Raw genomic sequence first — 137088 nt, 5'->3', positions numbered from 1 at the left:
ACATCACTGGGGCTAAGCTGCCTGCCATCCAGGGCCTCTACACCAGGTGGTGTCAGAGGAAGGCCCTAAAAATTGTCAAAGACCCCAGCCACCCCGGTCGTAGACTGTTCTCTCTACTGCCGCATGGCAAGTGGTACCGGAGTGCCAAGTCTAGGACCAAAAGGCTTCTCAACAGCTTTTACCCCCAAGCCAGAAGACTCCTGAACAGGTAATCAAATGGCTACCCGGACTATTTGCATTGTGTCCTGCCACCCCCCCCCCCCCCCCCCCCCCCCCCCCCACCCACCCCTCTTTTACGCTGCTGCTACCCTCTGTTTCTCATCTATGCATAGTCACTTTAACTATACATTCATGTACATATTACCTCAATTAGCCCGACTAACCGGTGCCCCACACATTGACACTGTACCGGTACCACCTGTACTGTATATAGCCTCGCTACTGTTATTTTCACTGTCATTTTACTGTTTTTTAATTTCTTTACTTGTCTATTGTTTACCTAATACCTATTTTTACCTAATACCTACACCTGTTGTATTCGACGCACGTGTCAAATAAACTTTGATTTGATTTGAAATATGGTGGTGGATCTTTGATGTTATGGGGCTATTTTGCTTCCACTGGTCCTGGGGCCCTTGTTAAGGTCAACGGCGTCATGAACTTTACCAAGTACCAGGACATTTACAAATACCTGGTTGCCTCTGCCAGGAAGCTGAAACTTGGCCGCAGGTGGATCTTCCAGCATAACCCCAAGCACACATCAAAATAGTTAACTGCCCATAAAATCAACATTTTGCAATAGCCATCTCAGTCTCCGGACTTGAACCTCATTGAAAACCTGTGGTCTGAATTGAAGAGTGCAGTCCATAAGCACAGACAAATGATATCAAGGATCTGGAAGGATTCTGTATGGAGGAATGGTCAAGATCCCTCCCGATGTGTTCTTCAATCTCATAAAACATTCTAGAAAAAGGCTCAATGTTGTTATCCTAGCATGGGGAGGGTGCTGGAGTATTGAAAACAGGGGATCCAATCATTCCTATTCTTTTGAGATTTGTTTAATTACTTGTTAAACAAAATCTCTTTGTCTGAGCAAATATGTTAATCTAATTTAATTTTTTTAAATGTTGAGCGTACAATATAGCTCAGTATTTGTATTTGTTTTTATACCGTTTTTTTGCTCATCTTTATCAAAGGATCCAATAATTGTGGACACCACTATATACAACAAATTTTACTACAAAAGGCCCAAAACCAAAACATTCAATCCAAAACCAAAGGCCCACATGGACCTCCATCTCCAGCAGCCTCACAGCTCTGAGAGCCGACACACTGATTGATCACCTGCACCTGTGCATAATCAAGGATTCCTGGCAGAGCACAGGACCTGACCAGTTGGTGCTGCCACCTGGCAATTGACTGTGGAAGTGGTAGTGTAGTGTCAGGCAACTAATAGCTAAACTACCTAACCTGTTCCATAACAGCATGTGTGTCTAGCTAGCCAATAAACCTAGGGTGGCATATAGACTTACAGAATCCACTGAAATTATTATTTCATTTTTATTAAATTACTTGAGTGTTTGTAAACTAATAATATTGCTATTTACGACAGAAGGAAGGGTCGAGACTATCTGGCCAAGTTGCAAAGTCAAAGTGACTAACCACGTGTGTGAATAAAAATATTCATTACAAGCAGTTTATGAAAACAATTTTGGGGGCAACATTAACCAGCAGCCATCGAGTAAACCTTGCACCAGGGACATTAGGGATGTAATCATTATGCCGATTCTGTTGCAAAACGTTTCGTCTGTTGCAAAACGTTTTGCAAACTAGTTTATTGGACAAATCCAGGTAGGTTCCTCCCCGCTTCGTTACATTTGCTCTGTTTTCTTTTGTTCAGTTCTTATTTAAGAATAAACCCAGTCTCATCAGCTCTGTACTGCTCTGTGTTTTCATTTTACACCACCAGATGGCAGTATCTTCCCCACTTGATATCTCTCCAAATTCACAATGTGCCCTGTACCAGTAGGTGAGATGAGACTAGCAGTCTAATTCTGGAAGCTTTTTGGACCTAGACTTGGCGGACTGAGCACGCACCCCTGAAAGGCCAGTGTTGAGGATCAGAGTGGTGGGTGTGTTGTTACCTACCCTTATCACCTGGGGTCGGCCAGTCAGGTAGTCTAGGATCCAGTTGCAGAGGGAGGTGTTTAGTCCCAGGGTCCTTAGCTTAGTGATGAGCTTTGAAGGCACTATGGTGTTGAACGCTGAGCTGTAGTCAATGAATAGAATTCTCACATAGGTGTTCCTTTTGTCCAGGTGTGAAAGGGCAGTGTGGAGTGAAATATATATTGCATCATCTGTGGATCAGCTGGGGCGGTATGCAAATTGGAGGGTGTCCAGGGTTTCTGGGATAATGGTGTTGATGACCAGCCATGACCAGCCTTTCAAAGCACTGTAGTCATTTAGGCTGGTTACGTTAGTGTTCTTGGGCACGGGGACTATGGTGGTCTGCTTGAAACATGTTGGTATTACAGACTCAGACAGGGAAAGGTTGAAAGTGTCAGTGAAGACACTTGCCAGTTGGTCAGCACATGCTCGGAGTACACGTTCTGGTAATCCGTCTGGCCCAGCGGCCTTGTGAATGTTGACCTGTTTAAAGGTCTTACTCACATCGGCTACGGAGAGCTTGATCACACAGTCGTCCGGAACAGCTGATGCTCTCATGCATGTTTCAGTGTTACTTGCCTCTATGCGAACATAGAAGTAGTTTCGCTCATCTGGTAGGCTGGTGTCACTGTGCAGCTCGCGGCTGTGCTTTCCTTTGTAGTCTGTAATAGTTTGCAAGCCCTGCCACATCTGACGAGCATTGGAGCCGGTGTAGTACAATTCGATCTCAGTCCTGTATTGACGCTTTGCCTGTTTGATGGTTCGTCGGAGGGCATAGCAGGATTTCTTATAAGCTTCCGGTTTAGAGTCCTGCTCCTTGAAAGCGGCCACTCTACACTTTAGCTCAGTGTGGATGTTGCCTGTTAACCTGGTTGGGGTATGTACGTACGGTCATTGTGGGGGGGGGACATCATCGATGCAGTTATTGATGAAGCCAGTGACTGATGTGGTGTACTCCTCAATGCCATCGGAAGAATCCCGGAACATATTCCAGTCTGTGCTAGCAAAACAGTCCTGCAGCTGACCACTTTTTTATTGACCGAGTCACTGGTGGTTCCTGCTTTAGTTTTTGCTTGTAAGCAGGAATCAGGAGGATATAATTATGGTCAGATTTGCCAAATGAAGGGCGAGGAAGAGCTTTGTACGTGTCTCTGTGTGTGTAGTAAAGGTGGTCTAGAGTTTTTCCCCTGGTTGCACATTTAACATATTGGTAAAAATGAGGTAAAATGGATTTAAGTTTCCCTGCATTAAAGTCCCCGGCCACTAGGAGCGCTGCCTCTGGATGAGCGGTTTCCTGTTTGCTTATAGCCGTATACAGCTCATTGAGTGCGGTCTTGGTGACAGCATCGGTTTGTGGTGGTAAATAAATCAAATCAAATCAAATTTATTTATATAGCCCTTCGTACATCAGCTGAAATCTCAAAGTGCTGTACAGAAACCCAGCCTAAAACCCCAAACAGCAAGCAATGCATGTGAAAGAAGCACGGTGGCTGGGAAAAACTCCCTAGGAAAAACTCCTGAGAAAGGCCAAAAACCTAGGAAGAAACCTAGAGAGGAACCAGGCTATGAGGGGTGGCCAGTCCTCTTCTGGCTGTGCCGGGTGGATATTATAACAGAACATGGTAAAGATGTTAAAATGTTCGTAAATGACCAGCATGGTCAAATAATAATAATCATAGTAGTTGTCGAGGGTGCAACAAGCACGTCCGGTGAACAGGTCAGGGTTCCGTAGCCGCAGGCAGAACAGTTGAAACTGGAGCAGCAGCATGGCCAGGTGGACTGGGGACAGCAAGGAGTCATCATGCCAGGTAGTCCTGAGGCATGGTCCTAGGGCTCAAGTCCTCCGAGAGAAAGAAAGAAAGAGAGAAAGAGAGAATTAGAGAGAGCATATTTACATTCACACAGGACACTGGATAAGACAAGAGAATACTCCAGATGTAACAGACTGACCCTAGCCCCCCGACACATAAACTACTGCAGCATAAATACTGGAGGCTGAGACAGGAGGGATCAGAAGACACTGTGGCCCCATCCGATGATACTCCCGGACAGGGCCAAACAGGCAGGATATAACCCCACCCACTTTGCCAAAGCACAGCCCCCACACCACTAGAGGGATATCTACAACCACCAACTTACCGTCCGAAGACAAGGCCGAGTATAGCCCACAAAGATCTCCGCCACGGCACAACCCAAGGGGGGGGCGCCAACCCAGACAGGAAGACCACGTCAGTGGCTCAACCTACTCAAGTGACGCACCCCTCCCATGGACGGCATGGAAGAACACCAGTAAGTCAGTGACTCAGCCCCTGTAAAAGGGTTAGAGGCAGAGAATCCCAGTGGGAAGAGGGGAACCGACAAGGCAGAGACAGCAAGGGCGGTTCGTTGCTCCAGCCTTTCCGTTCACCTTCACACTCCTGGGCCAGACTATACTTAATCATAGGACCTACTGAAGAGATAAGTCTTCAGTAAAGACTTAAAGGTTGAGACTGAGTCTGCGTCTCTCACATGGGTAGGCAGACCATTCCATAAAAATGGAGCTCTATAGGAGAAAGCCCTACCTCCAGCCGTTTGCTTAGAAATTCTAGGGACAATTAGGAGGCCTGCGTCTTGTGACCGTAGCGTACGTGTAGGTATGTACGGCAGGACCAAATCGGAAAGATAGGTAGGAGCAAGCCCATGTAATGCTTTGTAGGTTAGCAGTAAAACCTTGAAATCAGCCCTTGCCTTAACAGGAAGCCAGTGTAGGGAGGCTAGCACTGGAGTAATATGATCACATTTTTTGGTTCTTGTCAGGATTCTAGCAGCCGTATTTAGCACTAACTGAAGTTTGTTTAGTGCTTTATCCGGGTAGCCGGAAAGTAGAGCATTGCAGTAGTCCAGCCTAGAAGTAACAAAAGCATGGATTAATTTTTCTGCGTCATTTTTGGACAGAAAGTTTCTGATTTTTGCAATGTTACGTAGATGGAAAAAAGCTGTCCTTGAAGCAGTCTTGATATGTTCTTCAAAAGAGAGATCCGGGTCCAGAGTAACGCCGAGGTCCTTCACAGTTTTATTTGAGACGACTGTACAACCATCCAGATTAATTGTCAGATTCAACAGAAGATCTCTTTGTTTCTTGGGACCTAGGACAAGCATCTCTGTTTTGTCCGAGTTTAAAAGTAGAAAATTTGCAGCCATCCACTTCCTTATGTCTGAAACACAGGCTTCTAGCGAGGGCAATTTTGGGGCTTCACCATGTTTCATTGAAATGTACAGCTGTGTGTCGTCCGCATAGCAGTGAAATTTAACATTATGTTTTCGAATGACATCCCCAAGAGGTAAAATATATAGTGAAAACAATAGTGGTCCTAGAACGGAACCTTGAGGAACACCGAAATTTACAATTGATTTGTCAGAGGACGAACCATTCACAGAGACAAACTGATATCTTTCCGACAGATAAGATCTAAACCAGGCCAGAACTTGTCCATGTAGACCAATTTGGGTTTCCAATCTCTCCAAAAGAATGTGGTGATCGATGGTATCAAAAGCGGCACTAAGATCTAGGAGCATGAGGACAGATGCAGAGCCTCGGTCTGACGTCATTAAAAGGTCATTTACCACCTTCACAAGTGCAGTCTCAGTGCTATGATGGGGTCTAAAACCAGACTGAAGCGTTTCGTATACATTGTTTGTCTTCATGAAGGCAGTGAGTTGCTGCACAACAACTTTTTCTAAAATTTTTGAGAGGAATGGAAGATTCGATATAGGCCGATAGTTTTTTATAATTTCTGGGTCAAGATTCGGCTTTTTCAAGAGAGGCTTTATTACTGCCACTTTTAGTGAGCTTGGTACACATCCGGTGGATAGAGAGCCGTTTATTATGTTCAACATAGGAGGGCCAAGCACAGGAAGCAGCTCTTTCAGTAGTTTAGTTGGAATAGGGTCCAGTATGCAGCTTGAGGGTTTGGAGGCCATGATTATTTTCATCATTATGTCAAGAGATATAGTACTAAAACACTTTAGTATCTCCCTTGATCCTAGGTCCTGGCAGAGTTGTGCAGACTCAGGACAATGGAGCCCTGGAGGAATACCCAGATTTAAAGAGGAGTCCGTAATTTGCTTTCTAATGATCATGATCTTTTCCTCAAAGAAGTTCATAAATGTATTACTGCTGAAGTGAAAGCCATCCTCCATTTGCGAATGCTGCTTTTTAGTTAACTTTGCGACAGTGTCAAAAAGAAATTTCGGATTGTTCTTATTTTCCTCAATTAATAGACAGCTACGAAGAATATAGATGAAATTAATAGACAGCTACGAAGAATATAGATGAAAGCTCTCTTGGTAAATAGTGTGGTCTACAGCTTATCCTGAGATACTCTACCACAGGTGAACAAAACCTCAAGACTTCCTTAGATATCGTGCACCAGCTGTTGTTTACAAATATACATAGACTGCTACCCCATGTCTTACCAGAGGCTGCTGTTCTATCCTTCCGATACAGTGTATAACCCACCAGCTGTATGTTATTCATGTCATCAGTCAGCTACGACTCTAACTATATAGAGCTAACCCTCTATGGCATGGTGTTGCCCTCAGGCAACAAACCATCTTTTTGGACCTCACACCGCCCCTTGAATTTTTAAAAATAAAATTATATTTTTGGGAACAGAAAAATGTATTGAGATCAGATGCTTCATCGATGAGAATATTAGCAGAATGTGGGCCCAGTTTCACCTACTTCCATCCTCTCCCATGCACGACTGGACTCTCACTACGTCATTCTTCTCTTATTTTCTAAGCCCCACCCTAAAACATTTGAACTCCCAGTTATTAATTTGCTAGGCTTCAGCACCCACAGCAATCATGAGCAGCTCTGTAAGTAGAAATCAATAATACAAATTACAATATGAATCATATAAATATTACTATTAATACCATATTAGTATTACATTAGGTTGTTAAAGATTTGTTTTTCTATTTACAGGGCCATTTACCACCTAAAAGAAGGTTAGTGTCAATTGTGATCACTTATGATAGTGCACGATAAATATAGACTATATATTTTTAAGGGGTGCATTTGTGAGATAATTGTAGATATTATTAAAATAGTTAGTTCAGCAAATGTGTTTCCTTATCTTGAAAGCAGTCTATGGACAAGGGCAGATTGCAATCCACACTTATATTTGATTAACTAGCCAGTTACAACTAATGCTAATAAGCATTTTAGGACCAAAAAATAAAAGACCTCCCTTTACCCCTTTTAAATGTCATGTCCAAATCATCTCTTAAATTGATTGTTAGTCAATGACTTGGTTTTACATTATTTTGCAATGATTATGGCATGATTTAATGGGATACTTAGGCATTTTGGCAATGAGGCCCTTTATCTACTTCCCCAGTCAGATGAACTTGTAGATACATTTTTTATGTCTCTGTGTCCTTCTAGTATGAAGGAAGTTAGTGGTTGTTTCGCAAGCTGGAAGTCTATGGGTATCGACTAGCATTGTAGTCAATACCCATGAGAGGTTGACTTGAAAGTAGTGGCAAATGAGAGGTTAGCTTGAAAGTATTGCCAACTGTCATATGTTAGCAGTGGCTAGTTAATTGAAACCAAACTGTGGATTACAGTCAGTTCATATTCACATATAGTATTCAAGGGTAGAAAACAACTATCTAAAAATGTAATTACGCTGAAGTATCCCTTTAAGCTGTTCAGTAGTAGTTAACATGCAGATTTATTTCCAGAGTAAAAAGCAAAATTTGTACAGCAAGATTTTGCTGTAGAAACTTGATAGGACAATTATTAGGTTATTGTGCTGTATAATTTAGTATTTCATTTGTGTTAAGCTGTTTTTCAAATTATTGTAATAAAGTTCAATTTTTAATTACCTAGTATTGTAGTTGATCACAGTTGTTAAATTGCTTAACTAGTAAAATTGCAAAACTATAACAAATGATCCCAATTTGTGTACTCATGAAAACGAAAAAGACAGTGAAAAATAAAGAAGCTCAACTTGCTTTCTCATTATGCAGGGAAAATGGGACAGCACAGCTCAAACGGAGTAGGGCTGCTTGAATTGGGTTTGAACAGCATTTTTAAAAATCATTACTTACTGTACGTGATCTTTATTAAACTTTACAATACCACTTTTTAGGAGACCAACAGCTACTTGTCTGGAATGGAGGAAAATAAATGATGGAAGCTTAAAGTCATCAGGAACAGCATTTATTAGACAGGTTGTAAGGCTTTGGAGGAGTCGCCTGAGGATGGGAGTTGACGGAATACAACATTACGTGAATATGGTAAACATCGCCTAATTAAATACACTAATCATACGCTTAAAATACATTCCCACACATTTTGCATATTTTTGGTTTACTATACATGTTACAAATGAATTGTTTCTAGAACAAACAATTATTAATTGATCTTGTTATGTTATACATTGTTCGTTAATTATGTTATTCATTATTCATGTTTGTTAAAAGTTGCTTCATAGCATCTTTTTCTTAGGTCACATTCATCAGGCCAGTCTTCTTCCTTAGGTCACATTCATCAGGCCAGTCTTCTTCCTTAGGTCACATTCATCAGGCCAGTCTTCTTCCTTAGGTCACATTCATCAGGCCAGTCTTCTTCCTTAGGTCACATTCATCAGGCCAGTCTTCTTCCTTAGGTCACATTCATCAGGCCAGTCTTCTTCCTTAGGTCACATTCATCAGGCCAGTCTTCTTCCTTAGGTCACATTCATCAGGCCAGTCTTCTTCCTTAGGTCACATTCATCAGGCCAGTCTTCTTCCTTAGGTCACATTCATCAGGCCAGTCTTCTTCCTTAGGTCACATTCAACAGGCCAGTCTTCTTCCTTAGGTCACATTCATCAGGCCAGTCTTCTTCCTTAGGTCACATTCATCAGGCCAGTCTTCTTCCTTAGGTCACATTCATCAGGCCAGTCTTCTTCCTTAGGTCACATTCATCAGGCCAGTCTTCTTCCTTAGGTCACATTCATCAGGCCAGTCTTCTTCCTTAGGTCACATTCATCAGGCCAGTCTTCTTCCTTAGGTCACATTCATCAGGCCAGTCTTCTTCCTTAGGTCACATTCATCAGGCCAGTCTTCTTCCTTAGGTCACATTCATCAGGCCAGTCTTCTTCCTTAGGTCACATTCATCAGGCCAGTCTTCTTCCTTAGGTCACATTCATCAGGCCAGTCTTCTTCCTTAGGTCACATTCATCAGGCCAGTCTTCTTCCTTAGGTCACATTCATCAGGCCAGTCTTCTTCCTTAGGTCACATTCATCAGGCCAGTCTTCTTCCTTAGGTCACATTCATCAGGCCAGTCTTCTTCCTTAGGTCACATTCATCAGGCCAGTCTTCTTCCTTAGGTCACATTCATCAGGCCAGTCTTCTTCCTTAGGTCACATTCATCAGGCCAGTCTTCTTCCTTAGGTCACATTCATCAGGCCAGTCTTCTTCCTTAGGTCACATTCATCAGGCCAGTCTTCTTCCTTAGGTCACATTCATCAGGCCAGTCTTCTTCCTTAGGTCACATTCATCAGGCCAGTCTTCTTCCTTAGGTCACATTCATCAGGCCTTCTTCCTTAGGTCACATTCATCAGGCCAGTCTTCTTCCTTAGGTCACATTCATCAGGCCAGTCTTCTTCCTTAGGTCACATTCATCAGGCCAGTCTTCTTCCTTAGGTCACATTCATCAGGCCAGTCTTCTTCCTTAGGTCACATTCAACAGGCCAGTCTTCTTCCTTAGGTCACATTCATCAGGCCAGTCTTCTTCCTTAGGTCACATTCATAAGGCCAGTCTTCTTCCAACTGCCTTCTTTGAGTCTCGTGAGGGTAGGCTTGTGATGTACAATTTAGAAAGAAGATTTCCACAGGCATTCCACAGTTACAAGTATCCACCCCACCAGACTCCATTTTCCAATCTTCTGACTTTGGTAAGTGTGTAAATGGAATGTATTTAACCTGAAGCTTTTGTCCTTGACCAATTTCCACATCAACAAAATTAACACTAAACAATGACAATAAAACACATATAAAACATGTATTGTCCATGTAGCTTATAATTTGTTGAATATTGCATGTTTCACTTGTTTGTTTTTCAGGCTGTCAGGATTTGTCGATGTGAAGAGGAAGAGGGAATATAAAGCTTTCTTCTACATTTCCTGAATGCATTGGACTTGCCCCCCAGAATAAAAGGCGAGAGTAACTACACAAACTACTACACTCTGGAGGCCTCTACCATAGCTTTGTGCTACAACGAAACCCCTGGACTCCGCAGACCAGTGAAGTACTATGGAGCATCCCTGTCCTGCAGAGGGGAGAGAGAAAAGAACATTATGATCAATTGGTCATGTCTAAATGTGTGGCATGAATATGTGTCTTATGCAGTGTTGTCATTCAGACATGATGAACAGGGAAACGGTATCAGATTCCCTGTCACCGTAAAATGCAGAGCATTCTACAGGAATCACCAGACCAATTGTTATGAAGACCGAAGGCCGTGCAAAAACTGTGGGGATCTTTTCTCTCTCTCAAACCCTGAGATGGACAAAAATGACTTTCCCTACGGAAACTGTGCTGAGACAGAGTGCCTCAGTAACCTTCTATTAGGTGATCATGATGTCTGCAGCAATATGAGTTTTGGACACTACACAAGAGAAAAGGTCATAGAGAAACTATACAAGACAAATGGTCTCAGAAATATGGCAGAAAACGCTTTGGAACATTTAGGTTTCGTTTCACACGGGCATGATTTGCCTAGATAAATAAAGGTTAAATAAAATAAAATGTGTTTTGTGTCACAGTGGAAACTGTATACACATTTCTGATGTGACAGGAAACTGCAGAAAGGGTGTGACACTGAACTTGTTTGAATGCAGACCATTCAGAGAAACCATAGCTAAAACAATGGGCAAATACAGACAGCATGATGATAGAGCTACAATGATGTTACTTTATGAGACAAACGTATCTTGTAAATATCTTGTATCCATCAATAAATGAGAATTCTTAAAAGTTGGTTGGATGTTTTAGTTTCCTTCCAGTTTGCTGCTATAACTTGGACCAGATCGCTCTGGCAAAATGCATTTTATCTCAATGAGAGTAAATTAAAGTGAAATAAAACCGGTTTTGGGGCTAACTCAACCATCTCAACACCAGTAACACCTACTTGGGTGATGTATTCCAGCCAACCTGTAACAGGATTGTGCCCAGGAGAACTCACTATTCCATGTATTTATTGTAAGTGGTCATGTTTACAAGTGAAGAATGGAGGGCCAAGATAAAATGTCTGTGAGTTGATCACTAAAAGTACATTTTAAAAAACTGTTTTACAATACTGCTACTGTTTCCACAACAAAACAGGAAATGTGGAATGTTTTGATCTGAGGTTAGGTAACCTTAAAATGGTTTTGAGAGGCCAACCTAACACAATCAAGAACACCTCTTCTGTCACTGGATCAGTTTGTAAGTTTCCAGGTTTTGAACAGGGTAATTTATTTTTATTTTTTTTGCGTTATAACATTACAAATGTTGTTCAAAGCAAAATAATCATAAAGCAATAACAAAAGCACATGATGCCTGTATGCATCAGTAATGATTCCGTGCACATCAGGGACTAATAATATTCCCTTAACCTTTTGTAAGAGTCAGAAGGCTGTTTAGTCAATAATACATTAGGTATAGTATTATTTATCAGTCAGTAGGAACACCAGGGTGTTTTGTTATCTGACTACCTTTCCCAGAGTAGTACACTTGCATGACTCAACCTGTTGAGAGGAAAATTACCAAGATGTGCCAGACAGAAACTCAGGGGCAGTTTTGTATCAGACATTTACATAGTCGACTACAACTGTATTCATGTTTGCACACAGTATTTTTTAAAGTATGTTTTTACTGTATTTTTCATTGTAACGGCCGTCATATGTAATGGACCAAGGTGCAGCGGGTTGAGTGCTCATTTTAACATTTATTTGAACACTGACAAAACAAAACAAGAAAACGACCGAATGAACAGTAATGCAGGCTACACACAAAGCAGTGCAAAAACAACTTCCCACAAAGGACAGGTGAAAACAGGGCTACCTAAGTATGACTCCCAATCAGCAACAACGATGTACAGCTGTTCCTGATTGAGAGCCATACCAGGCCAACACAAAGAAATACACAACATAGACAGAGCATAGAAATACAAAACATAGAACATAATCAAAAACCCCGGAATACTCTAAACAAACACCCCTCTACATAAACACATATCCCAACAAACCCCGAACCACATAAAACAAACACCCCCCTGCCACGTCCTGACCAAACTACAATAACAAATAACCCCTTTTCTGGTCAGGACGTGACATTCATACAGTATTTGGTTTCATTTGAACTGCCTGCCCTTGATTCTGTAAGTGAGTCCAAACTTAAAGCACAAGATAGCACAAGATGGCACAACAACTTCCTCATACTTACAGATGAGCAACGTTACCAGACTGGTGTGGCCCCAAAAAGTGTCCATGTCAACCGTAAGTTTTTTTGGTCTCGAGCCATTGCTTAAACCACTTACATCTAGATGTGCCGCTAGCGGAACGCCTCGCCAATATCCAATGATAGAGCGTGGCGCGAATTACAAACACCTCAGAAATACAAGACTCTCCTTTATCTAACCGCATTGTCCGATTTCAAAAAGGCTTTACAACGAAAGCAAAACATTAGATTATGTCAGCAGAGTACCCAGCCAGAAATAATCACACACCCATTTTTCAAGCTAGCATATAATGTCACAAAAACCAAAACCACAGCTAAATGCAGCACTAACCTTTGATGATCTTCATCAGATGACACTCCTAGGACATTATGTTATACAATACATGCATGTTTTGTTCAATCAAGTTCATATTTATATCAAATACCAGCTTTTTACATTAGCATGTGACGTTCAGAACTAGCATACCCACTGAAAACTTCCGGTGAATTTACTAAATTACTCACGATAAACGTTCACAAAAAACATAACAATTATTTTAAGAATTATAGATACAGAACTCCTTTATGCAATCGCGGTGTCCGATTTTAAAATAGCTTTTCGGTGAAAGCACATTTTGCAATATTCTGAGTAGATAGCCCGGCCATCATGGCTAGCTATTTTGACACCCACCAAGTTTGGCACTCACCAAACTCAGATTTACTATAAGAAAAATTGGATTACCTTTGCTGTTCTTCGTCAGAATGCACTCCCAGGACTTCTACTTCAACACCCAATGTTGTTTTGGTTCCAAATAATCCATTGTTATATCCAAATAGCTGCGTTTTGTTCTTGCGTTCAAGACACTATCCGAAGGGTGACGCGCCGGCGCGTATCGTAACAAAACATTTCAAAATATTCCATTACCGTACTTCGAAGCATGTCAAACGCTGTTTAAAATCAATTTTTATGCGATTTTTCTCGTAAAATAGCGATAATATTCCAACCGGGAGACCTTGTTTTCGTTCAAACACTGAAAATAGAGAATGGAGTCTTCACTGGCACGCGCGCGCCCGTGTCATTGTTCTCAGAACGACCACTTTCCAAAAGCCCTACTGTTTTTCGCCCAGGGACTTCAGAGTCATCATTCCCCGTTCTGGCGCCTTCTGAGAGCCTATGGGAGCCTTAGAAAATGTCACGTTACAGCAGAGATCCTCTATTTTCGATAAAGAGGCTATAGAAGGGCAAGAAATGGTCAGACAGGGCACTTCCTGTATGGAATCTTCTCAGGTTTTGGCCTGCCATATGAGTTCTGTTATACTCACAGACACCATTCAAACAGTTTTAGAAACTGTAGGGTGTTTTCTATCCAAATCAAATAATTATATGCATATTCTAGTTTCTGGGCAGGAGTAATAACCAGATTAAATTGGGTACGTTTTTTATCCGGCTGTGAAAATACTGCCCCCTATTCTAAACAGGTTAATAGTAATTGAGCACTGTGTATTAAAAAAGAGACATTGACATAAAGTAAAGTTGATATGGGTAATAAAAATAAATTGCAGATAATTAATGCAGCTGGTGGCCACACCAGATACTGACTGTTACTTTTGACCCACCCCCCTTTGTTCAGGGACACATTATTCCATTTCTGTTAGTCACATGTCTGTGGAACTTGTTCAGTTTATTTCTCAGTTGTTGAATCTTGTTATGTTCATACAAATATTTTTGCTGAGTTTAGTTAGTCTTATCAGTTAAATGTTGTATGTTAAACCTAGATTTTCTGAGATGCCCTAACCATATGGGGGAAGGTTTTGTTTTTAACCCTTTTTCTCTGTGGTTACAAACTCTTGGTGTTTATGTCTGCTAAGGCGCTGCGGTCGGCACACTGCAACACACAATAACAATTGGCAACACTTTCATGTTCTTTCCGTTGTTGCACAGAGCAGCCTCACATCCTGTTGGGAAACCTTGTAATAGCAGCCTCCACTCTGAAAAACGGTCTACAGTATGATGAGAAACTTTTCCAAGGGTCACGATAAACATCTGGCTAATAGTCAGATTTTGTTTATAAGGTTACATTTTACAATACAATGCTACAAATTACGACTGGAATTGTAAACATTAGTGGGGATGAGTGTAAAAAGGCTGTGTTTGTGTTTGTTATGTAAGTGTACTCTGGCTTAGAGGTCCGTATGAGGGAATTCATCTTTATCTGCCTCATCATATGAATTTATCAATATCCTAAGACCAAATAGGAAGTAGGAAAATAGCCATTGTGGATTTGGAAAACTAGTTTATTAATTTTCCATCCATTCATAGGGAAAATGTAATTGAAATCAATGCAGTACAATAACATGCTTGATCATTGTACAATGCTATTTGCACCCATACCTTTAGATGTGTTAATGTCAGAGTAGATACTGTAGATGTGTTTGCAACTTAGCCTGTTATCGTTCTCCCAGAGTGTAGGACAACGGCTACTGTAAAATAGATGAAGTTTGTTTATCATGAGTAGTTCAGTTATCATACATTAGTATCAGTAGTGGTTAGTTCTACAGTACCATGAGGACATCTAGTAGGTATTGTGGTGTAGCTCATTTTCAAAAGGTGCCCTGAGCAATACAAACATAGAACAATACCACAGTAAAGAATCACTCTAACAAAGATAAAACAACAAAAATAAAACACTACAAGTTACAACTTTCAACATTACAACCACAAAAATCTCTTCATTTAAATCAAAATAAATGCAATTTACTGTATATTCAACACACCTACTAGAGTCTTAAACTGCCCTGGCAGCACCAGGGAATCAAGATGCAAGGAGATCTGTAGACTATTCTAAGAATGGGGGGCATTAAAACAGAAAGTCGATCTTCCTAGATCAGTACGGACTAGTGAAACGTTGAGAGTTAACCATCCCTGTGAATGTCTTTTTGCGTCTCATATTTAACATTTTAGCAGTGAAGTGAGCTAGGTTCGAAACTTTTTCATCTGAGCTTTGTAAACAAAAGAGAGTAATGAAGGGATCTAGGTGACGTTAGTGAGGACCAGTTGACCTGATACAGGATGCAGTGATGAGTATTAAACCTGTCACCTGTGATAAAGCGAAGTGCGTTATGGTAGACTGCATCCAGAGGTTTCAAGAGGTTTTAGAGTGGTGTCTGCTCAGTGGTGACCTGTCATTCAGGGCAGGTGGCACAGAGCCCCATCTGTTTTGAGCCCCATTGTCACATCCTGACCCTTGTAAGAGGTCATTTTCCATAGTAGAGTGGTCAGGGCGTGAAAGGTGGGTGTTTTGGGTGGTTTTGGTTTTCTGTTTCTATGTGGGGTTTTCTAGATTTCTATTTCTATGTTTTGGTTTTCTATCTTTTGCCCAGGTATGGTTTCCAATCAGAGGCAGCTGTCTATCATTGTCTCTGATTGGAAGCCATACTTAGGCAGCCTGTTTTTCATGTGTACGGGTGTGGGTAGTTGTTTTCCGTTTTGTATGTGTTACCTGACGGAACTGTTGGTGGTCGTTTTGTTGTTTTTGTTAAGTGTTTCATTAATAAAGCAAATATGAGCACTCTACACGCCGCGCCTTGGTCCCCTTTAGACGACCCCCGTTACAGAACTACCCACCATGATTGAATCAAGCGGCGTGCCCAAGCTGAAATGGACACCTGGTCACATAGTGAGTGGATGGAGAGGAGAAATTGGACCTGGGGCCAGGTAATCGAGAGATACCGGAGCCTACCTGGGAAGAACGAAAGGCAGCCCCAAAAAATGTTTTTTGGGGGGGCACACGGGTCGTTTGGCTGGGCCAGGGGTGAGGCCTGAGTCAACTCCTCGTGCTTTTTGTGGTGAGCATGTACCTGCCTCTCGCACTCTCTCTCCAGTGCGCCTCCATAGCACAGTACATCCTGTGCCTGCTCCTCGCGCTCTCCCTCCAGTGCGCCTCCAGAATCCAGTACGTCCTGTGCTTGTTCTTCGCACTCTCCCCCCAGTGCGCATCCATAACCCAGGCGATGGTCTGCAGCCCGGAGCCTCCGGCGGCGGTCTGCAGCCCGGAGCCTTCGGCGGCGGCCTGCAGCCCAGATCCTCCGGCGGCGGCCTGTTACCTGACGGAACTGTTGGTGGTTGTTTTGTTGTTTTTGTTAAGTGTTTCATTAATAAAGCAAATATGAGCACTCTACACGCCTCGCCTTGGTCCCCTTTAGACGACCCCCGTTACACCCATATTTATTTTATTGATATTTTTGGTTGTTGCCTGTTTTGCATGTTATTTTGGCATTAATACGTGTCACATATCAGTTTGCAAACAATTTCAAAATAATAATAACTGAGTTAATAAAGCCGCATACAAACTTGGTCTGTTTTTTGCTTTCTTGAGTAAAGCAGCTCCAAAATGCAGGTGTTTCAGCCTAGCTCAGTGCTTTCCCACGATGGACCGCCGCCCAACCTTCCTGTTCAAGTGAGCACAGCACAACAAGGTGAGTCCAAAAATGTATTGTATGCTGTTACATAAATTATGTAATATGCCAGGGAGATATGTATACTGTAGCTAAGAAAGTAATACTTATTGTATGTTGTGTACAGTCGTGGCCAAAAGTTTTGAGAATGACACAAATATTAATTTCCACAAAATTTGCTGCTTCAGTGTCTTTAGATATTTTTGTCAGATGTTACTATGGAATACTGAAGTATAATCACAAGCATTTCATAAGTGTCAAAGGCTTTTATTGACAATTACATGAAGTTGATGCAAAGAGTCAATATTTACAGTGTTGACCCTTCTTTTTCAAGACCTCTGCAATCCGTCCTGGCATGCTGTCAATTAACTTCTGGGCCACATCCTGACTGATGGCAGTCCATTCTTGCATAATCAATGCTTGGAGTTTGTCTGAATTTGTGGGTTTTTGTTTGTCCATCCGCCTCTTGAGGATTGATCACAAGTTCTCAATGGGATTAAGGTTTGGGGAGTTTCCTGGCCATGGACCCAAAATATCGATGTTTTGTTCCCCAAGCCACTTAGTTACCACTTTTGCCTTATGGCAAGGTGCTCCATCATGCTGGAAAAGGCATTGTTTGTCACCAAGCTGTTCCTGGATGGTTGGGAGAAGTTGCCCTCGGAGGATGTGTTGGTACCATTCTTTATTCATGGCTGTGTTCTTAGGCAAAATTGTGAGTGAGCCCACTCCCTTGGCTAAGAAGCAACCCCACACATGAATGGTCTCAGGATGCTTTACTGTTGGCATGACACAGGACTGATGGTAGCGCTCACCTTGTCTTCTCTGGACAAACTTTTTTCCGGATGCCCCAAACAATCGGAAAGGGGATTCATCAGAGAAAATGACTTTACCCCAGTCCTCAGCAGTCCACTCCATGTACCTTTTGCAGAATATCAGTCTGTCCCTGATGTTTTTCCTGGAGAGAAGTGGCTTCTTTGCTGCCCTTCTTGACACCAGGCCATCCTCCAAAAGTCTTCGCCTCACTGTGCGTGCAGATGCACTGACACCTGCCTGCTGCCATTCCTAAGCAAGCTCTGTACTGGTGGTGCCCCCCGATCCCGCAGCGGAATCAACTTTAGGAGACGGTCCTGGGGCTTGCTGGAGTTTCTTGGGCGCCCTGAAGCCTTCTTCACAACAATTGAACCACTCTCCTTGAAGTTCTTGATGATCCGATAAATGGTTGATTTAGGTGCAATCTTACTGGCAGCAACATCCTTGCCTGTGAAGCCCTTTTTGTGCAAAGCAATGATGACGGCACATGTTTCCTTGCAGGCAACCATGTTTGACAGAGGAAGAACAATGATTCCAAGCACCACCCTCCTTTTGAAGCTTCCAGTCTGTTATTCAAACTCAATCAGCATGACAGAGTGATCTCCAGTCTTGTCCTCGTCAACACTCACACCTGTGTTAACGAGAGAATCACTGACATGATGTCAGCTGGTCCTTTTGTGGCAGGGCTGAAATGCAGTGGAAATGTTTTGGGGGATTCAGTTCATTTGCATGGCAAAGAGGGACTTTGCAATTAATTGCAATTCATCTGATCACTCTTCATAACATTCTGGAGTATATGCAAATTGCCATCAAACAAACTGAGGCAGCAGACTTTGTGAAAATTTATATTTGTGTCATTCTCAAAACTTTTGGACACAACTGTTGTCAGCTGTTAGTAGCCCATGTGCCTCACCCTAATAATTTGGTCCCTATCCCCCTCATAACTTAGCCTCCTGTTCTGACTTGGTGGTGCACAAGTAGCCTATAGCCTGTTTTATAGAAATGTAATCTAATATTGTAAGAGCTTTCATTGTCTGCTTCTATGCCCCCTTTATTTATCCTATGGTTCTGACTTGGTGTACAGGGAGAATACTGTAAGAATGGCCCATGTTATGAATTCTGTCACTGTACATTTCAAAAGTGCTGAACAAATTGTTATATTGACTACATCTGTCCTAGCTCGCTCATTAATGTATTAAACGAAATTACGGATTGCCTCTTATCCGCTCGTCGTTCCCTTATGCCATAGTTTGTACATTTCAATTGTCAGTAGAAACCATATTTGTTAGCCACGTTTTTAAAAAAGGCAGTAAATGAGGCTGAATTAACTGTTTCGCTGCCAGACAAGGCTCTGCTGATAGCTAGGTATAACGGTGGTAAGGAGAGGGAAAGGGATTCATGGGGCTGAAAAGAAAGCTCTACTGTTGGGACAGCTTTTTGTAGGCCCTAACAGTTTGTGGGCACCATTTTTCACCATTATAGTGCAATTCATGTATTGTTTAGTGTTGTATGTGTAGTGGCTTTGCTAGCATGCATTAAACTTTTTTGTTGTTGCCCCACCATGATTGACCTGCTAAAATCGCCACTGTGTCTGCTGCACTTTGATAAATGGTGTTGTTAAAGTTGCGTCATTTCGATCTGGTATCGGAACAAAATAGTCAGCACATAGTAACTTCTGATTTCTTTGTACTTTAATTAATGCAAACACATTTATGGTAAATATGATGTTTCGTATATACGGGCTCACTGTGTCACCACGCAGGGCAGACAGAGAACTGGAATAACATCACAAGTTTTACTTTAAATACTTCTTGACAGACTTAGTTCCCTCTCCCTGAGGGCCTGTCATAGTAGAGGCTTGGGTGTGGTTTAGACTTACTCCAGCCTATCGTTGGCGTGCCTCTAGCCTCTAGACGCATCTTTGTTGCCAGGCATAGTTGTCTTCTAGCTTATCTTCGTGTGTGTAACCGAGAGTCAGACACCCAAGGACAGTGCCTGTTTTTATGCTACAGCCATTCTCCCCTCTATCAGTTCCTCACATACACCTGTCCTTGAGCGGCCCCACAACCAGGCATTGTGTGCGTGTGTGTCACGAGTCTACTCAGCCTACACTCCTACTAGCCAGCAACCCTCCAGTTAGTCATGTCTATTATATGTTGCTCAATCTATGTTAATACAATATAAACCTCTTGGTGCATTACAGTCCATTCATACTTAGGCCTACATCTACTGTAAATGGTAATGCATCACATCTAATAAGTGAAATAAAACCCAACAATGTCTCTATAGTCCAAAACTTGTATTTAAGTTGATTGTACAATCTGCTTCCTGCTGTTTATGGAGAGGCAAGATCTATTTCTAAGAAATACGCCCAATGAATTTTGAAATCCGGAACTGGCCCAAGAGCCAAAATGAATGCGACCCGTCTTAAAGAGAAGCAATATATTTTGTTTCCCCATCTTGCCATGTGAAGTGCATGTAAAGTGCAAGTCATCTAGAGATCATTTTGGTTTGAAAATAGATTATTCGAAAATATAGTTGTCAATGCAGCATTGTCCTTTCTCCAGAAGCACTCCTTTGCTGTGTGATGCAAACTTCCTCATTGTTGTAAGTATACTGGGCCAACAGAAGTCCTGCACACAGAAGGGAAAGAATGCTGATGTAAATGGGTTTCTGATCATGCAAATCTCCACACAGGCAGATAGCTTTCTGGAGTGGTATGGTGTAAGGTTTTTTTATGAAACATAACATTACCACAAAAATCGAATGTCTTTTGATACACTCAGTTTATTAGGTACACCCATTTATTAATGGGTCAAACCCCTCTTTGCCTCCAGAACAGCCTGAATTATTCAGGGTATGGAGTTCAATCGTTGCTCAATTGGTATCAAGGGACCTAACGTGTGCCATGAAAACATTCCCCACAACAGTACAGCAGCAGCACCAGCCGTTGACACCAGGCTGGATGGGTTCATGGACTGCTGCTGATTGGATGTTTTTTGTTTGTCGCACCATTCTCTGTAAAACCTAGACACTGTCATGTGTGAAAAGCCCAGGAAGGCGGCTGTTTCTGAGATACCGGATCCTCAGAAGGCTGAAAAATTTGTCATAGGCCCTCAGATTCTTAAAAAGTTCTACAGCTGCACCAATGACTGCATGGCTGCATCGCCGCTTGGTATGGCAACTGCTTGGTATCCAACTACAAGGCGCTACAGAGGGTAGTGTCTATGGCCCAGTACATCACTGGGGAAGAGCTCCCTTCCATCCAGGAACTCTATACCAGGCGGTGTAAGAGGAAGGCCCTAAACATTTTAAAAGACTCCAGCCACCCAAGTCATCGACTGTTCTCTCTGCTACTATACAGCAAGCGGTACTGGAAACAACAGGACCCTGAACAGCTTCTACCCTCAAGCCATAAGACTGCTAAATATTTAGTCCGGGTAGCTATTGCTTAACTATTTAATTATCTGCATTGACTCTTTTGACTCATCACTTACGCTGCTGCTACTGTCTATTATCTATCCTGTTGCCTAGTAACTTTATCCCTAGCTATTTGCTAGGGATAAAGCTTTATCCCTAGTTATTTGCATACCACCCCAACAGATCCACAGATGATGCAATCTCTATGGCACTCCACACTGCCCTTTCCCACCTGGACAAAAGGAACACCTATGTGAGAATGCTATTCATTGACTACAGCTCAGCGTTCAACACCATAGTGCCCTCAAAGCTCATCCCTAAGCTAAGGACCCTGGGACTAAACACCTCACTTTGCAACTGGATCCTAGACTTCCTGACGGGCCACCCCCAGGTGGTAAGGGTAGATAACAACACATCCGCCACGCTGATCCTCAACACTGGGGCCCCTCAGGGGTGCGTGCTCAGTCCCCTCCTGTACTCCCTGACTGCACGGCCAGGCACGACTCCAACACCATCATTAAGTTTGCAGATGAAACAACAGCCTAATCACCAACAACGACGAGACAGCATATAGGGAGGACGTCAGAGACCTGGCCGTGTGGTGCCAGGACAAGAACCTCTACCTCAACGTGATCAAGACTAAGGAGATGATTGTGGACTACAGGAAAAGGAGGACCATAGCAAAGTAGCTAAAAAAGTTGTAAGTAGTTGAAAAGTTGATATTAGCTAAAATGCTAAAGTTGTCCGTGATGAGAATCGAATTCGCAACCTTTAGGTTGCTAGACGTTCGTGTTATACGTCCACCCGACCAACCTTTAGGTTGCTAGACGTTCGTGTTATACGTCCACCCGACCAACCTTTAGGTTGCTAGACGTTCGTGTTATACGTCCACCCGACCAACCTTTAGGTTGCTAGACGTTCGTGTTATACGTCCACCCGACCAACCTTTAGGTTGCTAGACGTTCGTGTTATACGTCCACCCGACCAACCTTTAGGTTGCTAGACGTTCGTGTTATACGTCCACCCGACCAACCTTTAGGTTGCTAGACGTTCGTGTTATACGTCCACCCGACCAACCTTTAGGTTGCTAGACGTTCGTGTTATACGTCCACCCGACCAACCTTTAGGTTGCTAGACGTTCGTGTTATACGTCCACCCGACCAACCTTTAGGTTGCTAGACGTTCGTGTTATACGTCCACCAGACCAACCTTTAGGTTGCTAGACGTTCGTGTTACACGTCCACCCGACCAACCTTTAGGTTGCTAGACGTTCGTGTTACACGTCCACCCGACCAACCTTTAGGTTGCTAGACGTTCGTGTTACACGTCCACCCGACCAACCTTTAGGTTGCTAGACGTTCGTGTTACACGTCCACCCGACCAACCTTTAGGTTGCTAGACGTTCGTGTTACACGTCCACCCGACCAACCTTTAGGTTGCTAGACGTTCGTGTTATACGTCCACCCGACCAACCTTTAGGTTGCTAGACGTTCGTGTTATACGTCCACCCGACCAACCTTTAGGTTGCTAGACGTTCGTGTTACACGTCCACCCGACCAACCTTTAGGTTGCTAGACGTTCGTGTTATACGTCCACCCGACCAACCTTTAGGTTGCTAGACGTTCGTGTTACACGTCCACCCGACCAACCTTTAGGTTGCTAGATGTTCGTGTTATACGTCCACCCGACCAACCTTTAGGTTGCTAGACGTTCGTGTTACACGTCCACCCGACCAACCTTTAGGTTGCTAGACGTTCGTGTTACACGTCCACCCGACCAACCTTTAGGTTGCTAGACGTTCGTTTTATACGTCCACCCGACCAACCTTTAGGTTGCTAGACGTTCGTGTTATACGTCCACCCGACCAACCTTTAGGTTGCTAGACGTTCGTGTTATACGTCCACCCGACCAACCTTTAGGTTGCTAGACGTTCGTGTTATACGTCCACCCGACCAACCTTTAGGTTGCTAGACGTTCGTGTTATACGTCCACCCGACCAACCACCCTACTTTCATTTTTGCCTTATGTTTATTTCATCTTTATTTAACCAGGTAGGCCAGTTGAGAACAAGTTCTCATTTACAACTGCAACCTGGCCAAGATAAAGCAAAGCAGTGTGACACAAACAACAACACAGAGTTACACATGGAATAAACAAACGTACAGTCAATAACACAATAGAAAAGTCTATATACAGTATGTGCAAATGAGGTAAGATTAGGGAGGTAAGGGAATAAATAGGCCATAGTGGTGAAATAATTACAATTTAGCAATTTAACACTGGAGTGATAGATGACCATCTGTGTTATGTAACTGTACTAAACATAACATACCATACTAATTTGAGTGTCCCGGATTTACATTTACTATGTTACCAGGCTTGCAGATGGTGTGTAACACTGAACTTGTGTAAAACCGGACAAATACAGACAGCATGATGAATAGCTACATTGATGTGACTTTATGAAACAAACTTATCTTGTAAATATATTTTTGCAAATAATAAATGAGAATTCCTGAAAGTTGGTTGGTTTTAGTTTCCTCCTGCTGCTATATCTTGGACCAGATTTCTCTTGCAAAATAAATTTTATCTAAATATAAAATAAATAAATAAATAAACAGGTTTTGGGGCTAACTCAACCATCCCACCACCTGCGTACCCAGCTGGACGAGGGGGCTAAAGGGGGCTAAGGCCCCCTCATTTGAAGCAAAAACAATCTGCGCTGTGTCTGCACAATGGACAGGGCGCCCCACGGTGTGTGTAAGGGGGCTATGGGCGGTTAAGTATCACCCATTTTGGTTTGCATAAAAATCTGGAATGAGTTCCTACAACACAGAAGTAAGACTACAGGGCCATAGCTGCAGGAAGTAGTTTGGGGGTGGGGGTGCTGCATTATTTTATTTTCTTTGCATTGTGATTTTTTTTTTTGCTGTAAAAATATATTTTTCTGTTCTACAGATGGTACATTGGTCTACTAATGCAGCACTATTAAACCCCCTAAGGTCGATGTCCGCGCCCTGCATAAATCGAATTAGCATAATGACAAAATCCCAATTAAAATTTGTCAATTTAAGATAGAGATATGGTTTTTTGCATTGGATGCGTCTCAATCCACTGCATCCGCCTATATCGAACTTTTGCATCTGCGGTGAAAGGTGACAGAGCGAGAGAGGTGTTTGTCAGACCATGAGACATCCAGAATATCAGTCTTCTCACAACATCGTCTGTAGCGGCAGAACGGTTTAGCCTAGACACTATTATGGAAAGATTTGACTCTCACGAACACAATGGCGTTCTCCATTTTGCTCTACGACCCCCTCAAGAGTCTTGACACTCGTCTGAAGACGGTACAGCCGATCTGCCAACTTCTGTCTCTAGCGTCCGAACAGTGTGGGCTACTCACTAACGTACATGTCAGTTGTTTTGCTCTAGGACACCCACAGGCCTCACAAGGTCTGAAAAAATAAAAAATGAACTGTTTAAAAAATGTATGGAGGTACAGTATAATATAGACTGTTTAGTGCCAAAAATAAGGGGTTAAATATCAGATATAGGTCAGACACTTTTTTGGGGGGAGACCATCTGTTCTTCCATGTAGTGAATCTGTTATTCAATGCATTTGTATGGGTTAATAGCAGTAAGGCCAAATAAAATTGTTCATCAAATAATTTGTATATATATTTTTTTATATTTCAAGGGGTCTTCAAATTCTAAATCAAATAGCTAAATGATCCTTGGTATGATCTTCTTAAAATAATTCCATATAGCTTAGTAGAACCCCCCCCCCCCCCCTTCTTCGGGTTACAGGGCTTACACTGTTTAGTGCCAAACATAAGAAGTTAAATACATGTAAAAAAACATTAATAAGAGGATCTGCAGATCCTCCAAATAGGATCGGAGGGGCTCCTCCAAATAGGATCGGACCTCGATTATGGCATCTGCTGAGGGATTCCTTCAAGCTGCATCCCCAGTTGCTCTCTCGTCAAACAGCAGACGTTTGTGGCACTACTACTGGTGCTTCTGCACCATCGGATCCCTTTTCTTCCTGTAGCCCTGGTGCCTGAGCCAGCTGACTGCTGGGGCTGTCCCTCCCTGCTGCTGAGGTTATTCTTTGAAGAGCCTCATCAATCGCTCTGGCATCACTGAAGGCTAACTTCTTAAACCTGGGGTCAAGTGCAGCAGCTTCTGATAGCAGGTGATTATATTCCATTCTGTGGCACTTTCTGTCCATTGATGAACATAGGGTGTCCATCAACTCTGTCACATGTCCTGTGGTTACATTTCCTTCTCTCTGACGGCTGGCTGTGATTCGCTGCAGACCCTTACACAGGAGTATCATTTTGAAGGCTGTCACATAGCTGAAAAGAGAGAACAGTAACTTATTAGTTCAGGTTCATGTTTTGTCTACTGATACTACATTCTCACCTACTGCTCATATACATATATAATACTGGATTAAATAATGATGTAGTAAGAACTGCTTACCGTACCTCTCTCCACTGATCTCCACAGTGACCTGCTCAAAGGGTTCCAGGACTCTGCACACCTCCTCCAACACCTCCCATTCCTCTTGGGTCAGAGCATCAACAGGTGCATTGACAATGGCCAGGGTAAAGATGATGGCATCCTTTGACTCAAGAAACCGCATCAACATATACAATTTTGAATTCCACCTTGTAGTGCAGTCTTGTTTAGGCCTCAGCCCAGGTATCCCCATCTGGCATTGTGTAGAATTTAGTTTTTCAGCACCTACTGTGCTCCTGTGGAAGTATTCCACAGCTGCTTTCACTTTGTCCACAGTGGGCTTCATCACCTTCAGAGCAGCTCTTACAATTAGGTTGATTGTGTGGGCAAGACATGGATGATGGGTCCATTTAAAAATGTTCATGGCTTTGGTTATGTTAGCTGCATTGTCGCTAACACAACAGACCACTTTTCCATCTACTTGCCATTCCTGGCCACTGTCAACAGTTCCTCTGCCAAGTTCTCTGAGGTGTGTCTGTCGCTGAACTCAAAGCAGTCCAGAAGACAGCTAGACATCGAAAAATCTTCAATGAGGTGACATGTAACCGACATGTCAGAATTGGTTACCCTTGATGTCCAGCAGTCAGTGGTAAGGCAAACTGCAGTAGCTTTTTGGACTCTTTCCCGCACTGAAGCCTATGTGCTCTCGTACAGTCGTGGAATAAGTGATTTTGAAAGGGTTTTCCTGCTTGGAATTGTGTACATTGGATTTAAACTATTGCTATAATTTCTAAAACCTCTGTCCTCCACGATTGAAAATGGCTGGCAATCATTTTAGCCAACGCAATATCAATGTGGCCTTGTTTTGCTACAGACATAGACTTTGGCATAAACTGGTCCATAAAAGACTGCGTTGCTGTGGGTCGCGGAGTAGGTCTACTTGACTGAGTGGATACATCTCCACGTGTGGAGGTGATGGCTCCACCACTATGCTGTGTACCCGCCAGGCGAGCTAAAACAACATTCTCAGTGGAACAGAATGAGAAGTGGAGGAGCCACACCTATGCAGAGGAACAACATGTCAGCAGGCTCATCCAGGGCAAACATCGCCTATACCGTTCTGGCAAGCTACATCAGTTGCACTTAAAAAGTCGCTAACTTAGGTTGAAAGTATTAACACAGATAGCACAACATGTCCATGCGTATCATGGTATCCAATGACTTTGTTATACTGGTATAAGTGGTATTATTAGAATAGGCTGACAAACATTTCTGTCAAATGAATTCAAACCTATATATTGTTGTATGCAATAGATGGTTCAAAGGGGAAGTGAGCTGCAATGGTCCCCCAAAATTGTTGTTTTATTGACAAGTTAAAAAGTGCCTTTGCCTCCATGTCTTTTTCTAAAGTGAAAGTTGGTTAAATCTAGCTAGTAGTCTAAAGCCCATGCCTCAGTTTATTTTTCAGTCATGAACCTAGAATGAAGTATGACGCACACAGCACATTGCCTAGTACTTTTCCAGTGAAATATCCTGTCCTCTCAAGAGCTCTTCCGTGTCAATGTTGCGTAAACACCGAACAAGGGCGAAAACGACCTCCTTATTCAGGCAAGAAGAGAACAAAGGCGAGTCACTACACTTTTTACACATTTTAACCTGGTAAGCTATGTTACGATAGACTTGTTTGTAATATAGTTGTTTCATTGAAATTGTGATAGCCTTTAGGAAATGTGTGATGTTTATTTGTGCCAATTACTATTACCATAAACATTGGTTCATTGGTATCGGATCCTGAGTTGGCTAATAATAATAAATATAGGTCTGGTGAAGAAAAGTGTCTTTGGTGAGAAGAAAGTGTTTTAAACTTTGGCTCGAGAAAGCCATTAGATACATTAGATAAGTAGCACTGCTGCGTTTACATGCTATCGGAAGTTCCGACCTGGAAGTTTCACTTCAATGACCCTTCAAATCAGAATTACAAGTCGAGAAACTTTGAGAAATTGCAAAGTTGTGACCTGCCGAATTGTGACCATTGACCTTTTACATTTTCAAACAAAAGATGACAACATTTGCAAACAAAAGATGACAACATTTGCAAACAAAAGATGACAACAAATCCGTTTGGCAACTATAATATGAGTAGGGCGTAATGTAGCTAGTTTGATAATATTGTCAATGTTAAGCAAGCTAGCTAACTTAATTATAAGCAACGTTAGTTAGTTTATCAACCAAGCTAAAATCTTATTGGTTGAAGAGTTGTTACGAACAAAAAGCACATGAATGAAGCAAAGTCGTAGAATGCTCCGACGAGCACATGAACGCAGCATTGACCTACATGGAATTCCCGAACGCTCCATCGCCACACGCGAACTGAATGCTCTTATAGAAAGAAATGCCTATAAAAACGTATCTAACTGATGGGATAGAGAAGCTACATTCCTACTTCTAAAATAGAATGTCTATATTAGAAAAACAGGGCTGTGTCATTGCACAGCCATAAGCTTCTATAAGCAAGCTCCACTCTTCTGAGGTTGCTACCTTATTGAAGATGTGTTCCAGGATATACTATAACCAGTTGATATTTCATTTTCAATAAATGTTTCTTAAATTGGCACCTGTTGTTTTTTTATTTACTGAATACACCTACATGAGACAATTTAGGAATTAGGATTCCTTACCGGTAATGATTATGATACGTTAGGTATTATTGGCATATAGATAAATACGCGCATATATTTTTTTCTCCAGTGCAGACATAGTTCTAAAAATAGCATTATTTATTTTTTTATTTTTGTACTGTAGATCTTGAACACTCAAAAAAGGTAAAATGCCCATACCTAGGTTTATACGGAATGTTTAGGTGATACAACTATTTAATGTAAGCCTATTTAAACTTTACTTGGTGTGTTTCACTCAAATCAACTATTTATTTGAATGACATTTGAAATTATAATTTTGTTATGTTAATTGATGGGTTGATAGCCCAATCAACAACAAAAACGATATATATATATATATATTTTTTTTTTACATAGACAGTATTTATTTATATGTGTTTGTTTCCTGTTTAAGTGCTTTTTTTGCCCTACTTGTTCACCAGCATTTTTATTGTTTTCCCCACAGTCATCAGGTGAATCACCACATCAATGGGGTAAAGAGATTTTAATATATATTTTTTAAAGATATTAAATATATATATATATATATTATATATATATATATTTTCAGTACTAGTGTAACGACTGCAGTAGTGGGTGTGGAGTCAGGCGCAGGAAACAGGAGTAGTTGCTAACGGGCTTTTTAATGAATTGCACCGTAACAGAAAAGTACACCCACGAAAACACAACTGGGTGTGATCCAACAAACACAGTGATCCAATAACACGTACTACTGCAAAAGAAATGTCGACAACAGAAAGTAATCCCGCACACAGAACAGGTGGGGAAACGGGCTTAAATACTCCACTAAACACTAATCAACACAGGTGTAAACAATTAAGACAAAATCAACAGAAAAGGGAAAAAGGGATCGGTGGCAGCTAGTAGGCCGGTGACGACGACCGCCGAGCGCCACCCGAACAGGGAGAGGAGTCACCCTCGGCAGGAGTCGTGACAACTAGTCAAAATTTTGGACACACTCATTCAAGGGTTTTTCTTCATTTTTACTATTTTCTAGAATAATAGTAAAGACATCAAAACTATGAAATAACACATATGGAATCATGTTGTAACCAAAAAAGTGTTAAACAAATCCAAATGTATTTTATATTTTATATTATTCACTGTAGTCACCCTTTGCCTTGATGGCAGCTTTGCACACTCTTGGCATTCTCTCAACCAGCTTCATGAGGAATGCTTTTACAACAGTCTTGAAGGAGTTCACATATATGCTGAGCACTTGTTGGCTGCTTTTCCTTCACTCTGCAGTCCAACTCATCCCAAACCATCTCAACTGGGTTGAGGTCAGGTGATTGTGGAGGCCAGGTCATCTAATGCAGCACTCCATCACTCTCCTCCCTGGTCAAATAGCCTTACACAGCCTGGAGGTGTGTTTTGGGTCACTGACCTGTTGAAAAACAAATGATAGTTTGACTAAAAATGTGTCTTTCAACTTGCCAAATTGAGCCCTGTTTCAAATGATCACTCTTTCAGAATAACGGTCACTTCGCACTATTCTGTTCTATTTTCTGTTATTACATCATGTTTATACTATAAATAGGTGTCTTGAGGCTCGGGAAATAAGAGTGTCTATATTAGCAAAACAGGGCTGTGTCATTGCACAGCCATAAGCTTCTATAAGCAAGCTCCACTCTTCTGAGGTTGCTACCTTATTGAAGATGTGTTCCAGGATATACTATAACCAGTTGATATTTCATTTTCAATAAATGTTTCTTAAATTGGCACCTGTTGTTTTTTTATTTACTGAATACACCTACATGAGACAATTTAGGAATTAGGATTCCTTACCTGTAATGATTATGATACATTAGGTATTATTGGCATATAGATAAATGCGCGCATATATTTTTTTCTCCAGTGCAGACATTGTTCTAAAAATAACATTATTCTTTATTATTTTTGTACTGTAGATCTTGAACACTCAAAAAAGGTAAAATGCCCATACCTAGGTTTATACGGAATGTTTAGGTGATACAACTATTTAATGTAAGCCTATTTAAACTTTATTTGGTGTGTTTCACTCAAATCAACTATTTATTTAAATTACATTTAAAATGATAATTTAGTTATGTTGATAGATGGGATGGTAGCCCAATCACCAAAACCTGGCATATAATCTGCGTCTCGCCAAGACACGGAGGTTGGAACCAAAAATCTCAAATTTGGACTCATCAGACCAAAGGACAGATTTTCACCGGTCTAATGTCCATTGCTCGTGTTTCTTGGCCCAAGCAAGTCTCTTGTTATTATTGGTGTCATTTGGTAGTGGTTTCTTTGCAGCAATTCGACCACGAAGGCCTGATTCACGCAGTCTCCTCTGAACAGTTGATGTTGAGATGTGTCTGTTACTTGAACTCTGTGAAGCATTTATTTGGGCTGCAATTTCTGAGGCTGGTAACTCTAATGAACTTATACTCTGCAGCAGTGGTAACTCTGGGTCTTCCTTTCCTGTGGTGGTCCTCATGAGAGCCAGTTTCATCATAGCGCTTGATGGTTTTTGTGACTGCACTTGAAGAAACTTTCCAAGTTCTTGAAATCTGTAGTTTCTCTTTGCTTATTTAAGCTGTTCTTGCCATAATATGGTATTTTACCAAATAGGGCTATCTTCTGTATACCACCCCTACCTTGTCACAATGCAACTGATTGGCTCAAACACATTAAGAAGGAAATCAATTCCACAAATTAACTTTTAACAAGGCACACCTGTTAATTGAAATGCATTCCAGGTGACTACCTCATGAAGCTGTTTGAAAGAATGCCAAGAGTGTGCAAAGCTTTCATCAAGGCAAAGGGTGGCTACTTTTAAGAATCTCAAATATAAAATATATTTTGATTTGTTTATCAATTTTTAGTTTACTACATGATTCCATATGTGTTATTTCATAGTGTTGATGTCTTCACTATTATTCTACAATGTAGAAAATAGTAAAAATAAAGAAAACCCTTGAATGAGTAGGTGTGTCCAAACTTCTGACTGGTACTGTATGTATATATATACACACAGTGGCAAGAAAAAGTATGTGAACCCTTTGGAATTACCTGGATTTCTGCATAAATTGGTCAGCAAATTTGATCTGATCTTCATCTAAGGCACACCAATAGACAAACATAGAGTGCTTAAACTAATAACACACACATTATTGCATGTCTATATTGAATACATCATTTAAAAATTCACATGTAGGTTAGAAAAAGTATGTGAACCCCTAGGCTAATGACTTCTCCAAAGCTAATTGGAGTCAGGAGTCAGCTAACCTGCAGTCCAATCAATGAGATGAGATTGGAGATGTTGGTTAGAGCTGCCTTGCCCTATAAAAAACACTCACAAAATGTGAGTTAGCGATTCACAAGAAGCATTGCCTGATGTGAACCATGCCTCGAACAAAAGAGATCTCAGAAGACCTAAGATTAAGAATTGTTGACTTGCATAAAGCTGGAAAGGGTTACAAAAGTATCTCTAAAAGCATTGATGTTCATCAGTCTACGGTAAGACAAATTGTCTATAAATGGAGAAATTTCAGCACAATTGCTACTCTCCCTAGGAGTGGCCATCCCGCAAAGATGACTGCAAGAGCACAGCGCAGAACACTGAATGGGGTTAAGAAGAATCCTAGAGTGTCAGCTAAAGACTTACAGAAATCTCTGGAACATGCTAACATCTCTGTTGACGAGTCTACGATACGTAAAACACTAAACAAGAATGGTGTTCATGGGAGGACACCACAGAAGAAGCCACTGCTGTCCAAAAAAAATCATTGCTGCACGTCTGAAGTTTGCAAAAGTGCACCTGGATGTTCCACAGCGCTACTGGCAAAATATTCTGTGGACAGATGAAACTACAGTTGAGTTGTTTGGAAGGAACACAGCACACCAAGGAAAAAGGCACAGCACACCAACATCAAAACCTCATCCCAACTGTAAAGTATGGTGGAGGGAGCATCATGGTTTGGGGCTGCTTTGCTGCCTCAGGGCCTGGACAGCTTGCTATCATTGATGGAAAAATGAATTCCAAAGTTTATCAAGACATTTTGCAGGAGAATGTTAGGCTATCTGTCTGCCAATTGAAGCTCAACAGAAGTTGGGTGATGCAACAGGACAGCAACCCAAAACACAGAAGTAAATCAACAACAGAATGGCTTCAACAGAAGAAAATACGCCTTCTGGAGTGGCCCAGTCAGTGTTCTGACCTCAACCCGATTGAGATGCTGTGGCATGACCTCGAGAGCAGTTCACACCAGACATCCCAAGAATATTGCTGAACTGAAACAGTTTTATAAAGAGGAATGGTCCAAAATTCCTCCTGACCGTTGTGCAGGTCTGATCCACAACTAAATTCACCCTGCACTGTGAATGTTACACAGTGTGTTCAATAAAGACATGAACACGTATAATTGTTTGTGTGTTATTAGTTTAAGCAAACTGTGTTTGTCTATTGTTGTGACCTAGATGAAGATCAGATCAAAATGTATGACCAAGTTATGCAGAAATTCCAGGTATTTCCAAAGGGTTCACATACTTTTTCTTGCCACTGTATATATATATATGAGGCTCCAGGTTATTTAAATGAGGTTTAAATTACGCCCACACTTTGTTTATTGCCTTGCTGAATTTCATTTGTTTAAGAATTTACTCAGGGCATGTCTGGGTTCTTTACCTAGTTTGCAAATGTGTAGTTCTTCTTTTAATTGTTTTATCTAAATTCATAGATAATTGTACAGTTTAATAAAACAATACTTATACTGTTTTTATAATTTTATACAGGTTGTTACAGAAGGTGAAGACTGAGTTTCTTCTCTGTGAGAGGGGAAAAGAAGGTACCAGCCGACTTTCTTTTTTTGGTGTATTGTCATCCAATGGCCGTTGTATTCAGCCACTCCCCAATTTTAAAAGGAAATGTCTGATTCAGCTGACATATGAAGCATTTACTGTGAATGCGATCTCCGTGATGTTGGGTACATTGCCTTTAAAATCCGCATTGCCTTATACCCGTAATTGGATTGATTACCGGGTTTTAGACAACCCTAGACCCCAAATTCAACATGTTTGTTTTCAATAAACAATTTCAATAAATAATCAAATTCCATGATAGAGAAATGTAATATCATTTGAAGATAAAGTTGCTTGCTTAATGGTGATGAGTGGCCACTAGGGCCCCTCATTCACTATATGCGAAACACCGGTCTTGTTCGACATTGCAGGCGACTGGAAATTAAAATGCTAGCTAATCCCATACATTTCCATTAATTGTGCTAACTCTAGTTAGCATTCCCTCCAGAAACTCCTTTCAACTTCCTTCAAACTGCATGTAGAGACATAAAAATGGTAACCATGAGTTCATCTGACTCTGGGTAAGTAGAACAATTGCCAAAATCTCAAACTATTCCTTTAAGTGGATTTCAAAGTTATTGACCTTTCAGAATTCAGTGTTCCAGCCAACCTCAATTTCTGATATGATTGTATCTCAGATGTCCTACTGTACATGTGGGACCCATTAAAACAAGCATTACTAACTAGTCACGGTTCTAAATGGGAACACATCAAGTCTATGAAGTTTGTCTGATTTATACCATAACTTATTGACAATTGTTTATAACACATCTTTGCTGCTATCTTTTCAGAGTTTTCGTCAGAGCTTTTTCTTCCTCTGTCGTCTTAATGCATAATGGTCGAATTCCTATGTTGAGATATACTAGTGACTCAAACATGTCCATTTAGTCACCACATGTGCCTGTGGGAGACTTATGTGAACGTTTGAGTTGTAGCACATTTTTCAAACTAGGATTTCACCAGTGATGCGTGACGAATCTCTATGAAAGTTGGTGTGTCCTGGACGTCAGAGAGGACCAAAGAAGAAATGTTGGATGAAGATATCTCATTACATAGGTAGGCTATCAAGTGTCCAATTGGTGTAACAGAAGAAATATTCCATCAAGGTGTGTGTGGATCTGCAGGTGAATGCATGTGAGCAGTGTTACAGAAGAAAACATGGATGAAGGTGATGGGTGAAGATATTTGGAGTTTATTTGGCTGTATGGGTCAATGAGTGTCTGTGATACCCTATTCCCTTTTCACCACCACCGTTGAAGATTCATTCCGGACTTGGATGATACATTTCCAAAATGAACCTTTCATTAATAATTGACTGTTAGAGTAATTACCTTCCCTATTGGACATTCAAACAAAACAGTATCTGTACATTTTGTGCCTCCAGACAAGGCTATATTTTCCCTATGCTAACCAACGCAAAGACAGCTTTCTTTCACCTTCAAAACATGTCACAACTCAGAACGTCAATCACTGACCCAATTTCTGAAACCCTCATTCACGCCTGGACTATTGCAACACCATTCTCTACAGACTCCCTGACAAAACACTGGACCTACTTCCATACATTCAAACTCAGCTGCCAGAGACCTCACACAGATCAGACATTGGGATATCACCCCAAACTTCGTCAAACTTCACTGGCTCCCATTTCAATACAGGATCATCTTCAAACTACTCCTGCTCTCCTACAAATAGACTGGCACCCACATACCTCTCTGACCTCCTGCACCCCTACACTCCCACCGGTTAACTGCGCTCCTCTGACACTGGCCTCCTCACCATCCCTTGCAACAGACTCCGCTCCATGTGAGAACGTGCTTTTAGCAGTGCATTCCCCCAACTCTGGAACTCCCTCCCTCTCCATGTCAGAATCTCAAAATCCATACACATATGGAAGTCCTCACTAAGACACCTCTTCACACAGGACGGCTTGTGTCTAAGCTTTTATCCCTTGTTTACTCCCCTGGTCAGTCTGTCATCATGTTTAGGGCTCTCCCTGCTTAGTCTGTCATCATGTTTAGTGTTCTCCCTGCTTAGTCTGTCATCATGTTTAGTGCTCTCCCTGGTTAGTCTGTCATCATGTTTAGGGCTCTCCCTGGTTAGTCTGTCATCATGTTTAGTGCTCTCCCTGGTTAGTCTGTCATCATGTTTAGTGTTCTCCCTGGTTAGTCTGTCATCATGTTTAGTGCTCTCCCTGGTTAGTCTGTCTTCATGTTTAGTGCTCTCCCTGGTTAGTCTGTCATCATGTTTAGTGTTCTACCTGGTTAGTCTGTCATCATGTTTAGTGCTCTCCCTGGTTAGTCTGTCATCATGTTTAGTGCTCTCCCTGGTCAGTCTGTCATCATGATTAGTGCTCTCCCTGGTTAGTCTGTCATCATGTTTAGTGTTCTCCCTGGTTAGTCTGTCATCATGTTTAGTGTTCTCCCTGGTTAGTCTGTCATCATGTTTAGTGTTCTCCCCTGGTTAGTCTGTCATCATGTTTAGTGTTCTCCCTGGTTAGTCTGTCATCATGTTTAGTGCTCTCCCTGGTTAGTCTGTCATCATGTTTAGTGCTCTCCCTGGTTAGTCTGTCATCATGTTTAGGGCTCTCCCTGGTTAGTCTGTCATCATGTTTAATGTTCTCCCTGGTTAGTCTGTCATCATGTTTAGTGTTCTCCCTGGTCAGTCTGTCATCATGTTTAGTGTTCTCCCTGGTTAGTCTGTCATCATGTTTAGTGCTCTCCCTGGTTATTCTGTCATCATGTTTAGGGCTCTCCCTGGTTAGTCTGTCATCATGTTTAGTGTTCTCCCTGGTTAGTCTGTCATCATGTTTAGTGTTCTCCCTGGTTAGTCTGTCATCATGTTTAGTGCTCTCCCTGGTTAGTCTGTCATCATGTTTAGTGCTCTCCCTGGTTAGTCTGTCATCATGTTTAGTGCTCTCCCTGGTTAGTCTGTCATCATGTTTAGTGTTCTCCCTGTGTAGTCTGTCATCATGTTTAGTGTTCTCCCTGGTTAGTCTGTCATCATGTTTAGTGTTCTCCCTGGTTAGTCTGTCATCATGTTTAGTGTTCTCCCTGGTTAGCCTGTCATCATGTTTAGTGCTCTCCCTGGTTAGTCTGTCATCATGTTTAGTGCTCTCCCTGGTTAGTCTGTCATCATGTTTAGTGTTCTCCCTGTGTAGTCTGTCATCATGTTTAGTGTTCTCCCTGTGTAGTCTGTCATCATGTTTAGTGTTCTCCCTGGTTAGTCTGTCATCATGTTTAGTGTTCTCCCTGGTTAGTCTGTCATCATGTTTAGTGTTCTCCCTGGTTAGCCTGTCATCATGTTTAGTGCTCTCCCTGGTTAGTCTGTCATCATGTTTAGTGCTCTCCCTGGTTAGTCTGTCATCATGTTTAGTGCTCTCCATGGTTAGTCTGTCATCATGTTTAGTGTTCTCCCTGCGTAGTCTGTCATCATGTTTAGGGCTCCCTGTTTTGTGTACTTTTATATTCTTGCTGATTGTATTGCTTTTTATTTTGCTGATTATCTTGCTGACTATCTAAACTCATGATTTTGTATTTTGAAAAGCGCTTAAAATAAAATGTAAATCAACCCAATGTTAGGGCTGGCAGTCAAATAATAAATAACATGACTATTAGGCACTCAGAATTTCTATCGATTTATTAATTATCTGATTGAACTTGATAAAAGTTTCATTACTTCCATAGACTTTTGACCTGGATTTTGAACAATCATGGCTGTGGCGAGAATAAGGTCTATTGACCTTAGTGAAACCCTGGCTGCATCTCAAGTTACCACTGCTGTCATGTCAAGAGTACGATTTTAAGGGGATATTTGGAAGATTAACACTGTAAGACTGTAGTACTGACCCACACCTACAAAAGTACTTAAAGCCAATTTCACAAACTTTTGGAGCAAGAAGCTTATCAGTATTGGACACACCAATTGACTTGGATCACAGGAAGATGTAATCACAGCTGGAAACATGTACTGTGACAGCAACACGCTTGCCTCAGCTTCAACCACATTTCAACTCATCCTCTCAGCAGAAACCTTAGCAGCTAATGGGATTTAGCTGCGTGATTCGAGTCACAGCACCAGAATCCAATACAATACTATCATCCACAATTCAAGCCATTTGCACGAACTTCTACAACAAAAAGCTAGCCTATCAGTTGGGGTCAACAGTTGGATCTTGGATCACAGGAAGAAGTCAGTGCAAGACAACTAGCTGAGCCTATACCCACCGCAGTGGCTATACCTTCAAAGATAGAAAATGCAACAGCTCAAGCCAAAAGCACAATGTGAAAGCATCCAGGAACCACGGTTAAATGTCTGCAATGTGAGCACCAGCCTTCTCATACATCATTGTGTGTTAAAGGAAAGAGCTAATAACACATTAAGATTCAAACCAGTTATTTCTATGTTTGCAGGTTGTACGTAGGATGTTCTGCACTCTTGACAATTACAATGTTAAATATGTTTTCTAATTATTGTCAATTGTTGCCACAGATGCTGTAGAATTCCTCAGCCAAATCAAAGAGATTGTGTCGAAACATCGCAACAACAAGATACCTCTTGCAAAGCCGAAAAGTTACGAGTTGAGAATCGGGGGTCTGGAGGACACTGTCCATGCTGGAGATGGTGAACAGTTAGAAGTTTGGAAAGACTGCTACCTTCCAGAGAGAATGGAGATGGTGGTAATTGGTGCCCTGGATGACTTCCGATGTTCAGCAGCAGGATGGCAGCTGGTTCTCCTAGTATGTGAAGATGGCAATGTCTACGCCTACGAGTTTGAAGTTCTGCACCTGGTTGCCAGAAGCTTGGAGGATCTCTTTGAAACTGGAGCTGAGTTTCCAGGACTGGAGAAATTCAGATTTGGAGAATGCTTTGAGGAATTGGTAAGACCCTGCAAAATTATGAATTTAGCAAACATACTATGATCTATGATATCGTATTGTTATCATCAGCTACAGTAGGTCTTGCATATATTGGTCTACATGTCATTGCTCTTGAATCATTCCAAAATTGAAACGTGTCCTTAGACTGAATAAGCTGCTGAATTTACAATGTAGGCTAGTTATTCTACGGTTTTCTTTTTCCAGTCTGAGGAAGAGATGAAGAAAGAGATGCAATGCGATGAAATAAAGAAAATCGATGACGAGCATATTCACTTCAGAAGAAGATTGGAGATTGAGATGCTGGAGGATCTCAAAGCAATCAGTCAATCTGAGGTAATAATGATTCAGACTGAGGGCATGAGAGACATAACAAAACATGACAAAAGTGTGTATATTGAAATCAGGGAAAGCTTAAGACTAAAATAATGCTATGCTTGCTCCTGTGTACGGACCCTAACATGCTGACTAGACCGGGCGTGCGCCATCGTGCGCATGTTGATTTTGTCCATCCACACCAGACGCAATCAAGGACTGGACTTCAGCATGAACATGTTTTATGTTTTTCTACTTTGAGTATAAAGGCCCAGAAAGGGGCGAAGTTGAAATAGTGCTTGTACAAATTGTGGGTGATTTAAAAAAAAACAAAAAAAAATACTAAGCCACTAATTGTTTAATTGATTACTATTTCATGACAACCTGTTGTTTTTTCACAACTATATCCTGCTGAAAATACACTTAAAAGAAGACACAGCAAGTTCCAAGTTTAACTTAATTATTCCGTACACAAATTTGGTTTGGATGACAAACACTGCATAAGGGCTAATAAAAAGCAAATAGACACTGTAAAAACAATAATTGAAATAATTCATATGCATGTGATCACATGATTACTCTCCAGACAGACATTCTTGTCATAGAAAAATATTACCACTAATAGCAGACATAGAAAGCATTGATTCTGAAATAATATTACTTTTTTGTTTGGTCTTTGTTATATTTATATATATTTTTTTACTGTAATAAGCTATCAACTTTGTCCATTATCAAATACCCTGCCATGTGTTTGTGTCACAGTGTAAGCACATTTCTGATGTGACATGAAGCTGCAGCTGCAACCTGGTCTCAGAGCATTTTGTAATATTCTTTACATGAATCCAAGACACTCCATTTAGTATGATATGTTACTTTTATATAGTATATATTAATTTGTGGAAGTCTTATTATATGTTAAGAATTTGCAAAACATACAATATGTGATGAATTTGAAAAACATATAATATGTTATGATTTCTAGCTAGGTGGCTAAAGTTAGGTAGGGCTGGGGGTTAGGGTTAAGTTTAGGGTTAGGGGAAGGGTTAGCTAAAAGGGTTAAGGTTAGGGGAAGGGTTAGCTAACATGCTAAGTAGTTGCAAAGTAGCTTAAAAAGCAGTAAGTAGTTGAAAAGTTGCTATTAGCTAAAATTGTCTGTGATGAGTTTCGAATTTGCAACCTTTGGGTTGATAGACGTTCACGTTATACACCCACCCATCCACCCCGACCAACCACCCTACTTTTGTTTTTGCTTTATGTAACCATCTTTCTTATGTAACCATACCAAACATAACATATCATATTCATTTGAGTGTCCCGGATTTAATTTACTATGTTACGTCTAGTCTATGATACCAGGCTGCTATAAAGGGTGTGACACGTACTGAATTTGTGTAACACCAGACAAATACAGACAGCATGATGAATGTCTACATTGATGTTACTTTATGACACAAACTTATCTTGTAAATATTTTGAATCCATTAATAAGTGAGAATTCCTGAAAGTTGGTTTCAGTTTCCTCCTGCTGCTATATCTTGGACCAGATCTCTCTTGCACAATACATTTTATCTCAATGAGAGTAAAATAAAATAACAATTAAAAACAGGTTTCGGGGCTAACTCAACCATCCCACCATCTGCGTACAGGACCCCCCCCCCAGTTCATCTTCTGGCCGGCAGTGGGAGAAGATGGAACAAGATGAATTTTGATAAAATATTTGATCTCAATACAATTCTGTTCCCAAAACTAGAATATGTTATTAACAGAGTGGATTAAGTTTTGTAAACTTTACACATTGCAAACGTTTTTAAAATTGCGTTGTTTAGAAGGAGTGCAAAGGTGAATTGATTTATTGCACACATGCACTTCACAGAGGAGGCGTTCTCTAACGGAAATATGCAGATGCATGCTAGAACGCGCCAACAGGATCTCACTGATCTCAAATCCTTGCTTGTTCTGCCCACTATGAGGCTACAGGGGCTGCTGAAGTCGGTGACAGACCCAGCTTTAAGTTTACAGACACCATGGTGCACAGAATCCTCAGTCTTCTCGATCCTCCAAACAAATTGGATTGCGTCATGCCATTATCAATATTTTGTTATAGGCCTACTACTTGGTACCTCTGTTTTGTTCTGTTCCCATTCACAGTTGTCAGTATTCTAAGCCAAACTGCTATTTGTTTTGTGTTTTTTTGCATGCATGAATCATTAGGCTACTACTTTCAGCATTTAGTTTGCATTGTTTTGGTAAGACAGCTGTATATATGGCTGCATTCACATAGGGCAATTCACCTATTACAAACAGCCTATCTATCTATCTGGCCTGTTTTCATTATTCATTACCAAAATGATCTATAACTGTAGGGCACTGTCCATTGTGATAAACAACGCAGCAGAGATAGGCTACAGATTTCAAAAGCACTCACTGGTCTCAGTCTCTGCATTTGAACGTTATGTTTATTGTGGTATAGCGTGATCATATAAGCAGAATTCAATATTATTCCTTATGCAAGAACCTCCCCCCCCAAAGAATTTCCCACCTCACCGATTTCAATTGGCCCCTTAGTCACTTTATCTAAGAACCGGGTCTGACAACTAGTAACACCTACTTGCAGTGGTGACCCGTTCAGGGCGGGTGAGGCAGAGCCCCACCTGTTTTGAGCCCCACGTTTTTAGCTAAAACAAAAAAATGTGTTGCCTGTTTTGCATGTTATTTTGTTATTAACTTCTTGGGGCTATGTGGGACGCTAGCGTGCCACCCGTGGCGCACCCTATCAACAGCAGGTGCATTTCAAGAGCGGCAAATTTGAAACCAAATAAATGTCAAAATTCAGATTTTTCAAACATACAACTATCTTACACCCTTTGAAAGATAAACATCTCCTTAATCTAACCACGTTGTCCGATTTCAAAAAGGTTTTAAGGCGAAAGCATAAAGTTAGATTATGTTAGGAGAGTACATTGACAATAGCTGTGTGTAATGTTTTGTCAATTGAAAGACAGGCGTCACCAAAACCATAAAATCAGCTAAAATTATGCACTAATCTTTGACAATCTGCATCAGATGACACTCCTAGGACATTATGTTAGACAATGCATGCATTTTTAGTTCTATCAAGTTCATATTTATATCCAAAAACAGCGTTTTACTATGGCGTTGATGTACAGGAAATCGTTTCCCTCCAATAACCGGCAGTCAAGTCAGCACAACAAATTAAATAATTAATATTAGAAAACATTGGTAAAATATTATATTGTCATTCAAAGAATTATAGATTTACATCTCTTGACTTTCCAGATTTAAAAATAACCTTACTGGGAAATCACACTTTGCAATAATCTGAGCACTGCGCCCAGAAAAATACGCTTTGCGATACAGACTAACCGCCATGTTGGAGAGATCTAAAATCGAAAATACTATGTAAATAATCCATTACCTTTGATTCTCTTCATCAGATGTCACTTCCAGGAATCCCAGGTCCATAACGAATGTAGTTTTGTTCAGAAAAGCTCATCATTTATGTCCAAAAAGCTCCGTATTGTTAGCACATGATCTAAGCCCGCCGGACTTCACTTCATGAACGAGGGGAAAAATATATTTACGTTCGTTCAAACATGTCAAACGTTGTATAGCATAAATCATTAGTGCCTTTTTTAACCAGAACATGAATAAAATTCAAGGCGGACGATTGCGTTCTCTTTTAAAACGTATTGGAACGAGAGTACCCAACATGAACTCGCACGCCAGAGTCTAATCGGCCATCACCGTTCCATGGCTCTTGTTCGGTCAGATCTCACAGTAGAAGACTCAAAACACTTTGTAAAGGCTGGTGACATCTAGTGGATCATCTATGTGTCACATATTAGTTTGTAAACAATGTAAAAAAAATCAAAATAATAATTGAGTTAATAAAGCCGGATACAAACATGGTCTCTTTTTTGCTTTCTTGAGTAAAGCAGCTCCAAAATGCAGGTGTATTAGCCTGGCTCAGTGCTTTCTGTGGTGGTGGGGAAGCCAGTGGAAAATACAGAGCGTAGGGGTTGGTAATGTTCTCTAGTTGTGCCGTGATTGGCTCAGTTTTATGTCACTCATGGGGACACTAAGTCACCGCAAAATCTACAGGGGGAGTTAAAAACTTCAAGCCCCTTGGGTGCTACCATAGATTTACATTAGAAGTGCCTATCCAAGAAGGCTCAAGGTAATTGGCCACATAAAATGATGTTAATTCAGGTTATATCTAGCTTTGATTGTACTGATCATGTCAACATCATACTTTCAAAATCTTAGCTAGCAAGCTAGACAAGCAGTCATCTTCATGAATCAAGTCGACAATCTACTGGCAAATCCTTTTCCATCCTTGTCATATGAAGAGAGATTATAGATAAAACATATCGGTGCTCATCTGCCATTGGACAAACATTACACAACAAGTTGGAAATGGCAAATTCAACAATGAGTGATTTGGAAGGAATCAGTGGCTAACTGCAATCGTTGCAAAGCGACTTAGTGTCCCCATGAGTGGATGTGTGGTCCAAGTCTGGGTTTAAGGGTCTCTTTTGCAAGCTTAAAAGGATAGACATTCACATGCAATACCATGGGCCAGAAAAGGTTGAATACATTGGCCATGCTGTCAATCCATCATGACTTCTGAGTTTAAAACAGCTGGAAACTCGGAACTGGGAAATCTCAGACTTGGAACGGTGGTCCGATCAAGTCGGGAAATCAGGCCTCTTTCTAGAGCTCCGACCTGAATATCACTGACGTTATGATTCAACCTTGTTTTTTTCTGAGTTCCCAGTTGTCTTGAAAGCACCATAAATCCATAGAATGTTAGATTTTGATGACAAAATTTGCGCACAAGCAACACCTTCCTGTTCAAGTGAGCATAGCACAACAAGGTGAGCCCCAAAATGTATTGTATACTGCTGCATAAATTATGCAATATGCCAGGGAGATAGTATTACTTTCTTAGCGACAGTATACATAAGTGTATGTTGTGAAGTAAGATGTTACTAGCCCATTTGCCTCACTAATAACTTGGCCCATTTCCCCCTCATAACTTCAAATCAAATCAAAGTTTATTTGTCACGTGCGCCGAATACAACAGGTGTACATTTACATTTACATTTAAGTCATTTAGCAGACGCTCTTATCCAGAGCGACTTACAAATTGGTGCATTCACCTATAATATTCAGTAGAACAACCACTTTACAATAGTGCATCTAAATCTTTTAAGGGGGGGGGGGGGTTAGAAGGATTACTTTATCCTATCCCAGGTATTCCTTAAAGAGGTGGGGTTTCAGGTGTCTCCGGAAGGTGGTGATTGACTCCGCTGTCCTGGCATCGTGAGGGAGCTTGTTCCACCATTGGGGTGCCAGAGCAGCGAACAGTTTTGACTGGGCTGAGCGGGAACTGTGCTTCCTCAGAGGTAGGGAGGCGAGCAGGCCAGAGGTGGATGAACGCAGTGCCCTTGTTTGGGTGTAGGGCCTGATCAGAGCCTGAAGGTACGGAGGTGCCGTTCCCCTTACAGTGAAATGCTTACTTACAGGCTCTAACCAATAGTGCGGGAAAAAAGGTGTGTGTGTGTGTAAGTAAAGAAATAAAACAAGAGTAAAAAGACATTTGAAAATAAGAGTAGCAAGGCTATATACAGACACCGGTTAGTCAGGCTTATTGAGGTAGTATGTACATGTAAGTATGGTTAAAGTGACTATGCATATATGTACTGTTCTGACTTGGTGGTGCACATGTAGCCTTTTTATATTTTTACTTCACTACATTCCTACAGAAAATAATACATTTTTTACTCCATACATTTCCCCTGACACCCAAAAGTACTCGTTACATTTTGAATGCTTAGCAGGACAGGAAAATGGTCCAATTAACACACTTATCAAGAAAACATCCAGGTCATCCATGCTGCCCCTGACCTGGCGGACTCACTAAACACGTGCTTCGTTTGTAAATTATGTCTGAGTGTTGGAGTGTGCCACTGGCTATCCGTACATTAAAATAACAAGATAATGGTGCCATCTGGTTTAATTTAAGGATTTTGAAATTAATTATGTTTTCTTTTACTTTTGAGTATATTAAGTATTAAGTATATTTTAGCAATTACATTTACTTTTGATACTTAAGTATATGTAAAACCAAATACTTTTAGACTTTTACTGAAGGAGTATTGTACTGGGTAGCTTTCACTTTTACTTGAGTCATTTTCTATTAAGGTATGTATACTTTTACTCAAGTATGACAATTGGGTACTTTTTCCACCATTGTTACTACACTTGCTTATTATTTTCCAAATCCACAATGGCTATTTTCCTACTTCCTATTTGGTCTCAAAAAGAGATTACAGTACTTAACAGGATATTGATACATTCATATGATGAGGAAAATAATGATGAATTCCCTCTAGGTCAAAGTACATTTACATAACAAACAGCCATTTATCACTCACCCCTGCATTTTTTATTATTTTACCACTTAGGTTTTACAATTCCAGTTGTAATTTTGTAGCATTGTATTGTAAAAGGTAACCTTATAAACAAAATCGGACTATTAGTCAGGTTGTTTATTGTGCTGACAGTTTTTTAGAGATGAGGCCGTTATTACAGGGTTTAACAGGACATGAGGCTGCTCTGGGTTTTCGTTTCTGCAACAGACTGAAGAGAACATGAGACCGTTGCCAATCATTATCGTTGTGCTGCAGAGTGCTGACCACAGCAGACTAAAACATAAACGGTTTGTAACCACCCTATTGTTGAGGCATGTCAGAAAATCAAGGTATAACACAAACAATTATTCTGTCAAGACTAACTATATTACATTAACTGATGGCCTATATATCTGAAATATTTTCTTATAACCATATCAACTCTACTTTATGTTAATAATGTCTCTTTTTTGTTCCACATTGCTCAATAACTATTAGGTCATTTTAAAAATATTTTTTGTATTTATTTTTTACATGTAACCTTTATTTAACTAGGCAAGTCAGTTAAGAACAAATTCTTATTTATAATGACGGCCTACCCCAGCCAAATCCGGACAACGCCGGGCCAATTGTGTGCTGCCCTATGGGACTCCCAACCACGGCCGGATGTGATACAACCTGGATTCGAACCAGGGACTGTAGTGACATCTCTTGCACTGAGATGCAGATGCAATGGCTTGAGACAAAAAAAACTTAGATATGACATGGACACTTTTTGGGGCCACACCAGTCTGGTAACATTGCTCATATGTAAGTATGAGGAAGTTGTTGTGCCATCTTGTGCTATCTTGTGCTTTAAGTTTGGACTCACTTACAGAATCAAGGACAGGCAGTTCACATGAAACCAAATACTGTATGAAAAATACTGTAAAAAAAAGACTATGAAAACATGAATACAGTCATAGTCGAATACGCTGTAAATGGGTGATTTAAAACTTCCCCTGAGTTTCTGTCTGACGTGTCTTGGTAATTTTCTGAACTTCTCTGGGAAAGGTAGTCAGATAACAAAATACCCTGGTGCCCCAACTGATACATAATATACCGATTACTGACTAAACAGCATTCTCTCTTACAAAAAATTAAGGGTATATTAGTCCCTGATGTGCGCTGTCATTACTGATGCATACAGGCATCATGTGCTTTTGTTATTGCTTTATGATTATTTTGCTTTGAGAAACATTTGCACTTGTAACGATGACCACTTAAACTCTGTGGTGGAAAAAGTACCCAATTGTCATACTTAAAAAAAGTAAAGATACTTTAGTAGAAAATGACTTGAGTAAAAGTGAAAGTCGCCCAGTAAAACACCACTTGAGTAAAAGTCTAAAAGTATTTGGTTTTAAATCAAAAGTATCAAAAGTAAATGTAATTGCTAAAATATAGTTAAGTATCAAAAGGAAAAGCATGAATCATTTCAAATTTGTTATATTAAGCAAACCAGACAGCACAATTTTCTTGTTTTTTAAATGTATTTACAGATAGCCAGGTGCTCGCTCCAACAATCAGACATAATTTACAAATTATTGTTGGGTCTAAGTGTTTTTCTTTATTTTTACAATTTTCTACATTGTAGAATAATAATGAAGACATAAAAACAATGAAATAACACAATCATGTAGTAACCAAAAAAGTGTTAAACAAATCAAAATATACACCCTTTGCCTTGATGACAGCTTTGCACACTCTTGGCATTCTCTCAACCAGCTTCATGAAGTAGTCACCTGGAATGCATTTCAATTAACAGGTGTGCCATCTTAAAAGTTAATTTGTGGAATTTCTTAATGCGTTTGAGCAAATCAGTTGTGTTGTGACAAGGTAAGGGGTGTATACAGAAGATAGCCCTATTTGGTAAAAGACCAAGTCCATATTATGGCAAGAACAGCTCAAATAAGCAAAGAGAAACAAAAGTCCATCATTACTTTAACTTCATTGGGATAGGGGGCAGTATTTTCACGTCCGGATGAAAAGCGTGCCCAAAGTAAACTGCCTGTTTCTCAGGCCCAGAAGCTAGGATATGCATAGAAAACACTCGAAAGTTTCTAAAACTGTTAAAATTATGTCTGTGAGTATAACAGAACTGATATGGCAGGCAAAACCCTGAGGACAAGCTATCCCCCCCCAAAAAATGTTTTCAGCTTACCACTATTTTCAATGGCTAGAACTTTAATTATAAGCCCAAGTCCTCCCAGATTGCAGTTCCTAGGGCTTACACTAGATGTCAACAGTCTTTAGAAAAAGTTTCAGGCTGGTTTTTAGAAAAAGACCCGGAAATTGTAGTTTTTCTAGGTGGCTCCCATTTTGGCTTTAGTGTTTCCAAGCGTGTGGAGGAAAGCGCGTTCTTTGTTGTTTATCTCCGGTAAAGACAATAACGATTCTCCGTCTTAAATTGTATCATTTATTTGCGTATTAGGATACCTAAGGAATGATTATAAACATTGTTTGACTTGTTTGGAAAAGTTTATTAGTAACGTTTGGGATTCATTTTGTATGCATTTTGACGGATGGAAACTGAGTGGATTATTGACTGAAGCACGCCAGCTAAACTGAGTTATGGATATAAAGAAGAACATTATTGAATAAAAAGGACCATTTGTGATGTAACTAGGACCTATTGGAGTGCCAACAGAAGAAGATCAAAAGGTAAGGCATTTTTTATATTACTATTTCTGACTTTCGTGTCGCACCTCCCTGGTTGAATTATGTTTGTCATGCATTTGTATGATGGAGTGCTGTCCTCAGATAGTCGCATGGTTTGCTTTAGCCGTAAAGCCTTTTTGAAATCTGACACCTTGGCTGGATTAACAAGAAGTTAAGCTTTATTTTGACATATTGCATGTGTATTTTCAAGAATGTTAAATATTTACAATTCTGTAGTTTGAATTTGGCGCCCTGCACTTTCACTGGATGTTGGTCAGGTGGGACGGTATCGTCCCACCTAGCCTAGAGAGCATTGAGCATTGGACATTAGGCCGATGGAAATTCGTCCTTTGGTCGGGAGTCTAAAATTGGAGAATTTTGGTTCCAACCGCCGTGTCTTTGTGAGACGCGGTGTGGGTGAACGGATGATCTCCGCACATGTATTTCCCACCATAAAGCATTGATGAGGAGGTGTTATGGTGTGGGGGTGCTTTGCTGGTGATATTGTCAGTGATTTATTTAGAATTCAGGGCACACTTAACCAGCATGGCTACCACAGCATTCTGCAGCGATACTTCATCACGTTTGGTTTGGGCATAGTGGGACTATCATTCGTTTTTCAACAGGACAATGACCCAACACACCTCCAGGCTGTGAAAGGGCTATTTGACCATGAAGGAGAGTGATGGGGTGCTGCATCAGATGACCTGGCCTCCACAATCCCTCGACCTCAACCAAATTGAGATGATTTGGGATGAGTCGGACTGCAGAGTGAAGGAAAAGCAGCCAACAAGTGCTCAGCCTATGTGGGAACTCCTTCAAGACTGTTGGAAAAGCATTCCAGGTGAAGCTGGTTGAGAGAATGCCAAGAGTGTGCAAAGCTATCATCAAGGCAAAGGGTGGCTATTTGAAGAATCTCAAATCTAAAATATATTTGATTTGTTTAACACTTTTTTGGTTACTACATGATTCCATATGTGTTATTTCATAGTTTGATGTCTTCACTGTTATTTTACAATGTAGATAAGTAGGTGTTCTAAAACTTTTGACCGGTAGTGTAATTCCAGTTGATATTGATAGGGATGTTTTGTTTGCACAATGCGCTGTCTGTGTGTTGGTATAGTGTCTATAAAAGTGGATCCTCATGATTGTATTTTCCTTCCTTTTTAGACCCCATAGGCCTAATAAAATACTTCAAATGGTAGGCCTCAACATCTTGTTGATTTTATCTTAACTAACATCGATCTGAATTTCTGTTGGTGTCCATTTTGAAAGTGCTGAACGAATAGGCCTACCTTGCCGCAGCTCGTTATCTTGCACTTATACTTAGAGCTACATTATGAATTTACTGAATATAAATGTAATAATGTTTGTGTATGGTTCAAAAGTCAAAACGTATTTTGGCGCTCATTATTATTTTAGGAGAATGCGGTTCTTATCAACGTACACAAATCCACAAGGAGGCAGTAGTAACCACATTTGTTTAAGCAAGTCAGCCATATCAGCTATGGTTTTAAATCTTAGGGCTAGGCGTTGCGGTGAAACTGGAGGGCGTGCAATTCAAATAAAATCATCACAGAAATTATGGATATTAAACATTTAGGAACATATAGGTGTCTTATATTGGCTGAAAGCTTAAATTCTTGTTAATCTAACTGCACTGTCCGATTTACAGTAGCTATTACAGCGAAAACATGTCATTTAATTGTTTGAGGACGGCGCCCCACATCAAAATATTTTTCCACCGGCACAGGTTTCATAAATTCACAAATAGCAATGAAATATTCACTTATGTTTTGAAAATCTTCCTCTGATTTGTCATTCAAAGGGTCCCAGCTATAACATGTAGTGTCGTTTTGTTAGATAAAAATCCTTCTTTATATCCCAAAAAGCCTGTTTAGTTGGAGCCATCGATTTGAGTAATCCACTCGTTCAACATGCAGAGAAAGGAATACAAAAATCTATCCCTAAACTTTGTTTCAACAAGTCAAAATACATTTCCATTTACTCCTCAGATACCTTAAAATGTAATCAAACTATAATATTTCTTACAGAAAGAATTATGTTCAATAGGAAACCGATTTTAACAGGTGCTTCCTGTCTTCATGGCGCGTGCAAACTTGAATTTCCAAGACTGTGTTCCTGTACTAAAACTGATATTTCTTATTCGTTTTTGAAGTTACAAGCCTGAAACCTTGAACTTAGACTGCTGACACCCTGTGGAAGCCAATTGCATCCAGGGAGCTAATTTTCAATATGACCTTATACTTGCCATTTTAAGAGAATGGTCTCTCTCTCTCAAAAGAAATTCTGGTTGGTTTTCTTTGGATTTTCTCCTACCATGTTCATTGTGTTATATTCTCCTACGAGATTTTAACATTTCTACAAACTTCAAAGTGTTTTCTTTCCAATGGTACCAATTAGCAGCATATCCTGGCTTCAGGGCCTGAGCAACAGGCAGTTTACTTTGGGCACGTCATTCAGGCGGAAATTGAGAAAAAAAGGAGCCTAGCCCTAAGTTTTAAAAGGCAGTACACGAGGCTGAATGAACTGTTTCGCTGCCAGACAAGGCTCCGCTGATAGCCAGGTGTAGCGGTGGTAAGGATTCACTCCATGGTGCTGAAAAGAAAGTTCTGCTGTTGGGTCAGCTTTATGTAGGCGCTAACAGTTTGTTGGCACCGTTTGACACTGTTATAGTGCAATGAATGTATTGTTTAGTGTTGTGTAGTGGCTTTGCTAGCATGCATCAAAAAAAAATTGGGAGTTTGGCCCATCAAGATTTACATGCTAAAATCGCTACTGAGGACAGTGATAACAATTTTTATTTGATTTGATTATTTTATGTAATCTTTATTTACCTAGGCAAGTCAGTTGGCAACACCCTCATGTTCTCTCCAGTCTGTTGCAGAAACAAAACCTCAGAGCAGCAAGCCTCACATCCAATAGTTAAACACTAGCAGTAAAACAGTGGTAAAATAATAAAAACACAGGGAGGAGTATTAAAAGGCTGTGTTTGTGTTTGTTATGTAAGTGCCTAGAGGTCCATATGAGGGAATTCATCTTGATCTGCCTTATCATATGAATGTATTAATATCCTGCAATGTACTGTGCACCATACCTTTAGATGTGTTAATGTCAGCGTAGTTGGATGTGTTTGCAATTTAACCTGTTATCTTTCTCCCAGATTATAAAACAATTAATACTGTGCAGATTAAATTCACCAACATTGGTTGAATTATTTGTTTATCATGAGTAGTTCAGTTATCATACATTAGTATCAGTAGTGGTTAGTTCTACAGTACCATGAGGACATCTAGTAGGTATTGTGGTGTAGACATATTTAATATCCTTCAGGCCTGAGGTTTTATGTTGTTGCAGAGCATGAGAGGGAGAGAGACCTCAAGGTCATCTACCACTACAGTGTGGCCCACTGTGTGGACTGTGGGAGATTGTCGTCGTCACACAGAATAAAAAAAGAGGATGAGCTCCATCACCATCATCTTAGGCTGGGCATCACAAACAGACAGAGAACTATTGACAATCATTAAAGTTGATAATGATCATGGTGAAGCAACCAATTATGGGAACACCAATGTTATAACACCTTCAACATTCAATTATAACCTGTGACCTCCTTTTAGGGCGGGACAATTTCCTTGAATAATTCTGAAGTCAGATAGTAAGTCACAACTAGCCATTGTACCCCCATCTATGGACTAGAGCTGCACTTCAATATACAAGACCAGAGGGTATACTACGACACCAGCTAAACGCTAGCTAAAGTGGAGTTAGTCTGGCCTGGAGCAGGTTAGAGCTGAAGGATTCGTTGCCATAGAAATGTACCTGGCTAAAAGGTGAGCCAAGTTGAATTCAGAATTGACCAAAGTCAGCTGCTAAGTCCTCTATCCCACTTCGAGGTATAGCCCTCAGGCTGAAAAACTACAATACAAACTTTTGTTGTATAAGTCAAAGTGAACTACACTAATCAGACAGCACACCATCATACAAATGCACGACAAACATAATTCAACCAGGGAGGTCGACACAAGTCAGAAATAGTAATATAAAAATGCCTTACCTTTGATCTTCTTCTGTTGGCACTCCAATAGGTCCTAGTTACATCACAAATGGTCCTTTTGTTCGATAATGTTCTTCTTTATATACATAAAAACTCAGTTTAGCTAGCGCGCTTCAATCAATAATCCACTCAGTTTCCCTCCATCAAAATGAATCCCAAACGTTACTAATAAACTTTAGACTGGCATATAGACTTAAAGAAGCCACAGAAATTGACAAACAGTTTGAGGTTGAAGTTTCTTCCTTTTATTTTCAAAGCATGTACAAAATCAGTACACACATCTTGAGCAAATCATTAGTACTCAAACAAAGCCTGAGCTCTGATTGGATAACAAAGGACATGACGATCAACAAGTAATCTGAATGACTGTGTGGGAACCTTAAAATGAAAACTGGAAAAACGTAATGAGACAAACAAAAAAACTAGACTGTTCACTTCAGACAAATTCTTTTGAGGTACAAGCTCAATTGTATTTCCTTGACTCCTTTCATCCTCTCTTCTCGCCACCTCAAAGCACAATGGAGGAGAAGGAACATTCCGATTTTGTCCTCCAATGCATTTTCAGGAAGAGAAGAGCGGACAGGATGCAAGTAATCATGGAAAATACATTCACCATGGGTTGTTGGGGCGGGCGGGCGAGGGGGGTAGCGTTGTTCCTCTACCGTGAGGAGTTGGAACTGGAGCGGGAACGATGACGTCTGCGCCCCGGGGACCTGGAGCGTCGGCGCACGGGGGACCGCCTCCTTGGTGACCGAGACCTGCAGGTAAACAAAGCATCACTTGTGTGTCAGTAAAGTACCTTTATATTGCGACATTTAAAGAAACTATCAAAAGGTCAACATATTACACCACAAGGAGCTAGAGAGGCGCTAGGAGTAGAGAATTAAACAATACAGTAATGTTCTCAGGACAGTAGGTCAAATTGGAGGATTCAAATTACTGTTGAAATTGGTGATTGAACCAAGTATTTGTTACCAGTATTGTATTATCAATCCAGGACGTCCAGGTCACCATAACATGGGCTAGAGCTATCAGAGCAGGGCTATCAGACCACCAGACCCACCAGGGCTTGGGCCATCAGACCAGGGCCAACACTAACCTTCTCCTCATGCGAGGTGGGGTGCGGCGCCACATGGGGGGAGGTGGGGGCATTCTGCGTGGGGGTGACTGTCTGCGAGGGGGAGGGCGTATCCTTGGAGCCAGCACGGCAGAGGTGGTGATCTCCTGACCATCAATCTGACCTGGGAACAGAGGAAAGACAGAAATACGCACAAACCTCAACGTCATACTAGAAACATATCTGTTAAAATGTTTCTAAACTCCAAAACATTGAGATTTCAGACTGACACAAAGCAGTACAAGGGGTTAGCCAATAGTCCAACAAAGGCTCTGCACTGTCTTCCAGAGATGATACATTGGGGACATAGCGTTCGCATGAAAGAACGCCATCATTGTATGTTTTTAGCTGCTCCACTGGAAGCTGGTATCACGGACGAAGCACAAACCACTAAGCGTTTGTCCTTCGTGAGTCACACATCGACTGGGAGAAAATGAAAAAGCCTCTCACAGCTAATCTCCAGTCACGTGCTGTTCGTGCAACCAGTGTAACAGCCAGGTTTAATTGGCTACAATGGGAATGTATTACTTGTAGCTCAAAAAAGTATGTACCAGGTCTGTTATTGTTACAGTCTACAAGGTTGTGTTCAGTAGGCACAAAACGACTGGAAACCAAGAGGAACTATCTAAACTTGTCTAATAAGAATTGCTCATTTTCATTTGCAAAACATTCTACTACACTGTGGCCTAATGAACATGCCCCAGATGTCCTCGTACCACCATCCATGTGTTTCAGGGCCTTCTGGGCCTCCTCTGGAGTCTCGAACTCCACATAGGCGTAGCCCCGGGACAGGTTTGGGTGGAGCCTCTCCACTGGCATGTCAATCATCTTGATCTTGCCGTAGGTGGCAAAGATCTCCTGGATGTGGTCCTGTTCAACAGAAGATAAAAATGACTTCAACATTTATCTCCGATGGCATGGTCTCGACATACAATTCATTCAAAGAGAATAAGTACATATTTACTTTAAGGCGCAATATGTAGAAATCACTCCGTTATACATAGCTGCTAAAATACTAAAATGTTCAACTAATTTCAGTTTGTGTGACAAAACAAGAAATGTAGGCTATAGTGTAGAGAATCACTGTACCATCTAAACCGTTGTGAAATATATTTTCAATATCCCCAAATATCAGTATATACAGTTTTAGAACACCTACTCATTCATGGCTTCTTTATTTTTACCATCTTCTACATTGAAGAATAATAGTGAAGACATCAAAACTATTAAATAACATATGGAATCATGTAGTAAGTAAAAAATTAAATAAAAAATATATATTTGAGATTCTTCAAATAGCCACCCTTGCCTTGATGACAGCTTTGCACACCCTTGGCATTCTCTCAAACAGCTTCATGAAGTAGTCACTTGGAAAGCACTTCAATTAACAGGTGTGCCTTGTTAATTTGTGGAATTTCTTTCCTTCTTGATGTGTTTGAGCCAATCAGTTGTGTTGTGACAAGGTAGGGGGATATACAGAAGACAGCCCTATTTGGTAAAAGACCAAGTCCATATTATGGCAAGAACAGCTCAATAAAGTAAAGATAAACAATAGTTCATCATTACTTTAAGACATGAAGGTCAGTCAATACAGAACATTTCAAGAACTTTGAAAGTTTCTTCAAGTGCAGTCGTAAAAACCATCAAGCTCTATGATGAAACTGGCTCATGAGAACCGCCACAGGAAAGGAAATCCCAGAGTTACCTCTGTTGCAGAGGATAAGTTCATTACAGTTAACTGCACTTCAGGTTGCAGCCCAAATAAATGCTTCACAGAGTTCAAGTAACAGACATCTCAACATCAACTGTTCAGAGGAGACTGTGTGAATCAGGCCTTCATGGTCGAATTGCTGCAAAGAAACCACTACTAAAGGACACCAATAAGAAGAAGATACTTGCTTGGGCCAAGAAACACGAGCAATGGACATTAAACCGATGGAAATTTGTCCTTTGGTCGAGTCCAAATTTCAGAATTTTGGTTCCAACCGCCGTCTCCTTGTGAGACGCGGTGTGGGTGAACGGATGATCTCTGCATGTGTATTTCCCACCGTGAAGCATGGAGGATGGTGGTGTGGTGGTGTGATGGAGCTTTGCTGGTGACATTGTCAGTGATTTATTTAGAATTCAAGGCACACTTAACCAGCATGGCTACCACAGCATTCTGCAGCGATATGCCATCCCATCTGGTTTGGACTTAGTGGGACTATCATTTGTTTTTCAACAGGACAATGACCCAACACACCTCCAGGCTGTGTAAGGGCTATTTTACCAAGGAGGAGAGTGATGGAGTGCTGCATCAGATGACCTGGCCTCCACAATCACACAACCTCAAAAAAATGGAGATGGTTTGGGATGAGTCCAACCACAGAGTGAAGGAAAAGCAGCCAACAAGTGCTCAGCATATGTGGGAACTCCTTGAGAGAATGCCAAGAGCATGCAAAGCTGTCATCAAGGTAAAGGGTGGCTATTTGAAGAATCTCGAATATAAAATATATTTTGATTTGTTTAACACTTTTTTGGTTACTACATGATTCCATGTGTTATTTCATAGTTTGGATGTCTTCACTATTATTCTACAATGTAGAAAACAGTACAAATAAAGAAATCCACATGCATGAGTAGGTGTTCTAAACTTTTTGACCGGTAGTGTGTGTGTGCATATATCTTTATTTATCCACTGTACAACAATAATATGTATTTTTACAGCCACAGTACCTAACCCCCTAATGTTCCTGGCTAATTTTGTAAAAGAACATGCTGTAAGCCTAACATACGATTGGTGCTTCAGAATTCGCTCTAGGCCAGGTACTCTGTTAACTTCAGAACTGCCTTCTCCCGGAGAGAGAGAGATCTATCTATAAAGATCTATCTATTTGATATTTTATTTTGAAAACTCCTTATGAATGATAAAGGTGTTATGAATTTTTTCATGAATGATTGACTGCAACACTCGTAAAGGTGTTATGAAGGTTGTTATTAATGATTGACTGCAACACTCAGAAAGGTGTTATGAATTCCTTGTGTTTTATACCACTTTCAAGTAAAGTGTGACTTCAAAAATATCTATACATTTTACATACAAAATTCCCGTTGTTGAATTTGGGTTTATTTACACTTGCACACTAACTGTAGTAAGCCCAGAAAAACAGCTAGGATGAGTCGTGTCGTGTAGTCCCTCACCTTGGTCACATTTCTGGTCAGTCTTCCTAAGTGAACTTTGGTGGGCTTGGGGCTCGGGCTCCTTCTCCTTCGCTCCTTGTCATCTCCCTTCTTCTGTGTTTTGGACCTGCAGCACAATGGACAGTCATTACAAAACCATGAGAGTTTACTAAGTGAAAAGACACTGTTTAAAGCGGGACAAACCTGTAGTTTTTCCCACAACTGAACCATTTTGATCATGATAAAACGGCATTCTCAACCAGACCTAGGGTTCAAATAGTATTTGACATATTTCAACTACTTTCAGTGTGTGCCACTGGTTCCATTGTCCTAGACTAAGATAAAATATTTGGACGATTTCAAATACTATGTGAACCCAGGGAATGTCCCGATGAGCAGACACTGTTTAGGACCACAATCACAATGTATCAGCTAGTACTCACGCTGAGCGGGAGCGGCGACGGTTGTCGTGGCGGCGGCGGCCTGGGTCGGGCGACCCAGAGGAACTAGATGAGCTGGAGGAGCTGGACCGGGAAGACCCAGAGCGGCTGGTGCCAGAGGAACTAGAGCCGCTGGAGGAACCAGAGCTGGAGCCAGAGCTGCTGCTGGAGCTGGGTAGTAAGATATACATACACAAACAGATGGAAACTGAGCAGAACAGGGAGGTACCATCTGAAATTCGTGGCCCACTTTGGAACATAGGGCATTCCAGCTTGGCTTAGCAGTGTGAAAAGCCCTAGCTAGTGTGTCCTAAAGCACTGTTTGAGGTAGTTAAAGACTGTACAGAGTCAAAGAGCAAGGGGAGGCATCTGACCTGCTGCTGCTCCCAGTGGATGCACTGCGTCGTTTGTGGCCCTTCTCCCTGCCTCTCTCCTTGTCCCCCCCTTCCTTAGTGGCAGTCTTCTCTTTTCCCCTGTCCTTTGACTTTTCCTCCTCCTTACGCTTTGTGGGTGACGGTGCCCTAAGTAAGTGAAAAAAATATGTCAATTAAGTTAGTTAGATTCAATTAAAAAGATAATGAATACATGATAAATGCTGCTAACGTGCATTATAAAATAAGCCAGGGGCAGTTGCAGTATAACAGTCTTATTCACTCATCACCAATAAACTATCTAGCTTGCTCTCCAATGTTGGTTAAATACAATTGTGATTTAGCTAACGTTAGCGTTAGCTAAATAATCAGAATTTAGGGCTAAGAGAACTAGTTAATATGGACATAAACTAGCTCGTGCAGTGTGCGAGAAAGTGTAGACACAGTACTAGTAAGATCGCCACCGAACAGCATTATTATTAAGTTCTTCATCTTCAAACGCTATCTAACTGTTTATATGTTGCGTTTATGCGGCCGCCATTGCCTTCCTCCATTCATAGAACAAGCAAGGCCAGAAACGATCGTTAATTAGCAACGTTGTGCCCTGCTCTGTTTATGTAGCTCAAGCATTAAAATGCATCTAATGTAATGCCAAAATGGTCAACATTGAGAAGATCATAATATGGAATAGAAATACTTATATAAACCCAGAATACGTACATTTCGTTCGAGTCGGAAGCAGGCTCAACCACTCTTTCCTCTGTGCTAAATCTGACCCGTAATGATGACGTTGTCGCCTAAATGACGTTTTCCACTTTTTCTCTTGTCAACATTCATATGAAAATCTTTAGCTAGCTATCAACCCTCGACCACTGGTTCTACCAGTAAGGTTAGCTAATAGTTACTTGTTAAAAATGTTTGTTTTCCCCTAACGATTTAGCTTGCACACTAAAGGAAACGATATGGGTCATTTTCAAATGAGCTGAAAACGTGCAGTATCGTATTGAAGTGAGTTAAGACCGCGATCAAATATTCTTAGCTAGAACTAGCTCACGTTAGTTAGCTATGTAGATAAAATCCTTTCCTTTCTTCAACGTTAGGTTAGGACCGTTAGGCTGTGTGTTCACATTGTGGGACAGGTTTGATGCTATCTAGCTAAAATATTTACTAACTAGACAGTACACAGTGTCCCAACGTTGATGCTAGACTGCTGGGACCGGTGGAGTAATAAAAGTAGACTACGCTACGGCTTCCAAGCTTAGTTCAGGTGGAAGTCTGTGGCAGAGGCTAGGATACACTGCCAGCCGTGTTCTATTGGCTTATGTATTCTGTTTATTTAGCTTATTAAATCTAGCTAATAATTTATGTCTATTGACAAAAGTAATCAGTCAATTTTGCCTGGAGTCCTGTCCTTCACAAGTTAAATTGCTTTTAATGTCAGGCTAGCTATCAATGTGAGGTTTCAGGTGAAGAAGATTATGTGATAGAATTGGTGCCATCTGTGTGATTTCTGATCAGTTTAAAACTACACTAGCCTAATGTATTTATGTGTTTGAAAGTCTAATTCCAAATGCTCTATTTACTACAGTTAGTAGTGAATTCTCTTGTCTCTCAACAGATAGAAGTAGCCTAAGTCCCAATTGGAGAAGGGCTCTTGTGGAGTGGAGCAGCCTGGAGTGAGTGACCAACCATGGGCCGTCTGGACGATGCTGCCAAGCGCAAGGTGGTGGAGCTGCGGCAGGCGGGCCTGAGCTTCCGCAAGATCAAGGCGGTGCTGGAGCTGGAGAACATCCGGGTGTCTGCCCAGGCCATCTACCTGTACCTCAAGGAGTTCCAGAGGAAGAAGGTCCAGAGGGGTGGTGAAAGTGCTGCAGCCCCAGAGCCACAGACCACACCTGGGGTTGGGGCAGGGAGGGGAGATGGTGGAAGCCGGGAGGGCTGGAACGACCAGCAAATACGGAATCTACTGCGGGAGGCGTCACGCCACGCAGGCTATGTTGCGGCGTCAGAGTTCGCCAAGCAGTGTCCTGGCTCCACTCCTCCTGAGGTCAGGGGTCAGGGGCCGCCTGGGACAGGAAGTGAAGGCGCCAGCAGAGGACAGAGCAACAGGACAGAGAAACAGGAGGAAGGGAACAAGGAGGATAAGGACATCCAGATTGTCAGTGTCACATCATTGGCTCAGAACTCTCAACAGAGGGGTCTTCCACCTGCAGGAGCAGCGGCTGTGACTGTGACGGGGGCCTACATGCGTAAGAGAGCCACACCCTCACCAGCTACTAACCCCATACTGGCAGCACGCAAAAGGCTTCTGGATAAGGCTTTGTCTCATAGAGCAAAGGTAGGCACGTCTCATAGTCGTGTGATTCATTAAGACCAAAAAGGGTGCAGAGACATCAAGTTTGAGTAGATATGTACAGAAAGGGTTGGTAACTGGCGGCCGGTGGGCCAAATTGAGCCCGCAAGCAATTGTATTTGGCCTACAGTTTTTTTTTATATTAAAAAAATAAAAATGTCAAAAATATGTTAAGAAAATTTGCTCCCAAATATTCTGACCAATAAATAGAGATGTGATAGTGTCTCAATGTAATGGAGCTATGTCATTCTAGTATTGTCCAATACAATATCGGTTTGGGATTACTTCTGGTCATTTTGCAGTGTACAAATGGATATAATTAGGCCTATGTTCCTGTACAGAGTACAGCACATTGAGTTCATCAATGAGCCTCGGCATTTATGTGCACTGCACAATTAGCCTGGGGGTCCCTGGGAAGCCCTTATACTACAAAGCAGGATCAATGAGTTAGCCAGCTGACTTTGAAAAACCAGTACTGATTTTCTGGTTCATTAAGAAATCAAAATGTAGATGTGTTTTTGGTTGTCAGTTAGATCATGCCCATTTCAAGCTTATCTTTCAAAAAAATGTAACGTTATTTCAAAATATTTAGGCAAGTTGCAGGCTAAGTCATTAATCCTGCTTTGTAGTATACCGCTCAGGCTTCTCACGTTCTGTTTGAAAGCCTGGGGAAGATCTCGTAAGGGAAGACAATAAATAAAAGGCTGTAGTATGATGCTTGTGTAAATCTTTCAGAACAGTGTAATTTACATAAAAATCCAGAACCTGTTTTGCTAACATTCCACTCCTTGTACTCTTTTTCTTATTTTGCATGTCAAGGAGTAGAATTGTAGCAGACAGACTGGTACCCAGGCTCTAATTTAGTTTCAGTAAAAAAATTGAATTTCTTGTTGAACATGTTCAGGTAGTATCCCCACACAGTACACTGTTTCAAAATGTTTCCACTTTCTGAACAACCCTGGTATGAAACAAATTATCATATGAGAGGTGTTATTACTGTGGTGATCATGTCACTTCTAGGTTTTGATTGGATCTCCCCCCCCCCAGATAAGAGACTCTTCTTATCAGTCCTACCAGCAGGTAGCAGCTCTGTTAAGAGAACAGTCTAGTGCTCCTGGTTCTGATGTCCAGAGACCTGTGGCAGCAGATCAACCACAGTCCTATGACCCAGTCGCTCAGAGGCTTACTCAAGCGGTGAGTACAAGGCGAAGGAAACTCACCATAATATACACAATTATTTTAAATAGTGTCGATTCAATGTCACCAACCGGCTCGAAGTTCGTAACAAAAATGGAGACAAGGAGATAAGGAATACAAAATATATTTATTAACTGAACTAAATACAAGTGAGTGGTGCGTGCATAAATGTGATGAGGGGTATTGAAGGTGCCAAAGCAAATAAAAACGTCCACAACCAAAATCTAACAGTGTGTCTGCATGAAGAGAGTCTCAATGAATAGGGAGGAGGTATATTTATCCCGGGACACAACCAAGCCCAGGTCTGTCCCATTTTGCTGACTACCCTTCCACCGACATCCTATTAAGGAAAACAAGCAAAGAGAGCAACGACATTATCTGTCCCTCCGATGTGGCGCACATCGAGATGGAATGCTTGTAAAAATAAACACCATCTCATTATCCTCTGGTTAGGACACATGGCCCACAATAGGTACTACTCCCGACCCGACATACACCTCAGTGTTGTAGTGCCCATATGAGTGCTAGCGCTTCTTTTTCCATGACAGTAGTTCAACTGATAAATGGTTAAAATTTTTGGAAAATAAAAAATAAACTAACAGGCCTCTCAACACCAGACATCTGCACCTGCCCCCACATGACTAGCATCCACCTGCAAGGTAAATGACAAATCCACACTAGGAGCAGCCAGCACCGGAGTTGAGGTAAGAAACCTCTTTGCATCTTCAAAAGCCTGTTGACAATGAGAAGCTCAGACGTAAACAGCCTTAGCTTTCAGAAAATCTGTCAAGGGAGTGACCACAGTAGAGAAGTTCCTACAAAAACTACGGTAATAACCAATCATTCCCAAGAAACACATCAGTTCCTTTTTAGTAGTTGGTGGTGGAAAAGCATCAGTAGCTACCACCTTAGCCCGAACAGGACGCACTTCACCCTGCCCAACCACCTTGCCAAGGTATGTAAAGGTCACCTGAGCAAATTCACATTTAGCCAGATTGATCGTGAGGCGACCCGCAGCTAGGCGGTGGAACAAGGCTTGAATACAGGAAAGATGTTCCTCCCAAGTACCTGCATATCACTACAATGTCCAGGGCACCCGGCCAGACCGGAGATAACCCTGTTCATAAGGTCGCTGAAAAGTGGCAGGTGCATTACGCAGGCCGAAACGCATAACCGAATACGAGTACAGACCAGAGGGTGTAATAAAGGCAGAGATTTCACATGTCCTACTCGTCAGTGGCAGGTTAACAGATCAAATTTGCACAAACTTAGCTGCGCCGACCTAATCAGCGCAGTCCTCCATCCGAGGAAGAGGAGATTAATCTGGTTTAGTGACTTTACCTTATGGTAGTCGGTACAAAATCTGCTTGTCCCATCCAGCACAAACTTCAAGAATACCACTCCAGATTGGCCTTCAATATCAACACAAGAATTTGACATTTTTCACTAATTGCAACATTGTAGTGTTCAGCCATCTTCAACAGCTGTTCTTTAGTACATTATTCTAACAGTTCCTCTGATGGAAAGCGAATGAACGTGTCTACGTAAGACACCATAGTCACAAGTAAATACAAAAAAATTATCACGCTCTTCCCCTCTGCTGAGCACACCAGACCGGACCACAAGAGAAATTACAATCGCACTGGGCACCACAGAAGAGATGATATACGGCGCTTCCCCAAAACCTACAATAACTCAACCCTAGTCTTCGTGCGGATTTGAGGTAGGTAATTACACACTGTAGCCCGCCGGCACGGGGAAAAAAAAAGACACCCAGCACGCTGGCAGATTCCACCAAGCCATGGATGTGCCCCCGAGACAACTGCTCAGTCCACAGACACCACAACAAAAAACAAACTAACCACACCCAACATATTCCACAGTGAAACACATCAAGTGTCCCTAACGGGGGAAAAAGAAAGGCTATAGTTCCGGGTAGCAATTGTGCTCACCTCAGACCGATGTCCCAACAGCAAGTAGGGCAAGAGTCTCCAGCCTGGGTAGGGGCTTGGAAACTAACCAATGTACTCTCTCCAATGCAGCGCACAGCAAACTATCCACCGCAGTAGCAAGTTTAACAAACAAAAAGGCAACCACCACTGGGCACCAAACATTACACAGCAAAAGCTGTAACAAAAGATGCAAACAAAACACCTACGGAGTTCTCAAACATTAACACCACGTTTTCTCCCAAACACAACACATACTAGTAAGTCAAACGACACTAGTATTAGTCCTTCATAATGCAGCAAAGTGCTATATGCCAAAATGTCTAGGAACCAACCTTCAGATCCCAGACGAGCCCCCACTTGTCACAAACCAGCTCGAAGTTTGTAACAGAAAGGGAGACAACATGGAGATAAGGAATAACAAAATATTTATTAACTGACGTAAACTAAAAACAAATGTGTGAGTGATTGCACGCATAAATGTGATAATGATGGGTGTTGACCGGTGCCACAACCAAAATCTAACAGTGTGTCTGCATGGAGAGAGTCTTCTCAATGAATGGGAAAGAGGTGTATTTATCCCGGGACACACCCGAGCCCAGGTGTGTCCCATTTCACTGACGACCCTCCTGGCTCCGCCCACCGACATCCTATTAAGGAAAACAAGAGCAAAGAGAAAGAATTCGGCAGACAGAGTGGGAGAGTCGTCACAATCAACTATTTATCTTTAAGTTGTCTATTGAAATGAACAGCATTACAAAAGTTTAACAGTGGTACATCTTTCAATCAAACAAAAGGTTGAGCAAACACTCGTTTTGATCAGTTTGCCTCAGGCAATGCAGTTCCTCCCAACACGTGGCATGCGCTGAGTGTTTGGTCATCCTTTTGTTGGATTTCTGTTCATTTCTTGGAAAGAGTACGACAGTTAAAGTGTTTTGTTACTGTATATGAGTAGGGAAGGTCAGGAACAGTAGTAACACATTTTGAAGTTGTTTTAAACATCTTTATTTAACACTGTTTGATTTAAAGATTTCAGAATTTCACATGAACAACTTACATTTTGTCTGCTAACTAAAGGTAGGCTACAGTTCCATGTATACTTTTCACAATTCTGGCTTAGACCCAAGGTCCGAAAGTTACCCCAATAGCAGGGACAGTTGTAGCACTGTCTTTAATGGTAAAACATTAGGGGTAATTCAACAATGGTATGATTTAAAAACAGTTTTGGATGTAAATACACAGAATTGACAAAGAAAACGAGTTAGGCTTGTCATATTGACCAGAAACTGAATAGCTGAAAAACTATATTTAGTATTAGCGTTCAAAAAGAAAAATGTGACTTTTACATTTTTTTCAAAGGTTTTATCATAGTTGCATTGCCAAAGTTGATGTAAAGAAGTGAAATTTGATATAAATATGTTAATGTGTCTAAATGCTATATAATTTTAGGTAAAGGGGTAAGTTGTAACAATGAGTTACAACAACAAACATAGTCTCAAAACAAATCTGTCAATGAAACCAAAGATAATTGATGGATAAATTTGTTTTTAAATTAAACTTCATAGTCATGTAAAGGCTAACCAATCATTGGCACATGGAACAGCTTTCTAAGTAGGTTTTAATTTGATATATTTAGCCTGTTACAACTGACCCATGTTACAATGGACTTGTACTCTGCAGAGGAATTTGGATGGCCAGCAAGGAGCCAGTGTTCCCAGACAGATGTTCCAGCAGAGAGTCGGTGGCCAAGCTGTCCGCTCCCCACACCCTGCTCCTCCCCGTGTGGGCATCCGGCTCCCTAACCCCCCACCACCACCACCCACCTCCCAGGGTAGTAGCCCTGTCATCCGCCTCCAAAGCCCTGGGAGCCAGGGCATGAACCAGGGCCTTCTCAGGAGAGACCGGAACCCCAGCCCTCAGCAGGCAGCTCACCAGGAGACCGGAGGGAGATGCGGGGGAGGGGGGGGTGGTGGTGGGGGTCTCCAGGAGCAGGTCCAGACCCTGGGCTCTGAGATCCACAGCCTGAGCCTGGCGGTGCGCATGCTGGTGGAGCAGCAGTACCGGCTGGAGAGGGAGCAGGTCCAGCAGACCCAGGTCCAGAGGCAGATTCTCAGCACCCTGCAGACCCTGGCCTCCAGACTGGAGGCACCCTGTACCAGCCTCCACCAGCGACAGCATCCCAAAACTCCCCCACCCCCGGTCTTACCTGCCTCAGGCTCTGCCTCCTACAGCCAGGACACATTCCCCTTCAGCCAAGGAGGGTATGCTCAGTGCAGCCAGGCCCAGCCCAGCTACAACGGGATGGACAGCTCCAGTCTGGAGACCATAGAGACCTTCAAACTGTCCGGACAGAGCCCCCATGGCATCAACGGCTTCCAGACGGGCAGCAGCAGTAGTACCACCGATAGCCTCCCGCTCACACACACCCCTACATACACGCTGGCGCACACACAGCCTCACTCGTCAGCCTACACACAGCAGCCACAGCAGCCACACACTCAAACACACATGCCCTCATGCACACAGTCTTACGCCACCACATACACGCAGTCACACACACAGTCCTATAGAGGAACAGACAGTACAGACTATCCCAGCACCAGCACAGAGGGAGCTCTCCAGGACTGCATGGCCCCCACCCAGGCCTCTGATTACCTGGACTCAGACATCACAGTCTCCCCACAGGAAACCCAGCTCAACATCATTAAAGTGGAGGCACTCTAACATGCTGACCAGACCGTGCGTGCACTATCGCGCGCATGTTGATTTTGTCCACCCACACCAGACGCAATCAGGACACGCAGGTTGAAATATCAAAACGAACTCTGAACCAACTATATTCATTTGGGGATAGGTCGAAAAGCATTAAACATTTATGTCAATTTAGTTAGCTAGCTTGCTATTGCTAGCTAATTTGTCCTGGGATATAAACGCGATCGGTGTGGTCAGCATGTAAGGCTTTAGTTCACTCATATCCAGACTTATAGGGACAGTTTTCTGGACACAGATTACGCCTAGTCCGAGACTTAAAAGCACGTTCAATGTATAATGGAAATTCTGGAAAAGGTGCTTTACTCCAGAACTACGCTTAAATTGGTGTCTGGGAAACCAACCCTATAGCGTTCTGTTCCATAGTTTAAATCCAAAGTTGCTTCTGCTCTGTTCAGATTTGTACATTTAATTATCCACTACCTCTCCTTTAGCCAAATGTTTCAGTACATGTTATGTCTTGGGTTTTTAAGGGATTTCTTATGTTTTTGAATGCATGTGTCATTATTTTAGAACCGTGATATCCCCATAGAAATGAATACCACTTCATTGTCCATTCTGAAAGGAACATTTGTCCTCGAGACTATCTACCATTTTTACATGAAACACTTATCAAATCACAAAGAGCAATATAGAAGCATGTCTTATCATTTTAATAATGCATTTTGATTCTGTTACCATCAGTCTTTACAGAGCATAAAACTCTTCACCAATGCAAGGTCTCTGCTGCCTTCTGCTAGATCAGCCTTAAAGTGCAGAATGTCCTGTCTGTGTACAGAACTAAATGTACTTGAATAAAGTGCTACATAATATCCAACAAATTAGGAAGTTATTTTGGTTGTAATATTTATGGCAGTGTTACAGTGGAACTGATAGCCTTTTAACTACTAGTGTACAGACATGCCACAGTCCTAGCTAGGCTTCTAAAATGTTGTAGTCTGGCTTCGGTTTTTAAGCTTGACAATGATTAACCAAAAAACTAAATCTTCAACAAAACACAACACGAAAGAGTAACATGTAGGCCTATTACAGCAACATTTGAGCAGTAACCTAGGTTGGCTACTCAACTACAGTATACAGTATTTAGAGTGCTGCAGTCAACTGCACCGGTGATCCATGCAGTGCAAAAAAAGGAATAACATGTTTTACGTTTAAATGTTACAACAATCCAAAGCTAAATTGTTATTTGGAGTTAATACTTTTTGATATTGGTTGCAGCATATTGTGCACATCTCTGCAATCATAGTACAACGGCTGGAATAATACTATTTATCTCTGGTTTTAATATATTAAAATGCGACAGCATCCTATGTACATAAGTGGACATTATAAAGGGCCATATTTCTCCTAAGAAAACAATGGCCAGTTTGGGTCGCAGTTGCATGTACAAAACGTAAAACAAATAGGTTATGTGATTTCATTGGAGGAGTCGGTGAGTGACCGACTTCCCCCCCTCATATTGTTTTTCGTTGGCTACAGCTAGAGATGCTGCAGCTGTCATTTGGTTAGCTAGCTATGCTGAACTTCAACGACTGTTATCCACAGTTAGCATATCTCTTAGTTGTCAATCAAATGTATTTGGCATCGATCAAAAGGGTGGGCAGGCCAGTTCCAGTTCCCATTCCGTTGTCAAAATGTGGGTAGGGACATGCTTGCATTGACAGGCAAGCTGCAGAAGGACGAGCAGGCTACTATTCCCCAACTTTTATCAGGGCAATTTTGATGACCAACTAGCTGAAAAAGTTTGAGAACGTTTATCTAATGTTCCCTCATTAGATTTTAGCTCATCTCGCTGTGGCTAGCATTAGTTGTTGATCTTGTTGATGTGCATAGGTAATTGAGGGTGAGCGAAAATACAGTTTCATGGCTGTTTGATCAAAATGATTGTTTAGTTCCCTAATGTAAGAGGACTCCTGTTCTATTTACATTTTTGCAGAAATCCATTCAGTTGCATTAGGTGGCTTTTGGCGAATGTGTTCAAATGATCTAAAGTCGTGCTGTTGCTACTGCCTGTAAACACATAGTTAAGTTCAAAGTGAATGATTGCAGGCCCTTGCAGTGTTGCCAACTCCTCAGTAAGGAAAGTAGCTATTGGCTGTCCTAGAAGTCGCTAAATGACGTCATCGCCTAATTTGCATAATTTGCCATGTGCATGTAATTGTGATGGATGCTGTAGGAAAGAGGAATAGCCTCGTGGGAGAGACAAAAAGGGAGTAAAAAACACTAAATATGTTCAGAACTACAAATGAGCTTTCTTCTATCGATTCTTTTTTTTTATGTCACAATTCCAACCCTCCTCCTTTATCTGGGCTTGGGACCAGCAAAAGTGACCCAAAAAAGACACTGGCAGAGTTACTTATTTTTTTTGTTTTTTGGTTTCTTAATTTGGTTTGGTTTTTAACCTTATGGTCCACTTAGCCTACAACAAGTCACAGTAAAACATGAACATTTTTAACCATAACATTTTATACATTTTTTTGTATAAAATCTAAATGGACCAAAAAGAGACAATAAAATAAACTGCCAATGGCAATGTGAGAAAATTATGGTAACTAATCTGGCCCAAATTCAGGTTAATTGTTTTTTTTTAATGTAAACCAGGGCGGGATAAGCCAGCGGGGGCTTCCCGCATGCGCGATTCATTTGCAGTCTGGACGCAGAGGGAGGAGCATCTCCTGCTCTGACTGCAGCTGGGAGGGACTGCTGTGCGAGGACTGGGCTGCCTGTGAGTGCTTTGGGATAGGCTGCTCGTTGAGAAGAGTAAGAACGAATTGTGCTTTCACGTCAGGGTCTCCAAAAGTCTCCAATAACACCAGAAAAAGTCGCTAGTCGCTTTTTTGAAAATTTGTCGCTAGAGGGTTCTGAATACTCGCTAAATATAGCGACAAAGTCCTAAGTTGTCAACACTGGCCTTGTGGCAAGTGGCTTATTTGCATATAGGCCTACTGTAGCTCTGATTGGCTATGGCGCACCGGTCTGTGTAGAATCCTGTCCTGGACAGGACAGATGTTTTTATTCGGTTTTATTTAATGCAGTGTCTATTCATTGTCCAAACGCACGGCCGCTTTCCGACTCTATTGCTATATAATTTTCACAAATGCCTTACTATACGTCATTTCAAAACATTGTATACATTTATGATAACGTAAAAATGACCATATCTAAGTACTCGCTTGTCAGATTATTAAAAAAAGGTGTTACAAATATTTCATGTTTCTAAATGCTGTCAATTCCACTTTGAGCCTTTAACAGTTTTGATGAAATCTTCTAGTTGAATGTTCTACATAGTGATTGCTTCCAACTGAGCGCAGACAGCAATTCAACATCTATTGCACGTTGGTTCAATGTAATTTATTTTGGTGAATGACCGTGACTCCAGGATTTTTGGATTTAACAAAAATTTGCAGAATTACTGCCGATGTCAAGCAGAATCATGAAGTGTATTATTGATTAGCAATACATATGGAGCCGTCTGACATTACTAACCAAATAGTCAAAGGCTAATCAGAAGTCTACGTCTTTTATCTTTGAGGTGTATCCAAGCTTAGCAGAGTCAATCTAACGTTAGCGGTTATCAATAACTGACACGGTTAGTGTTATGTTTCTTTAAACAAGACAAAGCTTAAAGGTGCTATATTGGATTTATGTGCCCAATTTTACCCAAATGTATTATATGTAAATAGTAATTAGTAGCTCACACTAACCACTAGCTAACGTCAATGGACAAGGAGAAAATTAAATTAGCCACCAGCCAGCTAGAGAACAGTTTGTAAACAACTTTACTTCAAGCAAGACCTTTTGGCTGCGTTTACACAGGCAGCCCAATTCTGGGCTTTTGCCAAATTGTTGGCAAAAGAGCTGATCTGATTGGTCAAAAGACCAAATAGTGGAAAAAGATCAGAATTGGGCTGCCTGTGTATATGCAGTCTTTGTTTCAAGTGTCCTTTCATAACATATACCTTAGCCAAACACATTTAAACTCAGTTTTTCACAATTCTTGACATTTAATCCTAGTAAAAATTCCCTGTCTTAGCTCAGTTAGTATCACCACTTTGTTTTAAGAACGTGAAATGTCAGAATAATAGTAGAGAGAATTATTTATTTCAGCTTTTATTTCTTTCATCACATTCCCAGTGGGTCAGAAGTTTACATACACTCAATGAGTATTTGGTAGCGTTGCCTTTAAATTGTTTACCTTGGGTCAAATGTTTCAGGTAGCCTTCTACAAACTTCCCACAATAAGTTGGGTGAATTTTGGCCCATTCCTCCTGACAGAGCTGGTGTAACGGAGTCAGGGTTGTAGGCCTCCTTGCTCACACACACTTTTTCAGTTCTGCCCACAAATTTTCTATAGGATTAAGGTTATGGCTTTTTGATAGCCACTCCAATATCTTGACTTTGTTGTCCTTAAGCCATTTTGCCACAACTTCGGAAGTATGCTTGGGGTCATTGTCCATTTGGAAGACCCATTTGCGACCAAGCTTTAACTTCCTGACTGATGTCTTGGGATGTTGCTTCAATATATCTACATAATTTTCCTCCTCATGATGCCATCTATTTTGTGAAGTGCAGCAGAACCTCCTGCAGCAAAGCACCCCACAACATGATTCTGCCACCCCCGTGCTTCACGGTTGGGATGGTGTTCTTCAGCTTGCAAGCGTCCCCCTTTTTCCTCCAAACATAGCGATGCTCATTATGGCCAAACAGTTCTATTTTTGTTTCATCAGACCAGAGGACATTCCTCCAAAAAGTACAGTCTTTGTCCCCATGTGCAGTTGCAAACCGTAGTCTGGCTTTTTTATGGCGGTTTTGGAGCAGTGGCTTCTTCCTTGCTGAGCGGCATTTCAGGTTATTTCGATATAGGACTCGTTTTACTGTGGATATAGATACTTTTGTACCTGTTTCCTCCAGCATCTTCACAAGGTCCTTTGCTGTTTTTCTGGGATTGGTTTGCACTTTTCGCACGCGTCTTCTTCCTGAGCGGTATGACGGCTGCGTGGTCCCATGGTGTTTATACTTGCGTACTATTGTTTGTACAGATGAACGTGGTACCTTCAGGCGTTTGGAAATTGCTGACTTGTGGAAGAACCAGATCTTGGCTGATTTCTTTTGATTTTCCCATAATGTCAAGCAAAGAGGCACTGAGTTTGAAGGTAGGCCTTGAAATACTTCCGCAGGTACACCTCCAATTGACTCAAATTATGTAAATTAGCCTATCAGAAGCTTCTAAAGCCATGACATCATTTTCTGGAACGTTCCAAGCTGTTTAAAGGCACAGACACCTTAGTGTATGTAAACTGGAATTGTGATACAGTGAGTTTTAAGTGAAATAATCTGTCTGTAAACAATTGTTGGAAAAATGACTAGTGTCATACACAAAGTAGATGTCTTAACCGACTTGCCAAACTATAGTTTGTTAACAAAACATTTGTGGAGGGGTTGAAAAACGAGTTTTAATGACTCCAACCTAAAGGTGTATGTAAACTTCCGACTTCAACTGTATGTAAGCCAGTCGTTGTGTTGGGCACTCTCTTTTCCCAATACCACATCACTGTCTGATCTTACAGCACTGCTTGTGGAGATCCATGGCTCTTATGGGAGATCTTCTCCTCCAGGATCCCAGAACAGTGACATTGCTGGGGGCTGTGCTGTTTCTTCTGGTTTTGTACCTCTTCTTCTCTGGTTCCAGCTCTGGGGAACAGGGGAAGGAGCCTCCAGGACCCAGGCCACTGCCACTGCTTGGTAACATGCTCCAGCTGGACCTCAAGAAACCCTACTGCACTCACTCTCTGCGAGGTATGATGAAGTTCGTTGCTTTCCGAGAAAACTATGTTGAGGTTGTTGATTTCATCTGTGAGATGTTATCTGTTTTATCTCACTTATATAGTTTTCTTGCCATTTCACCAGGTTTGAAAAGTTCAGTAAGCAAACTGATAGAACGGATTCCGCACATGCTTTTAGCTGGTGAATGTTGTTTAATGTTCTATTCTGTTGTGTATTTCAATAGATATGTCCTGTCCAAGTAGCCTGGTCCCAGATCTGTTTTTTGCTGGGTCCAGGCTATGGCCAAAATACTTTGTGACAGTGACCAAAGCGTTGCAAGGAAAGAGATGAGGCCACTTTAGAATATTGAGATGCACCCTAGGAATATTCATTCAGGGATCTTGTTAACAAAACAGACCTGGGTTCAAATACCAGACCGTGCGTGCACTATCGCGCGCATGTTGATTTTGTCCACCCACACCAGACGCAATCAGGACACGCAGGTTGAAATATCAAAACGAACTCTGAACCAACTATATTCATTTGGGGATAGGTCGAAAAGCATTAAACATTTATGTCAATTTAGTTAGCTAGCTTGCTATTGCTAGCTAATTTGTCCTGGGATATAAACGCGATCGGTGTGGTCAGCATGTAAGGCTTTAGTTCACTCATATCCAGACTTATAGGGACAGTTTTCTGGACACAGATTACGCCTAGTCCGAGACTTAAAAGCACGTTCAATGTATAATGGAAATTCTGGAAAAGGTGCTTTAGTCCAGAACTACGCTTAAATTGGTGTCTGGGAAACCAACCCTATAGCGTTCTGAATCAGGCAGAGGACTTTGTGGACAGGGACATCACTCCTGTGCTCAGTGAACTAAACCAAGGACATGGTAATGATATTTGACTTATTCTGGCTTTGTCACATTCTTAAAGAGATTGACCAAAACTGGGGAATTACCTTTAAGCTGCAGTAGGTACGTTTTTGGGCGACCTGACCAAATTCACATAGAAATGTGAGTAATCAATATGTTATTGTCATTGAAAGCAAGGCCATCAAAGGTTCTTATACTAATCCTCTGCAAATAATATAAATGTCTATGATTCATTAGCATTTACAGATGGTCATGCCCAGAAAGGATATGTCGTGTCTTTGGGGTACCATTAAACTGAAGACATGTTTATCAATTAACTCCCTGTAATTATTATCACGCGATTAACTGATTAATCGTTTAATTGTAATTAACGAGGAGATCGGGGCACCAAGGAAAATATTCAGATTACAAAGTTATAATTTTCCTAATATAACTTTCCTATATTATAATATTATATTATAGTATAGGCCGATTATCTTCTGGTTTAAATGGTGTATTTTACCTCGCGTCCAGTCTCATTCCAAACGTCGTAAATTGTTGTATCTGCACGAACCCAGTCTTTACTAAAATCATCCATACATCAATTGTCTTAAAATCATTTATTTACTACACTAAGTAATTAACAGAAAACATACAAACAGTAATTATCATCACAAAGGATTGGTAGAGTAATGTGCCCTAATGGTCTAAACAGGCCTGGCTGGTGTCTTGTAGAACAATGGGTCATAAAAAGTCAGCTGAGGATGCACACCTACAGAGTTCATTAATATTAACAATTGACAATTGAACGCTCACTCATTCGGGAACAATTGCAATCAATATATATTTACGCTCAGTGTGTCGTCGGGATCCTTGTTGAAGAGTTCTGTTCTGTTGGAGAGTTTTGTCCGCGTTCTCTCTCTCTCTCGGTTAGAATGGATCTTTCAGAGCGACATTCATTAATGTCGTCATAGAATGGATGTTTCGTTGGTCTTCGCGTTCAATTATATAATTTACTTAGCTGCAGACTAATAATTAATATCAAAGACTTGTTCTTATTCTGTCGGTATCAATAGTCTAAAAGTTAACCACGTGGTATGGTTCACTTTCAGTAGAGTACTTGGAAGGTCAAACCTACTGGCCAACTTGCCATGGAGTGGAGGCCTGGTCTGGAGAAATGTAAATCAGGGTGGGTTTTATAGGTGACCCTAGAACAGGCTTGTCAAATGACGCCTGGTCCTGTCTGTGTCCCTGGGGGGCGTGCCGATGACTGAGTTAGAATTGGATTTCTGTACCAAGCTTATCACATTAACATCAGTACATAGCATCTCAATGTATTACAAATAGCTTTATCCTTATTAATACATTTTATACAACCATTATGATGCAAGTCTCATCGCTGAGGCTATTATATAAACAGTTTTATGGTAATATGGCTATATTGTCTCTTCTGAGTATCACAAAATTGTACCAAGCGGACCAGTTCGTAGCTGGATTCTTCACCAATCTTCCATACCTTCTCCAGAACACAAATGTCGTTCGGTTCTCCAATTCTATGAGTTGGAAGAATTTCCTTTGTCTCTCTATGAAACATGTGGTAGGAGATTCTCCTCTTAGCGTTTTTACAACCCTTTCACACAGGGCCTGGGTGGTTGGGGAAGGTAGGTTGGGGGATGGTACAAAGGGGAGGGGGTCAACTGTCCTCCCTGTACCCAAAGAGGCCAACGTCATGACAGATGCATAGATAATTTGGCAGATTATTCATTTTCTTGGTATATGATAATTATTATGAATGAGTCAATTATGAAATGGCATATGTCTTTTCTATTTCACTTTGAAATATCATGGAAACAAACTACCTTCTTTACAGGGATTCTGTTTTCCAATGGAGACTCATGGAAAGAGAGGCTCTTTGCCCTGACAAACCTTAGACTTTGAGATGGGCAAGAAACTGAGCAAGGAGAAAATCTTAGAGGAAATTCACTACCTGACTGAAGTGTATGAAAAACCTGAGGGTAAGAGCAATACCAGTATCTCTACACTGTAGTAGTAGAATTAGCATAATGTATTTAAGTGATGTGTAGCCCTAATTGCCTGGTTATTTTTAACCATATTATTAGTAAATAGATAAATTAGTTAGGCTTGTTTAGTGATCGTGTCGGTTCTGGAAAGCTTATTTTGTAATTGATTAGATGTTTTGTCTATCACAGGTAAGGCATTTGACACCGCCCAGCCTATGATTTATGCCGTCTTCAACATAATCTCAGCCATTGTCTATGGCAGAAGGTTTGAATACACTTACCAGAATTTGCATCTGATGCATATTTAATAACGTGTTGAATTAATATTGCTCAGTATAACTATAGAATCGAATTAATCGATAAGGTTCGAGGGGGTGTGGTATATGTCCAATTTACCACAGCTAAGGGCTGTTCTTAGGCGCAGTGCCTGGATACAGCCCTTAGCTGTGGTATATTGCCCATATGCCACAAACCCAGAGGTGCCTTGTTGGTACTATAAACTGTTAACCAACATAATTAGAACAGTAAACTAGTAATTTTGCATCATACCGGCCAATCAGCATCCAGGATCCAAAAAAGAAAAGAAAACCAGCCCTGTCGCAGACCCCGATGTCTTACTCCCAGACAAACGAAATAACTTATTTTCTCGCTTTGAGGACAATACAGTGCCACCGACACGGCCCGCTACCAAAACCTGCGGGCTCTCCTTCACTGCAGCCAACGTGAGTAAAACATTTAAACGTGTTAACCCTCACAAGGCTGCCGGCCCAGATGGCATCCCTAGCCGCGTCCTCAGAGCATGCGCAGACCAGCTGGCTGGAGTGTGTACGGACATATTCAACCCTTATCCCAGTCTACTGTTCCCACATGCTTCAAGAGGGCGACCACTGTTCCTGTTCCCAAGAAAGCTAAGGTAACTGAGCTAAATGACTATCACCCCGTAGCACTCAATTCCGTCATCACAAAGTGCTTTGAGAGACTAGTCAAGGACCATATCACCTCCACCCTACCTGACACCCTAGACCCACTCCAATTTGCTTACCACACCAATAGGTCCACAGACGATGCAATCACACTGCACACTGCCCTAACCCATCTGGACAAGAGGAATACCTATGTAAGAATGCTGTTCATCGACTACAGCTCAGTATTTAACACCATAGTACCCTCCAAACTCGTCAATAAGCTCGAGACCCTGGGTCTCGACCCCGCCCTGTGCAACTGGGTCCTGGACTTCCTGACGGGCCGCCCCCAGGTGGTGAGGGTAGGAAACAACATCTCCACCCCGCTGATCCTCAACACTGGGGCCCCACAGGGGTGTGTTCTCAGCCCTCTCCTGTACTCCCTGTTCACCCATGACTGAGTGACCATGCACGCCTCCAACTCAATCATCAAGTTTGCAGACAGTGGTAGGCTTGATTACCAACAACGCCGAGACGGCCTACAGGGAGGAGGTGAGGGCCGGGGTCAGGAAAATAACCTCATACGCCATGTCAACAAACTAAGGAGAAGATCATGGACTTCAGGAAACAGCAGAGGGAGCAGCCCCCTATCCACATTGACAGGACAGTAGTGGAGAATGTGGAAAGTTTTAAGTTCCTCGGCGTACACATCATGGACAAACTGAAATGGTCCACCCACACAGACAGCGTGGTGAAGAAGGCGCAGTAGCGCCTCTTCAACCTCAGGAGCCTGAAGAAATTCCGCTCGTCACCAAAAACACTCAAACTTTTACAGATGCACAATCGAGATGCACATTGAGGTCTGCACAACGCATCACTGGGGGCAAACTACCTGCCCTCCAGGACACCTACACCACCCGATGTCACAGGAAGGCCAAAAAGATCATCAAGGACAACAACCACCCGAGCCACTGCCTGTTCACCCCGCTATCATCCAGAAGGTGAGGTCAGTACAGGTGCATCAAAGCTGGGACCGAGAGACTGAAAAACAGCTTCTATCTCAAGGCCATCAGACTGTTAAACAGCCATTACTAACACTGAGTGGCTGCTGCCAACATTCTGACTCATCTCTAGCCACTTTAATAATGTAAAAATTGGATGTAATACATGTATCACTAGCGTTAAACAATGGCACTTTATATAACGCTTACATACTCTATACCATCTACTGCATCTTGCCTATGCCGTTCAGCCATTGCTCATCCATATATTTTTATGTACATATTCTTATTCATTCCTTTACACTTGTGTGTGTATAAGGTAGTTGTTGTGGAATTGTTAGATTACTTGTTAGATTTTACTGCATGGTCGGAACTAGAAGCACAAGCATTTTGCTACACTCGCATTAACATCTGCTAACCATGTGTATGTGACAAATAAAATTGGATTTGATTTGAACCCAGTTTATAATTCTAATTATACCACCATGTGGTGCACTTGGATCCTGCAGCAGAACACAATTCATTTGACTTGTCCAACACTACCATACCAATGTGCACAGATGTCAATTCAACGTGTATTCAACATTGGTTCAACGTAATTTCATTGAAATTAAGTAGAAACAACGTAGATTCATCCAGTGTGTGCCCAGTATACATATGACTGAATGCCAGATGAGGGAGGATAGAATTACAGTTCTCCTTATCAGCAGAATTTCATGTAAACTCACAGACTCAAACACCAAAACACTTCCTCTAGCTGCTTTAATAGAACATGTTGATTATCTGTGAATAACTTATAACAGCTCCTTAAGTAACTGTAGTACATAATTCATGTGTCATCTGAGGTCTGTTTCTTTTAGGAATCTGGCGATATGGCAATATGGATTCTTTGTACCATGACAACAACCTGGTATTTAGTGTTACTGTCAGTGGAATTTTCTATCCCAATGATAATAATTAACAATCAATAAGCTTTGACTATTCCCCAAGGTTTGTAAGACACTGGGTTAAGAATAATTAGGCAAGGACTCAGCTTTCTGCAAAAGGTCTGTACAGTTTATTCAGAGAACGTTCTGAAGTACATTACACAAAGATGTTCATTTTATGCTCACTCCCCGCTTACACACATACCTACACACAAATAATAGATATCCTACGCACATACATACAATTCACCTACTGTTCGTGTGTATCCCTCCCCGGACTTCTCACCACTGTTAATCACTATCCAGTGCTGTCTGTTCCTTTCCCCCGAGATTAGAGAAACCTTGAGGGTCACTCCCTTTCTTCTCTAAGTTACTCAAAGTTCCTCAGCTGCCGGGTCAATCGCAGTCTACTTGTTGTTATCTTAAGCCCACTAAAACACACACACACACACACACATTTTGTCCCAGGCCTCTACTAGACGTTATGGGCCTGTCAATTAGTACTTTAATTATTCATTATACATGCTACATAACTACTAATTACTAATTGGTTATGTGATTCTTTATTTTATTCATTTACCTTTATTATATAATTCCCTTATCAGTTTCTAACCTGTTTGGTGCTGGTACCGACACCACCGGGACAACCCTGCGCTGGGGTCTGCTGCTGATGGCCAAGTACCCCCATATACAGGGTAAGGATTGATATAAACAAACACAGTTCTTGCCATACAGTCGTGGCCAAAAGTTTTGAGAATGACACAAATATTAATTTCCACAAAGTTTGCTGCTTCAGTGTCTTTAGATATTTTTGTCAGATGTCACTATGGAATACTGAAGTATAATTACAAGCATTTCATAAGTGTCACAGGCTTTTATTGACAATTACATGAAGTTGATGCAAAGAGCCAATATTTGCAGTGTTGACCCTTCTTTTTCAAGATCTCTGCAATCCGCCCTGGCATGCTGTCAATTAACTTCTGGGCCATATCCTGACTGATGGCAGCCCATTCTTGCATAATCAATGCTTGGAGTTTGTCAGAATATGTGGGTTTTTGTTTGTCCACCCGCCTCTTGAGGATTGACCACAAGTTCTCAATGGGATTAAGGTCTGGGGAGTTTCCTGGCCATGGACCCAAAATATTGATGTTTTGTTCCCCGAGCCACTTAGTTATCACTTTTGCCTTATGGCAAGGTGCTCCATCATGCTGGAAAAGGCATTGTTCGTCACCAAACTGTTCCTGGATGGTTGAGAGAAGTTGCTCTTGGAGGATGTGTTGGTACTATTCATTATTCATGGCTGTGTTCTTAGGCAAAATTGTGAGTGAGCCCACTCCCTTGGCTGAGAAGCAACCCCACACATGAATTGTCTCAGGATGCTTTACTGTTGGCATGACACAGGACTGATGGTAGCGCTCACCTTGTTTTCTCCGGACAAGCTTTTTCCGGATGCCCCAAACAATCGGAAAGGGGATTCATCAGAGAAAATGACTTTACCCCAGTCCTCAGCAGTCCAATCCCTGTACCTTTTTCAGAATATCAGTCTGTCCCCGATGTTTTTCCTGGAGAGTGTTACATTCCCCAGTTTCTGTTGTGGTTTGTGTATTTTCATGTATGTATTTCAGGAAATGGATTCCTGAAATTCTCTACAAGCAGCTGATTGGTCAGCCCCATTGATGATAGGATAGCTGACCCCGCCCCCTCGTCAGGACGCAGCTGTCTCCAATTACCAACTCCTTCTGAAGCTTTATAAGCCAGTGTTCTGTTCCTCAGAAGGGAGATGATTGCTGAGAGAGGAGGCTGATGGCTATTATGTTGGTTGTTGCTGGGGAGCTGATTGGTAAAGTCTGTGTTGTTTGGTTAAGTATTGTGTAGGAGCTGATTTGTTGTGTCAATAGGACGAAGTGTTTTGATTATTGAAATTGTTTGAGTTATTCTGTTGCATTTGTTCCCAGGGGGGAAGGGGAAGGCACCTAGGGAGTGCTTAGGCAAGAGGCCCGTGGGCATACATAACCCGTAGTAGTTTACTGTCTATGCACACTAGGAAAGATCTGGGCGGACCATCCCCTGTATTTTGGTTAGTGCATTTACATTTACATTTTTAGTCATTTAGCAGACGCTCTTATCCAGAGCGACTTACAGTAGTGAATGCATACATTTCATACATATCATACATTTTTTCTGTGCTGGCCCAGGTGCACCAGGTGGTGTTAGTTAGGTAAGTAGTGGGTAGGAAGGTAAGGTGGGGGGGCTTTGATATTTAATTTCTTTGCTTTGGTTCCGTCCAGCCCCTTCCCCAAAATTACCGATATGATATGTGACATTGTTTTATCTGGCTAAATATTTTCAAAATGTTTATTTTAGCAGGTTTATAACTTCCAGTTAGTTTCAATAGGCATGTATTGTCAAATCAACATAATAATATATGTTGTGTACGTAGTGTTTCAACCAGTTAGCAATAGTTTTTGTCAACACAGGAGCCCTCTAAAATGTTTTTATTTTGATGTGGCCCTACTTACCACATTCGCTCTGGGTTTATGAATGTTTTCAGAGAATGTTCCTCCGTTAATGTTCCATTTCAGTTTTTTTAAATGCCAAGTGTTGTCAAATAATACAGGTAAATGATGACCGCTGTGCATTCACTCAGATAATAGAGGCATTTGGCTTGAAAATCCTATGTCATAAATGCGTAAAGGGATAGTTTTTTTGTGTTTCTACCCCTATCTTAATAGTTTTCTTGTCACAGACCAAACAACTCACCAAAATAGCTCACACATACTTCAATCCAACTTATATTGCAACGATATCACTCCAGAAGATATGTATCAACATAGAATTATACTTTATTTATTAAAGAACTGGTTCCAACAACCTTTAGTTCAAGTTTTTATATTTACATTTCATGCATTGTTTACTTCACAGGGCTTTTTGTAGCACCTGCATTTTTTTTTTAAGTCACACTGATCTCCACAGTCTATTTGGTTAATTTATTTTGAATAACTTCTAGATGCTTTGAGAGCTTAGTTAAAGGGGCAATCTGCAGTTCAGCTGTAGAACCTTTTGTGGATCTGGGGACTCATGTCAAATATTTTCAGTCTCCTGAGAGGGAAAAGGTGTTGTCGTGCTCTCTTCACTAAAATTTGCGTCCAGTTCGAGGTGAGTAATTGTTGTTCTGATATACTGAAGCTCTTTTCGGTCATAAGAGACGGTAGCAGGAACATTAAGTACAAAATTATCAACAATGGGAAAAAACAAACATTGTCTCTAATGAAAGTATCTGGGACAGGCACTCTCAAAAATCCCATCTGCCGCTTGTAAAAAAAAAATATATATATATATATATATATATATATATATATATATATATATATATATATATATATATATATATATATATATATATATATATATATATATATATATATATATATATATATAGTCTGTGTCGCCACACTTAATTCTGTCACTTATCACCCCCCCTCCCGCCCCCATAGGGAGGGCCAAAAATTGCCCGTAGGCGCATGAAGATGGTGACAAGTGTGAGGGATAATGAGCAGCCTGATGACTTAGAGGCCAGAGAGGGAGCACACTTGACACGGCATCTTGTCTAGGCTACTGTAGACGGAAATGAGATGTAGGCCCATCATAGGTTTCCTGCCTTTATCTAAGCAAACCATGGCAAAATTGAATTGCAACCATAAACCCAGATTTTAGTCTGGAGCCTATGCCTACTGAATTGACAAGTCAATCTCGCAAATGGGCCATTTAACAGTTTGTAGTCTTAACATTTGGCACATAGTAACAGCACAATTGCCAGAAAATAGCCTAACATTCTTTTTTTAATGTTAATCCAAGTGTTTCTTGCTTAGAGATTTCAAGATCCTCTGGCCAACTTTCATCACTCAAACTCTCCTCTCAGATTTATCCATAGTTATGGCCAAAGGGGATTCATTTCCAATTCTAAACCTGGTTCGAGCCTTGACTGCTGATTTGGCTGAAAGCTGTGGTATATCAGACCATGTACCACGGGTATGACAATATTACTTTTTACTGTTCTAATTACGTTGGTAACCAGTTTATAATAGCAATAAGGCACCCAGGGGGTTTGTGGTATATGGCCAATATACAGGGGGGGGGAAAGTATTTGATCCCCTGCTGATTTTGTACGTTTGCCCACTTACAAAGAAATGATCCGTCTATAATTTTAATAGTAGGTTTATTTGAACAGTGAGAGACAGAATAACAACAAAAAAATTCAGAAAAACGCACGTCAAAAATGTAATTAAGGTTTCGAGGCTGACGTTTGGCAACTCGAACCTTCAGCTCCCTCCAGAGATTTTCTATGGGATTAAGGTCTGGAGACTGGCTAGGCCGCTCCAGGACCTTAATGTGCTTCTTCTTGAGCCACTCCTTTGTTGCCTTGGCCGTGCGTTTTGGGTCATTGTCATGCTGGAATACCCATCCACGACCCATTTTCAATGCCCTGGCTGAGGGAAGGAGGTTTTCACCCAAAGATTTGACGGTACATGGCCCCGTCCATCGTCCCTTTGATGCGGTGAAGTTGTCCTGTCCACTTAGCAGAAAAACACCCCCAAAGCATAATGTTTCCACCTCCATGTTTGATGGTGTTCTTGGGGTCATAGGCAGCATTCCTCCTCCTCCAAACACTGCGAGTTGAGTTGATGTCAAAGAGCTCCATTTTGGTCTCATCTGACCACAACACTTTCACCAGTTGTCCTCTGAGTCAATCAGATGTTCATTGGCAAACTTCAGACGGGCATGTATATGTGCTTTCTTGAGCAGGGGACCTTGCGGGCGCTGCAGGATTTCAGTCCTTCGCGGCGTAGTGTGTTACCAATTGTTTTCTTGGTGACTACGGTCCCAGCTGACTTGAGATCATTGACAAGATCCTCCTGTGTAGTTCTGGGCTGATTCCTCACCGTTCTCATGATCATTGCAACTCCACGAGGTGAGATCTTACATGTCGAGGGATATTGACAGTTCTATTGTATTTCTTCCATTTGTGAAAAATCACATCAAATGTTGTCACCTTCTCACCATGCTGCTTGGCGATGGTCTTGTAGCCCATTCCAGCATTGTGTAGGTCTACAATCTTGTCCCTGACATCCTTGGAGAGCTCTTTGGTCTTGGCCATGGTGGAGAGTTTGGAATCTGATTTGATTGCTTATGTTGACAGGTGTCTTTTTTACAGGTAACAAGCTGCGGTTAGGAGCACTCCCTTTAAGAGTGTGTTCCTAATCTCAGCTCGTTACCTGTATAAAAGACACCTGGGAGCCAGAAATCTTTCTGATTGAGAGGGGGTGAAATACTTATTTCCCTCATTAAAATGCAAATCAATTTATAACATTTTTGACATGCGTTTTTCGGGATATTTTTGTTGTTAGTCTATCTCTCACTGTTCAAATAAACCTACCATTACAATTATAGACTGATCCTTTCTTTGTCAGTGGGCAAACGTACAAAATCAGCAGGGGATCAAATACTTTCCCCCCCCACTGTAACCAGCATGGCTACCACAGCTTTCTGCAGCGATACACCATCCCATCTGGTTTGCGCTTAGTCCCACTATCATTTGTTTTTCAACAGGACAATGACCCAAAACACACCTCCAGGCTGTGTACGAACTATTTGACCAAGAAGGAGTGATTGAGTGCTGCATCAGATGAGCTGGCCTCCACAGTCACCCGACCTCTACCCAGCTGAGATGGTTTGGGATGAGTTGGACCGCAGAGTGAAGGAAAAGTAGCCAACAAGTGCTCAGCATATGTGGGAGCTCCTTCAAGACTGTTGGAAAAGCATTCCAGTTGAAGCTGGTTGAGAGAATGCCAAGCGTGTGCTAAGTCATCATCAAGGCAAAGGGTGGCTACTTTGAAGAATCTAAAATCGAAAATATATTTTGATTTGTTTGACACTTTTTTGGTTCCTACATGATTCCATATGTGCTATTTTATAGTATTGATGTCTTCACTGTTATTCTACAAAGTAAAAATAAGGAAACCCCTTGCATGAGTAGGTGTGTCCAAACTTTTGACTGGTCCTGTACATTGATTGTTTTTTATCTTATGCTACATAATGATATGTAACATTTTCCTAATCTAATCTGTAAGTGGTTGGATTTATTGCAACCTTTACAGAGAAGGCTGACTTGCATTCGGAATGTAAATTGTGGGTGATGGAAAATTGCTGGAAATGATTTCTCTTAAATGGATACCAGTAGAGATTGGATTTCACAACCAAGCCACCAATTTCACAACCAATACGACACATTAAGAAATACGTAAATTAGATTTTACAACACAAATGGGACCCTATAAACCCCAAAATAGGGTTCTTTGACTAAATAAAGTTTAATTAACTCTTGTGATTATACTGTGAACAACAAAGTAACAGAGATATTTTCAATTAATAGTGTACAGAGTGAAATGCAATAATGCAGAGTTAAATATCAACAATAAATTGAGTATATACAACTCTGAAAGAAATGACCTGAGTAGGTTTTACTCTCTTTAGACTGGGACCAAATGTTATCTGTGGCAGAGTTACATTTTCTTCAATAAGAGTTCAATTTACTGTGATTTTTATTGTGCAGCTGTCCGGTTCACCAGTATCTATGGGTAGACTTTATCTGTATGCTTTATCCCTCCACCTATCCAAGAAATATGGCTCCATCTATGGTTCACTTTGGACCCAAGAAAGTGGTTGTTTTGGCAGGACACAAGACGGTCAAGCAGGAGTTTGGGGACCGGGGAATGCCGCATGTGTTCTAACATTTCACCGATGACTTATCCAACATTACCATGTCCAAACTTGTAATCCGGTTAACTGTTGCATTCTACACAATGGTCTGTCAAGCAGGCATAGTTAGTGCTGTAACTCCAGCCCCAAATATTTGACAAAGATATAACATGATTAATTCCTGACACCTGCACAATGTGACTTTTCTTCAGGTATTCTGTTTGCCAATGGAGACTCATGGAAAGAGATGAGATGCTTTGCCGTGGCGAACCTTAGACTTTGGCATGGGAAAGACAGGAAGTGAAGAGGAAATTCGCTACCTTATTCAATTGTTTCAAAAAAACAAGAGGGTAAAAATTTGAAGTTCCGATTTTTGAAAACCCCAAATAAGATAACAAATATATACATTTTCTTAGTTTTGCTAATTCTCTTTCTGTTGGGCTTTGTGACAGGTAAAGCATTTGACACAACCCAGCCAATGAATTATGCTGTCTCTAATGTAATCTCCAATATTGTGTACGTTGGGCTCTTTTCCAGGTACGCCGACAGCGGCGGACGAACATCTGGGCTGAAGGTATGTTGACCTCAACTTCTTGTTCTGGGAAGAGCGGGGCTGATACCCCATGGAGCATTCGAAGAGGGATAGTCCAGTAGCCGAGCAGGGGAGAGTGTTCCTGGCATATTCCACCCAGACCAGTTGCTGACTCCAGGTGGTGGGGTTACTGGCAACAAGACACTGGAGTGCCGTCTCCATTGGCTCTCTCCGACTGGCCGTTGGATTGGGGATGAAACCCAGAGGACAGGCTGGCTGACGACCCGATAAGGGTGCAGAACTCCTTCCAAAATCATGACGAAAACTGAGGACCCCGGTCTGAGACAATGTCAACCAGGAGTCCATGGATTCGGAAGACACGCTGCACCATAAGCTGGCCATCTCCTTGGCTGAAGGTAACTTAGGAAGAGGGATGAAATGGGAGGCCTCTGAGAATCTGTCAACCACGTCAGGATGGTGGTGTTGCCATCTGACGGAGGAAGCCCAGTGACAAAATCCAGGGAAATACAGGACCAGGGGAAATGAGGGACAGGGAGTGGCTGTAGGAGGCCAGACGGAGCTTGACGCAGAGTCTTGCTTTGAGCGCACACCATGCATGCGGCGACGAAGGCAGAGACATCAGGAACCATGGTGTGCCACCAGAAGCGTTGACGGAGGAAAGCCAGGGTACGAAGAGTACCCTGGCTTAGTTTTACACGTATTCAATAATCATTTAAGGGCAATAAAGGTTTTCTGCAAAATAATGAAAATATACTGTAGTTCAGATAGAGCATGATCAGCAGGGCGGGCAATAGAGTACACGACTGTATCGTCTGAATTCGGGTGCAGGTAAAACTTTATATTTATACTGTTCTGACAAAACAATACTGTCAATGTATACAATATAATTGTTTATTAGACATTCTGACATATAACACAATATCTAGGTACAATTTTTTTTATTTGCAACATTTGAACAACAATTTTGACCCCCATCGGGTTATGATGTATATGACATGACGATACATTGGCTGTTTTAGTATTCCTTTTTTATTTACATGTTTATAATCAAAAATTATATTTTTAGAGGGGAGGGAAATATTCTTTATGTTAAACTGTAGAGAACAAGAACCTTTGGTGACTCAGAGTCACTGATGTTTTATATACAGTACAACACATATCCAGAAGGCTCGTTCTGACAATAAACAAGAAGCTTTAAAGTTTCAAACGAGGATGTCAAGACAGGTACGTACTATAGTATTACACTGTTATGTACTACTAATGTACTAGTATATAAGATGTTAAGGAATATCTATAGGGGGAACATATACACGATATAACACATTCCCCACAGCATCTAAGGATGCATACACTTACACTGGCATTTGTATTTTGTTATGTGAAAGTAGCATAAGTATGTGTAAAGAGTTTCCAATTTTGTTTAAAAGTTTAGAATATGTCTCTTGTGAATATTGAGATGTGTTACATATATTATGTATTTCAATTTCTTACACATTTTTAATAATACTTGTGAGTTGTAGAGATGTTCTTCAGAGGTTATAATACAAATACATATTTTGATTTAGTTCAGAATTTAGTTGGTTTTTTACATGTAATCTAGGATCTTAACAACCTAATACATATACAACTTTTTTCATTCACCCCATTGCTATATAAACTGAACTTTAGATTTTATTTGTTATAATAATGATTTACAAATGAAAAAAAATAGTCAATAGTTAATTGCATATTATGTAATTGTTGATTCGATTATTTTTCATTATTCAGCCTATTTTCTCTTGAAACATATGGTCTATCCACTAGAAACTCATAGACAATATGGATACATACAGTATATAAAGATGAACAAATAAAAATTAAAAAAAATATATATATACAAAAAAAATGTTACGCTATTTTTTGTTGTTGCAACTGTCCCATATACCGTTACAACTAACCCTGCTTTTGGGGTTAATTGTAACATCAGGACTTTTTGGGACTTAGGGTCTTTAAGCCAGAATTGTCTAAAGTCAACATGTAACTCTAGTCTACTTTTAGTTAGCAGAAAAATGTACGTTTTTTATGTGAAGTTCTGAAATCTCTACATCAGTGTTAAATAACTCAAATGTGTTACTGTTTAACTGTGGTACCTTTTCCAAGAAATGAACAGAAATCAAACAAAATGTTGAACAAACACTCAGATTTGAACAGAACACTATTCAAGTCTGTGGTAAGGTCTCCAAGGATCTTATTTCTACTACGGAGGGTTTACCAGTACCCTGCTTCACCTGTTCCTTCTCCCAATGACTATACTTTTTCATGATGTTGGTTTAGTTTCATGTTGTTTGTTGATAACCAAAAAGTGACTTTTTCTCAATAAAGTGTCAAATGTGAGACTCCCCAAAATGTGTGCATTTCTGAAAAAATAGTGGAAATGTAAATATGTATCTAACAATTGCTAAATGACATTCAAAAGATAGTGGGTAACAGTCAAACATCAATGGTCTGTAAATAATTATTTGTACACATTCACAGAGATCAGGACATTCTAGTTAATGATAAAACTAAAATTGCACCAAACAATCCAGAATGTTTAGCCCCTCCCCTGAGGCTGTCCCTTGCTATATACATTTTGAGCCCCCATTGGTAGGCAGATCAATGAGCAGTCACTCTTATTCACCAGGTGTAGGTGTAAGAGCTGTTTGAAGATGTCTCTTTTAGAAGGTCTTCTCCAGACATCGAGTACGGTGACACTGCTGGGGGCTCTGCTGTTTCTGCTGGCACTTTACCACCTCTCCTCTGGTTCCAACTCTGAGGAACAGGGGAAGGCGCCTCCAGGACCCAGGCCTCTGCCCCTGCTTGGTAACATGCTTCTGCTGGATCTCAAGAGGCCCTACCGCACCCTCTGTGAGGTGAGAGGAAGTCCTGAGATTAAACTATGTTATGGTTGTTGATATGATATGTGACATTGTTTTATCTGGCTAAATATTTTCAAAATGTTTATTTTAGCAGGTTTAAAACTTCCAGTTAGTTTCAATAGGCATGTATTGTCAAAGCAACATATGTTGAGTACGTAGTGTTTCAACCAGTTAGCAAAAGTTTTTGTCAACACAGGAGCCCTCTAAAATGTTTTTATTTTGATGTGGCCCTACTTACCACACTCGCTCTGGGTTTATGAATGTTTTCAGAGAATGTTCCTCCGTTAATGTTCCATTTCAGTTTTTTTAAATGCCAAGTGTTGTCAAATAATACAGGTGAAATGATGACCACCGTGCATTCACTCACATAATAGAGGCATTTGGCTTGAAAATCCTATGTCATAAATGCTTAAAGGGATTCTTTTTTTGTGTGTTTCTACCCCTATCTTAATAGTTTTCTTGTCACAGACCAAGCAACTCACCAAAATAGCTCACACACTTCAATCCAACTTTTATTGCAACGATATCACTCCAGAAGATATGTGTCAACAGAATTATACTTTATTTATTAAAGAACTGGTTCCAACAACCTTTAGTTCAAGTTTTTATATTTACATTTCATGCATTGTTTACTTCACAGGGCTTTTCGTAGCACCTGCATTTTTTTAAGTCACACTGATCTCCACAGTCTCTGTTTGGTTAATTTATTTTGAATAACTTCTAGATGCTTTGAGAGCTTAGTTAAAGGGACAATCTGCAGTTCAAACAAAATTTGTCATCTCTCCCATGTCCTATTCTACTGACAATAAATATGGAGAATGATACACTTGCCTCTGTTGGACATCAAGTAGCCTATTCATGTATATGCCATTGTAGGCTACCATTTTGAAACAATATATATGTGGAAATGACGATATCACTGGAGTCATTACAAATCAATGTGTGCCCCTTGTGTAGCCTAGCTAGTCCTGGAAAACCAATTTATAGAAAAATTGCACGTAGGCGCGTGACGATGGTGACAAGTGTGAGGGATAATGAGCAGCCTGATGACCTAGAGGCCAGAGAGGGAGCACACTTGACACTGCATCTTGTCTAGGCTACTGTAGACGGAAATGAGATGTAGGCCCATCATAGGTTTCCTGCCTTTATCTAAGCAAACCATGGCAAAATTGAATTACAACCATAAACCCAGATTTTAGTCTGGAGCCTATGCCTACTGAATTGACAAGTCAATCTCGCAAATGGGCCATTTAACAGTTTGTAGTCTTAACATTTGGCACATAGTAACAGCACAATTGCCAGAAAATAGCCTAACATTCTTTTTTAAATGTTAATCCAAGTGTTTCTTGCTTAGAGATTTCAAGATCCTCTGGCCAACTTTCATCACTCAAACTCTCCTGTCAGATGTATCCATAGTTATGGCCAAAGGGGATTCATTTCCAATTCTAAACCTGGTTCGAGCCTTGACTGCTGATTTGGCTGAAAGCTGTGGTATAGCAGACCATGTACCACGGGTATGACAATATTACTTTTTACTGTTCTAATTACGTTGGTAACCAGTTTATAAAAGCAATAAGGCACCCCAGGGGTTTGTGGTATATGGCCAATATACAGTGGGGGAAAAAAAGTATTTGATCCCCTGCTGATTTTGTACGTTTGCCCACTTACAAAGAAATGATCAGTCTATAATTTTAATAGTAGGTTTATTTGAACAGTGAGAGACAGAATAACAACAACAAAAATCCAGAAAAACGCATGTCTAAAATGTTATAAAATGATTTGCATTTTAATGAGGGAAATAAGTATTTGACCCCTCTGCAAAACATGACTTAGTACTTGGTGGCAAAACCCTTGTTGGCAATCACAGAGGTCAGACGTTTCTTGTAGTTGGCCACCAGGTTTGCACACATCTCAGGAGGGATTTTGTCCCACTCCTCTTTGCAGATCTTCTCAAAGTCATTAAGGTTTTGAGGCTGACGTTTGGCAACTCGAACCTTCAGCTCCCTCCAGAGATTTTCTATGGGATTAAGGTCTGGAGACTGGCTAGGCCACTCCAGGACCTTAATGTGCTTCTTCTTGAGTCACTCCTTTGTTGCCTTGGCTGTGTGTTTTGGGTCATTGTCATGCTGGAATACCCATCCACGACCCATTTTCAATGCCATGGCTGAGGGAAGGAGGTTCTCACCCAAGATTTGACGGTACATGGCCCCGTCCATCGTCCCTTTGATGCGGTGAAGTTGTCCTGTCCCCTTAGCAGAAAAACACCCAAAGCATAATGTTTCCATCTCCATGTTTGACGGTGGAGATGGTGTTCTTGGGGTCATAGGCAGCATTCCTCCTCCTCCAAACACGGCGAGTTGAGTTGATGTCAAAGAGCTCCATTTTGGTCTGATCTGACCACAACACTTTCACCAGTTGTCCTCTGAGTCATTCAGATGTTCATTGGCAAACTTCAGACGGGCATGTATATGTATTCTTGAGCAGGGGGACCTTGCGGGCGCTGCAGGATTTCAGTCCTTCGCGGCGTAGTGTGTTACCAATTGTTTTCTTGGTGACTATGGTCCCAGCTGCCTTGAGATCATTGACAAGATCCTCCTGTGTAGTTATGGGCTGATTTCTCACCGTTCTCATGATCATTGCAACTCCACGAGGTGAGATCTTGCATGGAGCCGCAGGCCGAGGGATATTGACAGTTCTTTTGTGTTTCTTCCATTTGCGAATAATCGCACCAAATGTTGTCACCTTCTCACCAAGCTGCTTGGCGATGGTCTTGTAGCCCATTCCAGCTCTTTGGTCTTGGCCATGGTGGAGAGTTTGGAATCTGATTGATTGATTGCTTCTGTGGACAGGTGTCTTCTTTTACAGGTAACAAGCTGCGGTTAGGAGCACTCCCTTTAAGAGTGTGCTCCTAATCTCAGCTCGTTACCTGTTTAAAAGACACCTGGGAGCCAGAAATCTTTCTGATTGAGTGGGGGTCAAATACTTATTTCCCTCATTAAAATGCAAATCAATTTATAACATTTCTGACGTGTTTTTCTGGATATTTTTCTTGTTATTTTGTCTCTCAATGTTGAAATAAACCTACCATTAAAATTATAGACTGATCCTTTCTTTGTCAGTGGGCAAACGTACAAAATCAGCAGGGGATCAAATACTTTTTCCCCCCACTGTACCGCGGCTAACGGCTGTATCCAGGCACTCCGCATGCATAAGAGCAGGGAGACAAATCCAGCTATGGCCTACTTGTCAGGCCTCACACACTGGGCAGACAGGGGTCCTGGGATGGACAGCTCGCACAACTTCCCCACATGCGGCGTTGGATCAAGGGTGACATCGTTGAGGAGGAGATCCAGGAGCCAATCTATGTAGCCTGTAATGTTTTTCTTTGTGATAAACTTTTTATTGAGTTTATTTATTTCTCAGAGGGTTACAGATAAAAAATAAATGCATATAAAGATGGCCACGACCCAATATTAAGCACATTGCTAATCTTTACAACAGGAGTATAGACTACCTGGATGGCATGAAAATGAATCATGGGAAAAGCGCTCTCCATCAGCTCTAAGTGCATAGATGAAATTTATTTTCTCCGCTGCCGCTTGTTTCGAGACAGGTGTATGATAATGGTCCATTCTAAATCATAACAAATTTATAACATACATATTATTTAGTATATCTAAAGACAATATTAAATCAAGAATAGTCTGATAGGCGACAATATTAGCCTATCACTTGTGAGTTATGTATTATCACTTGTGAATGATGCCCAACATAAGAAACAGCCTTTTTGTGCGACTTTTTCGAATCATAGTTGCACACTTCATGTAGCCGAGCCCATAGGCCTATATGTTTTGATATGTTTGGTATCACAACTAAAGTTGCCAAATAACTTCTTAAATTTTAAGCACATTAATCCACTTTACAACGGGTGTAGAGCCTAACTGGCATACATAAGCAGCGCGTAAGTTTGAAGTTTGGGGAAGATCATTCTCTCCAAAAAAATGCAAATATATAATAAAAGCATTACATGCATAATCGCATTTGCGGTCACTTTTGATAATGGTGTTTTCCCGCTAATGGAACATTCCCGCTTATAGCCTGCTGCCATGAGCGCATTTTGTTTTATAATTTTATTTATTTTATTTACCTTTTATTTAACCAGGTAGGTCAGTTGAGAACAGGTTCTCATTTACAACTGCGACCCGGCCAAGATGAAGCAAAGCAGTGCGACAAAAACAACAACACAGTTACACATCGGATAAACAAAAGTACAGTCAATGATACAATAGAAAAATCTATATACAGTGTGTCCAAATGGAGTAAGGAGGTAAGGCAATAAATAGGCAATAGTAGCGAAGCAATTACAATTTAGCAAATTAACACTGAAGTGATAGATGTGCAGATGATGATGTGCAAGTAGAAATACTGGTGTGCAAAAGAGCAAAAAAGTAAATTAAAACAATGTGGGGATGAGGTAGGTAGTTGGGTGGGCTATTTACAGATGGGCTATGTACAGCTGCAGCGATTGGTAAGCTGCTCAGATAGCTGATGCTTAAGTTAGGGAAGGATATTTAAGTCCCCAACTTCAGCGATTTTTGCAATTCGTTCCAGTCATTGGCAGCAGAGAACTGGAAGGAAAGACGGTGAAAGTGGGTGTTGGCTTTGGGGATCACCAGTGAGATATACCTGCTGGAGCACGTGCTACGGGTGGGTGTTGTTATGGTGACCAGTGAGCTGAGATAAGGTGGAGCTTTACCTAGCAAAGACTTATAGATGACCTGGAGCCAGTGGGTCTGGCGACGCAGTGGTGGGTGGTATATGGGGCTTTGGTGACAAAACGGATGGCACTGTGATAGGCTGCATCCAGTTTGCTGAGTAGAGTGTTGGAGGTTATTTTGTAAATGACATCGCCGAAGTCGAGGACCGGTAGAATAGTCCGTTTTACGAGGGTATGTTTGGCAGCGTGAGTGAAGGAGGCACAGCATTGCTGTGATTATAATGTGAAGAAATAGCCTAATGGTTTAACATTTTAAGCTAAACGTTCTGATCTGTTGCGTCAGCCACATTGCGTAAAAAAAATGTTTGTTAGTGGTTGTATTAATTTGGGATCTATTGCATCCCACAACTGTCCGGAATATTTATTTCTCGCATAGAATAGGTTGACTTTTATACTATGGGGTAGAGTAGATTGACATAGGCTAGTGCTTTTGCCGTTCGTTAGGCCTACTTATCTTGTTGACTGACGAAAAGTAAATGTTGACAGTTCTTCCAGCATCTTCAATATGCACCTTGGAATTGGATAAGGACCCGCGCAGTTGCGTCCCCGATGTCTGTCTTCACTTGTAACCTGTGAGAAAGACCCGATCACGTGACGGAGAGCATGCAAGCACTCGGAAGGGCACAACAAAGGCATGGATTTTTTTAGGGTGCATTATGGCCACAAAGGGGATGCTGCTGTGAAATTCAAGGCATTATCAAGTGCTTGTCAAATTGTGAATCAGAGCCTAATGAAGTGTGTACAAAGCAGAGCTCATGCCTTTCAAGCACCTTTTTTCAAATCATCAGTCTCATCATGCAGCCTTAGTGTATTAAAAATCTAAACATATAGCCCAACGTTTTGTAGAACAACTAAAGAACATCTAAATTAAGCATATAGGAGTACCTATTTCTTTGTTAACCGCTCAACACAGAATATCCATGTGTGCACTACCTCAAATCGTTTGGAGAAAATGTTTTATATTCAGCTTTGTTCAGCTGTATTCGTCATACTATAACATATTATAAAATAATGCCATGGAATTCTAAGCAAATCTTGTCTGCTAAATTAACTAGTGCAGCCCACAGCCATATGGCATAGCCATATCAGGACCTAACATAGGACAACTCAGAGTATGCTATTCTGTTCTTCTGAAATAGACTACATTTTCTTCATATCACGCTTCTTTAGACCTGTCTAAAATAAATAATGGATTTATTGTGAAGGTGTAGGCTATATTACATGGATTTATTAGACTTCTTAAAATGTAGATGTTCCAAAGGTCTGCATCAGTGGCTTATGGGCTGTGTGGAATCCAGGAGATGCTAAATGTGTTTATGTTAATTAACCACCATTACCATGAGACCTACATTTACTTGTGTGACAATCACCGGCTATAGCCTACTCTATTTGATTGATACCACATACGCACCTGATCTCGCAGGTATGGCTACTGAATTGGAAGCAGCAACAATAACAGCTACACTTGCTACGTTTTGCATAGTCCTATAGGTTACAGTCTACCTCTTTAGGAGAACAATTTGCAGGCAGAGACAAATGGGTAATCGATACTTATTGAAAATGAAAAGGCGCAACGCTCGCTCCCCATAGTAACCCAACCTATGGTCACCATAGTAACCTAACCAATGGTAACCATAGTAACCTAACCTATGTGCACATTGTACCTTTCCAATGACATTTTTTTAAATGTTGTGTCCCCCTCACTACTTAAACCCAAGTTGCACTCCTTACTATACTCCCTTTGTGGACAACATTCCTTCATGTCAGCTGTATGTTGGCAGTTCTCAGTCTCAATGCAGGGGGCTTAGTCTATATCGTTTTTGTTCTTCCATCCCTATCAGGTGTGTTATAGAAAATATACCATTCACAAGTCAAAACAGTTACAGCAACCGGGTAAACTACATTATGGACAGCACTTGAAAGATCCACTGTCAATGATGGTACAGCATCTGTCTTCAGGAGTAGCATCCTGACAAGACCCATTGAATGTTCTCCTCAATTGATAAAGCAACTTCGCTCGAAATGTGCACTGCACTCCCGTGACATGATCATAACTTTCAGTGCAGCCAATGTGGTTGGATGTCCTCATTTGGAAATCAGTGTAGTTAAAATTAACACTGACATGTGGAATTCTGGTAAGTAGCTTGCTAGCTAAAAGCCACAACGCAGATGAAAAGGGCTTAGTTACCAGTTTAGTTCTGCCAAGTTCCACTTAAGCTATGTTATGGTTTGTAAACAAAACCGTATGATGCGTACATGTGATGGTTTTAAGGTGTTACATATTTAAGTTACTTAAGATTATAAGACTCTACCATTGGTGTATAATGTCTTTGGCTTTATGTGACATGGCATAAAGCCAGAAGTAATACCTGCCTCATTAATCCAAGTGTTTGACATGAGGGAAGGGACCAGTAACTTTATGATCAACTTTGTCAATGTACCAGCTACAGTAATTTTTTCATACTTGTGTCGTGTCTTTGGGTACCATTAAACTGAAGACATGTTTATCAATTAACTCCCTGTAATTATTATCACGCGACTAAACTGATTAATCGTTTAATTGTAATTAACTAGGAGATCGGGGCACCAAGGAAAATATTCAGATTACAAAGTTATAATTTTCCTTATATAACTTTCCTATATTATAACCTTATATATTATAGTATAGGCCGATTACCTTCTGGTTTAAATGGTGTATTTTACCTCGCGTCCAGTCTCATTCCAAACGTCGTAAATTGTTGTATCTGCACGAACCCAGTCTTTACTAAAATCATCCATACATCAATTGTCTTAAAATCATTTATTTACTACACTAAGTAATTAACAGAAAACATACAAACAGTAATTATCGTCACAAAGGATTGGTAGAGTAATGTGCCCTAGTGTCTAAACAGGCAGGGCGTCCTGTTTTGTTCAACAATGGATCATAAAAGTTCAGCTGAGGAGGTACACAGAGTTAATTAATATTAACAATTGATATGCTAATCCTTTGCACATGAACGCTCACTCATTCGGGAACAATTGCAATCAATATATATTTACGCTCAGTGTGTCGTCGGGATCCTTGTTGAAGAGTTCTGTTCTGTTGGAGAGTTTTGTCCGCGTTCTCTCTCTCTCTCTCTCTCTCTCTCGGTTAGAATGGATCTTTCAGAGCGACATTCATTAATGTCGTCATAGAATGGATGTTTCGTTGGTCTTCGCGTTCGATGATATAATTTACTTAGCTGCAGACTAATAATTAATATCAAAGACTTGTTCTTATTCTGTTGGTCTCGATAGTCTAAAAGTTAACCACGTGGTGTAGTTCACTTTCAGTAGAGTACTTGGATGGTAAAACCTATTGGCCAACTCACTAATGGAGTGGAGGCCTGGTCTGAAGAAAGTAGGTCAGGGTATAGTTTTATAGGTGACCCTAGAACAGGCTTGTCAAATGACGCCTGGTCCTGTCTGTGTCCCTGGGGGGCGTGCCGATGACTGAGTTAAGCTTGGTACAGAAATCCAATTCTATCACATTAACATCAGTACATAGCATCTCAATGTATTACAAATAGCTTTATCCTTATTAATACATTTTATACAACCATTATGATGTAAGTCTCATCGCTGAGGCTATTATATAAACAGTTTTATGGTAATATGGCTATATTGTCTCTTCTGAGTATCACAAAATTGTACAAAGCGGACCAGTTCGTAGCTGGATTCTTCACCAATCTTCCATACCTTCTCCAGAACACAAATGTCGCTCGGTTCTCCAATTCTATGAGTTGGAAGAATTTCCTTTGTCTCTCTATGAAACATGTGGTAGGAGATTCTCCTCTTAGAGTTTTTACAACCCTTTCACACAGGGCCTGGGTGGTTGGGGAAGGTAGGTTGGGGGATGGTACAAAGGGGAGGGGGTCAACTGTCCTCCCTGTACCCAAAGAGGCCAACGTCATGACACTTGGCTCAACCTACTATGAACTAGTTACATCCAATTATCATCCAATTTGACGATCAACATGATTTTCACTGTCCGGGACCATTAATAAACCATGCATTTAGTCGTATTTTATGTTCCACAGCTGTCTAAGAAATATGGGTCTGTTTTCACGGTTCACTTTGGACCCACAAAAGTGGTCATCCTGGCAGGATACAACACGGTCAACCAGGCAATGGTCAACCATGCAGAGGAGTTTGGGGACAGGGGCATGCTTCCTGTGTTCTATGACTTCACCAATGGACATGGTAATGTAGAATATGTGAAAGTTGTAATCTAATTAACTGCTGCATTCTAGACAATATTCTGCCAAGCAAGCATATTTGGTACTGTAACAATAGCCCCAAATATTTGCCAAATTTGTTATTTTCTCCTTACATGATTAATTCCTGACACCTGCACAATATTACTTTTCAATACTGGTAGGTATTCTGTTTGGCAATGGCGAATCATGGAAAGAGATGAGGCGCTTTGCCCTGACAAACCTTAGAGACTTTGGGATGGGCAAGAAAGGGATTGAAGAGAAAATCTTAGAGGAAATTCACTACCTGATTGAAGTGTTTGAAAATCACAAGGGTAAGAATTTGTAGTTCTGATTTGAAAACCAAAAAACAGGTTACAGAATTTTTTTTCCTTAGGTTTGCTAATTCAATTTCTGATGTCCTTTGCAACAGGTAAAGCATTCGACACAACCCAGCCATTGAATTTTGCTGTCTCCAACATAATCTCCAACATTATGTACGGCAGCAGGTTTGAATACTCTGACCCCAAGTTCAAAGCCACTGTAAAACGAGCCAATGACAACCTCCGAATTTGTGGCTCCGTTTCAATACAGGTACATTATGTTTAATTTGTTTCTCACTCAGAGAATAATGGCAAACTGGTCACACTTGACTAAATCAGGAACATTTAAATAATTATTCAAATTTGTACTAGGCTACTGGAATAAGAGAGAGTAATTCATGCTTTACTTTTTGTTTATGGGGAGATAGTTGTACAACATGTTCCCCTGGCTGGGCCCTTGGCTGAAAAGCAGGAAGCTTTTGTTGAAGAACATTGAGAACAACATGAAGGAGATGGGGGAGCTGGTGAGGGGCCTGAAGGAGACTCTCAACCCTCAGATGTGTAGAGGCTTTGTGGACTCGTTCCTTGTCCGAAAGCAGACCCTGGAGGTATGAAATCTCACTACAGTTTAAACATCTCAATTAAAAACAACAAGATGAAAAATGTAAAATATACTGTGTTGGTAAAATGTATATAGGTTCAGAACTTTTGTGAAACAGCACAGTTAGAATATATGGCAAATAGAAATTAAACTTAATGGTCTTCAGAGGTAGATGGGTGGGGTTGAGGGTAGATGAAGGATGGGATTAAAAACAAACTATATATGACTATTTTAAAATACATTGTGTCCATAAAATGTGTACATTATGTACTGTATAAGTTGGAAGTAGAAGCCTAAGTGGTGTTGTCCATTAGTTTACTCCAATTAGGGGAGGGGTGGTAGGGTTAAGGGAAATAATAAAGGAAAATGTATTTCTAAAAGCTCTCTCGTTCACTTGCTCTCTCTCGCTCTCTCTCTCTCTCATATACACTATCGGTCAAAAGTTTTAGAACACCTACTCATTCAAGGGTTTTCTTCATTTTTACTATGTTCTACATTGTAAAAATAATAGTGAAGACATCAAAACTATGAAATAACACATATGGAATCATGTAGTAACCAAAAGTGTTAAACAAATCAAAATACATTTTATATTTGAGATTCTTCAAACAGCCACCCTTTGCCTTGATGACAGCTTTGCAGACTCTTGGCATTTTCTCAACCAGCTTCTGTCACACCCTGATCTTTCACCTGTCTTTGTGCTTGTCTCCACTCCCCCTCCAGGTGTCGCCCATCTTCCCTAATATCCCCTGTGTATTTATACCTGTGTTCTCTGTTTTTCTATTGCCGGTTTGTTTTATTCATTCATACCTACCAGAGTTTTCCCCCTTGCTCCTGTCCTGTCCATAGTGCCTGTTTTCTAGGTTTCCCGGTTTTGACCTTTCTGCCTGCCCTGACCCTGTCTGCCATCCTGTACCGTTGCCCCGCTACTCTGGATTACCAACCTCTGCCTGACCTGACTCTGATCCTGCCTGTCGTCCTGTACCTTTTCCTGCTCGTGTTCGAATGAATAAACTTTTGTTACTTCGACATTGTTTGCACCTGGGTCTTACCTTCAAACCTGATAGTACGAACTGGCCATGACTGACCCAATAGCCCCGGGCCAGCTGCGCAACGCCATCTCCTCCCAAGGAGCCACCATCGATAGGCAGTATGAATTGCTTCGTGGCCTTATGGAGGGGGTCCAAATGCTGTCTGAACGCCATGACAGGGCGTTGGACATGATCCTGGGGAAATTCCACGGGTTGTATGGGAGGCAGTCTACTACGGCGGTAACCCCACAGCCCCTCAGTAACTCAGCTGAGAGTAGCGCCATCTCATCGGTCACTCCACCTTCTCGGGAGCCCCCCTTACCTCCTCCGGAACGCTTTTAATGGAGAGCCGAGCACCTGTCGGGGGTCTCTAGCTCAGTGTGCCCTCATTTTCGAGCTTCAGCCCTCCTCCTTCCCCTCAGACCGCTCCAAGATAGCCTACCTCATCACGCTGTTGTCCGGGAGGCCTCCACCTGGGCTACTGCTGTATGGGAACAACAGCCGGCCATATGTCTGGAGGGGTTCGTGGGAGAAGAAAATAAGGTTTTTGATTCCCCGTTTTCCGGGAGAGAGGCTGCCCGGAAGTTAATTCAGCTTCGACATGACTCCCGTAGTGTGGCAGATTATGCGGTGGATTTTCGCACATTGGCAGCGGAGAGTGCTTGGAACCAGGAAGCGCTGTTCGATATGTTTCTGCACGGCGTCTCGGAGGAGGTCAAGGACGAGCTTGCTGCCCTCATCGCTTTGACCGTCCGAGTCGATGGGCAATTACGGGAATGACGAGGGAGAGAGATTTTGAGCCTCCGAGTCATCCTGGAAGTCCCCGACAGTCACGTTGCCGAGAGAACCTGAGGCTAACCGACCTACCCCGGGAGTTGCCGAAGACGGCCGATTTAACCGCCTCCCGAGCCTAGGCAACTAGGCAGAGCTGGGCTTACCTTGCTCGCAACCCTTTTCATGCCATTCTGCTGTGTGGAGACCAGTCCAAATCTTTCCGGGTCCTCAATGACTCTGGGGCCGATGAGAGCTTTCTGGACGCTATCCCGGCTTCCGAGCTGAACATCCCCACTCAGCCCCTCTCCATTCCTATGGATGTTAGAGCGCTGGACGGACACTCTAAAGGCCAGGTCACGCATAATACCATTCCCATCCACCTACAGGTGACAGGGAATCACAGCGACAAGATGCAATTTCTGCTCATCAAGTCTTCTCAGATTCCAATAGTTTTGGGATTCTCCTGGCTCCAACGACACAATCCCCTCATCAACTGGTCTTCTGGTGCCATCATGGGCTTGAGTCCGTTTTGCCACGCACATTGTCTAAAGTCATTGCAGCCTGCCCTGGGACGTTTTACTGGGGGCTCGGAAGGTGCCCCGGACCTCTCCACCATTCCCGCGGAGTACCAGGACCTCCGGGAGGTGTTCAGCAAGGCCCGGGCCACTTCGCTTCTGCTGCACCGACCCTATGACTGTGGGATTGACCTTCTCCCGAGCACCACGCCGCCCCGGGGACGGCTGTACTCTCTGTCGGGACCAGAGACCAAGGCTATGGAGACTTACATTGGGGACTCCCTAGCAACAGTATTTATCCAAACCCGCTTCCTCTCCCACCGGCGCAGGGTACTTCTTCATGGAGAAAAGGGAAAAGACCCTGCGCCCATGCATTGACTACCGGAGACTCAATGACATTACTGTGAAGAACAGTTACCTGCTACCACTCATTTCCTCAGCCTTCGAGCCCCTCCAGAAGGGCGCTGTTTTTTCTAAGCTGGATCTACGGAATGCCTACCACCTGGTGCGGGTACGAGTGGGGGACGAGTGGAAGACTGCCTTCAACACGGCCAGCGGCCACTATGAGAGTTCCAGGCGCTGGTAAATGATGAACCGGTTTGTCTTCGTCTACAGTGATGACATCCTCGTCTTCTTCCGCTCCCCCCAAGAACACGTGCTCCATGTCAGAGAGGTTATTCAACGTTTTCTGGAGAATCAGCTGTTTGTGAAGGCAGAAAAGTGCGAGTTCCAACGCTCCACCATCCCCTTTCTGGGTTACATCATCGTTGCTGGGAGTGTCCAGATGGATCCCGGGAAGGTGAGAGCGATGGTGGGTTGGCCTCAGCTTACGTCCAGGGTGCAGCTGCAATGTTTCTGTCACGTCCTGACCAGTAAAAAGGGTCATTTGTCATTGTAGTTGGTCAGGGCGTGGCAGGGGGTGTTGTTTTTGTGTGTTTTGGGGTTTGTTTGTTTCCAGGGGATATGTTCTAGTTTTCATTTTCTATGTTCGTTTTTCTTTGTGTGGCCGAGTATGGTTTCCAATCAGAGGCAGGTGTCGTTAGTTGTCTCTGATTGGAAGCCATACTTAGGCAGCCTATTTTTTCCTGTGGGTTGTGGGTGGTTGTTTTCTGTATAGCCTGTGTGCCTTACGGGACTGTTGATTGTCGGTTTGTTATTTTTGTTTAAGTGTTCACTTTATTACATCATTAAAAGAAGATGAGCACTCAACACGCTGCACCTTGGTCTGTCCCTTTCAACGCAATTGACAGTTTCCTGTTTCCAGCTGCAATGGGTCTTACCTTCAAACGTGATCGCTTCACCTGGAATGCTTTTCCAACAGTCTTGGAGTTCCCACATATGCTGAGCACTTTTTAGCTGCTTTTCCTTAACTCTGCGGTCCGACTCATCCCAAACCATCTCAATTTGGTTGAGGCTGGGTGACTGTGGAGGCCAGGTCATCTGATGCAGGACTCCATCACTCTCCTTCTTGGTAAAATAGTTCTTACACAGCCTGGAGGTGTGCTGGGTCATTGTCCTGTTGAAAAACAAATGATAGTCCCACTAAGCCAAAACCAGATGGGATGGCGTATTGCTGCAGAATGCTGTGGTAGCCATGCTGGTTAAGTGTGCCTTGAATTCAAAATAAATCAGTGTCACCAACAAAGTACACCCACACCATAACATCTTCTCCTCCATGCTTTACAGTGGGAAATACACATGCGGAGATCATCCGTTCACCCACACCGCGTCTCACAAAGACACGGCGGTTGGAACCAAAAATCAACAATTTGGACTCCAGACCAAAGGACAAAGTTCCACCTTTCTTGCTTGTATTTCCTGGCCCAAACAAGTCTCTTCTTATTGATGTCCTTTTAGTAGTGGTTTCTTTGCAGCAATTTGACCATGAAGGCTTCATTCACACAGTCTCCTCTGAACAGTTCATGTTGAGATGTCTGTTACTAGAACTCTGTGAAGCATTTATTTGGGCTGCAATTTCTGAGGCTAGTAACTCTAATGAACTTATCCTCTGTAGTAGAGGTAACTCTGGGTCTTCCATTCCTGTGGCGGTCCATATGAGAGCCAGTTTCATCATAGCGCTTGATGTTTTTGCGACTGCACTGAAATTTTCCGTATTGACTGACCTTCATGTCTTAAAGTAATGATGGACTGTAGTTTCTTTGCTTTTTTGAGCTGTTCTTGCCATAATATGGACTTGGTCTTTTACCAAATAGGGCTATCTTCTGTATACCCCCCCTACCTTGTCACAACACAACTGTTCAAACGCATTAAGGAAATAAATTCCACAAATTAACTTTTAAGAAGGCACACCTGTTAATTGAAATTAATTCCAGGTGACTACCTCCATGAAGCTGGTTGAGAAAATGCCAAGAGAATGCAAAACTGTCATCCAGGCAAAGGGTGGATATTTGAAGAATCTCAAATATAGAATATATTTTGATTAGTTTAACACTTTTTTTGGTTACTACAGTCGTGGCCAAAAGTTGAGAATGACACAAATATACATTTTCACAAAGTCTGCAGCCTCAGTTTGTATGATGGCAATTTGCATATACTCCAGAAACATGTGCCATCATCATTGCTTTGCACAAAAAGGGCTTCACAGGCAAGGATATTGCTGCCAGTACGATTGCACCTGAATCAACCATTCATCAAGAACTTCAAGGAGAGCGGTTAAATTGTTGTGAAGAAGGCTTCAGGGTGCCCAAGAAAGTCCATCAAGTGCCAGGACCGTCTCTTAAAGTTGATTCAGCTGTGGGATTGGGGCACCACCAGTACAGAGCTTGCTCAGGAATGGCAGCAGGCAGGTGTGAGTGCATCTTCACGCACAATGAGGCAAAGTCTTTTGGAGGATGGCCTGGTGACAAGAAGGGTAGCAAAGAAGCCACTTCTCTCCAGGAAAAACATCAGGGACAGACTGATTTTCTGCAAAAGGTACAGGGATTGGACTGCTGAGGACTGAGGTAAAGTCATTTTCTCTGATGAATCTCCTTTCCGATTGTTTGGGGCATTCGGAAAAAAGCTTGTCTGGAGAGGATAAGGTGAGCGCTACCATCAGTCCTGTGTCATGCCAACAGTAAAGCATCTTGAGAACATTCATGTGTGGGGTTGATTCTCAGCAAAGGGAGTGAGCTCACTCACAATTTTGCCTAAGAACACAGCCATGAATAAAGAATGGTACCAACACATCCTCCGAGAGCAACTTCTCCCAACCATCCAGGAACAGTTTGGTGATGAACAATACCTTTTCCAGCATGATGGAGCACCTTGCAACAGTGATAACTAAGTGGCTTGGGGAACAAAACATCGATATTTTGGGTCCATGGCCAGGAAACTCCCCAGACCTTAATCCCATTGAGAACTTGTGGTCAATCCTCAAGAGGCGGGTGGACAAACAAAACCCCACAAATTCTGACAAACTCCAAATATTGATTATGCAAGAATTGGCTGCCATCAGTCAGGATGTGGCCCAGAAATTAATTGGGAGGATTGCAGAGGATTGCAGGGAGGATTGCAGAGGTCTTGAAAAAGAAGGGTCAACACTGCAAATATTGACTCTGCATCAACTTCATGTAATTGTCAATAAAAGTCTTTGACACTTATGAAATTGTAGGGTGTGCGTTCTGGAGACAGAGAAGTCAGGCGCAGGAGAGCAAAAACTGATTTACAACGGCGCAGTTTAATAAATAAAACCACTGTTAACAGAACAATAAATCAATGGGTAAACAAAACCCGTTACACACCAGCATAATGTGCACAAGCACTACAATAAACAATTCCGGACAAGGACATGGGGGGAACAGAGGGTTAAATACACAACATGTAATGATGAAATTGAAATCAGGTGTGTGTGTGAAGACAAGACAAAACAAATGGAAAATGAAAAGTGGATCAATGATGGCTAGAAGACCGGCCACGCCGACCGCCGAACACTGCCCGAACAAGGAGAGGAACCGACTTCGGTAAAAGTCGTGACAGTACCCCCCCTTGACGTGCGGCTCCAGCAGTGTGCTGACACCGGCCTCGGGGGCGACCCGGAGGGCGAAGTGCAGGGCGATCCGGACGAAGGCGGTGAAATTCCTGCAGCATTGAAGGGTCCTCGACCGGAACCCAGCACCTTTCCTCTGAACCGTACCCCTTCCACTCCACGAGATACTGAAGGCTCCTCGCCCGACGCAACGAATCCAGTATGGAACGAACGGAGTACGCCGGGGCCCCCTCAATGTCCAGAGGGGCAGAGGAACCTCCCGCACCTCAGACTCTTGGAGTGGACCAGCCACCACCGGCCTGAGGAGAGACACATGGAACGAGGGGTTAATACGGTAATCGGGGGAGAGCTGTAACCTATAACAAACCTCGTTCACTCTCCTCAGGACTTTAAATGGCCCCACAAACCATGGACCCAGCTTCCGGCAGGACAGGCGGAGGGGCAGGTTTCGGGTCGAGAGCCAGACCCGGTGCGAACACCGGGGCCTCACTGCGGTGATGGTCTGCGTTCTCTTTTTGGCGCAGCATGGCCCGCTGAAGGTGAACACGGGCAGCTTTCCATGTGTCCTCCGCACGCCTGAACCAGTCGTCCACCGCAGGAGCCTCGGTCTGACTCTGATGCCAAAGAGCCAGAACCGGCTGGTATCCCAGTATGCACTGGAAGGGAGAGAGGTTAGTGGAGGAGTGGCGAAATGAGTTCTATGCCATCTCGGCCCAGAGCACGAACGCAGCCCACTCCCCCGGCTGGTCCTGGCAATAGGACCACAGAAACCTGCCCACATCCTGGTTTACTCTCTCCACCTGCCCATTACTCTCGGGGTGAAACCCTGAAGGAAGGCTGATCGAGACCCCCAGACATTCCATGAACGCCTTCCAGACCCTTGACGTGAACTGGGGACCTCGATCAGACACTATATCCTCAGACACCCCGTAGTGCCGGAAGACGTGCGTAAACAAGGCCTCCGCAGTCTATAAGGCTGTAGGGAGACCGGGAAGAGGGAGGAGATGACAGGACTTAGAGAACCGATCCACAACGACCAGGATCGCTGTGTTACCCTGTGAGGGGGGAATATCGGTAAGAAAATCCACCGACAGATGCGACCAAAGCCGTTGGGTAAGGGGTGTAGCTTCCCTCTGGGCAGGTGCCTAGGAGCTTTACACTGGGCACACACCGAGTAGGAGGAAACATAAACCCTCACGTCCTTAGCCCCACCAGTACCTCCCGCTCAAACAGCGCACTCTCCGACCGATCCCGGGATGACCAGAGGAGGGTGACGTGTGGGCCCAATAGATCAACCGGTCACAAACAGCAGACGGGACGTACAGACGCCCAGCGGGACAAGTCCACCAGCTGGTCGAACGTGAGGGTGGTGTCTCTGCAGGCCAACTCCCGACGGACGTCCTCCCGCTGACTACAGAGATAATGGTCAATCAGGGCCCTGTCATTCCATCCCGCGCCGGCAGCCAGGGTCCGAAACTCCAGGGCCAACTCCTGGGCGCTCCTCGTCCCCTGCCTCAAATGGAAGAGGCGTTCACCTGCCGCTCTACCCTTGGGAGGGTGGTTGAAGACTGGGAGTGGACACCCTCTCACGGCCCACTCCAGGGCTTTCCCGGTGAGGCACGATACGAGAGCGGACACCCTCTCACGGCCCGAAGGAGCCGGGTGGACGGTTGCCATGTATAAGTCCAGCTGCAACAGGAACCCCTGGCAGTTCGCAGCCGTCCCATCGTATTCCTGGGGAAGGGAGAGACGAATCCCACTGGGACCAGGAGAAGGAGGGGCGCGTAATGGAAACCCTGGTTGTGCTGGTGGAGGTGCTGGGAGAACTTCCTGTATCTCCCAGCGGTCCATTGTCTGGACAACGCGGTCTATGGCGGTGCCAAGATGGTGGAGCATTGCTGCATGCTCCCGGACATGCTCCTCCACCCCTATACCCGGGGTACCTGCTCCTGCTGACTCCATAAGTTTGGTCCGGAATTCTGTAGGGGGTGCATACTGGCGGCAGAGAAGTCAGGCGCAGGAGAGCAAAAACTGATTTACAACGGCGCAGTTTAATAAATAAAACCACTGTTAACTGAACAATAAATCAATGGGTAAACAAAACCCGTTACACACCAGCATAACGTGCACAAGCCCTACAATAAACAATTTCGGACAAGGACATGGGGGGAACAGAGGTTTATATACACAACATGTAATGATGGAATTGAAACCAGGTGTGTGTGAATACAAGACAAAACAAATGGAAAATGAAAAGTGGATCGATGATGGCTAGAAGACCGGCGACGCCGACCACCGAACACCGCCTGAACAAGGAGAGGAAACAACTTCAGCAGAAGTCGTGACAGAAATGCTTGTAATTATGCTTCAGTATTCTATAGTAACAACTGACAAAAATATCTAAATACACTGAATCAGCAAACTTTGTGAAAATTAATATTTGTGTCATTCTCAAAACTTTTGGCCACGACTGTACATGATTTCATGTGTTATTTCATTGTTTTGATGTCTTCACTATTAAAATAGTAAAAATAAAAACTTGAATGAGAATGTGTTGTAAAATTTTGGAGTGTGTGTGTATGTATATATAAACACTTGAAGTCAGAAGTTTACATAAACTTAGGTTGAAGTCATTCAAACTCGTTTTCAATCATTCCACAAATTTCTTGTTAATAAACTATAGTTTTGGCAAGTCGGTTAGGACCTCTACTTTGTGCATGACACAAGTAATTTTTCCAACAATTGTTTACAGAGACATTATTTCACTTATAATCCACTGTATCACAATTCCAGTGGGTCAGATGTTTACATACACTAGGTTGACTGTGCGTTTAAACAGCTTGGAAAATTTCAGAAAATGATGTGATGGCTTTAGAAGCTTCTGATAGGCTAATTGACTACATTTGAGTCAATTGGAGGTGTACCAGTGGATGTATTTCAAGGCCTACCTTCAAACTCAGTGCCTCTTTGCTTGACATCATGGGAAAATCAAAAGAAATCAGCCAAGACATCAGAAAAAACATTGTGGACCTCCACAAGTCTGGTTCATCCTTGGGAGCAATTTCCAAATGCCTGAAGGTACCACGTTCATCTGTACAAACAATAGTACGTAAGTATAAACACCATGGGACTACGCAGCCGTCATTCTGCTCAGGAAGGAGACGCGTTCTGTGTCCTAGAGATGAACGTACTTTGGTGCGAAAAGTGCAAATCAATCCCAGAACAACAGCAAAGGACCTTGTGAATATGCTGGTGGAAACAGGTACAAAAGTATCTCATATCCACAGTAAAACGAGTCCTATATAGACATAACCTGAAAGGCCGCTCAGCAAGGAAGAAGCCACTGCTCCAAAACTGCCATAAAAAAGACAGACTACGGTCTGCAACTGCACATGGGGACAAAGATTATACTTATTGGAGAAATGTCCTCTGGTCTGATGAAACAAAAATAGATCTGTTTGGCCATAATGACCATCGTTATGTTTGGACGAAAAAGTGTGATGCTTGCAAGCCGAAGAACACCATCCCAACCATGAAGCACGTGGGTGGCAGCATCATGTTGTGGGGGTGCTTTGCTGCAGGAGGGACTGGTGCACTTCACAAAATAGATGCCATCATGAGGATGGAAAATTATGTGGATATATTGAAGCAACATCTCAAGACATCAGTCAGGAAGTAAAGATTGGTCGCAAATGGGTCTTCCAAATGGACAATGACCCCAAGCATACTTCTGAAGTTGTGGCAAAATAGCTTAAGGACAACAAAGTCAAACTATTGGAGTGGCCATCACAAAGTACTGACCTCAATCCCATAGAACATTTGTGGGCAGAACTGAAAAGCATGTGCGAGCAAGGAGGCCTACAAACCTGATTCAGTTACACCAGCTCTGTCAGGAGTAATGGGCTAAAATTCACCCAACGTATTGTGGGAAGCATGTGGAAGGCTACCCGAAACATTTTACCCAAGTTAAACAATTTAAAGGCAATGCTACCAAATACTAATTGAGTGTATGTAAACTTCTGACTTTGATTAAAAGTCAAAATAAATCATTCTCTCTACTATTATTCTGACATTTCACATTCTTAAAATAAAGTGGTGATCCTAACTAACCTAAGACAGGGAATTTTTACGATTTCTATTTTATTATAAATGTGTAAAAACGTCTAAACCTGTTTTTGCTTTGTCATTATGGGGTATTGTGTGTAGATTGAGGAAAAAATAAATGGAATAAATTTTACAATTATGCTGTAAAAAAACTAAATGTGGAAAAAGTCAAGGGATCTGAATACTTTCGGAATGCACTGTACATATTTACAAAAACAGTATGGGGGATTGGAAATGATGCTGACATTTACATTGATAGATTGTAGATTCCATCTGCAATATTAAAGCTGATCTACCCCCAAAAAATAAAACATTTTAATTCTTTGAATGAATAACATCTAGGGATTTAGTGGGCATTGAGTAATGCGTAAATGGCCCATGTGATAGAGAATGAAGAAAATATAGGAGAGATTGTGCTGAAATAGCATTGGGCCCAGGCTGCAGCGGTATATACTGAGTGTATAAAACGCTAGGAAAATCTTCCTAATATTGAGTTGCACCCCTTTTTACCATCAGAACAGCCTCAATTCGTTGATGGTATGGACTCTACAAGGTGTCAAGTGGATGCTGGCCCATGTTGACTAGAATGCTTCCCACAGTTGTGTCAAGTTGCATGGATGTCCTTTGGGTCGTGCAGCATTCTTGATACACATGGGAAAATGTTGAGCGTGGAAAAACCCAGCAGCGTTGCAGTTCTTGACACTCAAACTGGTGCGCCTGGCACCTACTACCGTACCCCATTCAAAGACACTTACATCTTTTGTCTTGCCCATTCACCCTCTGAATGGCACACATACACAATCCATGTCTCAAGGCTTAAAATGTTTTATTTAACCTGTCTCCTACCCTTCTACACTGATTTTGGATTTAACAAGTGACATCAATAAGGGATCATAGCTTTCAACTGGATTTATCTGGTCAGTCTATGTAAGGCTTCCCCAACTGGCAGCCCACAGACCAAATTTGGCCCGCGGGTGGTTTTATTTGGTTTCAATTTTATTTATTTATTTATTTTTACAAAAGACTGTAAAAACACTAGGAACTGATTTTTTATTTTGGAAATCTGTTGCCAAGTATTCCCATGCATAATAGAGAGACACGTGTGATTGTCTACAAATGTAAGAAAGGTTTGAGAGAAAAAAAATTGGCCCGCGGGTGAAACTAGTTGATGATCCCTGGTCTAATCCATGGAAACAGCATTTGTTCCTAATGTTTTGTACACTCAGTGTATGTGTTCTGGAGGCTGCAGCTAAGACTGGTACACCATGTATGTAAAATTTGTGTAGAAGTTACATGTAAAAACACATTTTTGAAAGCAAATCTTTGCCCTTCGAAAAGAATGGAAAGACTGCTAGACCATGACTATTGAGGGGAAAACAAATATTTTCGCCCCTTTAAAATGCTTTTTCTCTATGTATAAGGAATCTGGCAACAAGAACTCTCACTACCATGACAACAACCTGATATCCTCTGTGGCCAACCTGTTTTCTGCTGGTACAGACACCACAGGGGCAACCCTACGCTGGGTTTTGATGCTAATGGCCAAGTACCCCCTTATACAGGGTAAGCATCAATGAGCACACAGACACACACCTTTGTACAGACATTGCAAGTGATTGTAGTAATGCAAGACAATCAAGGTGTTACTTGCTGTAAACATTTCCAAATTGCCCACTTGAACCACAGACCAGTTTATAGTTTGTTTCAAATGCTTGAACACTGTGAATGAAGCTGTAATCTACATGAATGTAACGAAATGTGTTGAAATGACGACATTTCAACCAGATTTTCTCATTGGGATAACCTACATGTGTAAGGCAGCCGACAGACAGACAGACAGACAGACAGACAGACAGACAGACAGACAGACAGACAGACAGACAGACAGACAGACAGACAGACAGACAGACAGACAGACAGACAGACAGACAGACAGACAGACAGACAGACAGACAGACAGATAGATAGATAGATAGATAGATAGATAGGAGTTGTACTAGGGTGTGGTATTTATGTGGTAATAAAGTTTACCCGTAGCCATAGAGGACAACAGGTTCTTAACTTGGGAGGGAGAGCAGTGGCACAAATACCTTGAAGGAGACAGTGATTGGAGTAGAATACACAATTATAATATTTATTATTAGAACAGAAAGATAAATTAAAAAACGAGTTCAAAAATTGTCTGCAAAAAGATTCTCAGAAAATTACACTTGCAAAAACATCCTTCAATGTCGAACAGATAATGCACTTTCCCCACAATCCAACTTGACCTCCCCACCCTCCAGCTTGGACAGGTGTATATTGTTTGTGTGCAGCTTTTCCTTATTTACTGTATAAGCATTTTTTTGGAACATCGTTTTAGATTTTCAAGACACAGAACTCAGTGCCATTTTTCATAACACTAAATGCATTTTTAAAATGTACACTGACCAAAAATATAAACGCAACAATTTCAAAGATTTTACGGAAGTTCAGTTCATATAAGGAAATAAGTCAATTGAAATAAATTCATTAGGGCCTAATCTATGGATTTCACATGACTGGGAATACAGATATGCATCTGTTGGTCAGAGAGACCTTTAAAAAAAGGTAGGGGTGTGGATCAGAAAACCAGTCAGTATCTGGTGTGACCACTATTTGCCTCATGCAGTGCGACACTTCTCCTTCGCATAGAGTTGATCAGGCTGTTTATTGTGGCCTGTGGAATGTTGTCCCACTCCTCTTCAATGGCTGTGCGAAGTTGCTGGATATTGGCGGGAACTGGAACTGGAATACGCTGTCGTACACGTCAATCCAGAGCATCCCAAACATGCTCAAAGTGTGACATGTCTGGTGAGTATGCAGGCCATGGAAGAACTGGGACATTTTCAGCTTCCGGGAATTATGTACAGATCCTTGTGACATGGGGCCGTGCATTGTCATGCTGAAACATGAGGTGATGGCGGCAGATGAATGACACGACAATGGTCTCAGGATCTCGTCATGGTATCTCTGTGCATTCAAATTGCCATCAAGAAAATGCAATTGTGTTCGTTGCCCGTAGCTTATACGTGTCCATACCATTGCCCCATGGTGGCGGTGGGGTTCTCTGTTCACAATGTTGACCTCAGCAAACTGCTCACCCACACGATGCCCACACTGTCTGCCATCTGACCGGTACAGTTGAAACCGGGATTCACCCGTGAAGAGCACACTTCTCCAGGGTACCAGTGGCTATCGAAGGTGAGCATTTGGATTTTTGTTCAGTGTAGTTGCCTTCTCCAAACAGCCAATACATTAATTCAAATCAAATCAAATTGTATTGGTCACATACACGTGTTTAGCAGGTGTAGCGAAATGCTTGTGCTTCTTGCTCCAACAGTGCAGTAATATCTAACAAGTGATATCAAACAGTTAGTTTCACAACATACATTTGAAGTCAGAAGTTTACATACACTTAGGTTGGAGTCATTAAAACTAATTTTTCAACCACTCCACAAATGTCTTGTTATTAACAAACTATAGTTTTGGCAAGTCGGTTAGGACATCTACTTTGTGCATGACACAAGTAATTTTTCCAACAACTCTTTACAGACAGATTATTTCACTTAGATTTCACTGTATCACAATTCCAGTGGGTCAGAAGCGGTGTGCCTTTAAACAGCTTGGAAAATTCCAGAACATTATGTCATGGCTTTAGAAGCTTCTGATAGGCTAATTTACATAATTTTGGTCAATTGGAGGTTCATTTGTGGATGTATTTCAAGGCCTACCATCAAACTCATTGCCTCTTTGCTTGTCATCATGGGAAAATCAAAAGAAACCAGCCAAGACATCAGAAGGATGTTCGAAGGATTACTTTATCCTATCACAGGTATTCCTTAGAGAGGTGGGGTTTCAGGTGTCTCCGGAAGGTGGTGATTGACTCCGCTGTCCTGGCGTCATGAGGGAGCTTGTTCCACCATTGGGGTGCCAGAGCAGTGAACAGTTTTGACTGGGCTGAGTGGGAACTGTGCTTCCGCAGAGGTAGGGAGGCAAGCAGGCCAGAGGTGGATGAACACAGTGCCCTTCTTTGGGTGTAGGGACTGATCAGAGCCTGAAGGTACGGAGGTGTCGTTCCCCTCACAGCTCCGTAGGCAAGCACCATGGTCTTGTAGCAGATGCAAGCTTCAACTGGAAGCCAGTGGAGTGTGCGGAGGAGCGGGGTGACGTGAGAGAACTTGGGAAGGTTGAACACCAGACGGGCTGCGGCGATCTGGATGAGTTGTAGGGGTTTAATGGCACAGGCAGGGGGCTCCGCCAGCAGCGAGTTGCAGTAATCCAGACGGGAGATGACAAGTGCCTGGATTAGGACCTGCGCCACTTCCTGTGTAAGGCAGGGTCGAACTCTGCGAATGTTGTAGAGCATGAACCTACAGGATCGGGTCACCGCCTTGATGTTAGCGGAGAACGACAGGGTGTTGTCCAGGGTCACGCCAAGGCTCTTAGCACTCTGGGAGGAGGACACAATGGAGTTGTCAACCGTGATGGCGAGATCATGGAACGGGCAGTCCTTCCCCGGGAGGAAGAGCAGCTCCGTCTTGCCGAGGTTCAGCTTGAGGTGGTGATCCGTCATCCACACTGATATGTCTGCCAGACATGCAGAGATGCAATTCGCCACCTGGTTATCAGAAGGGGGAAAGGAGAAGATGAATTGTGTGTTGTCTGCGTAGCAATGATAGGAGAGACCATGTGAGGATATGACAGAGCCAAGTGACTTGGTGTATAGCGAGAATAGGAGAGGGCCTAGAACTGAGCCCTGGGGGACACCAGTGGTGAGAGCACGTGGTGCAGAGACGGATTCTCGCCACGCCACCTGGTAGGAGTGACCTGTCAGGTAGGACGCAATCCAAGAGTGAGCCGCGCCGGAGATGCCCAACTCGGAGAGGGTGGAGAGGAGGATCTGATGGTTCACAGTATCAAAGGCAGCAGATAGGTCTAGAAGGATGAGAGCAGAGGAGAGAGAGTTAGCTTTAGCAGTGCGGAGAGCCTCTGTGACGGTTCTGTCTCCTAGAGGTGAAAGTACTTTTGGTGCGAAAAGTGCAAATCAATCCCAGAACAACAGCAAAGGACCCTGTGAAGATGCTGGATGAAACAGGTACAAAAGTATCTAAATCCACAGTAAAGCAAGTCCTATATCGACATAACCTGAAAGGCCGCTCAGCAAGAAAGAAGCCACTGCTCCAAAACCTCCATAAAAAAGCCAGACTACGGTTTGCAACTGCACATTGGGACAAAGATCGAACTTTTTGGAGAAATGTCCTCTGGTCTGATGAAACAAAAATAGAACTGTTTGTCCATCATTACGATCATTATGTTTGGAGGAAAAAGGGGGAGGCTTGCAAGAAGAACACCATCCCAACCGTGAAGCACGTGGGTGGCAGCATCATGTTGTGGGGGTGCTTTGCTGCAGGAGGGACTGGTGCACTTCACAAAATAGATGGCATCATGAGGATGGAAAATTATGTGGATATATTGAAGCAACATCTCAAGACATCAGTCAGGAAGTTAAAGCTTGGTCGCAAATGGGTTTTCCAAATGGACAATGACCCCAAGCATACTTCCAAATTTGTGGAAATATAAGCTGAAATAAATAATTCTCTCTACTGTTATTTTGACATTTCACTTTCTTAAAATAAAGTGGTGATCCTAACTTACCTAAAACAGGGAATTATTACTAGGATTAAATGTCAAGAATTGTGAAAAACTGAGTTTAAATGTATTTGGCTAAGGTGTATGTAAACTTTTGACTGTGTACCCAAATACACACACATCTAAGTAAGGAATGGATTAAGAATATATACATACATGTCAGAGTTCCGTTGGACTAAGATACAGTGGCATAGTATAGAATGCAATATATACATATGAGATGGGTGATGCAATATGTAAACACAATTAAAGTGGATAAGATACCGAAGAATAGTGTAGAGTACAGCTTATGCATATGAGATGAGTAATGCAAGATACGGAAACATTATTAAAGTGGCTAGTGTTTAATTTCCTTAAAGTGGCCAGTGATTTCTAATCTATGTCTATAGGCAGCAGCCTCTGATGTGCTGGATATGGCTGTTTAACAGTCAGTGGCGTAGTATAGAATACCATACAGTATATACAAATGAGATGGGTCATGCAATATGTAAACACAAAGTGGCTAAGATACAGTAGAATAGTGTAGAGTGCAGGTTATGCATATGAGATGAGTATCGCAAGATACGGAAACATTATTAAAGTGGCTAGTGATTTCAAATCTATGTCTATAGGCAGCCGTCTCTGATGTGCTAGTGATGGCTGTTTAGCAGTCTGATGGCCTTGAGATAGAAGCTGTTTTTCCAGTCTCTCGGTCCCAGCTTTGATGCACCTGTACTAACCTCGCCTTTTGGATAATAGTGGGGTGAACAGTCAGTGGCTCGGTGGTTGATGTCCTTGATGATCTTTTTGGCATTCCTGTGACATCGGGTGCTGTAGGCGGGACACAGCCAGTGAAATATCAGGGCGGAAAATTCAAAAACAACAAAATGTCATAATTCAGCTTTCTCAAACATTCAACTATTTTACACCATTTTAAAGATAAACTTCTCGTTAATCTAACCACATTGTCCGATTTCAAAAAGGCTTTACAGCGAAAGCAACACATTAGATTATGTTAGGAGAGTACATAGACAAAAATAATCACACAGCCATTTTCCAAGCAAGGACATGTGTCAATAAAACCCAAAACACAGCTAAATGAAGCACTAACCTTTGACGATCTTCATCAGATGACACTCCTAGGACATTATGTTACACAATACCTGTATGTTTTGTTCGATAAAGTTCATATTTATATCCAAAAACAGCATTTTACATTGGCGTGTGATGTTCAGAAAATGTATTCCCACCAAAACGCCCGGTGAATGTGCACATCAATTTACAAAAATACTCATCATAAACGTTGACAAAATATATAACAATTATTTTAAGAATTATAGATAGACTAACCGCTGTGTCAGATTTTAAAATAGCTTTACAGAGAAAGCACATTTTGCAATATTCTGAGTACATAGCTCAGCCATCACGGCGAGTTCGGGGCAACCTAAACTCAGAATTAGTATTAGAAACATTCTCTTACTTTTGCTGATCTTCGTCAGAATGCACTCCCAGGACTGCTACTTCCACAAGAAATGTTGTTTTTGTTCAAAATAATCCGCATTTATGTACAAATACTTCCGTTTTGTTCGTGCGTACAGATCACTTATTCAAAGGCATAACGTGCAAGCGCGGAACGAGAGACGAAAATCAAAATGTTCCATTACCGTACTTAGAAGCATGTCAAACGCTGTTTAAAATCAATCTTTATGGTATTTTTAACGTAAAATTGTGATAATATACCAACTGGACAATAGCATATTCATTCAAGAAGAAAAAGAAGGAGGGGTGCGCTCGCGGGAGCGAGCATATCCAATCCCTTTGTTGCCAGGCAGCCCACTCAGAAACTGAGCTCCTATTATCTGCCCAGTGAGAGGAAAATGCTCAAACCACTTTCTGAAGGCTTTAGACAGCCAATGGAAGCTTTAGGAAGAGCAACGTCCCCCACAGACACTGTGGTCTCGATAAAGAACCAAAAGAAGAACTACAATTCTCAGACTTTCCACTTCCTGCTTGGAATTTTCTCAGGTTTTTGCCTGCCATATGAGTTCTGTTATACTAACAGACACCATTCAAACAGTTTTAGAACCTTCAGAGTGTTTTCTATCCAAATACACTAATAATATGCATATTCTAGTTTCTGGGCCAGAGTAGTAACCTGTTTAAATTGGGTACGTTTTTCATCCGGCTGTGAAAATACTGCCCCCTAGCCCAGACAGGTTAAATGCGGTGGTTCGCGCTTTCAGTTTTGAGCGAATGCTCCCATCTATCCACGGTTTCTGGTTGGGGTCGGTTTTAATAGTCAGTGGGTACAACCTCTCCTATGCACTTCCTGATAGACACATTTACCGATACGGTGAATGAGATTATTATGTTCTGAAGCTACTCTGAACAAATCCCTGTCTGCGTGATCAAAACAATCTTGAAGTGTGGATTCCGATTGGTCAGACCAGCGTTGAATAGTCCTTACCACGGGTGCTTCCTGTTTGAGTTTCTGCCTATAGGAAGAGAGGAGCAAGATGGAATCATGGTCCGATTTGCCGAATGGAGGGCGGGGAAGGGCCTTATATGCATTACGGAAGGTAGTGTAACAGTGGTTGAGAGTTTTAGCCGTGCGAGTACATAGAGTTGATAGAATTTCGGTAGCCTTTTCTTCAAGTTTGCTTTGTTAAAATCCACAGCTACAAAAAATGCAGTCTCAGGATATGTGGTTTCCAGTTTGCATAAAGTCCATTGAAGTTCTTTAAGGGCCGTTGTGGTATTAGCTTGAGTGGGGGATATAGACGGCTGTGGCTATTATTGATGTAAATTCCCTCGGGAGATAGTACGGTCGGCATTTGATTGTGAGATATTCTAGGTTGGGTGAACAGAAGGACTTGAGTTCCTGTATGTTATCACAGTTACACTATAAGTCGTTAATCATAAAATATATACCTCCACCCTTCTGCTTCCCGGAGAGATGTTTATTCCTGTCGGCACGATGCTTTGAGAACCCAACTAGCTTTATGGAGTCAGACAGAATATCTTGAGAGCCATCTTTCCGGGAAACAGAGTATATTACAATCCCTGGTGTCTCTCTGAAAAGCAACTCTCGCCTTGAGCTTGTCAACTTTATTATCCAGCGATTGGACATTAACGAGTAAAATACTCGGGAGCGGTGGGTGGTGTGCACGCTTCCTAAGTCGGACCAGAAGACCGCCCTGAGTACCTCTCCTCCACCGGCGTTGTTTTGGGTCAGCCTCTGTAATAAGTTCAACTGCTCTGGGGAGAGCAAACAAATGATCTGCTCCAGGTCGTAATCCTGGTCGTGATGCTGGTAGTTCTGGTGAGTTACCGCCGCTCTAATATCCAAAAGTTCTTCCCGGCTGTATGTAATGGCACAAAACAATTCTAGAGCTAATTCCGTAAAACAATTGTACATAAACAAACAAAATACTGCAGTTTCCTAACAGCTAGTTGCGATGCTGCCATCTCTGTCGGCGCCATCAAAACTAAAGATACCCTAAAAATGCAAATACATCCATCAAAATAACAAGACTACATGCAAAAACTGGGACCCACGTGGCCAAAACAATCCCTTTTATGCACAACAGTATGTAATTTCTCATTGTTTTCACATTAAATGCAAATGATAAGCACTGTTTGGCAAAACACTAGACACATCTCTCTACACAGGACACAAACCTATTGTGTACAGAATGTAAAACATAACAAAATTAATATCACAGTCAATAACAAATACTCCCATATCTTTTACTATTAACATGTAAACTCTCTTTGTAAGTGACTGGTTTTACAGTACTAAAGTCACAATTGCACTTTCAACATCTCTTCTCTTTGATTTATCTTCAATGCATTGTAAACATTTACATCGTTACAATATACAGCACCGGACACTTTTGCAATTCTTAACAGTATCAATTTAGGTTTAGTGAAATTCTTCCCGCTTTAGTATTAGATGCTAATTCAGAGAACAAGAATACAGCTGTCTATGAAATAGTTGATTACAATCTGGTACTATTTACTCTATTTAATAGAAAAATATATTTTAATGATGGTCATAATATCACTCCTGCTCTCTCCCTCCAGCACTCGACATCACCGGTCTACTATCCACTGGTCTTGGCCACCCACATTGTGCACACCTGGCAACCATAATTGCGCACTGCTGCTCCCATCGTTAAGCTCACCTGGCCTTCATCACCACCCTGATTAGTCTCCATTCTTATAGCCCTCACCAACCACAGTCATCAGGCAGAATTGGTTCTGTTTTCATGTCCTGATGCGTCTCTTGTTTTGTACTTGCGATGGTCGTTATTATTAACCTCACCATCTGCACCTGACTCAATGTTACAGATAGTTAGTATTTGTTGAGCCATTATGTAATGAATGGTGAGATGACATTGTCATTCTATGACAAATGATACTGTTTGCGTGGGCTGCGTTATCCCGGTTTTGAGGAAAGTGTTCAAGCAATTGAGAAACTAACAGTGTTGTTGGACATGATTTATACAATTTACTTTGTCTTGTGTAGCTGTTGTCTACTGTTTTGCAAAAAGTGTCTTGTGTACAAGTGGGACCACTGTTTTACAAGAAGGTGTTATGCATTAAGTGTGAAAACATTGAACTGTGCAGAAAAGGTGATTGTTTTGGTACGTAGGTTATTAAGGTATCGTTCACATGGAGCCCCGTTTAAGTTATCGAGCCATCTTGTAAAAATGATAAAATGTCCAGGGTAAAGATTATTAAGATGACATTTTCTCTGAGGGTAGTAACTTTGGTCCTCCCTCCTTTCTGTCTCAGACCGGGTCCTGGAGGAGATCAGCAGCGTCATAGGAAGTCGTCAGCCCTTAGCAGAGGACAGGAAGAACCTGCCCTACACTAATGCAGTGATCCATGAGACACAGAGACTGGCCAACATTTTACCCATGGCCATCCCTCACACCACCAGCCGAGACATCACCTTCCAGGGATATTTCATCAAGAAGGGGACGCTTGTGTTTCCTCTACTGACGTCTGTCCTACAAGACGGAAGCGAATGGGAGAGCCCACACACCTTTAACCCCGCCCACTTTCTGGATGTGGAAGGTCGATTCACCAAGAGGGATGCCTTCATGCCCTTCTCTGCAGGTGAGTTCCACTGTTTCTGTATTCATACTGACTGGGTAAGTTAATCTTTCTATGGTACTCTAAACTTAAGAGTTTGGGGAATTGCTTTGACCAAGGGAGAGTTTATGGTATGGAAATGTGTGTACAATTTATGTCAACTATAGGAAATCTATGTAGACCTAATTGTCATATGTTGTCTCCCTCATTTTATCTTCTTCCAGGTCATAGGGTGTGTCTGGGGGAGAGTCTGGCCAGGATGGAGCTCTTCCTCTTTTTCACCTCCCTCCTGCAGCGCTTTCGTTTCTCTCCTCCTCCTGGAGTAACAGAGGATGATCTGGACCTCACACCATCCGTGGGGTTCACCCTCAATCCTTCACCTCACCAGCTGTGTGCTGTGAGCCGGGTCTGAGATGGGTCTGGGCCTAATGTATATTATACATGACTTATTATACATGAACAAATGCTCCACTTTAGACAAACATGCTGAAATAGCTTACCTCACCGGCTGTGCTGTAAGCCAGGTCTGAGATGAAACCAGTCCCTCAATGGTTTTGGTTTAATTTGATTGCTCTACATTCCGACAATGTAATTGATTGATACAAAGCACTGCTATTATGTATGTACAGAATGCTTGTTGTTTTTGCTTGCTGTCCTGCCTTGTCTGGGATTGGATAGCTGTTGCCAAGCTTAGCAAAGTCAATCAGTTTTCTAGCTAATGTTATCATTAGTTGACACTAATATATATACCCTTGTGGGAATGTTTTTATATGACTAGCAAGCATACTTAGCCATATCTGCTAGCTAGAACAAATAACTACCACTAACTAACTAGCTCCAGCAGGAGTGGAAGTTCGACTGCCTACTTTCCCTCCATTAGCAGTTCCAGTTGTTGAAGGAGACTTGAAACAAAAAGAATGCATTTACACAGGAAACCCAATTTGGATCTTTTTCCACTGTTTAGTCTTTTGGCCTACCAGATCAGCTCTTTTGCCTACAATTGGACAAAAGACCAGAATTGGGCTCCCTGTGTAAAAGCAGCCAAAAGGTCTCACTTAAAGTGAAGTTGTTTACAAACTGTTCGCTAGCTGGTGGCTAGTTTAAGCTACTCCTTGTCCATTGACCTTAGCTAGTGTTTAGCTTGAGCCACATTAGCTACTAGTGACTATTTACATATATAAATATATTGGAAAATTTGGGCACGAAATTCTAACTTATTGCAGCTTTAAGCTTTCTTGTTCTGTTCAAACGGGCTAACCAAAGGTACATAACACTAACCATGTCAGTTATTATAACCGCTAGATGATTGACTGCTAAGCTTGGATACACCCCAAAGATAAATAAGCTAAGACGTAGGCTTCTGATTAGCCTTTGACTATTTGATTAATAGCGTGTCAGACGGCTCCATATGTATTGCTAATCAATAAACCCGTTGATGAGTGTGCTTGACATCGGCACCAGTTCGTCAAATTTTGGTCCATTTTGTCAACTTGGAGTCGGGGTTTGGAATAGAATAGAATCTGAATTACTGTCTGTGCTCAGTGGGAACCAATCACTGTGCACCAATGTAAACCGTTCAACTAGTAGATTTCACCCAAACTTTTAATAAAGGCTTAAAGTGGAACTGACAGTATTTTAGCAGTCTGTTCATATACACCCCCAGGATATACACCCCCAGGAAGAATGACACCTTAAAGTGGAACTGACAGTATTTTAGCAGTCTGTTCATATACACCCCCAGGATATACACCCCCAGGAAGAATGACACCTTAAAGTGGAACTGACAGTATTTTAGCAGTCTGTTCATATACACCCCCAGGATATACACCCCCAGGAAGAATGACACCTTAAAGTGGAACTGACAGTATTTTAGCAGTCTGTTCATATACACCCCCAGGATATACACCCCCAGGAAGAATGACACCTTAAAGTGGAACTGACAGTATTTTAGCAGTCTGTTCATATACACCCCCAGGAAGAATGACACCTTTTTGTTTATATCATCAGACAAGTGAGCACTTAGATATGGTCATTTTCAGGTTATCATAAATTCATAAAATGTTTGGGAATGATGTATAGTAAGGCATTTGTGAAAATTCTATAGCAATATAAAGCGGCCGTGTGTTTGGACAATGAATAGACACTGCATTCACAGAGCAAATTAAATGTAACCATACTTTAAAAGTAATATATTTAAGCAATAAGGCACAGGGGCATGTGGTATACCACGGCTAAGGGCTGTTCTTAAGCACGACGCATCGCAGAGTGCATGGACACAGTCCTTAACCGTGGCATATTGGCATATACCACAAATCCCCAAGGTGCCTTATTGCTATTATAAACTGGTTACCAACGTAATTAGAGCAGTAAAAATAAATGTTTTGTCATACCCAAGGTATACGGTCTGATATACCACGGCTGTCAGACAATCGGCATTCAGGGCTCGAACCACCCAGTTTATAACATCAATTATTCTATTTATTTGCTGCAGGTGATTATTTGATCCACCTCTACAGACAACACCATTCTGTATACATCTGGCCCTTTGGACACTGCTAACAAACCTCCAAACAAGCTTCAACGCCATACAACACTCCTTCCGTGGCCTCCAACTGCTCTTAAATGCTAGTAAAACGAAATGCATGCACTTCAACCGACCGCTGACTGCACACACCCGCCGACTAGCATCACTACTCTGGACGGTTCTGACTTAGAATATGTGGACAACTATAAATACCTAGGTGTCTGGCTAGACTGTAAACTCTCCTTCCAGACTCACATTAAGCATCTCCAATCCAAAATTAAATCTGGAATTGGCTTCCTTTTTCGCAACAAAGCCTCCTTCACTCATGCTGCTCAACATACCCTCGTAAAACTGACTATCCTACCGATCCTTGACTTCGGCGATGTCATTTACAAAATATCCTCCAACACTACATTCAGTTTGCTATCACAGTGCCATCCGTTTTGTCACCAAAGCCCCATATACTACCCACCACTGCGACCTGTATGCGCTCGTTGGCTGGTCCTCGCTACATATTCGTAGCCAAACCCACTGGCTCCATGTCATCTACAAGTCTTTGCTAGGTAAAGATCCGCCTTATCTCTGGTCACCATAGCAACACCCACCCGTAGCACGCGCTCCAGTAGGTATATTTCACTGGTCATCCCCAAAGCCAACACTGGCTGCACTTGAACTGCATTTGAAAAATCTATCTAATTTAATACATTTTGATACCTCCTTTGCTTTCTCATTTTTGGCCTTCCTCTTTTGGGCTCCACTTTTGTGTTGATATATGGCTGATTTTTGAATCCGTAATTTTCTATTCTCGACTTTCTGTCATTTATTTTTTATTGTTTTGCTGTTGTCTCTTTTTAGCTAGTTCTACTGTTGCTTAAAACTATGACAGAAACAACGCTTTGGAGAGTATTTGCACAATAAATCCCAGAATGGATTTCATTATCTTATTGAAGCTATTGAATAATATGATTTATTTAGCAAATTAATTAGATTTATTGTCATCAATACACTAAAATATCATACTGACTTATGTAGTGGCAAAAAACATTTGTTGGTGAAACCATCAGTGGGATCATTTATCATGTAGCCTACATTAAAGAAAGATCTTCTCATCAAATTGTAGACGTGATGGACCTGCGTCAACAATTAATACTTGGGCGTGGTGGGGAGGTATTCAGATCCGGGCCCATCACGGGGCCCATGTATGTTGCGGGCCCTGGTGCGACCACACCAGCTGCACCGACTGAAGCTACGCCACTGGCCACCAGTCTGCTTGCAGTTGTCAGTTACCGTCAGGTATGTGGATGATCAGGGCTTTATTCAGGAACGTTTGTTGGGCTACTTTGATGTGTCAAGTGGGCGAGATGCCCAGTCTGTGTTTGACTTTATGAATGATGAGATGTCTGAGTTTAACTTCATAGAGAAACTCGTTCAAACCTACGATGGCGCAGTTGTAATGGAACGTATCTGCTATTTGTATTTACAGCTAAGTCCCCTCATGTTCCCTGATTTAAGAGGTGATGACTACTCCACTCCACTACCATTGTCAACTTTCTCCTGACATGAAGTGAAGCCACAACGTCTCATGTGCCCTCTCATCAACTGAACATTGAATGTTTCCCTTCCAAGCACTGTGAGTACTGTCATAAGCGTCGTTGTAGGGAGCGGACCAAACTGCAGCATGTATAGTGAACATCTTCTTTTTATTATAAGGAAAAACCAAAAATACACTTACACAAAACAAACGACGAAAACCAGTCCTGTAAGGTGCTCAGACTAGATAAACATAAACACATAGAAATAGAAAATATAGAACAGGTCAGGACGTGACAAGTACCCCTATCAATTTTCTCTCATTACTGTATGTAGAGTCAATCGCATACACAATCACATTATTACACATCAAAGATTTTACTCCTTGCTTGGACTAACTCATTCTTAGCTCTTTTGCCTAACTGTGTAGTGTCTTGTGTTATTGTTTTTGTCTTCCCAGTAAAATCCTGTCCTGCACTGGTCAAGCCTCTGAACACCTCAACTCATGCCACATACCCTCATTCAATCACTGCTGTGATCCCTTTCCAACACTGTGTAAGTAGCCCTCTCATTCCCCGTAATATTGTACTATAAATGTCTTTACTAAATGCTTTAGGTTAAAATAATTAGTCATTGATGGTTTTTGAAACACACGAGCCTACACCGTGGGTCTCCCATCCTCCTCAATTTCAAATCAAATCAAAGTTTATTTGTCACGTGCGCCGTATACAACAGCTGTAGACCTTACAGTGAAATGCTTACTTACAGGCTCTAACCAATAGTGCGAAAAAAAAGGTGTTTGTGTGTGTGTGTGTGTGTGTGTGTGTGTGTGTGTGTGTGTGTGTAGGTAGGTAAGTAAAGAAATAAAACAACAGTAAAAAGACATTTGAAAATAACAGTACCAAGGCTATATACAGACACCGGTTAGTCAGGCTTATTGAGGTAGTATGTACATGTAGATATGGTTAAAGTGACTGTGCGTATAAGATAAACAGAGAGTAGCAGCAGCGTAAAAGAGTGGTTGGGGGGAGCACACAATGCAAATAGTCTGGGTAGCCATTTGATTACCTGTTCAGGAGTCTTATAGCTTGGGGGTAAAAACTGTTGAGAAGCCTTTTGGTCCTAGACTTGGCACTCCGGTACAGCTTGCCATGCGGTAGTAGAGAGAACAGTCTATGACTGGGGTGGCTGGGGTCTTTGACAAATTTTAGGGCCTTCCTCTGACACCGCCTGGTGTAGAGGTCCTGGATGGCAGGCAGCTTAGCCCCAGTGATGTACTGGGCCGTACGCATTACCCTCTGAAGTGCCTTGCGGTCGGAGGCCGAGCAATTGCCGTACCAGGCAGTGATGCAACCGGTCAGGATGCTCTGGATGTTGCAGCTGTAGAACCTTTTGAGGATCTCAGGACCCATGCCAAATCTTTTTAGTTTCCTGAGGGGGAATAGGCTTTGTCGTGCCCTCTTCACAACTGTCTTGGTGTGTTTGGACCATTCTAGTTTGTTGTTGATGTGGACACCAAGGAACTTGAAGCTCTCAACCTGCTCCATTACAGCCCCGTCAATGAGAATGGGGGCGTGCTCGGTGCACCTTTTCCTGTAGTCCACAATCATCTCCTTAGTCTTGGTTACGTTGAGGGATAGGTTGTTATTCTGGCACCACCCGGCCAGGACTCTGACCTCCTCCCTATAGGCTGTCTCGTCGTTGTCGGTGATCAGGCCTACCACTGTTGTGTCGTCTGCAAACTTAATGATGGTGTTGGAGTCGTGCCAGGCCACGCAGTCGTGGGTGAATAGGGAGTACAGGAGGGGACTGAGCACGCACCCCTGGGGGCTCCAGTGTTGAGGATGAGCGTGGCAGATGTGTTGCTACCTACCCTCACCACCTGGGGGTGGCCCGTCGGGATGTCCAGGATCCAGTTGCAGAGGGAGGTGTTTAGTCCCAGGTTCCTTAGCTTAGTGATGAGCTTTGAGGGTACTATGGTGTTGAACGCTGAGCTGTAGTCAATGAATAGCATTCTCACATAGGTGTACCTTTTGTCCAGGTGGGAAAGGGCAGTGTGGAGTGCAATAGAGATTGCATCATCTGTGGATCTATTTGGGCGGTATGCAAATTGGAGTGGGTCTAGGGTTTCTGGGATAATGGTGTTGATGTGAGCCATTACCAGCCTTTAAAAGCACTTCACGGCTACGGACGTGAGTGCTACGGGTCTGTAGTCATTTAGGCAGGTTGCCTTTGTGTTCTTGGGCACAGGGACTATGGTGGCCTGCTTGAAACATGTTGGTATTAGAGACTCAATCAGGGACATGTTGAAAATGTCAGTGAAGACACCTGCCAGTTGGTCAGCACATGCCCGGAGCACACGTCCTGGTAATCCGTCTGGCCCCGCAGCTTTGTGTATGTTGACCTGTTTAAAGGTCTTACTCACGTCGGCTATGGAGAGCGCGATTACACAGTCGTTCGGAACATGCATGCCTCAGTGTTGCTTGCCTCGAAGCGAGCATAGAAGTGGTTTAGCTCGTCTGGTAGTCTCGTGTCACTGGGCAGCTCGCGGCTGTGCTTCCCTTTGTAGTCTGTAATAGTTTGCAAGCCCTGCCACATCCGATGAGCGTCGGAGCCGGTGTAGTATGATTCAATCTTAGACCTGTATTGACGCTTTGCCTGTTTGATGGTTTGTCGCAGGGCATAGCGGGATTTCTTGTAATCTTCCGGGTTAGAGTCCCGCACCTTGAAAGCGGCAGCTCTACCCTTTAGCTCAGTGTGAATGTTGCCTGTAACCCATGGCTTCTGGTATGTACGTAGTCACTGTCCAGACGACGTCCTCAATACATTTATTGATGAAGCCAGTGACTGATGTGGTGTATTCCTCAATGTCATCGGAAGAATCCCGGAACATGTTCCAGTCTGTGATAGCAAAATAGTCCTGTAGTTTAGCATCTGCTTCATCTGACCACTTTTTTATAGACTGAGTCACTAGTGCTTCCTGCTTTAATTTTTACTTGTAAGCAGGAATCAGGAGGATAGAGTTGTTGTCGGATTTACCAAATGGAGGGTGAGGGAGAGCTTTGTACGCGTCTCTGTGTGTGGAGTACAGGTGATCTAGAATTTATTTCCCTCTGGTTGCACATTTATCATGTTGATAGAGATTTGGTAGAACCGATTTAAGTTTCCCTGCATTAAAGTCTCCGGCCACTAGGAGCGCCACCTCTGGGTGAGTGGTTTCCTGTTTGCTTATTTCCTTATACAGCTGACTGAATGCGGTCTTCGTGCCAGCATTCGTTTGTGGTGGTAAATAAACAGCCACGAAAAGTATTTTTCAAGTCACCAGCCTCCACGGGATCTTTAGTGACCACAGAGAGTCAGGACATGTTTAACGTCCCATCCGAAAGACGGCACCCTACACAGGGCAAAGTCCCCAATCACTGGCCCGTACATTGGGATATTTTGTTAGACCAGAGGAAAGGGTGCCCCCTACTGGCCCTCTAACACCACTTCCAGCAGCATCTGGTCTCCGATCCAGGTCCAACCCTGCTTAGCTTCAGAAGCAAGCCAGCAGTGGGATGCAGGGTGGTGTGCTGCTCCTATGACTGAACCCTTTCGGCCGTAGACCTATGTGATTTCATAGGCCTACAAACAGTAAGTATGTTGTCACCCAATCTATCTTGAATAAGAACATTATTAATGTGATCACCAGGTATCATTGGGCTGTATTGCTAAAATGGCAAATTTTTCAACCGGACCTGGTCAAGAATCCACTTTTCTAGTTTGAATCACATGGCTTATGGAATCCAGGCAGTAGGCCTCATGCTTATTTTCCTTTTTAATTTTCCTTTATTTTATCGCAGGAACAGCATTTGACACCACCCAGCCTCTGAATTACGCCATCTCCAACATAATCTCGGCCATTGTCTATGGCAGCAGGTTTGAATACACTGACCCCGTATTTACAGGCATGGCGGTTAGGGCCAATGAGACTTCACGCCTTACAGGCTGCGCATCAATTCAGATTCATTCTGCTCATTCAGTCCACTCTGTTTTTACTCTACTTTCTCAATAGATAATGACAGTCTTGGTGCAATCAATACAACTAGGAAATAAAACACTATTCAGACTGAGATGTTTCTAACCAAAACATCAAGCTCCATTTGGAAAATACATGAGAGTCAACCATTGGATAGAGGGCTCTTCTTTGTATAATGGCTTGTCACAAAGCCTGTTTTAGCATGGGCAATGACATTGAGGACATTCACCCTTTTGAAGTAGTCAAGTGGGTGGGACTTGCTATGGGTTAGGAGGGATCACAGAATTCCATCCATGTCAGCAGGAGGGATCAGCCAATTAATTATACTACTGAGCAAACATTCCATAACTGCAGGTAGCAGTAAATCACCAACCTAGGCTTTATGCCTGTTCAGACAACACACTCCAGATGGCAGTATGCATCCTTACAGTTTCTTACTGACTATCAATAAACTTTTTAATTAAAATGACTACTTTAAAATAGTGAAAATCCTCAATGGCACTGCCCATGCTAAAACAGGCTTTGCAGCATGTGAGCAGAATATCAAGTCTATGGAGCTAACTGAATCAGAGTACAACTTTCTACTTCCTGTTTCCTGTGCAAGTACCATTTTCTTGGTCCTAGAGTCATGAAATGTTCAGAGTACATCAAGGGGAGTTACTGCTTTCAATAAATGTAAAACAATTTGGCAAAAACGTGTTAAGAGATTTTCATCAGGCATGACGATATTGTATACCTTTCCATGTAGTATCCATGTAGTAATAGTTATATACATGCAATAATGGTACACAGTGCCCTCCCATAATTATTGGGACAGTGAAGCATGTTTTCCTTCTTTTGGCTCTCTACTCCAGAAGCTTGGATTTTAAATCGAACAATTACTATGAGGTTAAAGTGCAGACTGTCAGTCTTTAATTTGAGGGTATTTGTATTAATATCAGGTGAATCGTTTAGAAATTACAGCACTTTTTGTACCCATTTTATAGGACCAAAAGTATTTTGACGAATTCACTTGTGTATTAAAGTAGTAAAAAGTTAAATATTTGGTCCCATATTCATAGCACACAATGACTACATCAAGCTTGTGATTCTAAACACTTGTTGGATGCATTTGCTGTTTGTTTTGGTTGTGTTTCAGATTATGCTGTGCCCAATAGAAATTAATAGTAAATGTATTGTGTCATTTTGGAGTCACTTTTATTGTAAATAAGAATAGAATATGTTTCTAAACACTTCTACATTAATTGTGACTGCTTCCATGATAACAGATAGTCCTGGAGTATTGAGTCATAAGAATAAAAAATGGTTCATTGTCCCAATAATTACAGAGGGCACTGTATAAGAAATGTATACAAGCAGATGTTTGCATAAAGTGTTATGCATACTCTATATGTGTATATCCTGATAGATGTACAACATGTTCCCCTGGCTGGGTCCATGGACTAAGGACCTGACACGTCTGAAGAAGAATTATGCCGATATGAAGGTGGATGTTACAGAGCTAGCGAGGGGCTTGAAGGGGACCCTGGACCCTCAGATGTGTAGAGGCTTTGTGGACTCATTCCTAGTACAGAGGCAGAGCCTGGAGGTACTGTAGGATATTACGTTTATGCAGAATCTGAGTCTTGCATCAAATTGTCGCCCACCCAAACTTTTGTTACAGGGGTTAAGCTAAATGTCCGGGCTGAGCTGCACGTGTAAAATGGAGTATTTTCCCCATGTCGATCTGCCTTCACATTTACCTCGATCGTTGTCGATACCCCGAGACAATTTTTCTGTCTAAATCTAGATACTTAAATAGCAAATTTTAACACACTATCACAACTTACTGTGAAATAGACACAAATTACTTATTCGGAATTCGTAACGGGCACTTTTTAATATGTATTACACGATTTTCTTCATAATGCATTTTGTGTGTATCACACGATGTAACGTGACAAAATGTGGAAAAAGTCAAGGGGTCTGAATACTTCCCGAAGACACTTTATATCATGTTCTGCTATTTGCTCATAGGATCCTTTTCATTCCAAAATATGTTAAAAACAATACCTACGATTAATAGGCCTACCATCATTACTGTTCTTAATATTATTATTAATATCAATACTATTCTTTTTTTCTTGTTTGCCCGAATGAATGGTCTTTTTAAAAATGTTTATTAACATTATCTTATATTTTCCACATACTGTCCAATACTAACTAACAAACTAAACTGACTTGGTGCTTGCATGACGGTTTCTATCAGGAATCCAGCAATACGGATTCTCACTACCACCATGATAGCCTGGTATTTAGTGTTGGAAACTTGCTTGCTGCTGCAATAGTGACAACCCTGCGCTGGGGTATGTTTCTCAAGGCCAAGTACCACCATATACAAGGTAAGAAATTAAAGAAAATGAAGCACCCAGAGACACACACTTTTTAGGCATAATTAACTTATTTTTTTGTAGGGATCGTTCACTTTTTTTCTTCTATCTGTTAGCTGGTCATTAAGAAACCTCCAGAATAATCTGGCTAGCATGTAGTGAAAATGTATCGTAGCAGTATGTGGTGTATTCAACAGCATGGGGAAAGCAGGTGGGGTTCCTAACCTAATCACTGCAACGTTTTTGCAGAACTCAGAGCTCTTTCCCCATGCTTTTAAATGCACAGCTAACAGATATAACCATTTCCCATAAGCATTTCTACATTGTTAAAACATGCTAACCAGAAGATTCTAGATGTTGTGAATTAACAAGCGAACAGAGTAAGAGGTAAACTCAGCGATATGTTGCTGCAGAAAGTCAACCGCATAGTTGGTTAACAACTAAGAGCATTGTCGTCAGCCCTTGGTAGAGGTGCTATCAAATATCCTGCCCGGTTCTTCGAGTTGTGCAGACATAATGGAACAATAAGCTGTCAATAATCACTTTTGCTTTAAAAACGTCTTAAGGATCGGACCTTTTTTACATTTTCTCCTAAAATGACATACCCAAATCTAACTGCCTGTAGCTCAGGACCTGAAGCAAAGATATGCATATTCTTGATACCATTTGAAAGGAAACACTTTGAAGTTTGTGGAAATGTGAAATTAATGTAGGAGAATATAACACATTACATCTGGTAAAAGATAATACAAAGAAAATGCAAGAGAAATGCCAAAATGTAATATTCCAGGTTAGGTGCAATTTAGATTTTGTCCACTAGATGGTGGCAGTGTATGCAAAGTTTTAGACTGATCCAATGAACCATTGCATATATGTTCAAATTGTTGTATCAAGACTGCCAAAATGTGCCAAATTGGTTTATTAATTCATGTTCAAGTTCATAATTGTGCACTCTCCTCAAACAATAGCATGATATTCTTTCACTGTAATAGCTGCTGTAAACTGGACAGTGCAGTTAGATTAACAAGAATTTAAGCTTTCTGCCCATACCAGACATGTCTATGTCCTGGGAAATGTTCTTGTTATTTACAACCTCATGCAAATCACATTAGCCTACGTTAGCTCAACCGTCCTGCGGGGGGGACACCGATCCTGTAGAGGCCATCAATGCTCTCTGTTTGTCTCTAACTGCAGGGGACATCTGTGATTCCTCTATTGATGTCGGTCCTGCACGACGAGAGCGAATGGGAGAGCCCGCCCACTTTCTGGATGAGCAGGGATGATTTGTCAAGAGGGATGCATTCATGCCCTTCTCTGCAGGTATATTAAAAACGAGCTGTCACAACAATAAAAATAAGAAGATTGAATACGGTCTGTGGCATTGGTAGTAGTCATATACATAAATTCTAGTCACAATTTACTAGAAAGTGTCAAAACAATAACTTTAGACATAAGGTCAGTATTTTAATATTCAGTCTAAAAAGAGAAAGTCTGAGATGTACTTGTGATGCCTCTGCTTTCCTTGACAAATTTGAAGGTTGGGTTTAGATTTCAAGTAATGCCCACTAACACACCCATGATTGGTATTTAATGTAAACACCACCCTGAATATCTGATTTATTTAACTTTTCTCCTGACTAGGGTTGCAAAGCAACCGATAAATTACCAAAGATACACGAATCTTCAGTAATGTTGGAAATAAACAAGTAATCTTTGGTAATTTATACTTGAAAATATATATTTATATATAGTGATCATTTTTCACATCTGTGTCCATATTGTACGCCAGGGGTGTCAAACTCAATCAGTGCAAGGGCCATACTGAAAAAAACACAAAGAATTTGCCGCCCAAACATTAGCCTATTATATTTGTTTTTACAAAGCAAACTTCTATACAACTGTGGGCCAAACTGGCCATGGTTTTATTCCAAAAAATGTCCCTTTTTAATGTCCACTTGTGTACATAGATTGCTGTATATATGCCTATCATCAACCAATGTTTCTCAAATCCTTTCATGCTAAATTCCAGCTAAACTTGAGAGATCAAACTTGGATGTTAGTATCCTATTCTTTATTGGATGTGCCCTTACCCCCACAGAGATCCAATGAAGTTATCCCCCCACCCCTACTCAAAGGATCATATTCATGGTTTGTCAAACAAGAATACAGTCCCAGGATCAGTTTCTTGGTTTGTCATTCAAGGTTAAATCAAATCAAATTGTATTTGTCATATGTGCCGAATACAACTGGTGTAGACTTTACGTAGAAATGCTTGCTTACGAGCCCTTTTCATTGATGCAGTGTTTAATAAGAATAATAGAACAGTAACACAAGAATGGATCTACAGTATTTCCTCCATAGAGATCCTGTTAGTATTCTAATTCTTTGAACACCGCCTGGCTTTTTGCCCACTATCACATTATAACTATAGAATTAGAACAGGTATTATATTTCCATGATTCCAACAGTTCAACCAAGTGTTTTGATCTAAATCGCAAGTCAAATCACAATTGCAATATTTTGTAAAACAATAAGGCCTCGATTTTTCACCTATATCGTGCAGCACTATGTGGCAGAGTGGGAATGACCTCAACTGAGATCAACTTCTGGTTGAAGTTTAGTTGAAGAGTATAAAATAATCCAAATGGAAAAGCCCCACTGAAATCAATTAGAATGTATGTGGCCATGCACAACTCATACAGCAAATGTAGAACTTTTATTATAATAATAAATAATAATATATATTTTGGCCATATCACCCAGCCCATGGTTGTTGATGTGATCTGTAAGATTGTTTTATCTGGCTAATGTTTTCAGTTTTCAAACATTCAGTAAGTAAAATTATAGAATGGACTTCAGCACACTATGCCTGCTTTTAGCTGGTTAATGTTTTCTTCCCAAAGGACTTCATGACTCAAGCATTGCATTTGTTAATAAATGTTGAAGTGGCAAGTACATAGTATTCTGTTTGCAACAGTTTAAAAAAATAAATGTTTGTCGACAGAAGAGACCTCTGACACACTTTATCCACAAAACATGACTTGTGTTCTTCTACCTCAAAAGTAAACCGACTTCAGGTTGTCTTTATCAGCATCGTGTCACGTAGTTTCTGTGGACCCCCCCCCCCCCCCCACTTCAAGGTTGGAGTTTGCCCCCCACCTCCCTTAAATAAAAATAATAGAATGTGTCAGCCAGACAATACCCATACTTACATCCTAAATATACTGAACAAAAATATAAAGGCAACATGTAAAATGTTGGTCCCATGTTTCATGAGCTGAAATAAAAGATGCCGGAGGTGTTCCATACGTAGAAAAAGCTTGTTTTTCTCAAAATCTGAGCACAAATGTGTTTACATCCATGTTGGTGAGCATTTCTGATTTGCCAAGACAATCCATCCACCTGACAGGTGTGGCATATCAAGAAACTGATTAAACAGCCTGATCATTACACAGATGCACCTTCTGCTGGGGACAACAAAAGACCACTGTAGAATGTACAGTTTTGTTACACAACACAATCCCACAGATGCCTGAAGCTTCTGCGGTGGTATTCAAATGTAGGCTAAGTAGTTTTTGTTGTCCTTAAAATGAACACAAGTATTGCAGCGTAGAGCTTTTAAACTAAATAGTAAACCCTCTTCTGATTCCTGAATGTGTTGGCACCGGGGACTCTGGATGTGGCTGCGTTATTGATGTCATGTTAATCAGGCCTTTGAATTTGAACGGATTGTTTTAGTTTTGTAGGCGTGGCTACCTATTTAATTCATGTATCAAGCCTTAGCACTCATTCTGATCTTGTTCCCGATGATCAGTGCTTTAGTTTATTATCTTGCTGTCCAGTAGTACTGAATTTGAGATGCACCCGACTGTCCATGTTGTTCTGTGCAGTAGCCTTTTGATTTGAAAAGTTTTAGTGTGTAATAGGCTATTTGATTTAATGTATACACACTATATATATTAAAATATGTGGACACTCCAAATTAGTGGATTCGGCTATTTCAGCCACACCCTTTGCTTACAGGGAAATAAAATCGAGAACACAGCCATGCAATCTCCATAGTAAAACATTGGTTCTCACTGAAGAGCTCAGTACCTGTAAACGTGGCACTGTCATAGGATTCCACCTTTTCAACAAGTCAGTTTGTCAAATTTCTGCCCTGCCAGAGCTGCCCCGGTCAACTGTAAGTGCTATTATTGTGAAGTGGAAACGTCTAGAAGCAACAACGTCTCAGCCGCAAAGTGGTAGGCCACACAAGCTCACAGAACGGGACCGCTGAGTGCTGAAGCGCATAGCGTGTAAAAATCCGCTGTCCTCGGTTGTAACACCCACTACTGAGTTCCAAACTGCCTCTGGAAGCAACGTCAGCACAATAACTGTTCGTCAGGAGCTTCACGAAATGGGTTTCCATGGCCGAGTAGCTGTACACAAGCGGAAGATCACCATGCACAATGCCAATGCTAGAGTGGTGTAAAGCTCACCGCCATTGGACCGGAGCAGTGGAAACGCGTTATCTGGATGGATGAATCACGTTTCACTTTCTGGCAGTCCGACGGATGAATCTGAGTATGGCGGATGCCAGGAAAACACTACCTGTCCCAATGCATAGTGCCAACTGTCAAGTTTGGTGGAGGAGGAATAATGGTCTGGGGCTGTTTTTCATGGTTCAGGCTCGGTTCCTTAGTTCCAGTGAAGGAAAATCTTAACGCTACAGCATTCTAGACAATTCTGTGCTTCCAACTTTGTGGCAAAAGTTTGGGGAAGGCTTTGTCCTGTTTCAGCATGACAATGCCCCCATGCACAAAGTGAGGTACATACAGAAATTGTTTGTCGAGATCGGTGTGGAAGAACTTGACTGGCCTGCACAGAGCTCTGACATCAACCCCATCGAGCACCTTTGGGATGAATTGGAACGCCGACTGCGAGCTAGGCCTAATCGCCCAACATCAGTGCCCGACCTCACTAATGCTCTTGTGGCTGAATGGAAGCAAGTCCCCGCAGCAATGTTTCAACATCTAGTGGAAAGCCTTCCCAGAAGAGTGGAGGCTGTTATAGCAGCAAAGGCGGTACCAACTCCATATTAATACCTACGATTTTGGAATGAGATGTTTGCCGACAGTTGTCCACATACTTTTGGTCATGTAGTGTATGTTTCACTAATAAATATGTTAAAATGGAACCAAATCTGTTTCTGTCTTCAGTCCTTTTTAAATAGTCTAGATGGGCTATATTGTCTACTACGGTATAGGTCCAATGTGATAGCCTGTCTATAACCAGCCTGAGTAGGCCTATAACTTCATTCCTATTCTATTCTGAGTTTAAAGAAATTAATCAACTTGGAAATTAGTTATTATCAAGCTGGTTAATGCGATTCATGTCTGTTGAATATGGAAAAATCCTCCCGCATTCGGCCCCGCCCCACCTACTCAGCCAATTAGGAGCCACTACTTCGTGGCAGGCCGTGGCATATTTTTTACTAAACAGTACGTGATAAATAGTACGCGACGATGAGTAAACAGTATGCCGTTTTAAGTATGTAGTACGCTAGTATGGGTATTCGGATGCCACCTGCCACTCAAAGTATAGAATACATATCACTGTCCATGGTTCTGAAATTGAGATATGTCTATAAATGCTATCAAAAATATTTTCTCAAGCAATCTGAGTTGGGGCAGTTGGACATTTGAAAGTTGGTTTCATTTTAGTTGCTTAAATCGTTTAAGCTCAAACTGGCTCGATGGCTACATGTGCAGCCAGATGTAAGTTTCAGCACAAACACTGATAGCTAGTCTACATTTCCTCAACCAAGATCAACCCCTCACAACACAAACTGTAGATAATAAAACTTGTCTTGCTAAGAAACAGTTGGCCATGTTGAATCTAAACCCGGCCAATGCGCATGCAAGTAGCGTACACATGCTAGCTACCTAATTATCTAGATAAACACACGAGACAGAGACGTTGCTGCTCGATCATCCAGAACAAATACCAGCCCTATCTTTATGATGCATTAATTCAGTGCACCCTCTTCAGTAAATGCAATTTTCCTAATGCCATTTTAATCCCAATTTGCGCTGACTGATCAACAGTGTCATGATAGTTTTCAGTGTGTTCCCAGAAATCTGAACCCAGTAAGCGTTCAAAATACGTCTATTCCAGATGTTGAAGTAGGGTTCATTTTAGGTTCTGAATGAAAGGTGACAAGACGTATTTTCAGGAAATTTAAAATATGTATTTTCCGGACTGTAAAAATTGATCTTTTTTGAGGAGGTTTGAATCCTGAGTAACCTGCATACACATTGTTTGTAGTACAATATACCAAAACTATGGGCTGGAAAATGTTGGTGCTTGTGAATTTCCTTTCTTTTTTGGCTTCAGACCAATGCCTATTTCTCACTTAAAACATGTTTGTTTTTAATATATATATTAGGCTTTCCAGTGTGTATATGTGTATATGTATATATATATATATATATATATATATATATATATATATATATATATATATATATATATAAAACATGTTTGTTTTTAATATACACTGCTCAAAAAAATAAAGGGAACACTTAAACAACACAATGTAACTCCAAGTCAATCACACTTCTGTGAAATCAAACTGTCCTCTTAGGAAGCAACACTGATTGACAAAAAATTTCACATGCTGTTGTGCAAATGGAATAGACAACAGGTGGAAATTATAGGCAATTAGCAAGACACCCCCAATAAAGGAGTGGTTCTGCAGGTGGGGACCACAGACCACTTCTCAGTTCCTATGCTTCCTGGCTGATGTTTTGGTCACTTTTGAATGCTGGCGGTGCTTTCACTCTAGTGGAAGCATGAGACGGAGTCTACAACCCACACAAGTGGCTCAGGTAGTGCAGCTCATCCAGGATGGCACATCAATGCGAGCTGTGGCAAGAAGGTTTGCTGTGTCTGTCAGCGTAGTGTCCAGAGCATGGAGGCGCTACCAGGAGACAGGCCAGTACATCAGGAGACGTGGAGGAGGCCGTAGGAGGACAACAACCCAGCAGCAGGACCGCCACCTCCGCCTTTGTGCAAGGAGGAGCAGGAGAAGCACTGCCAGAACCCTGCAAAATTACCTCCAGCAGGCCACAAACGTGCATGTGTCTGCTCAAACGGTCAGAAACAGACTCCATGAGGGTGGTATGAGGGCCCGACGTCCACAGGGGGGGGGTTGTGCTTTACAGCCCAACACCGTGCAGGACGTTTGGCATTTGCCAGAGAACACCAAGATTGGCAAATTCGCCACTGGCACGTGACAGACATGACAGAGTCTGGCGACGCCGTGGAGAACATTCTGTTGCCTGCAACATCCTCCAGCATGACCGGTTTGGTGGTGGGTCAGTCATGGTGTGGGGTGGCATTTCTTTGGGGGGCCGCACAGCCCTCCATGTGCTCGCCAGAGGTAGCCTGACTGCCATTAGGTACCGAGATGAGATCCTCAGACCCCTTGTGAGACCATATGCTGGTGCGGTTGGCCCTGGGTTCCTCCTAATGCAAGACAATGCTAGACCTCATGTGGCTGGAGTGTGTCAGCAGTTCCTGCAAGAGGAAGGCATTGATGCTATGGACTGGCCCGCCCGTTCCCCGGACCTGAATCCAATTGAGCACATCTGGGACATCATGTCTCGCTCCATCCACCAACGCCACGTTGCACCACAGACTGTCCAGGAGTTGGTGGATGCTTTAGTCCAGGTCTGGGAGGAGATCCCTCAGGAGACCATCCGCCACCTCATCAGGAGCATGCCCAGGCGTTGTAGGGAGGTCATACAGGCACGTGGAGGCCACACACACTACTGAGCCTCATTTTGACTTGTTTTAAGGACATTACATCAAAGTTGGATCAGCCTGTAGTGTGGCTTTCCACTTTAATTTTGAGTGTGACTCCAAATCCAGACCTCCATGGGTTGATAAATTGGATTTCCATTGATTATTTTTGTGTGATTTTGTTGTCAGCACATTCAACTATGTAAAGAAAAAAGTATTTAATAAGATTATTTCTTTCATTCAGATCTAGGATGTGTTGTTTTAGTGTTCCCTTTATTTTTTTAGCAATATATATATATATTAAAAACAAACATGTTTTAAGTGAGAAATAGGCATTGGTCTGAAGCCAAAAAAGAAAGGAAATTCACAAGCACCAACGTTGAGGACAGGTGAAATACCTTCCTACTAAGAGCATAGCAACCAACACAGGTGTAACACATACTGACTAACGAGGTGACACCAATTGGTGCGCCCTACGTGCTGAAGTCCAACCTCAAAACATAAATGGAAAAACCAAAACCTGTAACATTACCTATTTTGGGGTGGTGTGTAGGGGTTATAGTGGGTTAGAGTGAGTACTATATTACTGTAGTACTATATATGTATAAATATATACATTTCCCTTTTTGGCTTCAGCCCAATGCCTATTTTAATTTTGCTCACCTTTTTGGTTTGCTTCCTGTCTAAGAGTAACCAGAGACAGGGAGTTAAAACTATGGAGTATCCACAGATGTGAGGGGCCTTTATTGTCATATTTCCCAGCATGCTCTGTTGCAGGTAGATTTTTTTTATTGTTTGTTTCAATGTCTGTGTTTTTCGCATGTATTGTACCTGTCAAAAGTTTGGAAACCTACTCATTCCAGGGTTTTTCTTTACTTGTACTGTTTTCTACATTGTAGAATAATAGTGAAGACAATCAAACTATGAAATAACACATGGAATCATGTATTAACCAAAAACGTGTCAAACAAATCAAAATACATTTTATATTTGATATTCTTCAAAGTAGCCACCCTTTGCCTTGAGAGCTTTGCACACGCTTGGTATTCTCTCAACCAGCTCCATGAGGTA

At 41.8% G+C, this 137088-nt stretch overlaps 4 protein-coding genes and 2 long non-coding RNA genes across 17 annotated transcripts; 5 read left to right on the top strand and 1 right to left on the bottom strand.

Moving 5' to 3' along the window:
• The first annotated feature begins 6809 nt into the window (after positions 1-6809).
• Positions 6810-11181, top strand: LOC115171791 (uncharacterized). 3 transcript variants are annotated; one of them, XR_003871252.1, is made up of 5 exons: positions 6952-7026; positions 7136-7158; positions 8307-9369; positions 9750-10096; positions 10265-11181. It is a non-coding gene; the product is annotated as an uncharacterized LOC115171791 (long non-coding RNA). The 3 variants fall into 3 exon arrangements; XR_003871251.1 differs by lacking the exons at positions 9750-10096; positions 10265-11181 and having other exon boundaries at positions 6810-7026; positions 8307-8454; positions 8666-9721; XR_003871250.1 differs by lacking the exons at positions 9750-10096; positions 10265-11181 and having other exon boundaries at positions 6810-7026; positions 8307-8454; positions 8641-9721.
• A 16113-nt stretch (positions 11182-27294) lies between these two features.
• Positions 27295-38904, top strand: LOC115171790 (uncharacterized). Of its 4 annotated transcripts, XM_029728933.1 has the most exons (6): positions 27296-27428; positions 28893-28920; positions 33209-33261; positions 34227-34330; positions 37766-38154; positions 38359-38904. In XM_029728933.1, the coding sequence occupies exons 4-6, from the start codon at positions 34309-34311 to the stop codon at positions 38578-38580; spliced, it is 633 nt and encodes a 210-aa protein (XP_029584793.1). In that variant the 5' UTR covers positions 27296-27428; positions 28893-28920; positions 33209-33261; positions 34227-34308; the 3' UTR covers positions 38581-38904. The 4 variants fall into 4 exon arrangements, with proteins under 4 accessions (XP_029584789.1, XP_029584793.1, XP_029584791.1 ...); XM_029728929.1 differs by lacking the exon at positions 34227-34330 and having other exon boundaries at positions 27295-27428; XM_029728931.1 differs by lacking the exon at positions 34227-34330 and having other exon boundaries at positions 27309-27394.
• A 12996-nt stretch (positions 38905-51900) lies between these two features.
• On the bottom strand, positions 51901-57582 carry LOC115171788 (RNA-binding protein with serine-rich domain 1). The gene is made up of 7 exons (XM_029728928.1): positions 57486-57582; positions 56769-56915; positions 56398-56565; positions 55976-56081; positions 53512-53665; positions 52778-52919; positions 51901-52436 (listed from the first exon to the last, which is right to left on the bottom strand). Coding segments are annotated over exons 1-7 (819 nt in total). The 5' UTR covers positions 57488-57582; the 3' UTR covers positions 51901-52336.
• A 25-nt stretch (positions 57583-57607) lies between these two features.
• LOC115171786 (uncharacterized) lies at positions 57608-71563 on the top strand. 5 transcript variants are annotated; one of them, XM_029728924.1, is made up of 5 exons: positions 57608-57654; positions 58384-59103; positions 60139-60312; positions 63945-65059; positions 71291-71315. In XM_029728924.1, exons 2-4 carry the CDS (start codon positions 58456-58458, stop codon positions 64986-64988), a joined length of 1866 nt encoding a protein of 621 aa, XP_029584784.1. In that variant the 5' UTR covers positions 57608-57654; positions 58384-58455; the 3' UTR covers positions 64989-65059; positions 71291-71315. The 5 variants fall into 5 exon arrangements, with proteins under 5 accessions (XP_029584784.1, XP_029584783.1, XP_029584786.1 ...); XM_029728923.1 differs by having other exon boundaries at positions 57610-57773; positions 63945-65025; positions 71257-71563; XM_029728926.1 differs by having other exon boundaries at positions 57611-57773; positions 60187-60312.
• A 61-nt stretch (positions 71564-71624) lies between these two features.
• LOC115171789 (uncharacterized) lies at positions 71625-74249 on the top strand. 3 transcript variants are annotated; one of them, XR_003871248.1, is made up of 3 exons: positions 71625-71689; positions 73521-73665; positions 73861-74249. It is a non-coding gene; the product is annotated as an uncharacterized LOC115171789 (long non-coding RNA). The 3 variants fall into 3 exon arrangements; XR_003871249.1 differs by having other exon boundaries at positions 73521-74045; positions 74116-74249; XR_003871247.1 differs by having other exon boundaries at positions 73521-74249.
• Positions 74250-86416: 12167 nt separating this feature from the next.
• LOC115171787 (cytochrome P450 2K1) lies at positions 86417-119412 on the top strand. The gene is made up of 8 exons (XM_029728927.1): positions 86417-86700; positions 95545-95707; positions 95886-96035; positions 96134-96294; positions 96452-96631; positions 108458-108599; positions 117486-117812; positions 118013-119412. Exons 1-8 carry the CDS (start codon positions 86497-86499, stop codon positions 118198-118200), a joined length of 1515 nt encoding a protein of 504 aa, XP_029584787.1. The 5' UTR covers positions 86417-86496; the 3' UTR covers positions 118201-119412.
• Positions 119413-137088: the final 17676 nt, after the last annotated feature.

The sequence above is a fragment of the Salmo trutta genome, chromosome 32, assembly GCF_901001165.1.
Source record: "Salmo trutta chromosome 32, fSalTru1.1, whole genome shotgun sequence".
NCBI lineage: Eukaryota > Metazoa > Chordata > Actinopteri > Salmoniformes > Salmonidae > Salmo > Salmo trutta.
This window is presented reverse-complemented; position numbering and strand designations above follow the sequence as displayed.

What these genes read in the sequence shown, in the direction of transcription:
- LOC115171790 (XM_029728929.1), top strand. An exon ending in CTGTGAGAGGGGAAAAGAAG is followed by an intron (nt 33,262 to 37,765) that starts GTACCAGCCGAC and finishes TTGTTGCCACAG; the next exon opens with ATGCTGTAGAATTCCTCAGC. An exon ending in GAGAATGCTTTGAGGAATTG is followed by an intron (nt 38,155 to 38,358) that starts GTAAGACCCTGC and finishes TTCTTTTTCCAG; the next exon opens with TCTGAGGAAGAGATGAAGAA.
- LOC115171788 (XM_029728928.1), bottom strand. An exon ending in TGACCAGAAATGTGACCAAG is followed by an intron (nt 53,666 to 55,975) that starts GTGAGGGACTAC and finishes TCTGTTGAACAG; the next exon opens with GACCACATCCAGGAGATCTT. An exon ending in CCTGAAACACATGGATGGTG is followed by an intron (nt 52,920 to 53,511) that starts GTACGAGGACAT and finishes CTCTGTTCCCAG; the next exon opens with GTCAGATTGATGGTCAGGAG.
- LOC115171786 (XM_029728923.1), top strand. Translation starts at nt 58,456, where the DNA reads ATGGGCCGTCTGGACGATGCTGCCAAGCGCAAGGTGGTGGAGCTGCGG. An exon ending in CTTTGTCTCATAGAGCAAAG is followed by an intron (nt 59,104 to 60,138) that starts GTAGGCACGTCT and finishes TGTCACTTCTAG; the next exon opens with GTTTTGATTGGATCTCCCCC. An exon ending in CTCAGAGGCTTACTCAAGCG is followed by an intron (nt 60,313 to 63,944) that starts GTGAGTACAAGG and finishes TGTACTCTGCAG; the next exon opens with AGGAATTTGGATGGCCAGCA.
- LOC115171787 (XM_029728927.1), top strand. Translation starts at nt 86,497, where the DNA reads ATGTCTCTTTTAGAAGGTCTTCTCCAGACATCGAGTACGGTGACACTG. An exon ending in AGTGTTTGAAAATCACAAGG is followed by an intron (nt 96,036 to 96,133) that starts GTAAGAATTTGT and finishes CCTTTGCAACAG; the next exon opens with GTAAAGCATTCGACACAACC. An exon ending in CTTCATGCCCTTCTCTGCAG is followed by an intron (nt 117,813 to 118,012) that starts GTGAGTTCCACT and finishes ATCTTCTTCCAG; the next exon opens with GTCATAGGGTGTGTCTGGGG.